Source organism: Strongylocentrotus purpuratus, unplaced genomic scaffold (genome assembly GCF_000002235.5).
Source record: "Strongylocentrotus purpuratus isolate Spur 01 unplaced genomic scaffold, Spur_5.0 spur5_scaffold_19, whole genome shotgun sequence".
Lineage (NCBI taxonomy): Eukaryota > Metazoa > Echinodermata > Echinoidea > Camarodonta > Strongylocentrotidae > Strongylocentrotus > Strongylocentrotus purpuratus.
The window spans coordinates 25,649,136-25,775,790 of NW_022145604.1; the positions used below are offsets into that span (position 1 = coordinate 25,649,136).

The 126,655-nt window shown below is 37.4% G+C and overlaps 4 protein-coding genes across 4 annotated transcripts; 3 read left to right on the top strand and 1 right to left on the bottom strand.

Annotated features, from left to right (window-relative positions):
- The first annotated feature begins 58,061 nt into the window (after nucleotides 1-58,061).
- On the top strand, nucleotides 58,062-84,279 carry LOC583588 (ORM1-like protein 2). The gene is made up of 4 exons (XM_783492.4): nucleotides 58,062-58,232; nucleotides 75,926-76,293; nucleotides 78,971-79,119; nucleotides 82,066-84,279. The coding sequence occupies exons 2-4, from the start codon at nucleotides 76,087-76,089 to the stop codon at nucleotides 82,199-82,201; spliced, it is 492 nt and encodes a 163-aa protein (XP_788585.1). The 5' UTR covers nucleotides 58,062-58,232; nucleotides 75,926-76,086; the 3' UTR covers nucleotides 82,202-84,279.
- LOC593818 lies at nucleotides 69,750-72,201 on the top strand. The gene is made up of 2 exons (XM_795691.5): nucleotides 69,750-70,129; nucleotides 70,982-72,201. The coding sequence occupies exon 2, from the start codon at nucleotides 70,982-70,984 to the stop codon at nucleotides 71,819-71,821; it is 840 nt and encodes a 279-aa protein (XP_800784.1). The 5' UTR covers nucleotides 69,750-70,129; the 3' UTR covers nucleotides 71,822-72,201.
- Nucleotides 84,280-95,473: 11,194 nt separating the features above from the next.
- LOC115918158 (transmembrane protein 106B-like) lies at nucleotides 95,474-121,648 on the top strand. Its single transcript, XM_030989871.1, has 9 exons — nucleotides 95,474-95,516; nucleotides 96,780-97,037; nucleotides 98,498-98,561; nucleotides 108,173-108,332; nucleotides 110,123-110,266; nucleotides 115,289-115,332; nucleotides 116,652-116,702; nucleotides 120,906-120,993; nucleotides 121,395-121,648. The coding sequence occupies exons 1-9, from the start codon at nucleotides 95,474-95,476 to the stop codon at nucleotides 121,404-121,406; spliced, it is 864 nt and encodes a 287-aa protein (XP_030845731.1). The 3' UTR covers nucleotides 121,407-121,648.
- On the bottom strand, nucleotides 103,400-106,436 carry LOC115926160. The gene is made up of 2 exons (XM_030990695.1): nucleotides 105,154-106,436; nucleotides 103,400-103,481 (listed from the first exon to the last, which is right to left on the bottom strand). Coding segments are annotated over exons 1-2 (1,125 nt in total). The 5' UTR covers nucleotides 106,278-106,436; the 3' UTR covers nucleotides 103,400-103,480.
- Nucleotides 121,649-126,655: the final 5,007 nt, after the last annotated feature.

A 126,655-nucleotide genomic window follows, 5' to 3' on the forward strand; every position in this document is an offset into this window, starting at 1 on the left:
ATTCTATGTCTCTATTTTGGAAAATTGGTCCTGACTATGCTCTTTTGTAGAGGATGAATCTTATGCTAATCAGATTATATGGAACAATTCTTTTTTTAATAAACATTTGTTCGAAAAGGGAATTGTAACTAAACATCAAATTATGGTGCCAGATGATGCAATTAAAAGATACGACTTGTTGAGAAATCAATTCAACATCACTGGGAATGACTAGTGCTACAAAGAGTAGTTTCTTGCATAATTATGCAGTGATCAAAAAGTTATCCAGGTTCACAAAGATGAAATAGAGGCAATCACTAAAGATAGAGTTGTGCCTAATGATAAAAAGCAAACACTTTTATCTTAAATTTGTTCAAATTAACAGAAACAAATCTCTGAACTCTCTTCGTTTAAGATTTAAGTATGATTTGAGTGATACTGAATTGTGTAAAGAACGAGAGATCATGATCAATACAACTAATCAGGGGTGGCGATTCTGGGAGAAAAATGTATAGCAAATACTGGCTAAAGACTGCAACACACTCAGTGTAGGCTCTGGAGGGCCCTAAATTGCAACGTTTAGAGTAATAACCAGAACGTCAATGACGTAGCGCTCATCCGCATCTCGCAACAACAAATATCGTAAATGTTATGTGGTACACTTTTGAACTGGTCAAAAAATAAACATTTGATGCCCTGGAAGGGACATAATTTCATTTCATTTGCATAAAGTACCATAAATAATCAATGGAGCAAAATCTCAAAATTCTGTGTAGAAGTTTAGTGTACCAAAGTTAGCTCTACCAGATAAGGCAAACCAAATCAAAATCGGTCAAGAAATGAGGGAGAAGAAGCAATTTTTGTTATTTTTGGAATAAATTTGCATAAATTACCATAATTAATTAATGGAGAACAATATCAAAATTCTGTGTAGAAGTTTAGTGTACCAAAGTTAGCTCTACCAGATAAAGCAAACCAAATCAAAATCGGTCGATATATGAAAGAGAAGAAGCATTTTTTGTGATTTTTTTAATTATTTTTGGAATAAATTTGCATAAATTACCATAATTTATCAATGGAGCAAAATCTCAAAATTCTGTGTAGAAGTTTAGTGTTCCAAATCTAGCTCTACCAGATAAGGTAATCCAAATCAAAATCGGTCAAGAAATGAGGGAGAAGAAGCAATTTTTGTTATTTTGGGAATAAATTTGCATAAATTACCATAATTAATTAATGGAGAACAATTTCAAAATTTGGTGTAGAAGTTTAGTGAACCAAAGTTAGCTCTACCAGATAAAGCAAACCAAATCAAAATCGGTCTAGAAATCAAGGAGAAGAAGCATTTTTTGTGATTTCGAATAAATTTGCATAAATTAGCATAGATAATGAATTTCACGATTCTGTGCAGAAGTTTTAAATCCCCCTCCTAGCCCCTTTCATATGAAACAATCAGAATCAAAATCGGTTGAAAAATAACGAAGAAGAAGCATTTTGAAAACTGTGGACGCCAGGACGGAAGGAGGGACGGACGGACGGACGACGGACGCCACGGCATGGCATAAGCTCATTAGGCCCTTCGGTCCGGATGAGCTAAAAATGCAAACAAATTTTCGCTCGTTCGCTACGCTCCCTCGCATAATATCTTTCAAAATGTACAAGTAAATATCGCATTTTTTAAAAATAACACGTAACAACTCTTTTAGTGAAAACATATGATCTATTGTCATATTGATATTTTACTGACTTTCCAATCTTTCTATAATTTCTCTTTGGAAACAATTTGTTCGGAAGCAACGTTTTTTTTTGTGTCTATTCCTATCATATTCCGATCGACAATCAATCTGTAAATGGTCCAAAAAGCTATAATTAGGAATAAATTACAAAGAATTTCACAATTCATCTTGAGCAAGTGTTGGATACTGAACGCCAATATCTTTACTTAGCATATTTATCTCGTAATATTTCTTCCAGGTGTTTAACGAATTAAGGGCTCATTAAGTTTGCATGCGATAAATGCCTGATTAATATCCTCTTTTACATTACATTTTAGGCATACATCGTTATTAGATATTCCTCATATATATATGCATGAATTCGTCCCTTTTTTCACGAAGTGACGGTAATGAGGAAAATCGCATATAATTTCAGTTTTGTTTTGTTTGCATTTTTGGACATCATTCACTAACATCTTAAACCTCACAAAATTTCGAACCACAATAATATATAATTATGTCACTATGACAATGACGTAACCAAGAAAATACCTAGTAAAAGGATTTCCTGTTTTCACGAAGTGACGGCTAAGTACGCGCTGCGCTTACAGCCGGCCGTCACTTCGTGAAATTCTCGTCTGCTCTTTTTCTGCTTTTATTTGTTTCACGAAGTGACGGGAGTGAACATTTCGCAATTTGGAACAGTCACAGACCATGAAAAGGTGAGTTTGTTCGAGTTTTTTTTGGGGTAAAGTAATTTGATACACTCTTTGAGTCATTCTGATTCTTTGTAAGCCATAATTAATATGTCCATGACCGCAGCAATGTATGCAAAAACTCACCGCCGTTCCACACATCGCCCCATATATTTATTTTCATGTAAGTTAATAAAGGAGTGAAGTATGTGATGCAAAACTAAAACGACCAAATCGTGTCTGAACAAACATACATCTAGACTAAATACCTTAAGTGGAGGGTCTTTCTTATCTCATTTCACATCAAATATTGATTTAATAAGGTTTCTTAATTATTTTTTTTACATCTGCTTAAATTAAGAATAAGAACGAAGTTTTAATTTAACGAAAGTTAGACTTAGAGTTAAGACCCTACTTTTGTTTTAGTTTTACTTGTACTTTTAGTATTAGTAGTTTAGCTAATTACACATTTTATTTAGAGTCTATAACTCTAGATTATCATTTCATAATTGTATCCCCCCCCCCCCCGCAGTATCCCGCTGGGGTGCTTTGGATTCAGCAGTGCTACGCCGCCGCGTCCGACGCGTCAAATTCTTGTGTGCGCTCTAACTGCCACATTCCTTGACGGATTTATTTCTAATTTGGTATGGAGGTATATCATGGTATAATCTCAACACCTATAATTTTTGGTGATGCTGTTCTCAGTGTTCCGTCTTCTATAGGGTAAAAGGCCATATTTTTGTAGATGGTTTGTGTGCGCTCTAGTATAGGCCACATTTCTCAAGGGATTTCGTTCAAATTTCGAACCAAGGTGAATCTTGGTATAATCTACAAGCCTATAGATTTCGGTGATGCTGCCTCCAGTGTTCCGTCTTTTATAGGGTCAAAGGTCATATTCTGATAGGTGACTTGTGTGCACTCTAGTGTGCAGTCTAACTGCATCATTCCTTGACGAATTTCTTTCAAATTTTGTATGGAGGTATATCTTGGTATAATCTACACACCTATTACTTTTGGTGATGCTGCCACCAGTGTTCCGTCTTCTATAGGTTAAAAGGCCATATTTTTTTGGATGGTTCTTGTGTGCTCTATAGGCCACATTTTTAAAGGGATTTTTTTTTCAAATATGTAACAAAGTTGTATCTTGGTATAATCTACAAGCTACTACATTTTGGTGATGCTGCCTCCAGTGTTTCGTCTTGTATAGGGTCAAATGTCATATTCTGATAGGTGGTTTGTGTGCACTCTAGTGTGCAGTCTAACTGCATCATTCCTTGACGGATTTCTTCAAATCATGTATGTAGGTGTATCTTGGTATAATCTACACAACTACAACTTTTGGTGATGCTGCCCCCAGTGTTCCGTCTTCTTTAGGGTCATATTTTGGTGTGTGGCTAGTGTGCGCTCTGCAGGTGATATTTCTTTCAAATTTTGGATGTAGAATTAGAAATGTATCTTGGTACAATTTACACTTTGGGGCGATGCTACCCTCATTTTTCCGTCTTTTGTATGGTCGAAGGTCATATATGTCTTTTATGCGCTCTAAGTGCCACGTTTCTTGGCGGATTTCTTTTAAATGTTGTATGGAGGTGTGTCTTAGTACAATATACACATCTTTAATGTTTGGTGATGCTGCCACCTGTGTTCCGTCTGTTATAGGGTCAAAGGTCATATTTTGGTGGCTGTCTTTTGTGCGCTCTAACTGCCACATTTCTTGACAGATTTCTTTCAAATTTTCGACAGAGATGCATTAAATACTCTAATCTACTCACATATTGTTTTGGTGATGCTGCTCCTAGTCTTGACAATAGTCTGAGCCACTAGTGGCGGTCTCTACGTCATCCTTTTGTTCAGGGAGGGGAGAGGGGATCTTTGTCCCTCCTTCGAACATAAGGATGACACAAAACGCTGCCACTGCCGGGGGATACATTCGCATTGCGCGGCAATACGGATTGCGATATTTCTAGTTATCAATTTATGTCAGCCACTAGTCAGTAATCTCGAGGTAAGTAGATCAGGATCTAGACAAAAATGAGTCACATGTGAATTTACTTGTAAAGGTGTGCTTGGGGTGTAAGCAGCTTCAGGGCCCCAAACCCAAGGCCAACATGGCCAAGGGCAAGGGGAGTTATGAAAATTATCATCATGCTGAGGTGAGATGGCATGGGATATGTAGACCCTCCTGTTTAACAGATAGAGAATTCACTGAGTCGCCTTTCAAGCAAAAAGGGACATGAATGAACAGTTATTTAAAAAATGAAAATCAAATAGTCTACGGTCCTACCCTGAAATTAGCGAGCTTTCGATTTTAGGCACCCGACGAAGGCTACTACGCGTGACGTCATAATTATCCCCTGCGCATGCGTGAGCTTCTTGGCCCACGTTCCCTTCCAAATCACCCGACGGGAGTCGGGGGCAATTTCCGTGAATCGGCGTCGCCGTGAAAACGTCAACGTGAGTGTAGTTTCATCACCTTCTTTTATGTTATTCTTTGTTTTTATTATTGTATTATTTCCTCTTGCTATTGTAGGGTGGCCTATACGGCTAAGGTATGGCGAAGGCACGGCGGGTCTCTAACTTGCAGAGCATAACAAACTCACACATCTGCACTCCATGCTTGCATGTGGGGAACTGCCTGGGAATTGCATGCTTTGCAACCCGAGGGTTTATTTACATATATCTACATGGGTTTGCATGTACATTGTATAACAACAGTAACTAATACATATGCAAATATCAGAGCTGGTAAAATAAAAGGAGCTGCTATGAATATTCAATAAAGCTTAACCAATCATACTGTAAAGAACAATAAACCAAAGAATGAACATAAAAGGATAAACGTGAAAGGAGTAATAAAAGAGACTAAAGTTGGGGAGAGTGAACATAGCACGAGAGCATGTAGAGGGAATGGTGACGGTGATTGAATGTGATGGAATGAGCAAAATAGAGTTTGATGGTAGAAGAATGCACATAGACATAATTATGGCAAGATAGGATGCTTTCATACATATTCTACAGTACAATGTCCTGTTCAAAATATAGCTCTACAAACAATATCCTTCTCACAAATAAAATGTCCCCATTTTATACACTGATTCCCAAATATGCTGGACATCAAAAGAATAATTTTGAACGTTTTGAGCAACTTCCACTATCAACATATTTGAACAAACAAATGAAACATGCTACTTCTTTCAGCATTATATGTAATTTTACCAAAACCACTCAAAATATTTCCCTTTGATATGATGAACCAATTTAAACATTCTAACATTTTAAACATTGTTCCAGAAAAGAAAACAAAATTGTGAAGTAATGGCTGCAATAAAATTCGATATCATCCTTACGCTCACAATACCAATATTCAAGGCTTGTAGGAATGTGACCAATACAATGGCAGTACATGTACACGAGTAACGTGTACTTACATTCAAATCAATAATCCGTCACTTTCGAGACATGAAAACTTTTCTCTTATGTGTATGTATCATAGATCATAAACTGCCTTGTACATATCACAGAAATAACATTTTGAGTTACCTAGTCTAAGCAAACATGCTCAATGTTCTATTTCAACCAAATATTACTAACTTCTGAAATTCTCAAGTGAGAAACTGGTATTTTAACATCATTTTGTTCATTCATACACCATCATCACAAGTACTGTAGCAATACATTGACGTATCACAAGGTCCATAAAAAGTAACCATTCAAAATCAACGTTTACTGTAAAAAAAAAATATATATATATATATATATATAAACATGTATATAAAATGTAATGAAATCTCTTTGGTTTCAAAAATCGCAGTGCTTCCTGGATACCCCAACAAAATGGGTTTTTTTTTTTTTTTTTTTCTTCTGAAAATTGCAAAAAAATACTTTTTTCTTGTCTTTTGATAGACTAAGGATCAATCTGTCCTTTGCAACAACAAAAATATCAAAATACAAAGATTAATTTTGTCTCTTCACCAAAATTATCAAAAACAAAAAATCCAAATAACAACAAAAATGAACACAGATATTACACTAAAAATAACAACGAAGTGTACAACATCATGTATAGTGAAACATCAAAACTAAGTAACATCATCATGTATAGTGAAACATCAAAACTAAGTGAAACAGATAACCGATAGTGTGCCATATGAATAACAACAGATCTATCACGCTCGAAATACAAAAATTCTTCGAAAAATAACAAAGTGTAAACTACACAGTTCAAAAGTTTGTTCGCAATCGTCGAAATCAAAGTTTGCTGATAATCCAATATCGTTCATTTGTCATTGCAGACAAAATATGATGTTGTAACGTTTCTCAAAATATGAAAAGTTCCTCACAATAATTCCTGTGTCCTTACAGTTAAAAATTCCTTGTCGAGTGTGGAATTAGTTCACTATAACGCTCATTATCAAATCGCGGAATCCAATGTGTTCAGCAAAAATTCAAACGTTCAGTTATTACGCTATTTCTTCCTTAAATTCAAACATCCATGGTCAATATGTTGTAGCACATGTTGAGAAATGTCAAGTTCTAAAAGTCCGTCAGAGCTGAAAATCGCGAAATCTTTCCGGCTTCTTAATCTGTCGTCCGTAACATGACGTGGTGACAACGCTGTACGTCTTCAGGGTCATGAGCTTCGCGGGGAATGTCGGCATGACGAACATTAGATGATGGGCCTGGGGGTTGGACAGGGTTTGGTGTTGGCTGTCTGTCTGGCGGAAACTGGTCTGGCTGGGGGTCAGTATCTCGTCTCTGATGTTGTGTAGATGGCTCTGACTGAGATTGGTAATCAGAGTTGCCTGGCCTGGTGTTGACGTGTGATGGCTGACTCATAGACTCTCTTGACCGTGACTGGTTGTCAGTAAAGTCTTGTTGCTGGCGAGCACCTGGCCTCTGCTGGATGGGTTGTTCTGACCGTGATGGTTGGTCAGTGGTGTTAGGCTGGGGGCGAACATCTGGCAACGAAGGCTTTGACCATGATGGTTGGTCAGTTGATGAAGGATGAAGATGAACATCTTGCAGTGGGACAGACTGCCCTGACCATGGTGGTTGGTCAGTATCTGCCCGTCGCTGGGGTTGGGTAGTAGACCATTCGATGAAGGCAGGCTCAAGTGGTGGTTGAGAGTTCGAAGGAGGGGTGATAGGAGGGGTGATAGGCTGACTTCCTCTACCAGATTGTTGGTTTGATACCTTCTCAAGTTGTCGAGGAAGTTTAGATCTGAACAGCTTCAGGCGGTTATGGTGTACCACCTTCTGACTTCTCTCATTGTGGATATCTGCTATCTTATAGTTCAGTCCATCTTCTGATGAGGATAGGATGGAAAACGGTCCTGTCCAATTTGGATCGAGTTTGTTCCTAGCGTTCGTAGGATCATGAAGCCAAACTAAATCACCATGTTGTACTTGACGGAACGAATCTTCTTGTCATATCCTTCCTTCTGCTGCCTTTGTGCAATCTGTGATTTCTGTTTAGCATACTGGAAAGCTTTCTTGAGTCTTTGATGAAGGTCTACTGCATACTGTTCAGGTGAAGTGGCATATCCGGCTGGGACAGGGCATGTGATGTTTGCTGGAACCCTGGCTTCTCTGCCATGGAAAATGAAGTAAGGAGTCAGTCCTGTAGTCGAGTGGACACCTGAGTTGTAAGCAAGCTGTAGCTGATGGAGGTGACTATCCCAATCTTCTCCCTGGTTTGCAATATATCGTACTAATTGTTCTTTGATCACACGATTTGCTCGTTCAAGTATTCCAGCTCCTTGTGGGTGATAGGGTGAAGATCTGGACTTGTGAATCCCTAGTTTCTGACAAAGCTGCTGGACTAATCTGGACTCGAACTGGCGTCCCTGGTCTGTGTGTAGAGTTTCTGGTACACCATGCTCGGTTACATAGTCCTCAAAGATGTGTTTGGCAACAGTCTGAGCAGTTTGGTTCTTCATAGGATAGATGTTGACATATTTACTGAAATTATCAATGATGACTAGTATGTATCTATATCCGTTGCGAGAAGTAGGAAGTTCAGCAATATCTGCAAAGACCATCTGAAGAGGGTGATCGGTTGTTATGCTGCGTAATGGAGCTTGGTATTTGGGGTTCGGTGAACGGAATGACTGACATGGTACACATGTCGAACAGTGGTTGGTGATGTCTCGACGCATAAATGGCCAATATCAGGTAGCTTCTGCTCGAAGTAGTGTGCGTTGTGGTCCAAAGTGTCCTGCTGATGGATGACCATGAAGTTCTTCCAATACTTTGGGGATGAGGTTCTCTGGTATAACTGGTTGTAGTGTTGTTGCACCAAGTTTGTTCAGTTTCATGCGATAGAGGATATCTTGATGGAGGGTAAGACGAGGGTATTCCCAGAGAAGTCGTCTCAATCGGGGATTGAGCTTGCGAATTTCTCTTACAGAGGGTCGGTGTCCTATCTTGACATACTCTGTTATCTGGTCGATATCTCTGTCTTGTTTCTGAAAGTCCCGCAACTCAGATTCCTGATCAGCAAGAATAAAGTTCTCTGGTAGATCTGGGACTTGTGGTCGTGGTAGTACTGGCTGGGACTTGTCTTTGTCCTGGCTTTGTCTCGTGACTTGACTGGATGTTGAACGGGTTTGCACCACATTGCACTCTTTAGGAGTGGGGACTCGAGTGAATGATGAGCTGTTTCCTGTTGTATCGATCTGGTCAGCAGTCTCTTCGGTAAAAGACGAAGGACGACGGGACAAAGCATCAGCATGACCATTCAGACGACCCTTGCGATGTCTGATCTGGAATGTGTAGGCATTGAGTTCAATAATCCATCGAGCTCGTCGTCCAGTGACATCATCCTGAATCGGTACTTTGTTGTGACCAAGAAGTGGCTGATGGTCAGTGAAGATGAAAAACTCTTGGCCTCGTAGGTAGTGTCTGAAGTGGCGAACAGATGCGATAATTGCCCAAAGCTCTCTGTCGTATGTCGACCATCTCTGTTGCGTGGTGGTAAGCTTTTGAATGAAGTAGGCAACTACTCTCTCTGTTCCTTTCTGTACCTGGGAGAAGACGGCACCTATGGCAGTCACAGAGGCATCTGTTGATAGGGGAAATTCCACTGTGAAATCTGGGTAGGCCAGTAACGGTGGATTGGTAAGGGCTCTCTTCAAGGTCTCAAAGGCGACTTCGCACTCATCTGTCCAGTTGAATTTCATCCCTTTGTGAGTAACATAAGTCAATGGAGATGCTATCTTCGAGAAGTCTTGGATGAACCGGCGATAGAAGGACGCAAGTCCAAGGAATGAACTGACATTGGTTGGGTTTCGTGGTTGAGGCCAAGATTCACCTTGCTGATGTTGTTGGGATCAGGTAGTACACCATCCGCACTGATGACGTAGCCTAGGTAGGTAACTTCTTTGCGAAAGAATTGGCACTAAGATGGCTTCAACTTGAGACCGGCTTCTCTAAAGCGCTTGAGGACATCTTGGAGATTGTGTAGATGATCATCAAAGTTCTTTCCTAAAAAATGCAGTCATCTAGGTAGATTAAGCAAGTGGGCCAATGTAGACCATGTAGTACTGCTTCCATAATGCGTTGAAATGTCATAGGAGCGTTTACTAGTCCAAAGGGCATAACATTGAATCGATATAGCCCTGTTCCTGTAGTGAATGCAGTCTTCTCTTTGTCCTCAGGATGGAGCGGTACCTGCCAGTACCCGCTTGACAAGTCCATTACGGAGAAATAGGTAGAGGATGACAATGCGTCGATTGAGTCGTCCTGCCTTGGTATCGGGTGCGAATCCCTCACAGTCACGGCATTCAATGCTCGGTAGTCTACGCAGAAACGGAATGTCTTGTCCTTTTTCTTGACCATTACAATTGGACTAACCCAGGGGCTGTAACTTTCTTCGATGATTCCTCTCTGTAGTAGATCATCGACTTGTGACTGGATTTCCAATCGCATGGCTGGTGCGGTGCGGTATGCTCGTTGACGAATAGGAGCATCAGTGGTTGTGGTAATATGATGGGAGGCTGAATCTGTCAGGCCAATATCGTCAGATGATGAACTGAAGACATCATGATAGGTTGAGAGTAGCTGTTCGGCTTGGTCTCGCTGGCTCTTGGTCAGATCAGAAGTAGGAAGCAAAAATGACACTTTGAATGAGTTAGCTGTCTGTGTGCTTGCTATGACACTTTCTACTACTTCATACTCCTCTTGAGAATCGCCTGTGATGGAGTAAAACTGTCTAAGATTGGTATCAGCTGGAATGTCTATTGTCTCTTGTGAAGGGTTGATGAGGCGAATGAGGATGAGACCATCCTGTGGTCTTGAGAGACACCTAGCACTGGCAACATGAAGGTGCTCTTGGGTTTCAGGTTCGAAGATTCCATCATAATTAGCAGGGGTGATGTCAACTTGTGTAGATGACTAGTCTGCCGTGTACATGGGTCTCACACGAGGGAGGAATGACTGCTTGTCCCACTAGCGATACGTTGCACTTCAAAGGGGCTTGATGTTGGTGTTTGCTCACAAGAGGTATTTTCACTCCTGGCATGCTGAAGGTTGTCGTAGAGAGTGAAGCATTATGATTCCAGAAGAAGTCCCATCCAATGATCACAGGGTGAGTTATACCTCTGGCGACCATGAATGTCTGTCTTCTGGTGGTATTGCCAAGGTGAATACTGGTGAGAATTGTGCCGATGATGTCGAGCAATTCTTTAGTGACCGATGTTGCTGCCAATGTGGACTTCAGGAGGGCGCTCCTCTGAGATTTGGGGATTGACTCATAGAAGTCACTGCTGATAACAGAGGTGTATGATCCAGAATCAATGTATGCCAATATGTACTTGGTGTCGAGAATGATGGGGATGTAGGGTGGTTGTTGCTGAGTAGGTTTATATTCTATGTTAACTTGGGTCGCAGTTGTGGGAGTTGGTGACTGATCCGCATCACCAACTAATGGTAGTTTCCCTGGTGGGCTCGATTGGCTTGGTCGTCGAAGTGGACACGATTTTGACTTCTTGGTGGTGTTGGAGAACGTCCTCTTGGCCCGTCTGGTCTGAAGGAGGATGCATCAGAGTGTGAGGAGTATCTTGTCGGGCTGGATGAGGATGTCAGAGGTCGTCTTCTAGGCGAATCTGATCGAGTGAAGGAGGTTGTATCACCATATGAATCGGCGTCGCCGTGAAAACGTCAACGTGAGTGTAGTTTCATCACCTTCTTTTATGTTATTCTTTGTTTTTATTATTGTATTATTTCCTCTTGCTATTGTAGGGTGGCCTATACGGCTAAGGTATGGCGAAGGCACGGCGGGTCTCTAACTTGCAGAGCATAACAAACTCACACATCTGCACTCCATGCTTGCATGTGGGGAACTGCCTGGGAATTGCATGCTTTGCAACCCGAGGGTTTATTTACATATATCTACATGGGTTTGCATGTACATTGTATAACAACAGTAACTAATACATATGCAAATATCAGAGCTGGTAAAAGAAAAGGAGGTACGTGAATATTCATAGATTTCCGTGCGTATCAATGAGCTGCTATGAATATTCAATAAAGCTTAACCAATCATACTGTAAAGAACAATAAACCAAAGAATGAACATAAAAGGATAAACGTGAAAGGAGTAATAAAAGAGACTAAAGTTGGGGAGAGTGAACATAGCACGAGAGCATGTAGAGGGAATGGTGACGGTGATTGAATGTGATGGAATGAGCAAAATAGAGTTTGATGGTAGAAGAATGAAAAATAGACATATGGCAAGATAGGATGCTTTCATACATATTCTACAGTACAATGTCCTGTTCAAAATATAGCTCTACAAACAATATCCTTCTCACAAATAAAATGTCCCCATTTTATACACTGATTCCCAAATATGCTGGACATCAAAAGAATAATTTTGAACGATTTGAGCAACTTCCAATATCAACATATTTGAACAAACAAATGAAACATGCTACTTCTTTCAGCATTATATGTAATTTTACCAAAACCACTCAAAATATTTCCCTTTGATATGATGAACCAATTTAAACATTCTAACATTTTAAACATTGTTCCAGAAAAGAAAACAAAATTGTGAAGTAATTGCTGCAATAAAATTCGATATCATCCTTACGCTCACAATACCAATATTCAAGGCTTGTAGGAATGTGACCAATACACTGGCAGTACATGTACACGAGTAATGTGTACTTACATTCAAATCAATTCAAATTCAAATCATGTTGTCCGTAGGATGATGTGTGGTAATTAGATGAGCTGGATGAAGGATGCGAACGAGGATACGACCTGTCCTGTGGAATCTCATGTCTGTAGGATGAGTTATTGTGATGCGAGTATCTCATATGACTAGATGAGGGTGAGCGATAAGACCTATCACGACGTGAGGAGTACCTGGTCGGACTCGGGAATGGTGACCGAGGATGATATCTGTCGTGTGTTCTGTTCTCGAAGGAGGAAGGAGATCGTGAGTGACCTGTAATTTTTAGTGCATCAATCTTTTCTTCTAGAGAGGCAATACGTTGCATGAGGACACCATGTGAGCTGTCAGAGTTGGATGTAGCTGCCACATGTATCTGAGTGGTATCTGGTTGGCCTAGAAGTGTTGCTTGTTCCATTCGGACTGCTGTATTTACTGCCTGCTTGAAAGATTCAACACCATGTTCATATAACTTTTTCCTGAGCCCTAAGTCTAAGCCTGCCATGAAGCGACGAAACTTCTCTCCGTTTTTGGCGTCTTCATCGTACTTGGGGAAGGCTTCTCCAACTAATGTTGAAATGGCTGCTGAGAACACTTCAATAGGTTCTGAAGGTAATCTGCTGCGAGCTGTAATGCAGGAACGAAAGTTGGTTAGGTAAGTTGTTCGTCCAAATACCTCGGAAATGACTGTCTTTACTTTCTCAAACTCTTTCTTATCTGATTCAGGTAGGCTCTCCCATACAGTAAATGCTGAACCTGCGAGTCGGGAAAGGCAAACTATGTTTCTGAGCAGAGCTAGTACTGTCTAAAGAGGCAACTGCAACTTCGAATCTTCTCACCCACTGGCGGAAATCTTTTCCTTCTTCTCCAGAGAAAATCTCTGGCAGTTCAAGGCGAAACATTGCCATAATCACACAAACATACAGAAACAATGCTGTAAATGATGATGAAGGACGTATATCTCTGATATGGACTAGAAGGAGGAAGATATCCCAAATGAAGGAGGAAGATAACAAATCATATGAAGTAGGAAGATTTTATCTCATACTCATAGTCATACAAATGCATGTAAAAAGTTATCAGTAGGCCTAGAATCTACATCAACTTACATGGAGAGCATCTGATGGGGAGTGAAATCAAATTATCATCACAGAAAATAGTGGTAGACTTACTCAGTTACTGTAGACAATTCCAAAATTCACGATGGAGGAAGAAATCAACTCTTGAAGCAGGTTGAAAAAATGCTTGAAGTACAAAATTCCCGATGAGTTTGGAAGTCAACACTGGAAGTAGGGCGAAAATTGCTTGAAGTTGAACTTCATTGAAGTACTAAACAAGATGAAGGGCGAATTACTTACTCAAGGAGGAAGAACTAACATGTCAAATTGAAGTAGGGCGAATATATAGCTTGAGGCTATCACTTACTACTCTCTGCCTGAAGTTATGGAGAACATAGTCCAGAATCTGCACGGTCCTTTATAATTGCCCTACACTTCATTCAAGCCGTCGAAGATGGCGTTATCAACAAACTCATAATTATATGCTCACCAGCCCAGCCTTTTCGCAGGGCGTCTTAATTAAATGATCACGCCATCATCGGCTGGTAGCAAGTAAGTAGGGAGAGGTTAGCGTTGGTGTGGTGGATATCAAAATGAAATAGGCCAGATTCTGGACTATGGAGAACACCGCTGCTACCAGTTTGTAGGGTGGCCTATACGGCTAAGGTATGGCGAAGGCACGGCGGGTCTCTAACTTGCAGAGCATAACAAACTCACACATCTGCGCTCCATGCTTGCATTTGGGGAACTTCCTGGGAATTGCATGCTTTGCAACCCGAGGGTTTATTTACATATATCTACATGGGTTTGCATGTACATTGTATAACAACAGTAACTAATATGCAAATATCAGAGCTGGTAAAATAAAAGGAGGTACGTGAATATTCATAGATTTCCGTGCGTATCAATGAGCTGCTATGAATATTCAATAACGCTTTAACCAATCATACTTTAAAGAACAATAAACCAAAGAATGAACATAAAAGGATAAACGTGAAAGGAGTAATAAAAGAGACTAAAGTTGGGGAGAGTGAACATAGCACGAGAACATGTAGAGGGAATGGTGACGGTGATTGAATGTGATGGAATGAGCAAAATAGAGTTTGATGGTAGAAGAATGCAAATAGACATATGGCAAGATAGGATGCTTTCATACATATTCTACAGTACAATGTCCTGTTCAAAATATAGCTCTACACTATCTTTTGTTTCTTCTTCTATCACATTTTCTTATGTTATTCTTTGTTTTATCATTCTATCACTTTCTCTTTCTGTCTTTCCTTATGTTATTCTTTGTTTCTTCCTTCTATCACCTTCTCTTGTTTTATTCTTTGTTTTTATCATTCTATCACTTCCTCTTTCTACCTTTCCTTATGTTATTCTTTGTTTCTTCCTTCTATCACCTTCTTATGTTATTCTTTGTTTTTATCATTCTATCACTTCCTCTTTCTATCTTTTCTTATGTTATTATTTGTTTCTTCCTTCTATCACCTTATTTTATGTTATTCTTTGTTTTTTATCATTCTATCACTTCCTCTTTCTATCTTTTCTTATGTTATTCTTTGTTTCTTCCTTCTATCACCTTCTCTTATGTTATTCTTTGTTTTTATCATTCTGTCACTTCCTCTTTCTATCTTTCCTTATGTTATTCTTTGTTTGTTCCTTCTATCACCTTCTCTTATGTTATTCTTTGTTTTTATCATTCTATCACTTTCTGTCTCTCCTTATGTTATTCTTTGTTTCTTCCTTCTATGTTTTATAATTTTGTTTTATAATTTTAACTTTCTATTTCTGTCATCCTCATGTTATTCTTCGTATCCGGTTTTGGCGCACAATCTTTGAAATACACTGCTATTATATATGATGGCTACATAAGCAATTAAATATTAACAGGGAAATATAGATAAGAAATATGTAATGCACTTAATAGCAGACATAGTACAAAGCTGGACAGGAACATGTTTCTAATTTTGGCGAAGGCTATATATGTACACGACCATTGGTAAATATTATTTTCAGCTAAAACTTCTATGAACAAAAATTGGAATATTTGTTGTAAATAGAGTGTATAGAGTCAAGTCTTGATCGTCGTGTATGACAAGTACACAGCACACTCACTGCATATGTGCATAGGGGTTGGTATAGTTGTTTGGAAGGGGCAATTGAAAACGTCTGTTTGGGGTCAGTTATGCCTAGTGGTTAATTTGATGTACAAAAGATAATATTATATTTATTTCTTTACCTCTGCTTGCAAAAAGAGAACGAAAATAACTTGTACTGTAATTATCTATTTTATTCTACAAAATTAGATTGGATACAGGGACCGACATGCTGGTTAGATGGGTCCTTGATTAATCACTGAACACAGAGCTGCAGATGTGACTTGGCATGGTGACATCAAAGTAGTTCAGATGGCTTCGATGGCGATTCTGATGATGAGCCACTGTCTACGCTTGTGAACCAGTCAGAAGGTATCTTCTTTCCTTCTTGATCGTTTCCCAATAGTTGAAATATGAGATATTCCTAATTAATTGTTTTTAATGTTTAGGTCTCTTAGTTTAAGGGAATGATTGGTCCTATCGAGGTCAGCATCTAAGGTTTTTTTGTAATCCTAAACAAAAATTGCTAATACTAAGGTTATACCAATTAAAGTATCTAACTTAAGAGCGTCTCTAAAAGTTGGTACCAAAACTACACAAAATAATTTCACCTCATCATAAATATATTGCACTGTAAAGTTTCCCTTTCATAATTGACATTCTGATAATGATTTTTCTTTCTCTTATTTCCTTTTGCTTTCAAGCAGTCTACATCAAGAATCTTCGCTGCTTCAACCACTATCGCTTGGATGACATAGGTGTGAAGACACTTGAAGAACTTTTGTTGAAGAGCATGCTTAAGAAACTAGAATCATTCATATTGATCGTTGTGTCGATGCTTCAATGTTTCAATACCTCAATCTCTGTTTTATACTGTTTAATTGTAAACATTCTGAATATCATATAGAAAACTCCACTCATAATTTTAACTGTGTGTAGAATTCAGTAATCGCAATGAAATGGAATTTTTTTATCATGATTTTTCTTTCTCTTATTACCTTTTGCTTTCAAGCAGTCTAGATCAAGAATCTTCGCTGCTTCAATCACTATCGCTTGGATGACATACGTGTGAATTCAGTAATTGCAATGAAATGGATTGATTATAAAATCAGTGAATTGATTTAAAGTGAACTGGTAACATTGTCCATGATTTCTGAAACAATGACCTGAATGGTCGTACCTGTGTCACTTTTCTGTTACAGTATTGTAATGAACTCCTGCAAACATAAATCTTTGATATTCAAATGTTTAGCTCAGAACAGCTATTTATCAACTATATATATACCTAACTCATTTTTAGAATTCAGAAATGCATATTAGAGTTTTGGATTTCAGTTCCATGAATTCTCATATCGTATCTTTGTATTGAAACATTTGTTTATTTCTTTTAAATGTATCTATTTACAGGGGTTGATGCCTTTATTAGAACATGAATATAACTTACATTTCCACAATTTTTTTTCTGTCAAAACACAATGTTACTAGTTCACATTTAATGGTTTTATTTTTATTTCTCTACTTATTCTCATCATAATTGTATTTGTTACTTTAAACTATCCTATAATTATACAATATAATGTTGCTGTTTTTAATTTATCTGAATGATGAGGAATGAAATTGTTTAGTCAAAATGATATTTCCATGTTTAGCATGCATTGTTCAGCTGATAATTGTTTGGTCAAAGATTACGTGTTTGCCTGGTTGAAGATAACCTTTTAGCATTGGTAAACTTTGTAGCGTTTGAGACTGTGTACTAAATTTTATTGAAATTCCCTACAAAGAGATTGTGTAAACTGACTTGCTTCTGATACTCTACTCACAAAACATTTATGAAAAACAGTGATGAACCAAAAAGTAACGTTGATGATTATATTAGTCATATTTCCCATTGAAAAGCTCCACCATCTTTTTTTCTAGAGAACTGCCTTGTTTCGTTACGATCAACATATGAACCTTTCAGCTAGAAAATGATAACCATGGCGTGCAAGAAAGAGACTTAACCACACAGTACTGTTTTGAATACCTCTTTTGTCTTCAGTTAAACAATCTATGCAGATGATGAGGATGATGATGCAAAAGATAAAGACATTTTAGCATATTTACAAGTACTGTATAATGTTTGAAATAACCTTCGTATTCCGTGGATGTATACCTGATGAGTCTTTTCCACAAAACCCTAAATGTACGTTTCAAAATGCAATGCAGTATTGATGATAATTGATGATGACATGTTTGGTATGAATTATTTGATATTTTAAATGTTTGTTTACCTCTTCTTTGTTTATTGTTGTAAAGAACTTATTGGCAAGCACCCAGTAGATTTTCATCATGTGTTTGATCTTGTTATTGAAAAAAAAAGGTCAAACACATCATCATAATCTACAGAATGCAACCAAAAAATTCTTAACAACAATTGAAATTTCTTTCAGGAAGCCTAACAATAAAAGCTGTTTTTGATTCAAAGAGCATCGTAGAGACGATGGACAAATAGGAATAATAATACAACGTCGTTAAGCGTGAGACCGGTCACTTCTATTAATATTTCTCCCCGCCAAATAATCCGAACAAAAGAATCAACCGAGGGTAATCGACTGTGAAACGAATTTATCATGAGTCCTTGACAAATTAATTAATACTGCTTGTTAAGTGTTATTGAAGAGCAGCAAAGGCGAACGCGGCGATTGTCGCTTCAATTCAGAAATCGTTGCTGGATTGCTTTTCTCTCAAAATTACCGTGAGATATCAAGCTACATAGAGCTATGATCGACAAAAAAAGATATTGTCTTGAAAACAGTCAGAAACATTAGACCTTCAATGAATAAAACATAATGCAAATGAATAAGACTAGAATGAATAGGACACAAGTTCATTTTTACCATTTAAATCATCCAGTACCAAATACCTAAGCAAAATTCGAGCCAGGTGCATTTAATGGTAAGCTTAAAGACAATGATTCATGACAATTGTCAATTGTCATGAGTTTATCGTCTAGACGTATTGCAAAAGATAATCAGGATAATAAGGATCAGAATGATACCTATACTACTAGGCCTACTTCTCCATGTACTGTACTACATTACTGCCATTGTATAGATTATGCTGATAATACAGATGATAATAATGATATGATAACAATTATAATAATACTACTTATATTAATCGTCATCATAATCATCATGTTCATATTCATCATAATGATAACAATAATAATGATAATAATAATGACAATAATAATAATATTAACGATAATAATCATGATAAGGATAATAATTACAATACAAATGCACAGGGAGGTAAGAGAGGGAAAAGTAAGGCGATAAAGAGTGAGAGAGGGAGAGAGAGAGAGAGAGAGAGAACGAGAGGTGGTAGCCTATATGGCCCTGGTTCAAATTCAGTTCTTTTTTAATTATTAGACCCAGTACTGAAGATCATAATTTTCTCTACCATGTGATTGCCATGTGAACGCCACACCGAATATCACCTCTTTTTTGTGTATTGTTGTAAAGAACTTATTGGCATGCACCCAGTAGATTTTCATCATGTGTTTGAGCTTGTTATTGAAAACAAGATCAAACACTTCATCATAATCTACAGAATGCAACCAAAAAATTCTTAACAACAATTGAAATTTCTTTCAGGAAGCCTAACAATAAAAGCTGTTTTTGATTCAAAGAGCATCGTAGAGACGATGAACAAATAAGAATAATAATACAACGTCGTTAAGCCTACGGCCTACTTTTACATGTATTATACTACAGTACTGCCATTAGCCCATTGTTGAGTATCATGAAATTGTTCACACAATAAAAATCCCATATGTTTTATACGCGCGAACAAAATCAAAGCGTTCTATTTGTGTTTTCACGAAATGACGGTTGTGTTAAAAGTTCAAACAGAGAAATAAATAGCAGCTACAGAAAGAGGAAAATGTACTCTATCTCGTAGTTCGAGTTATTTTATCTGTACATCTGTGGTCGAGTGGTTTAAGGCGCTTGACTGGAGATGCGAAGGTCGAGGGTTCGAATCCCGACACGGCACTAATGTCCTTTGGCAAGATATTAACCTGCACTTGCTACTCTCCACCCAGGTGTTAAATGGGTACCCGGTAGGATGCGACCGTCATTGTGGTCAAACAGTTTTGAGCGTTAATTTACGCCTGGCTGGAATGCTCCCCAGGGAGTGGAGATTGTGCACACATTGTGTGCGGGCAAGTTTTGAATCCAATGACCGGGGTAATAATATACCTGTAAAGCGCTTAGAGACGTCATAGATGTATTAAGCGCTATATAAAAGCGGAGTTATTATTATTACATCAATTAAACATAACGTTTTGCCGTATTTCGTGTCCATTTCGGGAATTCCATCCAAGAGAGAAAAATCCCGCCCCCCCCCTCCCCCCCCCCCCCCACTCAGTGTTATTTAGGGTACGCATATCGCACTGTTTTTTTTTTAACTATGACCAAATAGCTTAATGACCCTTTGACAGCCTGAAACTTTACAAAGATAAAGAATTAAAAATCAGTTACAACTTTTTCTTGTAGCATGGACCTAGGTTAACCTCCCATAGCTTAACGAAAAAATGTTCAGCGTTGCTTTATGTGCATGAGGTATCCCTGAATAGCCAATTGTTTACGGAATTTTGTAACAAAATTGACATACCTTTTTGGTTGGAGCCGAAAAAAATATATACCCACAAGCAATATGTTTTTTTTTCTATTGATGATTAATGAGCATGGGTGGATCTTAAAGAAAGTTAACAGTAATCTGAATTAACTCCTGTATTTTGATGGAACAGTGCAATTGAAAATGGTGTTTCGGACGTTACATTTTCCGTAAACAATGTAGGCCCTCATTTAACCCACTAGAACAATCATTTGGTTTGAATAAGCTTATTAGTTACTCCAAGTCATTAAATGAAAAGAAATTATAATTTAATTGTAGTAGCGCTTATATTAGAAATATATTCAAAATTTGAAAAAAAGTTGTCTCATTTTCCGTAAACAATTTTGTATCGTCCGAAACAACTTTCAATTTGAAGTAGCAAAAAATATATGAACTGCAGGACCTATCTTTCGTAACATTTTTTAAACATTTCATGGCGGCTACCCACAAAAAAAAGAAATTTGCAATACATCATTACAATACTATTTTATAGTTAAAACCAATTTTCCGTTAACAGTTGTAACGTCCGAAACAAATGTAACGTCCGAAACAAAAAATACCAAATAAATGATGATAATCCATATTTGAGGGTATCTGGAGTGAATAAATCATTATAAAATAAGTTATTATTAAGTCTTAACACAAGTCAAAACACAAATCAGGTCTTTCAAATCCAATAATTTTGTGTAAACTCAAGAAGGGTGTTTCGGACGTTACACTATTTGATTGTTAACACATAGTTTGCAAATTTCAACTAATTTTCGATCATAATGTGCAAGTTACGATTTCACAATGCACACTCCTGTTAAAAACACTATTTTGATAATTTCATTTAGATCTAAATATAAAAATATGAAGAAATATGACGCAAAAAATAAAAATTTCCGTAAAATATCTAAATTTTCTGCAAAATTGACTTATAAAACATAAATATTGAAGCCACACTTTGTGGTGGAAGGCATTGCTGGCTGCTTTAGTATATCCTTAATTGTAATTTATCAGAAAAAATCTCAATAAAAGTGACTCATAAAAATTATTCAGCTATTTTAACAGCACTTTCTGGTATGCTGTTAGCACGTTTCGGATGTTACATTAAACTGTTAACAGACGTTTTCATACTTTAACTAGTTCAAATGAGGGGCAAAGATAGATGTGAGAATAGCAAATTTCAATTTTTCAACCTCTCCTCTTGCTATTTACATTGCTGTGTGTTTGCAAATCATCACGTTTTCATTTTTACAGAGGTTAATTGTTCCAAATTATGTCATATAACCAAAGATTGTATGGGCAATCTAAACTATTTGGTAGGTTACAAAAGCTCAAAATCACCCACTTAAGCAATACCCAGTGTACATGTACATGACACGGGTATGATACAGGTATATAAAGTTGATAAAATAAAGCAAATTAAAATGTTTTTCTAAAAATGTATGGGAAATATGGATTTTTATTTGAAAATACCTTTTAAAAAGGGCACTCAGTACACGTAACTAATCTGTGTAGAAAGTACATACATGTATAAAGGAAAAGGGCATAACCAGTAATACCTTATTTAATGATCCTAAACATATACATGTTGTATCTTCCTCAAATGTATGCATACATACAAAATGTATAAGCTAGTGTAGGGATTTATTTTGAGCTTCTGAAACTCCCCTTCATATCCATGATTCATCCCTTCCATATTAATAGGTCATCCCTCATTCACATTCACCCTTTTCATCCACCATCCTTTCATCTGTCTATCTCTCTCTCTCTCATTGGTTTCAATGTTCACCTGATGCAGTCAAGCTTATATAGTATAATTTACATATACTATGAATATTAAATATATACCCTTTGTTTATGTTTGAATATTCAAGAATACTTTGTGATGTTGATTTATACTTGTATGGGACTATATGAATATGTATTGATTTATTCTACTTTGCATGGAATGTATGTGGAATGCTACATAGAATGCTGTAATGCTTTTACACATTAAAACCTGGGGAGTGTTTCACAAAGATCCTAAGTAGAACTTAACACTAAGTTGGACTTAAAAAGTATGGACAGCCATTGGAGCCTTAAAATGAAATATATTCAAAAGCAAAAATTGGAGTATTTTAGACTTTTCATCAATTCCACATCAAGAACATGAAATCTCCCTTGATAATAGAAAATATGAATGATTTGAATCAACATTTTATGCCTTCTAAACAAAAATTACAAAATATTTTCAAGGATGCTAATGGCTTCCCATAAATTTTAAGTCCAACTTAGAGATAAGTTCAACTTAGGATCTTTGTGAAACACCCCCCAGGTCAGTTAGCCAGTAGTTATCAATCCTACAATATTTGTATTTTCCTGCGGTACAACGTATAGCAGGAAAATGTTGTATATGCGGATCCGTTTAATGATTACGTAATGGGAGTGGCGAGACGCCACGATCCCGCGAAGCGGGTTGGTTTGAATAACTTAGGCAGGTGTAAGTTATTGTATTGAGAAGGAAAGGAATGTTCAGAAAGGCATAATATGAGAGGGAAATGGGCGTGGTAGCCATTCTAGCTTTGTCAGACACTAGATACACGACACAAATTTCAAGTGGAAATTTTAATACAGAACAATAGTTTGGTGTTTGTTTTTGTAGGAGGTTTAGAGATTCAAATAGATTATTTTTATTGGGACGATTTGCCATTAGGTTTTTCCAGAGCATTTGCCTTATTTAGTTTATCTCTGGTTTTTTCAACCTAGGGAATCGGTCCGGGCGTGGGGAAAAAAGGCAAAGCCCCATGCAGGTTAGGGATCAAAATTAATATTTTGCAATGTTCTATACAATGTCAGCATATACTTAGGTGTGAACGTTGACGATTGAGATTGAAATTATGCAATGTTAACAATATTTACACTTGATATTTTCAAAATCAAGAATGAGCTTAAAAATTGAAATTATTTTGATGTTCAAAATGATATAATAACAAAGATTGTTCATGATTGTTCAAAAAGATACAATTCGAATAAAAACTGGCTTGGTCGGTCTGGCAGGCTTTTCCATAAAGATTTCTGATGTAATCTGTGAGTCATTAACTGATTAATGAAGGATGAGAATATACGTCTGCTGGGCTGCCTCTGTGTTAAGGGTGCTAGGAATTATCTGTTAGAACCGCAACCCTACACTAGTGTGAAATATAAATGGGCTGTCTGTTTTTGTGTTTTTTCCTCTACGAAATGTCAAAGTTGGGGGTGCGGCGCTGCGGCCTTATCGCCGGCAAATACGGTACATGTTTAACCTATACTTTATATTGTTTGTCACCTGTGATATAGGCACAGCAAGAGTTAAGATCTATCAACCAACCAACCGACCAACCAATCAATCCATCCATTCATCAATCGGTCATCAATTAAATAAATAAATAAATACTTATTTAAGAGCATTAAAAAATGTTGTCGTTTGAAACAGCCTCCTAATACAAATAGTGGTAAAGGATGATTGTTACTACAGTAGTATTATAACCTAAAACATACACAATTTTAAAATACATCTAAAATGTCTCATTCTCGAGATGTACATAAATTAGGATTCACTTATTTCTTATTACCGTACTTACATGACTGGGGGTACTTTTTTATAGTTTTATTTTTTTAAAGATTTGTCAATGTTTTGCTTACATACATGTATGTGTTAGTGATATTATTGAATGACACACTATATAGTTGAAGGCAAAGAACATTAGCAAGCTGATTAAACATCTATATTGTAGAGTTTGTAGAAATTGATGATCTCATTGAAATGTTAACATCGTGTAACATCCGAAACAAAACATAGTATACATTTCACACTGTTGTTCATAACATGCAATAAAGAGTATGTTTCTAAGTGAATTTTCTAAGGAGTTTTGATGACTACAATTGCTACTAGCTTCATATTTCACTCTGTTAGATCACATAAGCATTTTTAACTACCGGTACACGTTCTTGAAATGAATAATATACCTTACATTAATTGAGTGGTCGATGAAGACAAACTTGGTATACATGTATGTGCTAAACTAATTAAAACTGCACAATTTTTTTCCATAAATGTTACAGAAGTATTTTTCTGCAAACAATTAATGTAACTGAGGTCAATAATACCTAAAGAAAAGCAATTAACTTGAATAAAGTTATTATGTTAACAGTGTGTAACGTCCGAAACATCAGTGGTGTGTCATATGAAACTTATTAGGCAATGCACTGGTTCCCAATTTTTTTGCATGTATTTACCTTATATCATCAGTCAGGGCGCGTACGCAGGATTTTTTCAAGGGGGGGGGGGGGGGGGGGGGGGGGTTTTAACATTTATAAATCGGTCCGAAAATTTCGCAACGACTCAGCCAGCCGCTGAATAAGCGGGGGGGGGGGGGGGGGGGGGGGGGTAAGAGGACACATTTTTTTTTTTTTTTGGTCCCAAAAAAATCGCAACGACTCAGCCGACCGCTGAATAAGCGGGGGGGGGGGGGGGGGGGGGAGGGTAAGAGGACACTTTTTTTTTTTTTTTTTTGGTCTCGAAATTTGGAAATTTGACATTTTGCTCCGTTGGGGGGGGTAAGGTCACCTTTTTTAGGTCGGCCATGGGAATAATTGTTTTTTTTTTTTTTTTTTTTAATAATTAAAAAAAAAAAAAAAAAAAAATCCAAAAGGGGGGGGGGGGGGTTTTAGGTTTTTTTTAGGGGGGTTTACACACAAAAAATTTCCAAAGGGGGGGGGTTTAACCCCCAAAACCCCCCCCCCCCTGCGTACGCGCCTGTCATCAGTTGTTATAATAAAATAAGTTTGACCTAAGAAAAAAGCATTTTACCTATTGAAATAAAAACTTGTTATTGTCAAAACCCTAATTTAGAGCTATTTTTCACTTTCAAGTGAAACATAATCTGTATTTTTCAAAATAGAAACTCAACAATTTGCATGAATAATCTCTGAAACATATTCTTAAAGACCCAACATATTTAAAGGTGAAGTTAATAGCAAATGAGTTTTATATCACAGTTATTAGATATGCTATAGTTCACAATAAAATTGTAAAAACTCAAAGTATTCATACCTGGTGAATAAATAAGGAGATAGATTAAGGTCCAGAATTTGCATTTCTCAAAAATATGATTAGTCCTGATCCTAAAAATACAAGTTTGAAGTGAGTAAACATAATTTCATTTTGGACCCATTTGTGGACACATTTGGTATAAGTTAAAAAAAAACAGTGCCATATGCGTGTTCCCTACTTTTGAAAACTACCCCTAAGTCCGGTGTGTAAAGTCAATTTTGTGAGAGCCGGACTTTGGTGCGTGAAAAGTACCCCTTTACCGGACATTTTACCCCGGAGTGGAGGGGTGGAGGCGGGAGAAAAATCCCGTATATTTTACGCGGGCGGCTATGAGCCCTCACTTCGTGAAAACAAAATTACAGCGCGTCCTTGAATTTCGTGTTTTCACGAAGTGACGGTTATGTGTACAGCTCATTTCCCCAAAAAATATAAGAAATTATGGAAATAATTAAACATAGAACTAAACATTGAGTTATGTTCTATCCCAGGATATAACATTTATTTGCCCTTGATACATTAAAGAAGTTGAGGTTATAGTTTGAAAGTTTGAAAGCGATTTATTCAAAACTAACTTTCTTTTAATTGCGCGCTAGCTTATCCGTCACTTCGTGAAATAGGGACGAATTATGCAAAACTGTTATTGTATCCTTCCATGGAACATTTTGTCTGAACTGAAAAGTATAAATACAACATCGTTGAATTATTAAACAAAATATATATATATCTGTGTCCATGCTACTATGGTAGGCGTTCCATTATAATTATTACACTACAATATTAATAAGTGGGCATTATTTATTCATGGGCTATAATAATCTTGAAAGACAATCTTACCAAATCTCCTTAAAAGCCTGCTAATTGAGGAGGCGATTTGGCTCAGTCGGTAAAGCGTCTGCCTGTCGAACCAAAGATCCCGGGTTCGACTCCCACCGAGGCGGATGACTGAAGTCTGCGTTGTGTGCTAACGTGCCCCTTCCCTTGTTCATAGACGCAGGTTATGTCAAGTGGAAAACACTCCGTCCCTCGGATAGGACGTTAAATGGAGGCCCCGTGTACAGGAGAGTCACCACCCTTGCACGTTAGGAACCCATTGCACTTTTCGTATAAGAGTAGGGGGAAACCTCGGTGTAATGGTCCACCTGCACACCCCAATCAGGCCGAGTATACGGCATCTGCAAGAATCTTCAGTATTGAAGGAGGCAGATTATCTTGAAGAAGAAGAAGAAGCCAAGTGTCATCCCAAAAGTTTTTGAACAATTAAAGCTGAAAACATCGATTTCAAGAAGCTGAAGAAACAAATCACGTCGTTGTTGACAAAAGTCTCACTGTGAAATAACGAACAAGTTAGTTTCTGGTTTGAGTAAAATAAATGCTACATAGGAATGCACCAATCACATGAAGCCAGCTGTGTGTCTCTCAGTGGGTTGATCATTATGAATAATAAATTCAACTTATTATGTCGTCACAATTTCAATGGAATCAGTCAGGTAAAGGCCCGGCCCCCCCCCCCCCCCCCCCCCCCCACTCAGTGTTATTTAGGCTACGCATATGCGTGTTCCAACCGACCCCCCCTTTTCAGCAAAAGTCCGGTGTGTAAAGTCAATACGGCTCGACCTTTTTCTTTTGTATACGAGCCTTTTTCCGCACCCCCCCTTTTCAGCAAAAGTCCGGTGTGTAAAGTCAATACGGCTCGACCTTTTTCTTTTGTTACGAAAAGGACATTTTGGCAACACGCATGCGGTCATTTTGAAACCTGAGTGGGGGGGCCGGGGGTAAAGGATCGTCGGTTTTCCATGAAACCGACGATCCTATACCTGACTGCTACATAGGAATGCACCAATCACATGAAGCCAGCTGTGTGTCTCTCAGTGGGTTGATCATTATGAATAATAAATTCAACTTATTGTGTCGTCACAATTTCAATGGAATCAGTCAGGTAAAGGATCGTCGGTTTTCCATGACACCGACGATCCTATTCCTGACTGCTACATAGGAATGCACCAATCACATGAAGCCAGCTGTGTGTCTCTCAGTGGGTTGATCATTATGAATAATAAATTCAACTTATTATGTCGTCACAATTTCAATGGAATCAGTCAGGTAAAGGATCGTCGGTTTTCCATGAAACCGACGATCCTATACCTGACTGATTCCATTGAAATTGAGGACCATAATTCGCTGAGAAAAACCATTAAAGGCATGGTTTAACAATGTTAACTCTGAGATACACGGCCCTACGTATTATCAGCGTCTCTAATATGGTGTAGTATTGAAGCCCAGGTAGGGTATCTAGGATCTGTACAACTAGAGGGGCGGGGGTATGGTTATTTATAGGGAGAAGGTCGATCAGTTTCCATGTACCAGATTTGGTGGAAATACCATTAATGTGTCAGTGTGTACAATTCTGCAAACAGATAGGCTGGAGATAATACACCATCCCCGCATTAGCGGACTCCCCTTTAAATCAAGAGCTACACAATTCTCAAAACTACGACAACATTAAAGAAATCTCTAATGTCACATCACAGTGTTGCCAATTTTTGTTTCACTGTTGACAAATTCGAAAATGTATAACTTTCCTCACTTTAATCGGATATTACTCAAACTTAAAGGTAATACAAAGTTTTGGGAAATTTTGAAAATTGGGTGGATAGTCATTCTATACAATTTTGATATATTTGGATGCCCCTTTGGATGTATTATAAGCACTAGAAAATTTAGTCCCTAAAACACTTCTGCTTTCGAGATAAATTGAATATAAAAATTTACCGGTGCTCCCGGTAAATTTTGATGAATTTCAAAAAGCGCCTACAGCCGTACAAATGGTAGCTGCGACCATGAAAATCTCAGAGTATGTAGTTGTGATGTATAATTTTCAAACGGGAATAGCTAATTTGTCAATTTTAGTCGAGAAACATTGTTTTATAGCTTAATTAATATCTTGACCTTGAGAGGGAGCTATACAACATAAAGAGTGTATTGTGTTATTTTCCTAACTTTAGACTCGATTTCAACCGCGACAATGATCGCTGAATATTGTAGGATCGCATATGCTTCCAATATGTTCATTTGAACCAAATTCATGACTTTATACCAAAACTTTGTAATACCTTTAAGCTCTACTGCACGCTACAAAATCTTCTCGATCAGCTCATGGTCATGGGTAAAATCATTTTGCAACCAGATTTCTGTATAACCATAAAAGGCTTGTACTATTGTTGAGCATTATTTTGAATAGGGATCATGTCAGGAATGTGGGCTCGTCATTTTTCCTTATTGACGAGGTGTATTTTTCAATGAACGCTAGATTTCTAGATAAAATTCTCAAAGTTTTCACACCAGCTTGTGATGGCTCGGTAGTTCGGAAGAGCTTTACAATTATAACAAAAGCCCTAACAAAAAATATTCCCACTTATAGTTCAAGAATACACATTAAATCTGTCAAAAATGATAGAAAATGTTAGTAAAGAGTGGACGAAGAATAGGGGTAACCCAAGTTTAATCTGCGACCAGTATCGACTTTGATACATGATTTATTCATAATGTAGCATGATTAGCGCACTTCCATAAATGCAATTTCTAGTTTTGCAAGGCTTTATACACCTGCTGCTTGATTAACAGGTAAGAAAAGCATTTGGCAAAATTTTCTCTTAATTCAGTTTATAAAAGGACTACGAACAACCATAAAACACGTTAAGCCGGATTTTTTTCTGATGGTGCTGTAATTTCTAAATGCCAAACAGAGAGGGAATAGTAGTGTAGGCCCTATTTGACATGTGCGGAAGGATTCAGAGGACAAATTAAGGAACTTGGTTTGAGGTGGGTATTGATTGATTGATTGATTGATATCTTTATTTATACACGGTTAAAAAAGCCCAAACAGTTACAAGACCGATTTCCATTGGGGCCGTGTGACACAATGTAAATACATCGAATTAACATAAAAATGATAATGGTACATCAATGACATATTTAAAACAAACAATAAATAATCAAGATAAATATCTAACAATATAACGATAGAATAGTACTGCCGAAAAAGTATATGTATATTGATAACAATAATCATGAGTGTCCAAACAAGAGTACTGTAAATATAATTCAAATTAAAATAGGTAATACAAATTGTTACTAGTGCATATAAACTGCCAGAAATGATGTATTACAAAAAAAATATTTTAAAAAAAAATCAAATGTGGCTGGTCAAGATACTGCATTATTACAATTAAGGATATGATTACAATTTTATTTTATTTAAGTCAGTAAAAAAACACTTAAAAGTGAATTAGAATAACAAGCACAGCAGATAAAAGATATATTATTTAATCATTTTCGGATAAAATGAAATGAAATTATATTACATCATATGGAAATTTAAAAATACCTGAGCAGATGCATACACAACAATATAAATTCAAACAACACAAAAATGGACACATCAAAAATAAAAAGGAAACATTCGAAAGTTCATAGACATATTTGAGCATAGTATATTGTATATTATTATAAATTTGTTATTCTTTTGAGACCTGTTGTGAAACTGTACTTGGTTTGTGCAGCTTGCACTTCGTGTGGTAGTGAGTTCCATAGGCAAGCGCCTCTGTACACAAATGTGCGTTTGGTACTATCCGTTTTAGGCTGGATTGTCTTAATACATAGATTGCCACTTCTCGTATTATGTGGTCTTTCTCTGAACGAAAATTTATCAATTAAATAAGAAGGAGCTTTTTTATTAAGTATATTGAAAGTCATTAAAGCGATATTTTCCTTCCTTTTCTGTTCAAGCGTATCCCATCCAAGTTTATTAAGGTTGTAGCTTCCCGATGAATCCCAAGGGGTATCATTTATTATTCGAGCTGCCGATTTTGAAGTTTCTGGAGATCATTTTGAAGGCACTTTCCACAGTTTCCCCATATTACATCACAATAGGAGAGGTGGGATAAAATCAATGCATTATATACTAATTTCAATGTATCTTTACCAACAATATTACGTATTGATTTTAACATATACAATCCACTACTACATTTCTTTTGTACAGATTTAATATGGTCTGTCCATGATAAAGTTTCATCCACAATCACTCCCAAATGTTTGCATGTAGTAACTCTTTTCAGAGGGGTTCCATCTATGTTAATATTCAAATTTGTATTACGTGCTAGTTTAAGACGATTTTTTGTTCCTAGTACAATGTATTCTGTTTTATTTATATTTAAACTTAACTTATTGACATCAAGCCATTTTTTCACATTTACTAAATCTTCGTTTACTTTGTTTTCCAGTTCAGAAAAGTCATTACTAGCATAATATAAAATAGTGTCATCAGCATACATATTTATTTTACAATTTTTTAGTACTAAGGGTAAATCGTTGATGTGCATAATAAAGAGAAGAGGTCCAAGGATGGACCCTTGTGGAATTCCAGATTGAATAGGTAAAAACTCAGATGATATACCATGGACTGTGGTTTTTTGGTATCTCTCATACAGATAACTTGTGAACCAATTAAGTGTGTGTTGTCCAATACCATAATATTTTAATTTTTCAATTAGTAAATCAAAATCAACTGTGTCGAAGGCTTTCTTCAAATCTATCATTACAGAGCACACCACTTTGCCTTGTTCGAAGCTTTTCAGCCATTCATCTGTCGAATTCAGCAATGCAGTGGCTGTTGAGTGCAGTGGCCGGAAGCCAGATTGATATACATTGATTAGATTATTACTATTCAGATAGTCATATAACTGATCGAACACTACCCGTTCTAGTACTTTCGAAAATATTGGCAGTATCGATATCGGTCTAAAATTTGTGGGTTCATTTGTTCCACCTTTATGTAAAGCACTTACTCTTGCCTTTTTCCATTCGATAGGGACACATCCAGTAGTAATAGAGGTATTTATAACATGTGTTAAAGGTTCATTAATACTGGAAATTGCCAGCTTAATCAGTTTCATCGGTATCATATCACATCCCATTGCTTTGTCATTTGATAGTTTCAACAATTGTTTTTTCACTTCATCTATGGTTACTGGGATAATTTGAAAGATATTTGTCAGCGTATGCGGTGAGAATAGCATAACATTATTGATTGCATTTATGTGCCTCGTACATTGAATGACACTAGCAAGTGAAGGACCTATTTTGACAAAGAATTCATTCAATTTTTGTGAAATTGTTTTCGTGTCATGAATTTCTTCTCCATCAATTTTTAAATAATGAATTTTCACATTTTTATTCTTGCGTGGTATCAGCATGTTAAGATTTTTCCATGTTTTCTTAACATTACCCTGCGAGTCTTTAATATTCTTTTGAAATGTTTTTCTTTTGTTCGTTCTTATACTATAAATAACGTGATTCTTGCTTTTTCGGAATGCTTTCCAATTCTCACGAGTATTATTTCGCGTTGCAGTTTCTTTCAACTTATCCCTTTCATGAATAAGATTAATTATTTCAGCATTTATCCAGGGTTTCCGATCTTTTTTTACACGACTTTTTCTGACCGGAGCATGTAAATTACATAATGTTGAAAACTTTGTCTGGAATTCATGTAGCGAAGAATCGGCATCAGTACATGTAAAAACACTTTGCCAATCAATGTTTCCTAGATCGTCACAAAAGTCATTTACATTGAAATTCTTATAAGTTCTATATGTCCTATAAACATGGTTAGGAAATGATTTGCGAACTCGACCCCATACAATATATACGAGTGAGTGGTCACTTATTCCTAAATGAATGACGCCACTTTCAACCACTTTCTTACAGTTAGAAGTATAAATTAAATCAATAAGGGTAGATGAAAGCGGTGTTACCCTCGTGGGTTCTTTGATCATTTGGCTTAGAGAATAATTTTGGCAAATTTCAAGTAATCGTTTTGTGTAGCACGATAAAGGGTCTGCAAGTATATTGCAATTGAAATCTCCTAAAAATATGATATCCTTTCGTTCCTCGTCAATTTTTAACAAAATATTCTCAATGGCTTTAAATAGTTCGATACTTGTTCCAGGGGGTCTATACCAAGCTAAAACGATCATAGGTGAAGACATAGGTTGCTTCACTTCAACAGCAACAAGTTCGATATCATTTACCAGAAGATCTGATCTTAGTTTGTTGCTAAGTTTATTTTCATTAACGTATATTGCAACCCCTCCGCCATTCTTATTACGGTCTTTCCTATAAATACAGTAATCATGTATACCTATTTGCACGTCCTTTATTTCACTGCTTAATCTTGTTTCATTTAATGCAATAAGATCAAATTTAAAATCATTAACCATCAATTGAAGATTGTCAATATTAGATAACAGAGTTCTAATGTTCAATTGAGCTATTCTTATTCCATGCTTCTTTTTTATTCTCAGACAATTATCTTTAATATTTTTAGGCAACAATTTGGTTTTTTCCGTTCCCGGACTACATGTACAAGTATCTAAATCAGAGTCATATACATTGCCAATATTAATGTCTATTTCGTTTTTGTCAGCAAAATCGGATTCACTGGCATCAATTTCATCGAAGTCACCTCCATCGTCAAAGTCTAATTCTATTTCTTCACTGAAGTTTGCCTCGTTGTCATCGAAGCCAGTTTCAATATTACCATCAAAATCGCTGATATCGTCGTCATTAGTGTCTTCTTCATTGTTGTCATCACTACGAATAAAAGAAAATTCAGTCATTTGCTTCAAATCTAGGATATTATGGACTACATGGTCGTTTAACTGAAGAGTGTTATTATCGGCGCACACTTCTTGGCCATTATGTTAAATTTGGTATCTTCTTCTTAAATTTGGTATCTTCGTTCATAAATGAAATACATGTATGATCAAAGTACAACTACTTAACTAAACCTCTAACTTGCATGAAAAATACCGTAATTGCTGTACTCTCATACTAAATGCTACACTGTATCTTTCCAAAGGCGAGTTGTCTCAGTCGGTGAGATAGCTCAGTCGGTAGAGCAGTGGTCTCGTAATCCGGTGACCCGGGCTCGAAGCCAAGTTGATGCGCTAGTGCCCTTTGGTAAGGCATTATTCCGCTGTCTGGCTTTACAGACATGTCCCAATCGGTTCTGTCTGGTTCCTAAATATATTCTATTGTTTGATAGTGTTTTTTTTCCTCGTGAGATCGTAGAGTTAAAAGGTACTACCCCTTCCAATGGAGTTCTACGTGCCTCTCCCGTGTTTCATAGAAAAAAAAGGTACGTTTATAAAGTGGGAAACACTCCGTCAAATAACCACTATGTATGGGCAAGTCCAAGTCCCATACCAAGAATTATGCAATTATGGAATCAGGAATAGGCACAGAAATTCAATAGAAGAATAAATTAAGTTGATGTTTTGTTCTGATCTAAGCTCAAGTAGAGTAATCGGCTTGATAGATTTTGGTGGGTTAAGTATGGGACAAAATAGCTGGGATTGCCAACATAGATCTTAGCGTACCGTACAACTTTGAAGAGCGCCATTTAAAAACAAATTTTTGACATAACTTGTAAGTAAGTCTGAGATGGTCTACCGTGTAACCTGATGATGATGCGAGATGTGAAAATGATGCAGAAGGTAATAAAATTGATGATGAGATTGTTGATGATAGTGATAATGATGCAGCTGCTGATGATGGTGGTGATGATGATGACATCATCATAATCATAATCTTCATGAATTGTATGATTATCATCAGCATTTCATCAGCAGCAACATCATAATCATCATCATCATCATCATCATCACCATCATCATCAACATCATGCCCATCGTCCTTGCCATCACTATCATCATCTATTTTATCCCCGACATTGTCATCTACGTTATCATTATGAAGGGGGAAAATGTCACGGTATCAGTGCCATTATCAATATCATCATCAGCATGCGTCATCATGCCAATTGTTCATGTTGTCTCTATCATCATATTTTTTATCACCGGTACCATCATCTACGGCATTACGTCATTATTACATTTTAAAAAAACGTTGTTATGGTATCGCTGTCGTTATCACAGTCAGTATTTTCTATCGTTATCATCATCTTCATTATCACCATAATTCGCCTCCGTTTTACACAACTATAGACAATCAATTATACTACCTTATAAGATGATGACGTAGATCCTAATCGAATGATTGGTTGAAAGCGTACACGTGACCAGGCATTTATTTTGCCTAATGCGTAAATTGGGTAATGACCGGTCATTGGCGGTCATGTTTTGCGATCACAGCATTTTGTTCGGACATTAATAAAATTACCCACACTCGGTACCATTGAAACAGTCCAAACACCCTCGGCTATCGCCTCGTGCGTGTTAGACTGTTCCAAAGGTAACTTGTGAGAGTAATTCTTACTAATGCCCTCACTGCAGTGCATTATTTGTATATCATTATCATCATCGTTCACATTACCACTGCAATTATATTTATTTATTATTTGTGTAGTTTGATTGTTTACAAACGCAACGTCAGACCATAAAAAGTGCCCGAGTTTGTCAAACAAAAGTTTTTTTGTTTTTTTTTTATTTATTAATGAGGACTTTTCTAATTGATTATTCTTTCAAGAAACAAATTTATGATTTAAAAAAAGAATCCGAAACAAGTCGCAAAAAACACATCATCATTCGCTACCATTATCATAATTACAGGCATTTAATCCTTCTACATACTACCACTTGTAAAAAAAAAAAAAAAAAAAGGATTATAAGTTATAACAATGAATGAGTGTTACAAATTAAGGAGGTATAGGAGAAGCCTTGGCATATCATCACCACCATCACCACCACTATCATCGCCTTCATCGTCATCTTCACCATCACCATCACCAGTATTATCATCATCATCATCACCATCACTATCTTCATTACTATTATGTTTCTATCATCATCATCATCATCATCATCATCATCATCATCGTCTTCATCATCATCATCATAATCATCATAGTTCGACTCTGTTTACTTCAGAACTATAGGAAATCAATTATAATACATCACAAACATCATCGTCATCATCAACACAACCACTGCCATTATCGCTATTTATTATTTGTATTCGTTTGATTTTTACAATAGTAACATGAGACCATCAAGAATGCATTTGATTGTTGAAACAAAGTATGTGCTTCTGTATTTTGTAAAAGGGCTCTCCTTATTGGTTACTGTTTCAAAAATATTTTTTTTAAATACCCCCCCCCCCAACAAAACAACAACAAAAATACAGAAAACTGTAAGAAACACCCCCCCCCCCCCACATCATCATCACCATTATCAGAATTACTGGCAGTTGTTTGTTGTATATGCTGTCATCTGTAAAACGCACTATGAGCAACAAATTAGTATTCCTATATGTAGGAGGAGTGTCGGTATCACAACATTATCATCATCAGCACCTTGATAATAGATCCATATTCTGACATTAAGGGTGACAAAATGCTTTCTTGGGATTCACCACTTTTCAAATAAAACGATTTATTTACGCCTCAAATATAGACTGAATACATAAACACGTTATAAAAAGAAGTAAACAAAATTGTATAATAGTTTCTACAATGTTTCTACAAACATATCAGGCGTGTACGAAATTGAATTGAAACGGGTCAGCCTGCAATTTTTCAAGATAATCACCGATAAATTTGTCCCGATTACTTTAACTTCTTCATATATAACATTTTAGGTTAAAGTTGTAATACATTTTCTATACATTCACATAATAATTATACATTCCTTGTTCTGTTCTTTATATTACGAAACAATACAAATTGTCAACAAAAAACAATTTAAAATCAAAAACCGAGTTCTGGTAAAAATGAGAAATGATTTCTGAGCTACCTCATTCTTTGTCCCAATTAATTTAACTTGCTTATACATAAACATATCATTTTAGGTGATAGTTGTAATACATTTGACTATACATTCACATATAGTTTCCTTGTTATGTTCTCCATAAATTGAAACAATGTACATTGTCCAAAAAAGAATGTCAGAGAGAACTGAGTTCTGATAAAATTGAAAAATAATTTCTGAGCTTCTTCGTGGCAGAAGGTGCTGCTATTGTAGAATTGTACCATTATTTCTTAGTGTGTGTGTGTGTGTGTGTGTGTGTGTGTGTGTACAAGGCCTACTTTGATAAGACGATGGAGTAACATGTTCACAAGGTCACCACGTGATGATCTACATTTATACATGTATTAATTATGCAGCTTCATGATGCTATAGCTTTATCTTTTTACATGACAGTGAAATTCCAAGGAAGCAGCTAGTTATTATCAGTTGAAATATTTATCACTAGCTTTGTTCATTAAGATTTCCTTCATAGTTATATTCATATATGAGTTTCAAGTTTCAAGTTTACTTTCACTCATAAAAGAGATAGCAACAATAACAGTAAATACTTTCAAATTATAACTTACAAATTATAAACATATATTCACTATTATATACATTTACTTATATGTGTATATAAGCTAATCAGTGAAAAAAAAATGAAAGAAATGTAATAGCTAGATTCAGAGTAGAGGAGCCGACAGAGGCCAAGGCTTATGCCGAAAGGGTGGGTAGCGTCGCGTCGCGTTGACTTGAACGCGACCATTCGTCCAAAGCCCCCCCCCTGCGGTTTGGCCGAAAGGGTACGTTGTTGACTGGATTGCGACCATTCGTCCAAAGCCCCCCCCCCCCGGGTTTTGCCGAAAGGGTGCGTTGACAAGTCTTCCACATCAGTCGTTTATAATAGAATTTAAGGAATAGAAATTGACTGGATTCATTTCACGGGTAGTCCAGTGTTACTTTGCTGTTGATGCAGCAATTTGATAGATAGAAATTGTTCATTTGGTGTCTCTTACAGATGCCTTCAAACTATTCATTGAAATTAACCATTCAAATATTGTTTTTTGACATTATCGTTAAAATCATTTGCTTTCTTTTTCCATACACATTCACCTATTCTTATGTAATAGAATGAACATTTTTTCGCTATTAATCTGTGAATCGGAAGGATAATCTCTCTCTATATTGCGTTAAACAAAATGAATTAAAGAAAACGTGCACACAAACATGAGTCTGATGGATTGAAATCACATCTTTCGAATTATATGAAATATTTAGTCATGTAATTAGGCATTGTGTATTTCCTAAATTGTGTATTTACCTAAATGATCATTCTAACTAATTAAGAGTCATATTAAATATATCACGTCACATCACGTCATGATACCTTTCAAATCAAATTATATATTTAGTTATGTTACTATGCATTTTGTATTTCAAAAGAATTGCCTAAAAATCATTCTAAATAATTGATAGTCATAATACATCAGGTAAGGAGAAAATGATTCAATTGTAATCATTTCATGGTTGTGTAGTCGCCTGATACTGGACTGTTATCATTCATGGACTGGTGTGATGGTTAGTTTGAATATATAGAGTCTATCAGAAGTGCAGAAAGCAATCTCCCCTGATCGAATCTCGCGGAGAAGGTACCAGTTTCTCTCAGGCTTCTCAATCTTGTGATCAGAGATGAGAGTCTGGACGTGTTTCAGCTCGCTGGTGTACTCATCGATACTGACCAATCCATAATCACGCTTGACCCAAGCGATCAGGATTGCATTATTTTGAGTCACAGCAGCATGTGCCATTAGTCCCAATTTCTCTACCTTGTGTTTTACATTGCCATCTTTGTTAATTGTTCTTACTGTATTACCATTTGCGATGATCAATAAGTCATTATAACTTGTGATCTGATCAGGCGTATACCCATCGCATGGCATCTCCCTGATCGCTTTCCCACCTGCTGGTGAGAACACCTGGATCTTCTTGGCTTTCCAGTAGCCGACATAAATCAGATCATTACTGTCTACAGTGAGACTACGGGTCCCACCTTCATCTGCACTCATAGTATCAAACGTGAGATCCAGCTTCTTATATTCCTGTGTGTACAGTGTGAGGCGATCTGTGTTATTAAAAACGACACACCGACCATCAGACAGGTATCCAAATCTACGGATCCTGACATCCCTAGGACTGTCCTCTGCAGCTGACCATCAGCAGAGAAGACATCAATTCCTCCAAATCTAGATCCCACTGCCATCCTACCATCGGGTGTAGCAGCCATGTCATTCATGCTTTCTTTCTTAGAGAGTTCTACATCACATTCCAACTCACACTTCATGAACCTGACCTCACCAATGTTCAATTGATCATATTGGTTGTGAGATGTGAACAATATGCATGTAACGACAATCAGAACGGCAATCAGACAGACTAGGAATTCTACTCTAACAACTGTCTTCAGCAGCTGACCAAAGTTTAACTGATCACATTTAGGTGTGATTATCAGTTGGTCTGCCTGGTCAGCTACATCCGTGGCAAGCTTATTCTCTGGAGCATCTCTATCTAGTACATTCTTCAGCTCTCCAGACAATGTATCACGAATAATTATCACCTTTTAATGGAGCCTTCATGCTATTTCCCGCTAACACACTCGCACTCTCAATACTCGTAACCAACCTCTCATCAACATCTTTCATCACATCCAATCTGTTACATAATATCGCTTTCTGAGCATCCAACTGCTTGTCTAATGCTGCTTTCCCCTCGTTTAATTTTTTGAGTGATTCTTGATAACTCTTGTTGTTTTCAGCCTTTTTGGCGGCAATGCGATCCGTGATACGCTTCTTCTGAGTCATGATGCAGGTCACGTGATTCTTGATGGCTGTAATTCTCGTTTTACCTCGGGATTGTAGTGACTTAATTTGTGTCTTGAAAGAAGCATTGTATTGCTTAGCATCTTGTACAGTGTGGCCTTTCTTGTCGTGACACGAAATTCGACATCTCAAGCAGATGAACTTCTTACAGTTGATACACACATCAGTACAGATGTATTTTTGTTTATCTGCTTTGTGATCCTGGCAGGACACCTCTTTTTCCAGGACAACCCTTCCCTCTCTGACGTCTTCTACTCTCACAACTCTATGCTTGACATGAAGGGGCCATTTTTTGTGAATGTCAAGGCATGTGTTACACATGTTCTTACCACACTCACAACAGTAATGTACAGCTCTCGAGTTTGAGTCGCACAATTCACAGACTTGCTGGCAGTTTATCACATCATCAATGAGAGACTTAAGAGGAACATTAGTCTTTAGATTCAAGACATTGCCACCCTTTACAGATGTTTCGCTTCGACAGATGGGACATGTTAGAGAATTTTTTGAAGAGTTTTTCAGAATATCATTAAGGCATTTCTTACAGAAAGTATGTGTACATGATAACTGCTTCGGGTCACTAAGCAGCTTGAGACAAACAGGGCACTGTAGATTGCGTGAAACTCTGCGTTCAAATTCCGACATTGTGATTCACCTACCTCAATATGCACTGATATGATACATAATGCAAACACCAATATAACTTCAATGGATAAATTTAGCCCGTTGAGAATATGCGATATGTCTTATCGGTAGTCATTTAGAAACAGTATATAATGTTATGCCAAATAATTGTGTCTTATGGCTATGGCTATAATTTACTAAAGTAACGTAATGTAATAAGATGAGAGGGCGAGTTTACAGTCGGGTATAATTATGTTCTCCTTCATGCCGCCAATCCCTACAACATCTCTGCTGCAAAACAAGTCAGGAGGCATCCTCTGGTCCGTACTCCTCACACAACGTGCTAGTTGGACCTAGCCTAGAATTGAATATAACATAGTTATAATTATATACCTATGGTAGCACATCAGGGCCAATACTGCTCTTCCTGCAGGCCCAATTGTCAGTTAGCCATTTACATCTGGGTGGATTAACGTATTGCAAACGGATGTTGCAACGAACCAGAGAGAGAGGGGGAGAGAGAGAGGGGGAAGAGAGAGAGAGGGGAAGAGAGAGAGGGGGAAGAGAGAGAGGGGGAGGCGAGGGAGGGGAGAGTGATTTAAACTGTCAAATGTTTTACCAACTTCGGTGTACAAACATTGAAATCCGGACAAAAAGCGAGTGAGAAAGTCTAATTGCTTATTAATATGACAATTTTTAACATAAATTTGGCACATCACCCGTTATTTACCTTCAGTCATTATTTAATAAGGACCGTTTCGGAAACTTTGTTTGATAGAGAAAAGATTGGATTGTTATTTTGAAATATTTTATCATTGTGTTTATAGTGGCCTTTATAAATGTGAAGTGCCATATGTAACTGCAAGGAAAAGGCGCTACACCAAAATTCTATGTTGGTTGGATTGGATCGGATTAACGAAATTTATTTGGAATATAATTTCTAAATGATGCAAATGAATTAAAGTATAATTTATTATAACTATGGAGTAAATGTATATAAAGGGTTAGCATATTCCCAGGTGCTAAGCAGTGTGACCACACAACGGAATTTAAAGGGAATGACACATTCAAATGAGGTATGTCCCTATAAAATTGACCCGTGTGCGATAGTAGTCAACTAAATTAATTAGAACCATGTACATCGAAGCGAGAAATAGACAATTTCACGGTTAGCACATGTCCAAGATGACCCCGAATATACTAGATCTTCAAAATATGAAGAGGTCCCACTTTGTACATTTTGAAATAATCACTCCTACAGCGATGGAAGCCAGTTCACGGTTGCAGTCTGAGCATGAGCAGATAAAGGTCATTGCAGACCAAATTGTCAAATACACGGAGACAAAATACTTAATACGTGCTCCTGAAAGCTATAAGCGATGGCAGGTTTACTGCGGTTATTGCACATTTATCATAAATATCAAACACCATAATCCGATAGCAACTTACATAAAGCGTTGGTCACATCCCACCGTGCGTGTTTTTAGTCCGTACGGTTTTTGGGGAGGCCACGGCCGCCACGTTTTTCTGAAAACGTAGGGAGGGAGTGGCAGAGGCAGGGAGGGAGTACCGGCAACGCGCGTCACACGCACTGTGTAAGTACGTGGCCCGCACGCCACGCCTGGCCGTGAACGGTTGCGTGCATCGTACGTTGTGCACGTGGTAAGTGCGTTATACGTGCTTACAACGTGCTTACAACGTACAGTCTCCGTGCGGTTGCCACGTTATCGTACGGAGGCCGTACTTACAAGTGCTGCTCACGTACGGTGTCCTTACTCACTCGCATGTTGTAAGTGCGTGCATATAGGACGACATTCCGATGTTCTCCAGAAGTCTCAGCTGTTGCTGCCTCAAGATGCCGCCCATTCCACCGAAGAGACTATATACTGCATAAATCAGTGCGAACAACGTGCGTTGTAAGTGCTTACTCGGTACGGTCCACGTGAGTTATGCGTGCTCATTGGATAGCTGAACTGGGGAAGTGGCGAGTAAGCACGGACCACGCACTTATCACGTACGCCTTTAAAAGACGCACGGAGTCAGTGCGTTGTGCGCTCGTTGGCAGTACCGGGCACGCACGTCACACGCACTGGGGTGAATCGGTAGCCCGAACGCAGCCCGAACGCAGCGAAAGTTCCTCATGCACTAAAAGTGCTACGGTGGGTCTGCGTGCTCCCAAATCCGTACGGAGGCGGTACTCATCACGTACGGATACCCACATTTTGCCCACGTTTTTGCACGTAGACAGCACGCACTTGCAAGTACGGCGGGATGTGACCACCGCATAAGACACGTAAAGTCGTCCGTTAAACTCGAATGCACGTTGTCCACCTACAGGATTCCTCTTTGCTGTCAATATTTGGGATCTGGAATAAAAAGTAGACACGTCATTACAGATAATATGTCCCTTTATCAGCCAACATAAAATTATGTAGAACTTTGCAGGAATTATGAATATGTCATGTATGTCCTATATGTGGCAAAATAACATTAGCAGTGTCCTAGTATTCAAATTATGCGAGGAAACTTATTACCTTCTAGACTTCACTGTCAGACACTATTGAGTGACTGACTGACATCTTTTTTCTTTCTTTTTTCTGCAGCAGGTACATGAGTACGTGAATTTCTCATTCACTCTTTCGTATCCTCACTTCTGGGGGGTGTTTCACAAAGATCCTAAGTAGAACTTAACTCTAAGTTGGACTTAAAATTTATGGACAGCCATTGGAGTCTTATTATATTCAAAAGCAGAAATTCAAGTATTTTAGACTTTTTATTAATTCCACATCCAAAACATGAAATCTCCTTGATGATAGAAAATATGAATGATTTCAATAAACAATGAATGCCTTTCAAAAAAACTTTTACAAAATATTTTCAAAGATGCTAATGGCTTTCCATATTTTTATGTCCAACTTAGAGATAAGTTCAACTTAGGATCTTTGTGAAACACCCCCCTGGACAACTGTAATAGTCTCCTCATTGGTATTTGTGATAAAGCTATGAACAAGTTACAACCGATAACACACATCCTCAAAGATTTACATTACATTGGCTCCCAGTTATATTCGGTATCCAGTTCAAAATTATTTTGCTAACCTTTAAATCACTCAATGGTCTGTCTCCAGAATATCTCTCTGATCTTGTCTTAAAGTCCTTGCGGTCTGCATCTCAAAACCTCCTCGTAGCTATTTAGAGGCAGAACAAAAGGATATGGTGATGTAGGACTTTCACTCATATAGCACCATTTTTGTGAATTTCCCTCCCAAACTCATTACGTTGTATATCTAATATTGAAACATTCATATCTAATCTCAAAACTCATCTTTTCAAATTAGCACATCAATATTATTAAAAGATGAGTGTTGTAAATGTTCTCTTTGTAAGCACTTTATTGTTTTCTATTTATGTTTCTGTTTCATATTCCTTTCATGATCTTGTTATACTTTATATACATATATGAATATTGTAAAGCGCTTTGAAAAGTCAACAGACATTAAATGCGCCATGAAAGAACATACACAGTAAAAACGCTGCTTAAAAAAGTGATGTTCACTTAAAGTTGTACACTATCTTAAAGAACATTTGAACAAATTGTAAACAATGTTGCTCGAAACGAAAGTAATTTTGTTAAACATTCGCTGTTTAAAATTTAATGACTGCTATATTTACTACACGAGAGCTTTTAGACAGTGTTGTTTACATATGACGTCATGTGTCACGTGCCAGTAAAGTGCGCGTTGGCTAAAAGCTTTGTTTCACATCATGGCCGACCAAGCTGTAGAGGTGTCGTGGATGAGTGGAAACGTCGCCGGACTGTCGATCACAAGGTCCACGGTTCGAGTCCCGCCGTGGCACTAATGTCCTTTGGCAGCCTAGCATAGCCGGGTAATGTTGGAGCGCCTTGAGGACCTTGCAAGGTCGGTACGTGCGCTATATAAGAATCCAATAGTATTATTATTATTTAACAACAGTTCCTTTTTAAACAACTTTCTTTAAACAACCCAGTTGGTGTAAACAACCCCTACTGAACAACAGCTCCTTTTTAAACAACTTTCTTTAAACAACCCAGTTGGTGTAAACAAGCCCCACTGAACAACAGCTCCGTTTTAAACAACTTTCTTTCAACAACCCAGTTGGTGAAAACAACCCCCACTGAACAACAGTTCCGTTTTAAACAACCGTCTTTAAACAACACCGGTTGTTTAAATTGTGATTTTAAACAAGTTGTTCAAAATGTTGATCAACTAAGTGTTTAAACATTAAACAACTCGAGTTGCTTAACATTTTAAACAACTCTTAGATCAGGTCACCCGTTAATCCAAAGTTGTTTAAAATTTTAAACAACATGTTCACTAAAATTGTAACTGTGTAGTATTATTATTATTATTATTATTATCATTATTTGTCTACATCTATAACCCACTACTTGTAGTGGCCAAAATTAAGCTGATTGACCATTCCGTAAAAGGGTTTGAAAATCAGACTCTTACTTAGGTGTTTGCGATCCAATCACTTAAGGCGACTCAAAAACTAATGGTCGTTTTTACCCCACTAAAAGCCATTTTCAAACCCTTTCGTTTTGAGGGAAGTTCTAAATTAGTATTGTCTTTTAAATGCTGTTGGAATGTAACTTGTTCATTTTTGACCCATCTATAGTCATGTTTGTATGCCTTTGTACTCAAAGAAGCATGTTGAACTGAATGACAGAAATGCCAGAAATTGTTTAGACAACAAAGTTAATCACTTGAAAGAAGAATTTCGGAAGATTTATTATTATTATTTTATTTGGCAGAAAACAGTCATGATATCAAAATACAGAATTGAAAATAACTAATTGATAGCAAATCACACAAAAATACATGAACACTGGGTGCACCCGGTTGTGCTGCCAGGCCTTGGGCAAAGTTAACCAAATAACTATAGTCCGCAGACCGCCTTCACCTATATCCCAACCAGATTCAACCAGCGCTGCCGATTCATGTGACAATGACAATCTAAGAGATATGTACCACATTCAAAAATAAAATGCATCAAGAAAAAGCCTACAAATTTCCCAGGTGTTGAATCACACGCCAGAGACTCATGACCGCACCAGCAGAAAAAAGTGGCACAACATAATCATTAGGAAATTTAGTATTCGGAGCATGATTCAACCCTAAAAAACATATAGAACTATACATGTATTAAAGATAATACACATATTTTAAAAAAAACATGCAAAATGTGACATTACAACAGTGATAATATTGCACAGATGAAGGCCAGTTAACAATAGCAGAGTGCCAGGCAGCTGTTAATGAAATGCCAACAGGAAAATCACCAGGTAACATGGGCGTCAATCAAGGGGTGGACAGGGGGACCTGTCCCCCCAAATTTTCAAGAGTAGGGGACACAATATCAAATGTCCCCCCCCCCAATGTTTTGACCTCCTTTAAGCTCCAGTATTGGACCAAACCCCCCCCCCCCCCTTGTCCCGTTGCCCGTGGCACACACCTTTTTCATGTTTTGTATAATGCGAGGGCAAGACTCATATTAATTGTTGGATTTTAGAAAGCGTATAATACTGTACCCCACCCCCCCCCCCTTTTTTTTTTCCCGGCTGCTATCGACTAAAGCATTCATGCTCATGACAGTTGGCCTCTGCATCAATAAATGCCGAAACATCTGCAATTTTTTGTTTTAATCTTAAACTCCACTTGCAGTATCAGACCATAGAAATACTATGACCAGACGGTTTGTGAAGGTAAAGATGTAATTTTGTGCAATTTGGTATTAATTACTTTTTGTTCTCATTTTTCTGAAAATTAATCACATTTAACTAGTATATTTTTTTATAATTCAGTCGTAATATAAACTGCTTCCTGAGAAGAGATTGGTATTGACGTTAAAGGTGTCTTTCCATATATGCGTGCCTGCGTTATTTATCGCATCTTGCTTACTCACGCGCGTACCTCCTCTCGCGACCCGAAGCAAGTAGGCTTCACCCCCTTACACCCCTTTAAGACATAAAATGCACTTTGTCCGGTGAAACGCATTACCTTTTCTACTCATTTTATGGCATTTCCGTTTTAGTTTGCATCTGTTTAGAACAACCACATACTGTATTTATATTCGACATTTTGTTAATTTAATAATGGGGTTAATGAGGTTGTTTCAACATTATATTAAAGGTAATACAAAGTTTTGGTATGGGGTCATGAATTTGGTTCAAATGAACATATTGGAAGCATATGCGATCCTACAATATTCACTGATTGTTGTCACGGTCGAAATAGAGTCTACAGTTATGAAATTGTAAATAATAAACACTTTTTGTTGTATAGCTCCCTCTCAAGGTCAAGATATTAATTAAGCTATGAAACAATGTTTATTGACTAAAATCGACCGATTAACTATTCCCGTTCGGAAATCATATACCACAACTACATATTATGAGATTTTCATGGCCGCAGCTACCAATGTACGGCCGTAGGAGCTATTTGAAATTCATCAAAATTTACCGGGAGCACCGGTAAATCTTTATATTCAATTTTTCTCGAAAGCGGAAGTGTTTTAGGGGCTAAAAATTCTAGTGTTTGTAATACATCCACAGGGGCATCTAAGTATATCAAAATTGTAAAGAATCACTATCCACCCATTTTTCAAAATTTCCCAAAACTTTGCAATACCTTTAACAAATCTTTAAAGTCGATATTTCTAAATTGTATACTTCCATTTAGCCTACAGTTTATATGAGGAACAATAGTAGCTGAATGTGACATTTATGAATAATACTGAAATATACTTTGTGTTGCTGAGATTTTTCACAAAAATACGCTATTTCCGGAGCTGCTGCTGTAAGTAAGTACTTGAGAACTTGCTAGCCGCGGCAAGTAATAGGTGCTATCATTTTTTGCAAACTTTGTCTCGCGATTTGAAGCAGGTTTGCTGCAGTCGTGGAATTTGTACAGTGCGGGGGTTAGGGTTTAAAATGCCCGACAGTCAGAAACCAGTCAAAGACTATCTAAGGGTTTGCGTCATATCACCATATGGCACCAATATAATAACCGCGCCCATCTTCACGCGTTGAATAGTGAAAAACACCAAATACCCGATAATATAGACATCTGGGTGGGAACCCTTTGTTGTTTGAATGCTGGCAATCTTTTGTGCGTTAGCATGAGAAGAAACACATAGCAAGAACATAAATATAATTGAAAGAAGCACACCACAGGTGTTTTTCATTGTCGCTTACAAAAGTGAATACACAATTTTGTTCGTGTTCACATTTCACTCAAAATTTCTTCTCGACATTACACTTTAAAAGGATTGGGTAACTTTGTCTCAGATTCCAAAACAAAATCCTAGATTTAGCTCATGCTGCAATGATAATTATAAACCTTTAGGTCAGCCAGGAACACCATGACTTTTACAAGCCGATCGCCTTTCTGATTATGAAGATATTTATAATTGGAAATCGAAATCAAATTTTGCGTTTTCCTAACGGTTTTCATAACACTAGAGTCTACTGGGGATAACGAGTATTGTAAAACCGGTCACTCAAAGATATTTACTTTTTGAGGCACTCAGTTCTTGGTCATTTTGAAGCGATAGGGCTTCAATATAACTCCATATCACAGACACTGATAACACGTATAGGGCCTTGCATCTTAGATTTACATTGTTAAACGATGCATTTAATAACAACAAATCAAAAACAAAAAACATGTAATAAAACCATTAATGCCTTTCTTCTTCTTCTTCTTCAAGATAATCTGCCTCCTTCAATACTGATGATTCTTGCAGATGCCGTATACTCGGCCTGATTGGAAAAAAGCCTCCAGGAAAAATGATAGAATCGTGCGAAATGATCTAGTAAATGTAATTATAAATTAACAGTGTGGGGACGGGGGCGGGGGGTCAAATTCGAAATGCCCCTCAGTCAGAGGATCAAAGACTATCTGAGGGGATTATTGTCTGTGAGTTCATTGTTCATGGACTTTCATTTACCCTTGGCTGACAACAGTGCAGTAATGCACTGACATTTTAAAGTGTAGGCCTATATTTTATTTGAAAAATTAAAACGATAACACAGAAAACATTTTGAAATGTGTAATCAGTACTTGCAATTGTTTTTAATTGGTAGATTAGGATAGAAAAGATCTGAAGGGATTATATTTAAATATACTTTCAGTTTGAACTCACATTGTTCAAAACATAATTTAATCAGGTGTATGGTAAGGAAACAAACTGCTAACAAACATGACAAACTATATTCTTTAACTCGAGGCGTATAACCCGCAACTTCCGAGTTATTTCTGATCGAAAGTTTTGAGCTTGCTACAAAATGGTGCTCAGCAGCTGTTAAACCATAGTGCCCTAGCCACTCTTGTTAAACATTGTCTACCACAAAATCCGAGTTTTCGAGTATGAAACATGAATATCACAGAGTTGAATAGATTCGACTTACTGAAATTTTGGATTCACTATAATCAGGAGATATGTCATACTCTATCTACTTTAAGTTATGATTTGTAAACTGAAAATGTTTTTTCTTTATCGTTAATATGAGGTAAGTTAAGCATCTTGTAGACATTTAATTAACGATAAATGGAATGCTATTATGCTAACCGACATGGTTAATGGAATGTTTCCTTGTTTATTATCGTGAGATTTTTCAGAGTTATCCTAATATTCAATATGTAGATGCTCACTTATTACTCAATTACATCCGTTTTATTTTTACTTCATATAATGTTTTATATAATTTCCTTTTTTTTTTTAAATTAAAGCCATGACTTACGAGTTGCCTTTTTGTTGTCTTACACAGTGTCACAATAATAATAATAATAATACTCAGTTTTTATATAGCGCTTATTAGAATCACTAAGCGCTCTCAAACTTGGAGAATATTACCCCGGCTTTAGCTGTTCTGCCATTGCGGCGCTCTAGCATTTCAAAAATTAATTCCTGCCAGGTACCCATTTACATCACCTGGGTTGAGTGTGGCAAATGTAGATCTATGTCTTACCAAAGGACATTAGTGCCGCGGATGAACACTCAATATTTCACGAAAGTGATGAAACAAATATCTTAAAATATACCAAAACAGTGTACCAAAATGTTATGTGAGTGATAATGAATAACAAGACAGGTACATGTAGTAACGAATTTTAAACCTAACTGTTGTTATCAAGATACTCCATGGAATAATTTCACATACTAATTACAATATTAAAGCATGTAGTTGTATAGCAAATATGTCTCCGAGTCTTTGTAATGGTGACATAAGATATTCCCCTTTCAGGAAAAAACTAGATGGAACTTCGACTGCGCGCAGTCGAAAATGATGCCTCCGCCATAGAGCAATTCCACAAACCAAAACAGAGGCAATTTTTCAAATTCAAATTTAATTGTAATCCATTGTCAGTATTGACAATGCATTCAGGATACTTTTGCATACATAATGAGCCCCATGAACTTTGAACTTTGACCTCATGACCCCAAAATCTAATCAGTTGACTGGCTCTGCAAGATACATATATGATCCAAGTTTGGCGGTAATCCTTCAATTGGTTCTTGAGATAACGTGATCACGAGCTATTTTTGTACCCCTTCCGCGTAAGCGCCACTTCATATTTTACCCAATTGCCCCCGCCTCCCCCCACATTTTACAAGTATTGACGCCCCTGCCAGGTAACGATCGCCTCACAAAGGAATTCTTTGTCAGATTCTGTGAAACTATCTGCTCCCTCACTATCGACCCTAAAATTATGCTTTTGTAAATCCGAACTGTCTGCTGGTAAAACACAAATGGTTATCACATTAATTTTCAAACCGAACAAGGATAATCTTTTCTTCTTTTAAAGAATTACAGACCCATCTCAATATGTCGTTTCAATAAAATATCATTGAAATATTCTTTTAAAATGCATACATGTTCATGATACCACATTAGACGTTCCTTTATAATTATTACACAATAATATTGATCGATGGGCAACACTTATTCATCGACTATGATAAAGTTGAAAGAAAATCTTACCAAATCTCTTCGAAGGTCTACTAATTGAAGCCAAGTGTCATCCCAAAAGGATTAGAACAAAGCTGAAAACATCGATATTAAGAAGCTGAAGAATCAAATCGCGTCGTTGTCGATAGAAGTCTCACTGTGAAATAACGAACAAGTTAGTTCCTGGGTTGAGTGAAGCCAACAATCCTACATGGGAGGAATGAACCAATGTATGAAGCCAGCTGTCTGTCTCTCAGTGGGTTGAATTATAATTCAACTTCTAATGTCGTCACAATATCCATGGAATCAGTCAGGTAGAGTATCTAGAATCTGTACAACTAGAGGGGCGGGGCGATTATTATTTTAGGGAGAAGGTCGTCACTTTCCATGTGCAGAAGGCTACAATTCGCTGACACCAGACTTATTGCTACAAATACCATTATTGTGTGTACCAGGCGCGTACGCAGGGGGGGGAGGGTTGAACCCCCCCCCCCCCCAGTTTAGTTTAATAACAAAAAAAACAAAAAACAAATAATAATAATAATTTAAAAAAAATAATAAAAAAACGAAATATCGATCGACCAAATTTTCAAATTTTGAGACAAAAAAGAAGAAATTATGTCTTCTTACCCTTACCAAACTTTCACTTATTTGTTTCTCTCATTTTTCTTCTTTTATTAAAAACAATTTAATGTCAGGGTGGACATCCATTTTAAACCAGATTTGATGAGCTACACAGAATCTCTCTATAGGCCTTCTAGTCACTTTTGTGTATTTCAGTTCCACTGTTTTTATTTTTGCTTATAGGCGCGGATCCAGGGGCCGAGCGGGCCTTGCCCCCCCCCCCCCCCCCCCCCCCCCCTCCCCCCTCTGGCCAAAAAAAAGAGTTAATTTTACTGTACACGTGTTGCCGTAATCATATCTCGCATTTATAATTTTGAAATATGAATGTAAATGTATTTATTCCTGTTATATTCTGGCCCGTCTCCTTGGTCCAGTGGTCAAGACATTGGCGTTCTAATAGCCAGTGACCCTTGTTCGATTCCCGGCGGAGTCATTTTTTCCACATTCGCAATCAATTCCGAAGAGGGATAACTGCAACTAAAAGTATCTAGGAAATCTATTTATTTCCCTGGCGTTGGATTTCTGTTTCGTCTTTGATATTCTTTCTTTCTTCAAAATAGTCTTTCAACCTTAAATTCCTGCAAAATTCAAAACCATCTTATTTTATGAAACCGCAGACGTAGTGAAAAAAATAATTTTAAGGATTTGTAATTCAATTGTTTTAATCAGAATTAATATACTCACTTAGAGTAGGTTGGATAGGAACTGTATAATGAAAAAAATATGCATCAGTATAAACAAACTTGACACTTCTGTGGCGTGGGAAAGAGTTGTACCCTATTGTTCAGGGGAAAAAACAAATCCTGATCAATGAATTTTCCGTCAAATTATTGACGTTTGCATGTGTCTTTTTCGATATTAAAGAAGCCTTTTCATCATGAAGGACAGTGCTATCGTAAACATACAGTAAGGTGGCAATTTAATTGTTTAGTAATACAAACTAAAAAATCAATAACCAACAGATGGAGCGTTCTCTTTTATAAAAATAAATTCTGTTTGTGTGGGAGGCAACCGGCCTCTCGCTCCCTTACTGCACCAGTGGCTGATGTGTATTGAGAAGGTCGTGGCAATTAAACAATTAAAAAAAAAAAAAAAATCATATAGCCTTTCATTATTTCAAGTGAAAGTTCTATTAAACTGGAGTGAAATTCAACCTCTGTATAATTGAATAGGAATGATTTTGACAATGATTCATTCCTGATAAATCTAGGTAAGGCAACAACAAAATCATTTGGTTGTCCTCGACCGCCCGCTCTTCATTTTTGGGCCGCTCGTATTTTTTAAATATTTTTTTTAATAATTTGTTTGGGGGGAGCAATCTTAAACGCCAAACATACCATTTTATGCATTTGCAAGGATCAAAATCCGTCCCGTCGCCAGTTTGGTCTTTTTCAGTACGCAATTCTGTATTTATTAAACTTGCCATTTTTATTTTTCTATGTCAAAATGCCGTTCATTCAAATCAGAGTTCTGAGCATTCTTTAACTAATTTTAAAGCCCATCTGTACTAGTTTACAGGAGGGATTAGACCACCCTGCAAGGTCACTGGACAGGTGGTTATCTCATCAAATCGGCTCTCAGTTAACATCAGATAAAGAGGATCATGGGGGACCAATGGTCACCGATTAAGCATGGTTTGCTATATAGAGGGCGCAAGTAGCTATAAGTAGTACAGTGGGGATTTAAAAGGTGCTGTATTTCAAAGCCAAAAATACTTAATGTGTTGGTCTTGATATTCATTGTACATTAAACTAGTCTTTTACCATATTAAGGTGTTTTATTGACTTCGTTTGTTAAAATGCTTGACATCCCAATGATTTTTTTTTTTGATTTTTTTTTTTTATGGAAACATATTTATTAAAAAAAAAAAAAAAAAATGGAATAAATCATTGTCAAAATAATTCCATAAATTGGGGTTAAAAAGAATTATTCTAACTTTATGAGCAACAGTCCAACAGTGTATGTTAATTATGCATTCAATATATTTAATTTCGTAAGTTATCCGTATAAAATCTTGTACACTTGAAATATTGTATCAAACCATATTATGTTCATGAAAAAGTATGAGGAAAAAGAAAGAAAAAAAAGATGCAGAAACCAATAATTCAAATCAAATCTAACTGTTTATATATTTTAATCCAGCTACAATATGGAACTACTTTGTTGCGATAGCCTTTTGTATAACGTCTATCGCCACACGGTACAGACAAATCGTGATACGATATTGGAAGGAATTGTGACAAACCATAGGTAAACCATATGAAATACTAAATATTCTGCCTGATGGAGGAAATACGAATATTGAATAAATCGAAATTTAGCCGGCGTAGGCTTGATGCTTTCACCCACTTTTTGAAGCCCACAATAATAATGCGAAATGATAATAATAATACTTAAAGTTTGTACCCGTCGTGCGAGACTTCGACGATATATCCTCTCGATATTTCTCTTGAAGGAAAGAATCCGCCCCTCCCCCCCCCCCCTTCTCCCTTCCTCACCCTAATTAAGCTAGTACTGCACAGGCGTGCTTTCAGTAGAATAAATGGGGGCTTTGGATTATGTTTCAAATTCATTTTCTGTGTGCATTGCTTAAATTCATATAAAAGCCCCTCAATCCCCACTCTAATACCGTTACTGCCAATATATCTCGGTACAGGGGCGGTGGAGCGTCAAAATGGGGGCATCAACAAAAAAGGGGCACTTACAAAGGGAAACCTCAAAGCGAAAATATACAAATTGGTATATGCCCCTACATTTTTATTACATTATCAGGAATTATTTCAATATTGTCTCTCTTCACATTGTCCAAGATACTACATGTATGTCCCTTTTACAGCTTACATCAAATTCTGTAGAACTATGCAGGAATTATGATATGGCATGTATGTCCTATCTGTGAAATTCTAACATTAGCAGTTTCCTAGTATTCAAATTATACAAGGAAACCCGCTTACCTTCTAGACTTCACAGTCAGACACTATTGATTGACCAGTGTGATTGACTGACTGACATCTTTTTATTCTTTGGTAATAAGATACATGAAATGAGCTGTAACAGATATATACACTGTACGAGCATTTGTCTAAATCAATAACCCACTATACTTGTATTGGTCAAAATTAAACTGATTGAATCTTTGTGCAGCACATAACGTACGACCATTCGGTAAGAGGGTCTGAAAATCAGACTAATACTCAGGTGATTGCAATCACTTAAGTCGATTCGACAACTAATGGTCGTTATTTTCCAACTAAAAGCCATTTTCAAGCCTTTTCGTTTTGAGAGAAATTCTAAATTATAGTATTGTCTTTCAAATGCCGTCGGAATTTAACCTGCAAAGGGGACATAGTTTTTACAACTTTAAGCAGTGGCGGATCCAGGGGGCCGAAACGGCCGCCCCCCCCCCCCCCCCCCCCCCCCCCACCACATTGGCAGCGAAAAAATAAAAAGAGGAAGAAAAGAAGAGAGAAAAAGAAAGGAGAAGAAAAAAGGAGAAGAGAAAAGAAAGGAGAAGAGAAAAGAAAGAAGAAGAGAAAAGAAAAGAAAGAGAAAAAAGAAGAGAAAAAAAGAAGAGAAAAGAAAGAGACTGACAGAGAGAAAAGAAGGGGAAAAGAAGAGAGAAGCCGGGATAGAAAGGGAGAAAATTACAAGGAAATGGCATTAAGTCACCTAAACGACAAATGACTGTATTATAATTGTTAGGTTGTGCAAAACTGAGTCGGAATTCAGCCTATTAAAACAAATACTAAGCATGCTCGTTCATGAAAGGTAATACAAAGTTTTGGTATGGGGTAATGAATTTGGTTCAAATGAAAATAATTACAGAAAGCATATGCGATTTTACAATATTCAGTGATCGTTGTCGCAATTGAAATCGAGTCTAAAGTGATGAAATTGTAAATAATAAACTATTTGTGTTGTATAGCTCCCTCTCAATACTGATATTAATTTAGCTTTAAAACAATGTTTCTTGACTATAATCGACCGATTTGCCATTCCCGTTTGAAAATTATATATCAGAACTGCATATTCTGAGATTTTCATGGTCGCAGCTACCATGGAATGGCATTATCAGGCGCTATTTGAAATATTTGAAATTTACCGGGAGCACCGGTAAATTTGGATTATGCAATTTGCTCGAAAGCAGAAGTGTTTTTTGGGGGGGGGAGGGGGGGGGGGCTATATTTTCTGGTGCGTATAATATATCTACAGGTGCATCCAAATATATCAAAATTTCAAAAGAATTACTATCCATCCAATTTTCAAAATTTCCCAAAACTTTGCATTACCTTTAAGCCATAGTGCCTGAAAAGGGTAGTGTAAAAACACTTCTCAGTGAAAAGGCCGGCCCCTCCAAAGAGTGGTAGAATAGTAATCAGGAAATTTGGGGATCTTTCCCGAAGGATTGAGAGCCGTTATTGAAGAGGGGGCCGGCCATAAAATGGCAGGGGTTTTAGCTTTTTTTAGGGGGGTTTACACACATAAAAAATACCAAAGGGGGGGGTTTGAACCCCCAACCCCCCCCCCCCCCTGCGTACGCCCCTGATACAGTAAATATATCATACCGAAAAAATTTGCAGGGGGTGCTATGCCCCCCCTGGAAAAATTCCGGGGGTGCTGCAGCACCCCCAGCACCCCCGCTTCCCAGGGCCATGATAGAAGGAGGGGGAAGTGAACTGCAAGCGTATATTGGGGCTGATTATCCTATCATCAGTGCAATCTGGGTCGAAATTCAGCATAATATATTTATCAAAAAAAGTTTATTTAAAAGCCTCATGATAAAGCCGCGGCCCCTGCAAAGAGGAGCAGAATTGTAATCGGGAGATTGGGGGTCATTCCAGAAGACTTGGGAGACGCTATTGAAAAGAGGGGGCCGGTCGCATAAAATCCCGAGCCGCGGATTCGAAGTTAAACATTGAAGCCCCTGCGCTACAAAGGACATCCCTCTTCGGTGAGAAATTTGAAAAGGGCACATTATTTTGGAAGTTTTTAGAAGCTATATACTCAACAGTCAAATTTTTAATTAATGGTAGAGGGGCCGCTTAAAAACTCTTATTTTGCCCTTCATTTGGCATCAGCTCGTGCCAACTCGCTTGTGCTTGTATTTGAAAAATGCTGATAGTAATCATGGACAGGGGCGGCGATCCTGGGGCCGACTTGGGGGACACTTCCCCCTGGAAATTTAGAAATATGGCTAGAAGGAAATATTGCGGAGAGAATGTACACATTGGTTTTGGCGTTTTCTAGAATGCATTATTCAGCATTCAAAATGGCAAAATCTCGCTTGGTCGCTATGCTCCCTCGCCGAATAACACACAACTATGATACTCTTACAACCCCTGTCCAGAATTGCCTAGTTTGTTTCAGTAAAAGCAATACAAACGGACGCTGAAAAGGATAAAGTATTTGGTTTAAGGTCTAATACACGTCTGCTACATGCAGGCGCGTACGCAGGATTTTTTCAAGGGGGGGGGGGGTTTAACATTTATAAATCGGGCCGAAAATTTCGCAACGACTCAGCCAGCCGCTGAATAAGCGGGGGGGGGGGGGGGGGGGGGGGGGGTAAGAGGACACATTTTTTTTTTTGGTCTCGAAATTTGAAAATTTGACATTTTGCTCCGTTGGGGGGGGGGGGGTAAGTTCAGCTTTTTTAGGTCAACCATGGGAATATTTTGTTTTTTTTTAATTTTTTTTTAAATTAAAAAAAAAAAAAACAAAAAACAAAAAACAAAAATCCAAAAGGGGGGGGGGGAGGGGGGGGGGTTTAGAGAAATTTAGGGGGGGTTTACATACAAAAAATTACCAAAGGGGGGGGGGGGTTAACCCCCCAAACCCCAAACTTATATTTGTATTGTATTCATATGGAATATGCAGAAATATGAGCACGTTGGTATTTTGTAAGAGAACGAGAGTGATAAAGTCATTCATGAATATAAATATGTAAAGATATAAAGCAAGTGTTTAATATATTATGACAGGCATGAAACACAAATATAGTACCTCATGGGTTTCATTGTTCTGGATTTCCAAATAAATGGAAGTTTTCATTGCAATCATGGATGTAGCGTGAACTGTTTTTATATTTACTCCATAAGGATTAAAATTTCATTTCATAACACTTACAGTTAATGCGGGATGGGGTTGTAGCCTCTCTTTCCCCGAAAATATAAAAAATTACCAATATTCGGGCAGCGAGCAAGAGGCTTCAGCCCCCCCCCCCCCCCCGCCCCCCTTTACGCGCGAGCATAACTTAAACACGGGGAATGTTGATATCGGATATTTAAAAAAAAAACGTGACGTGAGCCTGCACCCTTTCCAAAATTGTGCCCACTTGTAGGCACCTACCGGTATATACGGTACTTCTGATATGACCTTGTCAGTATTGGTATGTTGAGTTGAAATAACGGTCTGCGCGATTTTCAAATTTCCGCCCCACCCCCCTTATTGGAAAACCCTGGATCCGCGCCTGCTTTAAGCAACATACTTTGAATTTCGGTGTGATGGTCTTAATATTCATTTGCGACAATGCGAGGGAACGAAGCGAGGGAGCAAAAATAATTAGATTTGTGCATTCGCAGTGCAAAAAAATACATCTGATAAAGACGGGAAGAAAACAAAATCCAGGTGTAGTCTTAAGCACAATCTAATCATGAAAGACCTTAAACAAGAAACATACATACATTAAATATAAATGCGAATGAGCGTAGCGAGCGAGCTTTGGGGGAACTAAATAAAAAGTTACTCTTGACTTGGTTTTAAATTAGGGGCACATTTTACTGTGAAAAGAAAAGGGACACTTATCCAGAGAGAAAAAGGACACTTATTAGAAGAAGAAAAAAGGAGCTCGTGTCAAAGTAAAAATGGTTATTATCAGAGGTGGAAATGGGGCACTTATAACAAAGGAAAAGGGGCACCTATTAGATAGTAGGAGCATTTATTAGAGGTAAAAAGGGCAATTATGAGAAGGAAAAGGGGCTTATATTAAAAAGAAAAAGTGGCAATTATCAAAATGAAAGATGGCACATGTCGAAATAAAAGGGGTATTTGTCAGATAAAAGGGGTACTTCAGTTTCAATAGTTAAAGGGGACATGTCTCGATTTAAATAGGAGCACTCATCACGGATGAAAAGAGGGAATTGTCAAAATAAAAGGGGCACCTCTCATATTTGAATAGGGGTGATTATCACTGGTGAAGGGGCACTTGTCAGATGTGGTAAGGGGCACTTATACGGTGGAACGGGTAGCTATTAGAAATAAGAATGGGAATTTTATCTATATAAAAAGAGGCACTTTTGGGTAATTGACAAAGTGGTGGCACTGTGCTGCCCTCTAGGCGAGCCGCTATTGTCCGGTGGCCAGGTGGTTTTATAGGCCTATGCCACGGGCGTTTGAGAGGGACACATTTCGATCTCGAATATCCGACCCCCCCCCCCCCCCCCCCCCCCAACAAAAAAGGGGGTTGTCGCGTATGATAAGTCTTTGATCCCCGGCCTATCCCAGCAAACACACAAGACACTGCAAAACATCCTTGAGCGTTTATTTATGTCCCAAGACTGCTTTTCTTCCCTGTTCTTCTGTTAATTTTCGCATTTCCCCCTTTTTAAATTTCCATTTCTTTTTGTTGGGTGAGAGGTACCATAAATACGCTGTCGCGCGCCCTTGCCAAGTGTTACAAGCTCACTAGCTTCAGTTGATATACAATGCAAAAGACGTGTTGTTGCAAGCTGTAATTGGCAGACCATCTATCTCATCAATAATATCTAAATAGCTACGTACGTACGTACAGCAGCAGTTTAGAAAAAATTGATGACCATTCACTTTGCTTCGACTTCTCTTCACTTCAGGCTTCAGCTGTATTTTGTGAATTGGTAAGTCACTGTGGACTGAATATTAGTGTGTTTGGATGGTGTTAAATTACTAATCTAAATGTAAATGTCTTTTAAATGTCAGTTTTTAATGTTCAAATTGCAACGTCAGTGTCCGACTCCGAGACTGACCGTTTCACAATTTCAGTGTTTGTGTTTCAGTGTTTGTGTTCACTGACTGAATTCGGCCGAATTCAATTAGTGACTGCCACCCACTCATGCAATGCAAAGTACGTACGGTAGGCCTAGATAAGTAGATAATTTTAGGTTATTTTGGCAACATCGAATTCTGTAACTGTCATCCTTTAACCTTTGACAATGACATAAAAAGATCTAGAGTCTAGTAGAGTCAGCGCTTGTTCAGAAACCTATCCCAAATTTGATCCGTAACTCCGACATAGTCGTAGAGATAGAGTCTAGATCTAACTTAAGTTAATCTAGGGTAGCGCGCCCAGCATTCGGTCAATTCCCAGTATTCGGTCAGACAGCCGTTTCGACAGCTGTAACAATTTTAAAAATAATTTGCGAGCCACGAAACTTGCACAAATCAAGCAGCTGAACAAATTTTCTTAACTCTCAAAATTAAATCAGATTTAGGGCCCCGGAAAGATCTCCAACTTAGCTCAAAATTGGTCAGTGTCGCAAGACTTTCTGCACTTCTGCGTTCTCTTAGCACATGCGCTAACATGCATAGCCATATGTAGAAGTCTATTGCGAAACAACTGCGTGTGCTGTCGCAATGAATTTAGTATGTGTGTGAAGAGAATCACTTCCGTGTTCACTTCATCGCAGTGAATTTGCAAATGACGCACTTGCCGATGTGCGAGAGGTATTTATACGATACCCTTGCCATGCGGTATCGCTCGGCCAGTATTCGGTCAACGCATTGACATTCAGTGCTTTATCGCGCAATTGTGTGAAAATAGTGCGCAAATACGCTTCGCTCTTTGGCAACGGAGATACCACGCACAAATCGCGTGACCGAATTCTAATCGGCGCGACCGAATTCTGGGCAGAAAAATGCTCCGTCTTTTTTCGGAAGTATTTTGCTTATCGTTATTCTATATTTTAAGTGACTATAAAATCCTGTTAGAGGAATAAATTTCTTTTCTTTTGATGGGTAGATTGCCAAATAAAAGAGGTAAGAATTCAAAATATTAGTGATTTCCCCTTAAGTGACCGAATACTGGGCACTCTACCCTAGTCCTTAGATAGTAGACCTAGACTACTAGATTTAGATCTAGATCTATCATCTAGATCTATCATCTAGATCTACTAAGACATCCCCAAAATAGTAAGATCGCCAAACATCAGACACTTAAAGGGATCGTTTAACAATGTTAAAGAGAAGGTTGAGTTCTGGGAAGAGGTGAAAAATAATTTGTGAGCATTACTCATTCTTATTATGCAAGTGTGGAAGAACATCAGTTAAGACATGTTCCCTGAAAAGCATGGCTCTTCAAATGCCTTCATATTCGAATTATGTCATGTAAATCGTAAAACTCGGGGGGTAGGTTTTTTACGCCACGTGTTCGTGTAGTCCCATATACATCTTTCTATGTACAGTGTTTGTAACTTTACCAAGACTTGGCCAATTTCTTATCATTTTGATGATTCCAGAGCCTTGCAATACACACAAATTCTTATATGCTAGATGATCAACCTTTTCTGGTCGATTCCACACCATTTCTTTCACAATGCAATCGCATGACCAGAACTCAACTTCATCTTTAAATCTGAGATACACGGCCCTACGTGTTATCAGTGTCTGTGATATGGTGGAATATTGAAGCCCTAAAAAAATTGCGCTTCAAAATGATCAAGAAGTGCCTCAAAAAAGTAAAAATCTTTGAGTGACCGGTTTTACCATACTCGTTTTCCCCAATAGACTGTAGTGTTATGAAACCGTCAGGCGAACGGTTTTCAAAATTTGTAATTCCAATCATAAATAGATCTAGACCTATCTTGATAATCAGACAGGCGATCGGCTTGTAAAAGTCATGGGGTTCCTGACTGACCTAAAGCTTTATAATTATCATTGCATCATGAGCTAAATCCAGAATTTTGTTTCAGAATCTGAGACAAAGTTACCGGATCCCTTTAAAACAAAACGGGGGGGGGGGGGAATTAAATTCTTTTTTAATTATTGAAAGACCAAATAGATCTAGGTCTAGTAGACTAGACCCTAGGCCTATACTATTATTGTGCAAATACTGTTTATGTAGATCTAGATCTAGAGTCTAGGCCTATGTCATGTAAAAGAAAATTAGTAAAGGAAATTGTTACCCGTCGAACCTTTTTTCATTCCAAGCTTTGGAGGTTTGGAAACCGGATCAAAAATCGTAAGACGGGGGTAAGTTTGACTGCGTTGATTTCATGAAAAAAAGTATTATCAAATGACACTCAATGTTGCCTGTCTGAAGCTTGGAAAAGCACAATCTTCCGGTAGGGGAGTCGGCGGCTGGGGAGTCTATCTATACCCCTAGCTCCGAGGTAACGGCCGCCATTAGAAAATTGTACACACAAATCTTCTGATTTCCTGATTTGGCTTAGACCAGAGTAGAAATGGGCTAGATTTAGAATCTTGCCTGTTTTCGACCAAGTGTCTTCCAGAGCTGACAACTAGTACGGATTTCCCGCAATAGGTACGGAAATCATTACGGCAGTACGGAATGTTGTCTAAAAATTACGGATTTTTTTTGGGGGGGTGGTGGTGGTGGTGGCGTAAATATGATTTATCGTAGCGAGTGCTGTGCAGTATGGTGGCCATCCAACACTTGCTGAGAAAGAAGGAAAAGTATCAAGTATTCTCTTAATAGAAGCCAATTTTCATGGAAAACTGATGTGTTGTGATGACCTGAAAATCAATATTTAGCAACTTTGTGAGAGTAAAATCACCACAAATTCAGATAATGATGCGCGCATGCATCCACCCAGTTTTGGAGTGCTGTTTTTATAGGTTCATAGCGCTGCATAGGAAATTACTGATTTATTCCTCAAATTACTGATTTTGAGCCTTGTGATTAGTGATTTTCTGTTCTGGAGGTTGGCAGCTCTGGTCTTCCAATTCTAATTTCCAACGTCAGTTGGAATCGCTCCACTTTGGCATGAGACTTTATTGCCAACATTACATCTTTAATTGCAGAATTGAGAGGAGCTTGTGAGTGTGTCTTTGAGTTTGTCTATGATGTTTATTTAAAACGTTCATCATCCATCCATCTCAATCCACTTCCGCCACAGTTTCTTCCAGACCCCACCTTTCCATGACCTCTCTTGTGTTCTTTATATCGGACATTTTTACAAGTGATGTAAAATCTAAATTGTTGTTTTGTTTCAGTGCAGGGATTCGAATTGTAATAACAATGGATAGCACAGGTGTATTCGGAGTGTACTTTCACAATAGATGTACATGTTACAGAGATGCCAACCAGTATGATTAAATTGTATTTAGTACGATAATAAGAGTGAAATACGATAATACGATATCACCTCTTAAAATACAATTTTTCAACAACAACAACAACAAAACAACAAAAATCTTCTTTTTTAAAAATAAATTTAAAAACCCATAAAAACAGCGGAATCGCATAGAAACCCAAGTAAACCCGTGCAACCCCAAAAAAAACTTTGCTGTACAATTTTCTCATTAAATTTTAATGAAAGAGCAAACATTTTACTTGACCGTACTTACCAGTAAAACATTTTTCTGAAATTTTACTGGCCCGGGGCCGACGGGCCAGTTGTTGTGTCAAGTTTTCGTGAAAATCTGATTTTTCTCTCCAAAATCTGATTTTTTTTTTAGGATACTCAGTCTGTTTTTTTGTGTCAAGAGGTTGGCAACTTGGCATCTCTGATGTTATGTAGTGGTTAAACAATGACAGTTATGCAACATTTATGAATTACCGGTATATTTTGTAACTAGTGACCATTAAAGGGCAGGTCCAAGCTATTGTCCCCTCTGGGTGTCAAATTTCATCTTTATATATATTTAACAAACTATACCTCATTTTAAAGCTGAAACTATGAATTTTATGAATCTGATAAAAAAAATTAAAAATCATCAAAATACGAAGAGTGCCAAGGTCACGAACTTCGATTTGTATTAATTAGCGTGACGTACGGGACATTACATTTTTATTTTTGTATCTCATTTGAATTATTTGTTTAAAATTAAATATCTCAGGACATGAAGACCATCATGCTAGAAAATAGGAAAAAAATATAAAAACTTTCAAAATTAATTAATTATGCAAATGAGGTAGGTTCCAAAGTGTGATGTCCCGTACGTCACAATTTGATCATAATTTGTTTAATTTTAATTATGAAAATAATTTTTTTTTTTAAAGATATTCTAGGAAGTTCTAATTTAGATGAATACCTAACAAAAAATAGGTTTAACAAAAATTTCAAAAATTTTGTGTTGATTACATAATCAAATTAAGAAATGTGACGTATGGGACAAGTGTGTGACGTACGGGACAACCCCATATAAAACCAATGCGAAATGTGAAAAAGGAAATGACCAAAAGGAGTATATATACTGTGTTAGGAAACTTGTTGTATACAGGGATATATGAACATTCCAACTGGGTCCCTTCTAGGAATTTACTTGTTTGTACTTTTGTTGTTGTTTTATGTAATTGTTGTTAATGTAATTAGTCTTCAAGCCAAACCCCTGGTATTAGGGACTTTTAAATTCGCACGAAGACAATAGGTCTATGCTACGATCGACGTCCTTTTAAAGCACTGACTTGAATGGAAGTACCACGTATCAGTCCACGCAAATCTAAAAGTCCCTATTTTGCCAGTTGATGTCCCCAACATTGGCAGGATGCTAAATATGTAAATCATAATAGTGTACTAGTTCCTGGAATGAGTCTAATAAAATTATATGGTAGTGGATGCACCAGAAGCTGGCTTTTACAACTCATAGATGCTGCAGGTAAGAATAGCACATGTATGCAGGGCTTGTAATAAATGGATTCCGCATCTAAGAGGGCCCTTTGAAGCAGTCCGTTGCACCGAGAGTCTTTTTTCCCCCTATCATAATCCCGTTAATCCCCCACCCGGACCGCACAGCTCGTAAATCTCACTCCCGAAACTGAGTGACATAGGGCTCGCGAAATGCATTGTTGGAAATACACATCGGCTGCTATCGACAAAAATGGCGGCGTACAGTAGGGAAGAGTATTTGGTAGGCGACGATTTAGACTTTCTGACTGATTTTGAGGAAGATTTTCTTGAGCCTGGTGTATGGGAAGTTGGAGACCAATACAAGTTATGCACGTGTGAAATTCCATCAACGGAAAATCTTATTCGTTGCAGCGAACCAGAATGTACGGTTAAATGGTTTCATCGTGAATGCGTAGGCCGCTCCATGTAAATAGGCAGCATTTGAATACATGAATAGTCAATACACTCACAACATACAGTACAAATGCACATAATCATCCCGATGCGGTTGATCGGCAAGTTTGACAGTAGACTCACAATTTTAATTTTTAAATTATTCTTTCTAACATCAGAAAGTTGAACAAATTGTATTTTAATGCTCTTTAGGTGTCATCAATCGTCACTATAGTACTGCCTTTGAATGAAATCAGTTGAGTTTTGTACAGTGGTGTTTGAAATGTTGAGAGTCAATAGCACAACTTTCAATACACGGCCAGGGTAGAAATGCAGCTATGTGTGTTTCCACCAACAACATCCAGCATGTACAGCCCAGCGAGCACGGCGGCTTTCGCGTCGCCGGCCCGTACTCGGGGTGAAAAGTGGTGATGAATTGACAACTTCTAACCCTCATTAAACCAAATGCGCAATTATACAACACAGTTTCATTTAGTTATTTTAAGAGATAAACTTATGGACTACCTTCCTAGCTATGTAAAAATTTCGGAAACTTTCGGAAAATGTCAATAATTAGAAGAGAACGTGATGATGATGAGAAACTTGCATTCACTCTAACTCACGATTTCCTTGGTCGATTTCGCTGGTTCAGATGGCTACGTCTTCAGAAGAGTTATCCGAGCACAGCGAAAGCATTTGATAACCAATAGCAGGTTGCCTTGTGCCATAAGTTGTCGATTTTGTATTTTTGTCTGTTATAGCTATATACATCTTCAATAAGTATGACATCATTTTCTCGGTGACTCGCATGGCTTCAAAGCCTTTTTTTTACGACCAAGTGTTTGGAGAGCTTAGGGAAGCAGGCCGCGTTGCGTAACACTTCGTAACATTTGGATCGCCAGAGGGCATCTGTGGTCTGATAAGGGCGGCTGTTGATGGATTTGATGGCTGAAGAGGGTTACATTACTTGTTGTTAAGCCAAGTTAATCTTGAATATCTTTCCCTCGGGAAATTCTTTCGAGACGGAATCTCCATTTAAAGTCTCACCTCCCTGATGTATGCTATCAAGCTCTCAATGTGAGGTTTTTTGATATTCTATTTAAATGTCATATATTGATGGTAAAGGATTACAGCATACACTGTACATGTTATGGAGCCAGCTCGGGAATTCTGATCTCCTAAAAACTAAATCATAACTTTTAAGGAAGGATAGCCTTTTTGAGTATTTCACACTCTCACCCACTTAAGATTTTTATCACTTTTACACCCATGCATTTTTGTTGATTTTGCTTTAAATTAATCTTTTGAATTGTGGAAAAGGTCACACAAACCTTAAGGGTTTTAATTTCTTATATCTGGTGGTGTTAATAAGATGTTTTAATCAATACGAAATACATTCAAGATTTATATTTTTGTATCCATCTTTCACAAACATGTAGGCTACATTAGTGTACATCAAAATTCTTGAATATATGACAGCAACATATACATGTTCTAATCTGTGATAAAAGGATAAAAAAAGACAATATGTCCAGCATTATCTTTGAATTCCTTCAAAATTCTATGATATTACTATCAAGTAATTCAAACAAGCTATGAAGAAAAGACTTCATATTTTTAATGTATCTTTGTTCACAAACACTTAGAGCATAAGAAATGTTCTTTGACAAAATATGATGTGCCGAGTGTGCCTCTGTGTTTCAAACAAGTTTAAATAAAAGTTTTCAAGTTCAAGTTCATCTTCTTCATTAATTATTATTTTAAAACATTTTGCAATGTTGAATGGAATGGATAAAAGAAATGAGAAAAGAAGCATGACTGCACATGATAGATGGGTAAATGGAATAAAAATGGTAATATAGTGTGTATGAATATTAATTCAATTTGTTTTCTTTGTTAAAGTAATATTTGTATTGATTTACCTCATAAATTAACACGGATGATATTAAGTGATGGTCAGAGGATCTAATTGGGTTCTAAAACACTCTAATTGTCACTAATTTCAGTTAAAATTGTTCACATTAAACAAATTTTGACGAAAATTCTTCATTTCAATGCATTTTCCCATAGGGAAAAGTTGTCCCGTACGTCACGTGTCCCGTACGTCACATGCACACATTTATGTTTTGGTATATTACATAACAACGAAAGGTCAGAAAAATATGGTAATAGTTGTGATTAATGCTTGATTCCATAATGAATTAAGATATCATTACCATAAATCTCATAACTTAATAAATTCAGAGAACTTTTATGATGAACTTATTTTTGAAAAAGTCAGAAATTCTCTGGTCCCGTACGTCACGCAGCACATTAATTACATTAAAAATTAATTTATGAATTGGTCAGAACTAAAACTTTCCACAAATGAACTAGCCCATAATAGCCACAGACTCATACCAAAAGATAGTCATATAAATAATGTCATCCATTGTTATTTCTTGTTTAAAGTCTCTGAATGTCCCGTACGTCACAAAGCAAATAGCTTGGACCTGCCCTAAAACATCCACCCCTGAAACAAAAGATTAAACAGTATTTAGACTACCACTCCATCTTTATTTGTCTATTTTAACAAGTTTAAAATGCACAGCCATTAGGTCCATAGTTTGCTACATTAAATCAAGTATATGGAATAACACTTGGTATTATTATTCTACCGGTACAATCAAAGAGATACCATTGTAATATCCTCCTTGGTACAATACACTATGTGATTTTCAGCCTTGCAGCTTGGAAGTTTATAAATCACATATTATACATTGTAGACTGCAGACTGTATGTTTACTTTGATAATATTCAAGTAATCTAGACATCTTATGAAGTATTGAGGCCACTCCTTCAAAAGTTTGTTGCAACCATTGTATAGAGATAAGAAGAGTATTGACTCTATGTGAGGGAAGTTCCTTGAACTCTTGAGAAATATATATAAAGAGTTTTATTCCAAAAGGAGCTAAATCCATTGTTATAACTTCAGAGAAAAAAAAGGATTTGTTTCCCAGATTTCGTACAGGCGTCTATGGAAAAGTGATATTAGAAGGTGCATTTTTTCATGATTGCTCCCAAAATTTAGGTAAATACTTTTGTTGAAAGACGGGTACTTAAAGACCGTCAATACTACTGGGCCAGAAGGGATTAGACCACACAGCGAGGTCACTGACAGGTGGCTATCTCATTAGCTCAGCTCTCAACTAACATAAGAAAAAGAGGATCATGGGGGACCAACAGGCACCAATTGGGGATGTTTTCTATATAGAGGGAGCAAGAAGCTACAAGTAGGACAGTGCTTTAAGTGAACAATGTTCTAATATCAATAACTCCATTTCCATCAAAAGTGGATTTAGCTCCTTTTGGAATTAAACTCTCCATATTTAGACCAACAGTAAATACTTTTTGATAAGTCAACAAGCTGGTTGTACATATATCACTTCAAACTTCAAAGTGACTTTGCTTTGTGTATGCAATTATGGTAGGAAATGAAATATTCTCCCTTAAAGGTAAAGACCAGTATTGGAAACGCCCCAATTTAAAAAAAATGAAATGGAAGCTCTCATTACTTATCATGTGAAAGAATATGTCTTGACTAATACATGATGATAAAAAATTTGCCAGGAAAGCGCCTACTAATTCATATGTTTGGTAAATTTGTTTCTCTCATGGTCTGTGAGAGATATAGGGTAGTTCCATATACATCTTTCTGTGTATAGTGCTTGTAACTTTACGAAGAATGGGCCAAATTTCTTATCATTTTGATGATTCCAGAACCTTGCAGATGCTAGATGCTAGATGCTAGATGATCAACCTTTTCTGATCGATTCCACAACGTTTCTTTCACAATGCAATCGCATGACCATAACTGGTCTTTACCTTTAAAAACCCAATTGTTTTAATGATGATGATAATTACATTAGTATTAATAATAGTAATAATAATAATGAAATTAATAATAATCTGCATCTGTCTGTGATGTACAATCACCAGCATCTGATTGTCGCTTACGTTGGGTTTGGGTCAAAACGCTAAACACGCCTAAATATTGAAGTGTGATTCGGCTACAAGGTTTATAATGTCTAATGAGTCCAATTTGATTTTAAAAGTTTTCATATCAGGTGAGTTTCTGGTTTCCTCATCTAGATGTTTCCATTCGGGGACGGTCTTGGGGTACAGGGAATGCCGGTAGCAGTCTTTGTTGGAACTAATGAAATGGTATTTATAAGTTCCCCTTTGTTTTGTTTTATACCTGCATCTACTTGAGTTAGGGAGCTGGAGAATGGAGATAGGTCGATATGTTGCTGGGTGTTAATCCATGCGTTTCCTTATACAATGCAGTTAGTCTGGCTTTGGTTCTGCGAACTTTCAAAGTGTCCCATAATGGTAATAATGATAATAATAATCATATTGATAATTATAATAGTTTCTATTAGTAGTGAGATAAATTATCACCTTTTTTTAAATAGAATTTTTTGACTTAGAAACATACAAAGCAAATGTTATTAGCAAAACCTTGGTTTTCTTGATCTTTTATTGTGTCTTTTGAAAAATAACATGTTTTATTCATCTATGATCTATTTATTTCTTTATTTCCTCTTTTTCTTGTTCCTTTTATTATCATTTTCTTATTATTGTAATGATTATTGTTATTATCATTATCATTATTATTATTCAGTTTTCAGTTTTCTAGTAGTTTACTTCATATGTCACATTCACATTCACATTTATCACATAAATCATAAACAAATACAATAAATGAATAAACAATAAGAATGAAAAAGGATTCTTTCAATAGGTATAAACAATACATACAACGATATCTAGCCATGAAAGTATAATAGAGTTGAGCAAACGTACAGTAATAAACACGTAATGGCACAGTATTCAAACTGAAATTTGGCAGAGATATTTGCAGTATATGAGAGCATCAAGTAAAAGGGTAGGCTTGTAAATTGTAGATTTCCTTATAATTTAAAAGCACTCTTTTTTGCATGTCGGTTTATTAAACCCCGTCTTAATTGCAAAATAAAGTTGCGGTGACGCCCGGACGACATTTACCCACTTATTTACCCGATTAAGACGCGTCAAACGGGGTAACGTCCGGCAATATCGAGGTAAATCTCATCCTAGACGAGCCAGGGTGATATTTACCCGGGTAAATTACGTCATTACCATGAAAAAATGTATACATGTACACAACGCGCGCCAGCTGATGACGCGGGTGAGGTTTTTGCGGATGGCTGATTAAGACGGTGTCCAAAAGCTCACCCCGTGTTTTACGATCAGACCCCCCACTGTTTCTCATCCACATATCGCTCGGGTGAGATCGATGCAGTTCTATTAAGACGGGGCTTAATATTCAAACAGAAATATTCAAACAGAATGAAATTAGTATCATTATTATTATATTGGTACTTTATTAGTTGTATGAGGAGGAGGAGGAGGTGTATATTACATGTAATTAATATACCGGTAGTTGATTTTGTTGATGATGATGTGGTCATGATGATGACCACAAATATTAGATAATTTGAAAAAGCCATTGAAAAATCGAAATAGTACCTTTTACGTCATATTTCAGCCAATGCCGATGTTGGCTTTTTTGTTGGCATTTTCGTGTTGGTTATATTACGCACAACCAGCCGGCCCATGTATTGTTATTTTTAATAAAATAATTAATTAACGGTCACCATATTTTTTTGAAAATGGAGCTGAATTGGAATGATCGTATTGGCTAAATTTCACACATTTTGGGGTCTAAAATTAATTTCATAGCAATGTTGGGTTTTAAAACAGAACTGAACTATCCCTTTAACTCGTTTGCTAGATAGGTAGTTACTAGTTACGTAATTGCTTTTGAGTTTGCCTTCAGAGAAAGGTTGACTGGTCCTTTAGTAAAATATTGAAATGAAATGAGAAAAACAGATCATGTTGACTTTGATTTATATGTAGCCCCCCCCCCCCCCCCCCCCCCCCCCCCCCCCCCCCCCCCCCCCCCCCCGGGGAGTGTGGGGGGGGGGGTTGCAACACTTCTCTGGCTGCATAAGGTGTCATAAAAACACTCACTATACTAAGTTGAACACCCCTCCTTTTGCAGTGGATCAGTCCAAACTTTTGACACCTTTACCCTGAGCCTGCATAAGCGTGTCATATGCATCTAGGGGCTTTGTGTGTAAAGTGTGTTCTGTGTATATGACTGGGAGTGTTGTATACACTGTACAGTGCAATGGTGTTATTTGAGCATTGCACCTGCACTTTAACTCATACACACTCCATCCACACATACTGAAGGAGTATACACAGACGCACAACATGTCTATGAGTTACACTGCACTGGAGAGAGTGTGTGAGTGCTTTGATACACACCACAGAGCAGACATTTTGAAGGGCTGTATGATGTGCTGTGTATGTACATGGTGTTATGTGTACACTGCACTGTCTGCTAATGTACTGCAATGCCAAGAGCTGAAACGAAGCAAGGTTTTCACTTCAAACTTATATTTTAGCTCTAAAAGACCTGCAGAATTGGATTGTTTGGAGATTTTACAGAAGTTGAATCAGTTGTGGTGAGTATGAACAACAATTTCTACCCTCTTTAGTAAGAATTATGAATATGAGAGGGGAAAAGGAACCTGCCTTAAAAAGAGAAAAGTGTAGTACTAGTACTAGATCTAGCTGACCATAACAATTAACATACAGCCTAGATCATAGATGTTTATAATAAACGAGTGAAATGCTATTTCTGCTCTTTGAACATAGATTCGGGTATACATGCAGGAAGTACAATATTAATTAAAGCTATTAGTATAGCCTATAGGCCTACCCTAAATAATTAATAGGAATAATGATAGGGATATTATGATATATTGATATTATGATATTGATATTAATGATAATTGATATTGATTATAATAACAATGATGATATTGTTTTTGTTGAACTATAGTACCAGATCAAAATTTAGATTCAGATTATAACAAATCTTGATCTAGCTTGGTTTAACTGAAGGTCTTTTTTTCATAGGAATATTTATTTGCTCTACCGGTACATTATATTGGAAAAAACTTGTAACACATTCAATATCTCTGAAAATGCCAATGTGCCTTTGACATCTTTCGCAGGGAAAGAAATACTTAAAATTTTGGGGGCTACTTTTCCAGCTTGCTTGCATGAAAATAGCACTCTTTAATTTGTTTTGCAGTGAACTCTATGCAAATTTTGGGGGCTCTTTTATGACTTTCGGGAGCTCTTTTGGGCATTTCGGGGGTTATATTTTTTCACTACATAATGGTTGTATGCAGATATAGTTCTGATCAAAGTTACTGTAGATCTAATTTAAAACAACCAAAAATTGTGCCCTTTCAACAACTTTCATTAATTTATGTTTTTACTTTCCTCTTTAACTCTCTTGTTTCAAGATGGATATCGTGGAAGTATCTGAGAACTTGTCGAAAGAAGAAATGGCATCTGACAAGGCAGGGCTACATGACAGACATAATGACATCCAAGAAGAACACGCAGAGGTGGTTGTGGTGCAAGCTGGTTTACCAAGCGTGGTTGAGAGTGACCAACAGATGGACGATGGTCAAGAATACCCCTCTGGTTACTTCACCGACCCAGACATGGCTCCCTTGAGGTCACGATCAACCTGGCCGGAGAAACGAATCATGGGCCTCCTGGACATCTACATCAACGAGTATCCCGTCTACCAGAAGGCGAAGATGGAACGCCAGATCACCGAGTTCCACGATTACATCGGCCAGATCGTCAACACCGATGGGATCCTTGTGGCAGGGCTCCTCAAGAACCTTAGCAGAGAGTACCGCAAGTTGGTGAACCGTGGCAGCGGCAGCTCCTCCGGACCTCTCAAGTTGCGAGGGTCCAGAGAGCTGTTCCAGAAGTTCGAGCAGTACTACCAGGTTTACAGCAAGTTAAGCCCACAGGACTCGGGGGCAGGGAAACCTTTATCCAAATTCTCAAAGCCGAAACTTCCGAAAGGAAAAGCCTCTTATCAGGTGATGCCAAAGATCAAGAAACTGAAGAAGACCCCAAAGCCGATGCCAGAAATGACTTCATTCAACGCGATGATGAACCCTGTTGAGGTGAAGATACCTCCGGTTGCGGTCATGTCAGACAAATACTGTCAAGAGTACATTGAAGTCATGAGAGAACAGAATCACGCATTGCTAGAAATTGGCAAGGAACTTCGCCTGATGCGTATGGGCTACTTCACGGAGCATGAATTGGCGATGGACTGAAATCCTTATAGAGTCAAACATGTCTACGGCGATCGCCCAAGGGAAACACAAAAAGTGGTCTTTGTAGACAGGTGGTCTTTGTAGACAGGTTCCTTTAGTACATGTTTCAATGAGAAACCATGTTCAAGGGAAGCAAGAAATGTGCTTGTTGTAGACAGGTGGTCTTTGTAGACTAAAGCTGGTTTGACTGTATCCAGATGAATATCAAAAAAATGCATCCATTGAAATTTTTTACAAGTCATGAATTTGAACAAACCTAACAGTGTGCCATGTACATGTACATGTAACAGCATTCATAATGAATGTACAATGCATTGTTTTTTGACAGGCTAATACAGCAACTAGCAGTCATTACCTGGAGAATATCATTCTTCATACTGGAAACATGGACAATGGAAGTTTTTTTATTGTTATCGGAGATGAGTAATATGCATATACAACAGGGCTTAAATTAATCGAAGGCCATGGCCTTTTGATTGGCCTCAATGCCCCTCTCATTGGCCTTGGAGATTTGTTGTGCCCTTTCAAATTCTTCCTATTTGTGCTGTAATATAGGAATGTGCCCTACAGAAAAGTGGCCTTGGCCTAAAAATATTGAAATTTTTAAGGCCTAAAAATATTGAAATTTTTAAGGCCTGTAATGTACCTGTCATGTGGAGAAAAAAAATTGATATAAACTTGGTAATTAATGTGACAGGGGTTGGATAAGATCATTAGAGGCCACCTCAGGAATAAAATAGGCAACAAATCTGAAATAAAGAGGTGTTTTTTTAGGTTAAACTAAGCATGTCATTTGTACAGAGCCAGAAGGTTTTAGTATTAAGTGTTGGAGTTAATAATAATAATAATAATTATCCTTGCTTATATAGCGCCTAACACTTCCTATGCAGAAGTCTCGAAGCACTCTACAATAATTCAGCATAATTACCCTGGCTTTAGCAGTGCAGCTGTTATGCGCGCTGCGTTTCAAGGAATAAATTCCTACCAGGTACCCATTTACTTCACCTGGGTGGAGTGTGGCAAATGTAGATCAATGTCTTGCCAAAGGACATTAACATCCTTTTGACTCTAAGTGGACATTGTATTGTACGCATTGTGTTGTAATCTTGATGAAACAAGCAAATCCTCCATGCACAGTGAGAATTTAATGTCATTAAAATGTGGTCTGCAGGTGTGTTACCTGGTTTCTTTACTCCCAATGTTTTGTGAATATCCGAACCTCCCTGCACTTTGCTGGCTTCCTAGGGAGAAAAAAAATGGGGATAATACCTGTGCCATCCTGTGGAATATGTTTGATGTCCATCGATGTTTTTAATCTGCTCGACCATGATCTGCAGATAAGTCAGTAGACACTGTGATGAAGAAAATTAAACATTTAAGAATTTTTTTGTTTTCCCAACAAATCCCAGAAAATAGCAGAAATTCAAAAGTGTTACCAAATTAGTGTACAATGAGTTGGACTTCATTTTGGATTATCTTGGATGGGCTATACAACTATTGCAATATTTCTCATTGTCTGCAACAAAGGGCACACCTTTGCTTTGACAGCAAAAATCATCTCGTACACAACGCACAGAGATTCTCAATTTTCTAGCTGATACGAGGTCACAAAAGGTCATGTGACTGACAGTTTAGTTAATCAAATGTTTGTAAACTTGGTTTAAAAAGAGGTACGAGAAGTCTTGAAAGGAAAAGTCACAAAGTGTCGTATTATACATGTAGCATGAAATGTTGCTGTTAAGAATACAAAGGTTTTTACTCTTTTTGAGGCGCAATTCTTTTAGGGCTTCAATATAACGCCTTATCAAAGACACTGATAACACGTACATGTAGGGTTGTGCATCTCAGATTTAACATTGTTAAACGATCCCTTTAATTAGTTTTAAAACATACATGTACATGTATTAATGCAAGATTACCAGTAGCAACTCAAAAGAAGCAATGTAGACTACATTGTATGGGGTTTAATGTATGTCAACATTGAATACTTGAATGATTAAAATCGTCTTCACATTTTCCTGATGAAACTTGCAAACTTTGCTTGTTCTAATTTAAATGAGTCATCTATTATTTACGACCCAAATTCTCAGTCTCAGATAATAAATGTTTTATTATGGTAATGTTATCATTGTCATGGTATTTAATAGTGCTCCGCTAACATGGCGTAGTATGATTGGTTGTGCAGAAAGAGACAGAGAGAGAAACAGAGAGAGTGAATGAATAAAGAAGAGAGAGAGAGAGGGAGATAAAGAGAGGGGTAGGATAAGGCCTAAAATAAAAACTTGTTGTATTGCCCTTTGGGTGTCAAAACATGGGTAGGTCGGTCAGATTTTTTTTTTTTTAACTTTTTTTTTTGTCGCCCTCTTAGGGTCGATATTTTTTCAGATTTGAATGTTAATGTTGTTTTTTATTCTTTTTTCCCTGCCCTCTTTTGGCTGATATTTCCCCCTTTTTTTGAGTGCTTCAATACATCGTCATCATTCCATTGATATCTTTTTCATCTCATAATTATCCATGGTTTGCACGAGTGAGCATTTTGGAATAATTTGATTTTCTCCATTTAATATCCCATTTAAACAAACAAAATACATGTTATTTTATTCATTAATTAAAAAAAAAATCTAAAAAACGGTTTTAATTTTTTTTATTTTTTAAATGCCAACCGTAGATTTTTGGGTCGGTCGCAAAGGGCAATACTACAAGTTTATATTTTAAAGGCACACTGTCCTACTTGTAGCTACTTGCTCCCTCTATAGTGAAGACTTCCCAAATCAGTGCCTGTTGGTCCCCCATGATCCTCTTTTTCTTATGTTAAATGAGAGCTGAGTTAATGAGATAGCCACCTGTCACAGTAACCTCGCTGGCTCGCTGTGTGGTCTAATCCCTTCTGGCTGAAGTAGTAAAGCCTACCTTTAAGCCTAAGAGGAGTGTGATGTGATGGTGAGGAAATTGATAATTTCATGTGTGCACATACAGTATATGAATAGGAGGAGTGCAATGTATGTGTTTGATTAGAAAGAGAAAGTGAAGGGAGGAGGTAGAGAAAGAACGGTATAATGTATGAAATTATGAAACGAACCACTCGGATTTGTTTTGCATAAATATCGTTCAAAAGGACTGCATGGAATTCAATAATCAACAACAACTATGAAAATATGCTGCTTGTAAGTGTCGGCTTGCATGGTGATGTAGATATACAGTAGTAGGCTTGCGGGTGCACCCGCAAGCCTACTGTATAACTATGATAATGGAAATAAAACAATAACATGAGTACCTGCACATGACTGCATAATGATATAATTGTACATGATTTTCTATTTAATTACTTTTGTAAACATTTTATTCATTGTATTTGTTGGTGTTCGACTTTTTATACTTTGAATTTGAATTTGTATCTTTTTTAACGCAGAAATAAAATCAATCAAACAAAACAAACAATAATAATCATAATTATCCTTGCTTACCGGTATATAGAGCGCCTAACACTTACTTTATCAGAAGTCTCTATTACGCACGCTGCGTTTCAAGGAATAAATAAGCAACAAAAGAACATATGATATCATTAAGAAAAAAATGACTTAAAGGTAAAGACCAGTATTGGAAACGCCCCAATTTCAAAAAATGAAATGGAAGCTCTCATTACCAATCATGTGAAAGAATATGTTTTTACTAATACATGATGATAAAAAATTTGCCGGGAAACCGCCTCCTAATTCATATATTTGGTAAATTTGTTTCTCTCATGGTCTGTGAGAGATATAGGGTAGTCCCATATACATCTTTCTGTGTATAGTGCTTGTAACTTTACGAAGAATGGGCCAAATTTCTTATCATTTTCATGATTCCAGAACCTTGCAGATGCTAGATGCTAGATGATCAACCTTTTCTGATCGATTCCACAACGTTTTTTTCACAATGCAATCGCATGACCATAACTGGTCTTTACCTTTAACCTTCCATATGTACAATTGTATATGATAGCCTATCATTTTTTGTTTGTTTCTGTTGCTCACTATCATTTTCTAGTATTATGATACACATAACTCTCTTTACTCTTGTACATGTTCATGTGCTAATAATTTCAACATAATTTTATCATTTCAGTGTAACCCAAGACCAACTAGACAAAAGGTCTTTTGAACTACCTCCTGTCCTGCTACACCAAAGCTCATCTCTTGCCCGTTATAACAACAGGTGATCCCAGTGCCTGACCTTTCACCTAGGACCCCTACGCCTTTGACCCTGCAAGCGACCTCACCCACACGATGAAGCTCGAGAAATCGCCCAGCTCAGCGAGCCTTACGAACGGGGATGCCGCAGATAAGCCCAGTACCTACCACTCCTGGTTGCACAGCAGAGGGGTGTGGTTCTCTTACATTGTGGGCGTGTACGGCATGCACCTTTTCCTTCTCAGTTTGCCTTTCTTCAGTGTCAGCACAGTGTGGACACTGACAACTGTGGTACACAGTGTGGTAAGTTGAAATGAAGGTTTGGTTTGTACTAGTAGCCCTCTTAAGGTGTGGCACTCTGAGGGTGTGGCTCACTCAAAGAAGGGATGAGACACTTGATAACTGATACACAATGTACTGAATGTGTGGCTGCCTAAAGCGTGAAGGCAAAGTTAACACACTGTGAACAGTGGAGAATGTGGACACTAACAGCTATGATACTCAACGTGGTAAGTTGAAATGAAGGTTTGGTTTGTACTAGTAGCCCTCTTAGGGTGTGGCACTCTGAGGGTGTGGCTCACTCAAAGAAGGGATGAGACACTTGATAACTGATACACAATGTACTGAATGTGTGGCTGCCTAAAGCATGAAGGCAAAGTTAACACACTGTGGACACTAACAGCTATGATACTCAACGTGGTAAGTTGAAATGAAGGTTTTGTTTGTACTAGTAGCTCTCTGAGGGTGTGGCTCATTCACGGAAAGGATGAGAAGCTTAATGACTGTGATGTGCTGAAGGTGTGGCTGTCTAAGGGTGCATTTATCGTGTCTTGCCACTAGATATGTACATATCAAACCCCACTATTGAACCCCACTATACGATCGGGATTTGCGGGATGTAGCGTTTATCGTCTCTTCACGATTCAAAATAAAGGCATTGTCTCTGCGCAGCTGCTTTGCGCCGTTTGACCCAGGAAGCAGACAGTTTCTCGGAGGTCAACTAGACATGCTTGTACAACAACACATGGCGCGCTATCTGGGAAGGTATGTGGGGTTCAAAACAGCTTTGCGTTTATCATCTCTCAGAAACGTGATTCTGGCTGTATGTCACATTCAAAACACACCTTTTTGCATCTTTAGATATGCCCATGTCTAAAGACGTTTAAAAAAAAGCTTTGCGTTTATCACTTTCAAAATTTGCCTGAAAGATGTTTGAGAAACCTAGGCTTTCTAGGCAAAAATTTGGTCAAAAAAAGCACCCTAAGACATGAATGCAAGCAATAACACAGTATGGAGACTGTGGCCACTGACAGCTGTGGTAGTCGGCATGGTAATGTGAATTGCATGGTGCTACATTGCATGATAATCTGTGGCTGTCATAGGATGGATGTAGAGAAGGCATTAAGCCCATTGTCTACAACTCATGGTTGCAACACAGATGGGCGAGTTTTAGTGAGAGCACAGTGTAGACACTGTGGTAAGTTGAAATCGGGGAGAGGAAATGTATTGCAGGTTAGCGTGTGGCTCTCTTTTAGAAGGCATGAAGGTAATTTTTGCTAAGTAGAATTCAAAAGGAGGGTGAGGTTGTCTCCATAGAACATGAAGGCAAATTTAGCACAGTGTAGACACTGAAAACTGTGTTACACTTTGTGGAAAATTAAATTGCATATCAGATTGTGGCTTTCTCAGGGAATCTTTTTCTTTGAGAAGGAATGAAGGCAAGGTTAGCTAAGTATGGACACTAAAAACTGTGTTACACATTGTGGAAAATTAAATTGCACACCAGATTGTGGCTTTCTCAGGGAATCTTTTTCTTTGAGAAGGAATGAAGGCAAGGTTAGCTTAAGTATGGACACTAAAAACTGTGTTACACATTGTGGAAAATTGAATTGCATATATCAGATTGTGGCTTTCCCAGGGTGCAACTCTCTTCAAGAAGGCATGCGGGCAAGGTTGGCTCAATGTAGACATTGATTGTAACTTCACTGCACAGTTTGAGTACATTGGCAGGGTTTGGTCTGACAGGATGTAATCAGCTCTTAGCTCCCATGGATTTTTGCCCTCCCTAAACCAGGGGTTCTTGGGCAAATACCCTTTGAAATTCAAAATGATTTCCTTGATATACTGTACATGTAGTGTGGATACATGTATGGTGGAAACATGTAGTATCGCACAGGAGCATTAGCCCTGGTTTTCAGCGCTGCTGAATATGCTGCACAAACATGGTGCAGGAATACCAGAAAGCTGGGCTGTGCACTTCATGATGCCATGCGGCTCATCACTGGATGTCTCCACTCTACACCCACAGATCTCCTCCCAGTCATTGTAGGAATTGCACCACCAAGGCTACGCCGAGAGAATCTTACAGACAAGCTGACAAACAAATCCCTTGCTGATGACGATCACCCCCTACACAATAACGACATAATCCCAAGATTTAGGTCGCCAACGCCTTCGATCGCGTCGACCTCTCTCCTGACATGCAACCGCCCTCAGCAGATCAGACTTAAGCCTAATCCAAGAGTGGGACAAGAGCTTGGTAGGATGGCTCGCCCATGACAGTTCACTGTTTCCCTGGCACTAAAGCTCTGGCTGGCTCAGAGCTAATTCAGAGGAATAGGGTAACCGTAACACTCATTAGGCTGCGAACTGGGGTTGAAAGATCCAATGCCAATATGTACCGTTGGGGACTTCGGGAATTGCCGGCATGCATCTGTGGTGCAGATGAGCAAATGGCAGACCATGTCATCTACAACTGCCCTGTTCTCAAACCTCCTGACGGGATGACTGATCTGTCAAGCCCAAATTATGCACACGTCAACTGGCTTACCTAGCTTCAAGAGATAACTTGATATATGATACTACTACCTCATACGAAAGAAGCTTAGAGTACTTGACTAGTTTAATTTTGATTATCTAACTATCGTTAATTTTAATCGACATTAAAACTGATTTGTGTTTCTTTCCATCCTTCCTGCAGGTGACATACTTCTTTTTCCACCATGTGAAAGGGTCCATCTGGGCAGACAGCCAAGGCAGCGAGAGATATCAGACGCAATGGGAACAGATAGACAACGGAGAGCAGTTCACATCAACACGAAAGCTTCTCACCTTGGTTCCTGTTCTCTTGTGAGTATATTATCCTCAAAATATCCTCAAAATATCCTCAAAAGGCTGGTCAGACCGTAAAAAATAATGATAACAATGATGATGAATTGTTCCCAAGTTGTTCCCCTGTTGTAAAAGTGGTACAAAAAAAATTGGAAATCTTAGAATGTTGGGCTTCCTGGGGTAAGTTTCAATTGTTGTAAAGAAATGTTTGGCTTGCAACCATTAGATGAAGATCGCATGATTAATCTTGTAGTTGAAATATGAATTCAGAAGGAGTCAGGAGAGCTGAGTTAAATTGATTCTAGATCATCATGACTGTGCCATTGCCTGGTGCTAGAGTTGTTCCCCGGCAATCAGCAGATTAAAATCCAGCTGGTTCAAAGATTTTTTCTGACTTTATATGCTTTTTCCATCTTTATCTATTGGGTGCAAGCCATTTTTTTTCTTCAATTGAATTGGAAATTGTTTAAGGTCAGACGTCGACGGTTGTGGTATTAATTGGTATGAGACTCCATGGAAACAGATAGTCAATGGGTATCAGTTAACACTAAAAAAATACTCACTTTTTCATTATATTGTGAATACTCTTGAGTAAATTCAGAACTTTCAGAGCCGGTCAGACCGTAAAAATACCAAGAAAAATAATTCAAATTATAAATTGTCTTTAAACCCCATCTGCACTAGTTTGGCCAGGAGGGATTAGACCTCCCTGCATGGTCACTGACAGGTGGTTATCTCATCAAATCAGCTCTCAATTAACATAAGAAAAAGAGGATCGTGGCACGAAGAACTTTGCGCATTGAACGCTGTACAGCGAGTTTACGCGCTCTCATTGGCCAATCCGCTCGAGTGGCTTCGAATTTAAGTGCGAGGGGAACTACTTTACTTAAACGCAACTTAGCGCAACTTAAGTTCAATGGCAAAGTCAATACATAATATTACGTCACACCACAGAGATTTTGACACGTCCTGCTTTAAACAGGTGACGCCCTTCACACATACATGTAACTGACGCACACACGGCATTGCAAACACATAAAATAGAAAAATCAACAAACATCTCAGAATAAATTTCCAGTTTGTACCTTAAATATGACGAAAATGAGAATCGTTCAAACTTAAAGATAAAGACCAGTATTGGAAATGCCCCAATTTCAAAAAATGAAATGGAAGCTCTTATTACCAATCATGTGAAAGAATATGTTTTGACTAATACATGATGATAACAAATTTGCCGGGAAACCGCCTACTAATTGATTATATTTGGTAAATTAGTTTATCTATTGCAGTGAAAAAAATACACGGGGGCTCAGGGCGAATTAGCCCCCGAAATGCCCAAAAGAGCCCCTGAAAATCAGAAAAGAGCCCCCATAAATTTGCATAGAGTTCAATGCAAAACAAGTTTAAGAATGTTATATTCATGCGGGCAAGCTTGAAAAGTAGCCCCCGAAAAATAAATATTAATTTTTTCCCTGATCTATTGGGATGTGAGAGATAAACGCACGTGTCGCGCACGTGTGCGTAGTCCCAAATACATCTTTCTGTGTACAGTGCTTGTAACTTTATGAAGACTGGGCCAATTTTCTTATCATTTTGATGATTCCAGAACCTTGCAGTACACACCAATACTTATATGCTAGAAGATCAACTTTTTATGATCGATTCCACGTTTCTTTCACAATGCAATCGCATCACCATAACTGGTCTTTATCTTTAAAAAATAATTAGGTGAAACTTAAACTTTAGTGAAAATACTTAAGTGAAAAAATCATAACAAATAGAGGGTGTGACTGAAATAGCATAATTTTGGTATCGAAAAAAACGGAAAATCGCAAGCTTGTCCTCACATAAATATCTTATAGCATTGAGTGAATAGAGAAAAGCAATAGCCAGTCTGAAGGGCCCATGTCGGCTAGGCCAGGCGCCAGCTTATGAAAATGAGGCTGAGATCAGATGAGCGATCTGCGCATGCGCTAATTGTAAGCTAAAGTTCTTCGTGCCTGTGGGACAAACGGTGATAGCTTAGGCATTGTTTACTAAATAGAGGGCGCAAGTAGCTATAAGTAGTGCCTCAGATTCTAAACAAAATTCCGGATTGCCTCAGATTCTAAACAAAATTCCGGATTTAGCTCATGCTGCAATCATGATAATTAACCTTTGGGTCTGTCAGGGATCCAATGACTTTTTTAAGCCGATCGTCTGTCTGATTATCAAGATATTTTTTTTTAGCACTTCATGATCATTTTGAAGCGCAATGTGTTACAGGCTTTAATATTACACCATATCACAGACACCGATAACCCGCTGCGCCATGCTTCTCAGCTTTGTAAAACTGGAAACATTGTTTAACCATGCCTTTAAGTCAGGTAATAATGTGGAGCGCCAGGAGTGTCAAGTCTGACAGACATGAGCGCTATACAAGAATCCACTATCATTATTATTTAACATACAAGCCTTGAAATTACATTGTAAGGGTGTATTATTTTCGGTCTACCAGGAAATAGTCAACCAATGTAAACAGGAAATGTCACACTTGTCATTTTCATTTCTATTCATAATGCCGTACACTCTGTATACTATACACCAATACTCTATGAATTAAAGAAATGAGGTAATAATCAAAAAGCTGTTTATATACATGTATGTTGCATAATGTACATCTTATCAAAGTATGAATAGGTAGTCAAGAAGTGTTCATTTAGAGTTGTCCTTAATTATAGCTTAGGATAATCTGATAAATTTAATTTATTTTGTCAGAGTTAAGTGAAGTTTCCCAAAACATTATCATGTGGCAGAAAAGAGGAAAGCTCATTGATGACCAGTCTTCATTGATTATAACAGGCTTGAATAAGAGTGTTGTGACTCATAACCATTATTTCTTTGTTTTCTTTTGTTTCATTCATTTACTGTCAACATATTACAGTAAATTACATTAATACTTATTTTGTTATTATTGTTTCACAGATTCTTCTTGGCAAGTTTTTACACAAAGTACGGCTACTACCATTTCTTGATAAACTGTGCAGCCTTGCTTCTCGGAGTCGTCCCCAAGCTCCCCATGTTTCACGGCTTCAGGTTGTTCGGAATCAACAAGTACTGAAGCTAGTAACCACTTCCATCCCACTTCTGCATTCTCTATGGTGTCCTTGAGAGAGCGATGGTAAATGAAAAGACTTTAGGAGGCAGTCCTACAGGAGAGGGTGATATATACTGATCTCGGTAGAAGTTTGAGGATGATCACAGACTGTTTTTTAAACTACAATCTTTCCACAGCCTTTTAATGAATAACAAATCGTTATTTGTACGCTTCAGGTAATGTGTATAGATCTCTGATTTTGTAGGTCATATGTTTGGTGTACGGTATAGTGAATGGATCGACTGTGAAACTCACCCAACAGTATTGTGCTGGTTCTGAATTGAAGCTTTACATGGAGGGAAAAGCTGATGAAATTCAACAATTTATGGAGTGGTTCAAATGATGTATCGCTCATGGATACGGAAACCTTTGAAATATAAACTGTGTAAACAATAATAATTACTGAGTCGGATAAACTACATAATGTATAACAGTTGCATATAATGCTATATGGTTTAGGGGGAATTGTTTTTTATTTTGTCTTATAAAGAGAAATAAATGTGTGCTAGATTTGCCGAGCTTAGCTGGCACATCGTATATTTTGATTAGCTTCATTTTATTTTCATTTTTCCGCACTTCAGCATATGCAAAATGGGAGTTCAATGTTACAATTACATTTATATCATGACAAGAAAACAAGATTTATGAACAATCATACTCCTTTCTGCAATGGGCTCCTTGTATTATGTTACTTTGTTCAAGTCGTGTGGTAGGTGTGTTTTTATTTTAGTTTTTTTTTCTTTTCATTCCAGGAATATAAAGGATTATAAAGATAACAAAGAATACAAGAAAACTTTAATCATAATGAATACAATAACAACAGAAAATAAACCATCAACTAATGCCTGCGGATCACCAAAAGAAAACAGCTTTCTATATAAGGCTGTCCTCATTAGCCGATGATGTAATACAAAGAAAAATCATTATCAAGAAGATGAAAAGAATTGAAGATTACAGATATGAAATAGGTTGTAGTGTAGTTTTCAGAGAGAGAAGCTGCCCTGTTTAAAGGATGTCTGTCTTGCTTTTGTATTCTGTATTCTGCTTATAATGCAGGGCCCCCGTAACTTAGAGGTTTGTAATCAATTGCTTATTTAAAACCGCGATTCTGATTGGTTAATGGTCAGCCTTTTGAACAATAAGAGCAAGCAACAATGATCTTCATTGGCCATTGTCATTTTGCAATTGATTGCAAATCTTTTTTTTTCATTGGGTCCTGCAGTGGTGATGTCAGCTAGTGTAAAGAATTAATAAAATTCACTTTACGGTTTGCAATTTGTTAGTGAGGTCATCTTTATGGAAAGAGACTTTTGCGATTTACAAAAATACAGTTGAGATCTGATCATTTAACAGCATGAAACTTCTACAACTCTTTACTTCTCGTGAAAATTGTGAACATTTGATGCATGCAAATTTTCCGGTATTACATTAGCAGGCCCAAGTAATAGTGCCATGGCTAATTTTGGCTACTGATCATTTTTGCTTTTGCCCTTTCGTTTTCTGACATACTTTATTGCAGTCAGTTGCAAAGATACATATATTTTGCTCTTGTTTCAAGACAATTATGTTTTCTTATTCTTTGCTGCCGATATCGTCATTGTTATTAATTCAAGTTTCTGACCCTCTCCTTCCGAGTACCGGTAGTATAATTACCAATTGATTTTTATAACATTTTAAAATATATTTTGGGGATCTATCAACTTATTTAGGATATGTAATACTAAACGTAAGAATAGATCGTTATGTATTCAAGAATTTATCATGCGATTATGATTGAACAAACTTCAAGATATTTATAATGTTCTTTTTTACATTGTTTAATTCATGGTAGAATGCTTTACATTTTGCTATAACAGGTCAGTTCCACACACTATTGTTGTTTTTAAGTCAATTTTTATCTGTTCTTTCTGATGAATTGCAGTGTAAATTTAAACATTATGATTGGGAGGGGTTGATAAAATTTGAGTTATCGTGCTAAGATTTCCCAATTCCAAAATGCAAAGTATTTCGATTAAAAAATTCTTAGTTGCATGGTCAGACAATATAGGTATGCAGTATCCTTATTTGACATTAATTCAATGCACATATTAGATTTGTATGGGTGTGTGTCACAAAAACTCTTAAATGCACAACTTTTATACATGCAGGAGAGTGTATAGTTTAAGCTTTATACTTGCTTCAGTTTTACCTGCTGTTTCAGTCGGAATTTACTCAAAATTAAATCTGGGGGGTGTTTAACAAAGCCTTTTTTCAATGAAAAATGACAAAAATCAGTGACAAATCTGCTGATAACCAATCAGAAGCAAGGATTTCAGTAGCTTATAAAAAAAACTGTCATTTGTCATTGATGACAAGTTTTGTGAAACGCCCCCCTGTACACAGATGGTATACCAGCATGTTGTGTGTCCAGACAGTTGCTTTTCTGGACTCTAGATTTCAAATAATGATTTGAAGAATTTTCCAATAATGTTTCATAAATCTTTTAAGATGTGTGTTTGATAATATTATCAAGGACAAATATCTATAATGGTTGGTGTAAATGATGCTTATTTTTTTGGAAAATCCAACCCCAAACAAGACTGCTTTAAAGATTAAGTTGGGTTCTGGTCATGCGATTGCATTGTGAAAGAAACGGTGTGGAATCTATCAGAAAAGGTTGATCATCTAGTATATAAGAATTTGTGTGTATGGCAAGGGTCTGGAATCATCAAAATGATAAGAAATCTGGCCAAGTCTTGGTGAAGTTACAAGCACTGTACACAGAGAGATGCTGTACACTGTATATGGGACTACACGAACATGTGGCGTAAAAAATTCTACTCTGGATTTTTACTATGTTACATGATATATTTAGAATATGAATGCATTTGAAGACCCATGCTTTTCAGGGAACATGTCTTATCTGATGTTCTTCCACACTTGCATAATAAGAATGACAATGCTCACAAATTATTTTTCACCTCTTCCCAGAACTCAACCTTCTCTTTAAATTCTCTCAACTGTCCGGACACACACCTTCGCCCAGACTAGGAGACTAAAAGTCCACCTGACTGAAGGTGCATTAGACAAGACTGAAAAATTTGTCTCAAGAGCCTGCTGGCTATTCCTCGGAAGTTTCCTGAGACATATATTCTTACTATCACGGGCTTGTGGGCCATGGAGTGTCTGAATGGCAGTACAAGGTACTAAAAATACTGGTACTTTCACAAATTTTGCAAGATGGCCTAATGACTGAGAAATTGGTCTGAAAAACCTTGCTATTCTTGTGAGGCTCCCTGAGACTGATACTGTTACTATCATGGGCCTTTGGTTTGTGGACCGTGGAATGTCTGAATGGCAGTATTGTAACACCAGATACCTTTTAGAGATGGTCATTTTCATGACTGCAGAAACACTAGACAAGACTGACAAATTTGTCTCGAGAGCCTGCCGACTCTTCCTCAGAATGTCCCTGAGACTGATACTGTTAATATCAAGGGTTCTTGGAATTGTGGACCTTTGGAATGTCTGAACTATAGTATTGTAAAACTTGATACTTTCCCAACTTTAAAGAGATGGATGTATTTAATGCAAGAAACTTTCGGAAATTACAAAAATTACACAAATTTAGTATTGTGTCAGTGATAATTCAGTTGCATCCAGCATGTGCTCTTGTAAATCTGAACCATTCGCAGAATAAGTCAATGACATAGATTCTCCAAAGAATAAGCATCATTTAGCACTATGCTCACATATACATCAGTTTCTGGGAAATCAAGTATCCGTTGTACAGCACAGCTTCATCGAGACCAGGGTGAAACCAGTTTACGGTCAATGTGTTCGGCAGGATGCACATACAAAGTGTGATCTAATTATTCATGCTTCCTTGGTTTAGTGATGAAACGACGAATGAATAATTAAGAGACGTTTATTTTTCCTATCACTCTTTACAATTTTGATAATGTACAGGCTGAAATGTGTTGTATAGATGCAGTCAGACTTGAAAATGCATACCGGTATACAGTCGAACCCACTTTAATGACCACCTGTCTACAAAGGCCACATTTGTTGTTTCCCTTGAAAATGGTTTCTCATTGAATCATGTACTAAAGGAACCTGTCTACAAAGACCATGCACCTGTCTTCAAAGGTCACTTTTTGTGTTTCCCTTGGGCGGTCGCTATAGACAGGTTTGACTGTATTTCTTGAAATGTACATGTACTTCCGTTGGGTGCGTATCCATCCACGCCCTTTTGCCGGGCACACAATGGCTGCAGGGGTTATGTGGTCTAGGGCATCAGTCACCTGACTGAACCACAGGGTATATATGGGGCTTAAATCCCTGCCACAGTGCTATTGCCCTTTGGCAAGACATAAATCTACATTTGCCTCCCTCGACCCAGGTGGATGGGTACCTGGCAGGAATTGAGTTTCTTGAAATGCCAGAGCCATAATGGCAGCCATGCTAACGTCAGGGTAATAATTGTGAAGTGGCAGGAGTGTCAATTCTGACGGGCATGAGCGCTATACAAGAACCCACTATTAATAAAACAGGCTATCCTGTAAAACTGGGTTTCAAATTTAATGGATCAAAGTGAAATATTTTTAATGAAGATCGATTTTAATCACATTCAGTTGTTGTTAAGTCCGATATGAATAACCAGTTTTACCGTAATCGTTTTCATTTTTTGTACTTTGAATATTCAAGCCTCCTTCGATCGGGATGTTATTGATCAAAATCAAGTATAGGTGACTGACGGAACATTTTGTTTCCAGTTTTATTTTGTCTCCTGTTTTAAACAGTGATTTGCAAAGCAAGATCTTTTTGTTTAATACATATTTGTTTAGATAGAGCAATTAGTAATTCTGTATCAATTACTTCTAATTCATCGTGACTGTGCCATGTGCCATGGACCAGTGATGGCCTGGTGGTAGAGTCGCTGCCCGGCAAGCAGTAGATGCAGGTTCAAGTCCCGCGGGTTCCAAGATTTTGTCTGACTTGTTTTTCAATACAGATCGATCAATCGATCTTATTTACCGGGTGTAAGCCACAAATATGTTTAAATAAATACTTCTTTATAGTTGTTCACCGTCATCAAAGAAGTTATTTACAGAGAATCTAATAATGAATAAAACCTTTAATATATCATTGTAGATAAATATATGTATGAAGGGTTTTGCACCGACCAGTAAAATCAGTGTATGTTATGCTCTGCACAAAAATACCTGGATGACTGTGCAGTATTTCTCCATATCTCATGCTTTGCTTTCTGGAGTGTGAATGTGTCAAAAAGCAAATTGGAGTTTAAATATGCGAAGGCTAATACGATGGATGTATACACACATTAATATTGAAATTAATTTTTAAAAATATAAAGATTTATTCAGGATTATTGATGTTCTAGAATAGAAAGCACATACATTAATGATATTAATAATAATGAATGGCTTTTCTTTTGTGAGATACAAGATTGAGTATATCACTTGTTGTGCTGACTCGTGAAAAATGCTCATCAGCCATTGGGATATACCCTTGTATCCAACTCAAGACCCTTTACTATTATATATTTTTCTTGTGCAGATACACAGGGAAGGATTTAAGGAGAAATTGTGGGCTTATTACAAAGGAATCTGTATTTTCTGGTGTTTTAACATGATGTAAATGTAAACCCTTACTTGAGAAATTAAAAAAAAATTATGTTTTGGGGATTGATGACTTGGTCGTTATATTTTGCCTCATTTATTATGATATATATATATTGTGAAGCTCTTTTCTTAAAAATGCACTATTTTCTTCTTCCACAAAAATATAAATGTCTTTATACATGCAAATATATGTTACTTTATTCTTTGTTTTGATTACTTTAATAAAAGAAACGTGAATAACGATTTGTACATAATATGATTCATACAAGAGTCTCATGGTTGTTATTTTGTTACTGTTTTTAGTTTTGCTTTGTAATTATGTGGTATAATATATGTACTTTGTTATATGTCAAGCTATAAAACAACACATTAAACATGAACATGATTGCAAAGAGGATCAAGAAATAAATTCAAGAGCTATTTCTAGAGATAACAAGGAGCAGAAAAATAAGGAGGCAGAGTTATATAGGTAGCCCAGCAAATCAGTCTGGAAAAACAGAAATAAAAAAAGTGAAAGGCATAAATATTCTCAAAAAGAATGAAACGCTAGCTGAAAATGCCCAAAAATCAACAGCAGTCTACATGTATTTCAATCAGGGATATATCTTCTGCTTCACCCAACCCCGGAGGAGATAACGAGTACCGGTATTGAAAAACTCCAAGCAGATAATTTTTTTTCTTAATTTCTAGAGTGATTCAAAGTTGAGATTGCTTGTATAGCTAGAGAAAGAGAGAGGGAAGGAGCAAAAAAAAAAACAGTTCTCGCTCATTCTTTGTATTTTCAGGTAAAAGTCATTGAAATCTCAGATAATCGGATTTCTGAAAAGAGAGCAAAAACATCCAACGAATCGATGAGAGAGGGGAGACTGCATGTTTCCTCCACCCAGGCCGGCCGGGGAGATTCCAACTCCCTGTTCCTGATCCCCCATCCACAGCACTCCTAGTCGCTGCAAAGCTTGACGTGTATTAAACCTACATTTGTGTTCTTATATTTCATAACTGGTTAGGCCTATAGCTGCTTTTTTACACCTGGGCTTTCACTATTTGCCCTCTATCTTGTAATCTAACCCTGTGCACATGCAGGGGCGGAACAGCCGGCCGATAATTCGCTGGGGGGGGGGGGGGGGGGGGGGGGGGGGGGGGGTAGTGAGCACAGATTTTTTTTTTTTTTTGGGGGGGGGGGCCTTTTGAAAAATCGCACACCCCCCCCCCCCCCCCCCCTTGAGCGCCAGGGGAGGGGCCCATCTCCAAAAAAAGGTAAAATTCAGTAACGTGTTTTTACACATTTTTCCCCAGGGGTGGGGGCCGGGCAACCCCCCCCCCCCCCCCCCCCCCCCCCCCCCCCCCCCCTGGATCCGCCACTGGTTTTAACAACCTTTCGAAATATTCAAGAGATTTTGCTATTTTAGAATGGTGAGCGAAGAGGCCTTGCATCACATCAATCAGCTGTGCTGCGCTTCGCCACGCATTAGCATTGACTCTCTATGCTTTGCTGGAGTGGCTTCGCTAGCGCCGCCCTCTCATCATCATCAGCGATCATTTTCGTCATTGTTCCGATCCGCTGTTTGGTGATCATTAAATTAGGAGATTCCAGCTGGCTGATGCGGAGATCGAGAATCAAGTAATCCTTTTCCCGCAGCAAATCCAAGTGCACAAGCTGTAAGTAGGTCTAGATCATGTTGTTAATGCTATAGGCCTAGAGGGTCTAGATTAAAAAAAACAAAAAAACAATAGAGGATGAAACGATTGTTGTTGAAGATTTTTTTTTTTTTTCGAGATGAGCTGTAACTTAGACTTAGTACCGGTACCAGACTAGTAGGGCCTCGGCCTAGACGTTGTGTCTGCCGCGCGATGGGCGAGGCGCGAGGTATACCCTGCCCCTAGCCTGGCCCTAGTCCTAGGCTATGAGATTGAGAGATGGATCGATGTAGGCCTACGATCACGATGGTTGGCGTTAGTGTACTTTCGTACCCATTTTTGACCTGTAACTATATTTCTTACCCCTTTCGACTTTTCGTGTCAATTTTCTTATCTTTTTAGAGTATTTTTCCTAAAAAACGAAGACATTATAATATAGGTCTAGCCTAGGCCTACACTTTTTCACAGGTTTCACGGCAAACCGCTGCACAATTAGTTTTGCAATTGCATACCGTACCAACGAAGGGGTGCAGCACCCGAGAGCATGCGTAAAGTATATCGACTGTTCAATCTCAGATCCTCATAGATCTAGATCTAGATCTAGTCATAGATCTAATTATAAATTCATATTATAATATGACAATGATGACCATTAAAGTCACTAACTTCACGCACGCGGGCCCGCCACAGATTGATATCACCATTGGTCTCTCAATTACAATCTTTAGATATTATTTTGTCCTTCAATAATGAACTATCAAAAAATGTAAATCCTGTTGATATATTTGTGACCATGATTTGTACGTCCCTTGAGAGACCAATGCCAGTAAATATTGAGAGCAAATAGTGGCATGAATGGCCTGCCATAGTTAATAATAATAATAATAATAAAAACGTTACTTATAAAGCGCTTACCACCGAAGTCTCTAAGCGCTATAACACACAAAATAGACTGATATGATCTACAATTACATTTTAAACAAAACTAAAAATGCAAATAAACCTACAAATTGCAATACATATGGAATACACATCAAAGTGAACAGAGTTAATTAATTATCAAACGCAATTTTGAATGAATGTGTCTTAAGACTAGTTTTGAATAGGTTAACAGTTTGACAGTTTTTGACATTTAAAGGTAGTCTGTTCCAAAGTTCAGCACCTGCCATAGTTAAATCCAACTTAAAGTCGATCTTAGTCTTTGTGAAGCACCCCCCATTCATGAAGTCTTTTAAGCTTTCACTCAAATATCCTTGTTCCTACCCCCCTCCCACCCACCTCCAAAAGGTTTTTCTCATTGCCTTGCTAAAGCTTGCCCGATGCCCCCTCCCCCCCCCCCCTTCCCTTCCCCTTTTTCATCTAGGCAGGAGGGGGATGCACTTTTAGTAGTGGTATGTTTACACAGGGTATACATGATTTAGGGTGCGTTTAAGCTTAAATTTTGAAGGCAGAATGAGCGATTTGTAACGCTCATCGTAATCGCAGTTCCACGGTGTACTGTTTATGCTCACTAATTCTCTGGCTCCTCCAGGTAATTCTCCCTGGGTGGCCTTTGGCCTTGCAGCTGGATTCGCAAATCTGCACTGTGCATGCTGCGTAGACCCACTAGAGGTCAGTGAGTTGACCCCATTTAAACGCGTTTACAAATTGTAAACGCATCTTTTTGTGAGTTTACGATCGGCGACCATGATCGCCGTTTTTCGGTGATTCTACAAAAGTGAGAAAGGACGCAACCGTGTTTAAACTAAACGTGTAACAGATGCCTGATTCTGGCCAGAAAAAGTTAAGCATAAACACGCCCTTAGATACTATAAAACAAGGAATTTTCTACCACAGAAAATTTCCATAACGTAATTCCTATGCAGTTTAGATTGACAGAGTTTCGTTTTCATTCCACAATAGAACTGAATCACGACTGAGGGCGGCAAAACTGAAATTTCTGCAAATTCACAGAAGCTTCTTTGCCATGAAAATCACTCGTAAATCACAAAAGTTTCAGTTTCAAGTTGCAAAAATGTATGCTTTTACTGTAGGAGATTGGTGGAATGTCTTTGATCAAAATGTTTTCTTCGTATAAGACTGAGATTCTGAGAATCATTGAATTGACAAAGTTTTAGTCTCCAAATTCATTTCTAAAAGACTAGCTTAAATACCATCACATGATTGCTTATTAGACGTGTCTTCACTATCTCGAGATTGCCAAATATCCAGCTATTTGAACTATCCGATCGAAACTATCCAGCTAATTTGCGTCTTCATTAGACCAAAGTAGCAAATTAGCTGGATAGTTGGTCGGGATAATATCACAAGATATCTCGGTCTAGTTTGCAAAATATCCCACTATTTGGCGAACTAGCGGGATAGTTTGCGACTATCTTGGGATATTATCCCGACCAACTATCCAGCTAATTTTCTACTTCGGTCTAATGAAGACGCAAATTAGCTGGATAGTTTCGATCGGGATAGTTCAAATAGCTGGATATTTGGCAATCTGGAGATAGTGAAGACGGGCCTATTGATTCAGAGACACAAGTACCAGAGTCAATATTTGTTCATCTGCAACGTGGGCCTACATGTATCTAGAGCAGTTCAGTACAATGTGTTTGTGTATTCGCTTAACAAGGAATTATTATAGTGGCCACTTAGTTTTTTTTTAAGAGAGCTACATGCACATGTTCATGTTTGGATGTGGTTTGCCCCACAAGTTTGGTTTGTAATTGTTGGAAAATCATGAAAACGCAAACGGAGAATGGTTCAGGAAAAACAATATACGGTACGTGAAATTCTAGCCCTTGTAGTTGTACTTGTATGGTTTTATTCTTTCATTTCTATTTACTTTTAACCTTTTAACCATGTTGCTTACCAGTACCGTAAATGCATTCCTGATCAATTTAATTTGACACTTTGGCCTGGCACTACAGACACTACAGTGGGTGTTGTTAATTTGTTTTCGTTTTTGTTTTTAATTCTTACTTTCTAGCAAATTGCCCTCTCCCTCTTCTTTTTAACTTTAATGAATTTCTCAATGCCCATATACATGTAGATGCACCACCCCCCTATACAAAATATTTATTTTAAAAAACACACTGTCCTCTTCAAAAGCACTTAAAACCCTATGAAAACTAAGAAAATCCATGCTCTGCATCAATTGTCATATTAGTTGCGTATATACATGTACATGTATGTGAACAAGGTACAGTATATTAGGCGTAACCATATTCTTTGCTGTAACTGGAAGTCTGGAACAAGCCGGCTTGGCCAAAATCCTAAAAACAGTTTGAGTTGACCCTGCGACATACATGCTGTACAGGGGTTTGTGGTGGTCAGTTAATGATCTGCATATGAATGAATGAATGAATGGTCAAGCCTCAATAGCAGGTCTTATACAAGCACACACAGTGTCTGGACATAACAATGCCTGGGCTGGTCATTATAGAACTGTTTCTTGGAAGAGAAATGTACCTAGACAATTGTCCAAAAGTCCCTGAACTGTAATACGCAAGTTGCAGAGCTCTTCTTTTTTTTTTACTTCTTTTTGGTGGTGAGGCTTGAAGCTTCAGCTTATGTGCCCCTCTTTACTGCATTGGATTTGTGTTGGTATGGGCAGTATTTTAAAGCCCCACTGCACTACTTGTAGCTACTTGCGCCCTCTATATAGCAAACAATGCCTAATCTGTGACCATTGGTGCCTCATGATCCCCTTTTTCTTATGCTAATTGAGAGCTGATTTGATGAGGTAACCACCTGTCAGTGTCAGTGACCTTGCAGTGAGGTCTAATCCCGATCCTCGCCAAACTAGTGCAGATGGGCTTTAATCCCGCTAAACTAGTGCAGATATGGGCTTTAATCCATTCACTTCAGGCAAGTAAATCTTCATGAGTCCTGAACATAATGAAACCTCCAAACAAAGCTGCAGTGAGTGTCTAGGAGAATGCAAAGAACCCCGGTGACAATATCACTATGAACATGACAGACAATGAAAGCGGACAAAATATACAGTTCATCGGGTAGACAAAGGGACATCCCTTCACTTCTATTATGTAAAAATGTGTAGAACAGGTGTCAAATGCATATTCACCTGTTCTACACATTTGTACATAATAGCAGTTAAGGGATGTTCCTTTGTCTACCTGAGGAACTGTATATTTTGTCCGCTTTCATTGTCTGTCATGTTCATAGTGAATATAGAGCTCTTTTGGGAAAAGTTTGTGTACCTTTTTACTTTTTGCTCAATTGAAGATCACATGACTTTATTCATGACAAAGAGGTATTATAGCCTTTTTGAGAGCTCAGTAATGTCATTGAATAGCCATGGTGTCATTGTACCTGGTATTCTGCACTGCACATGTAAATATATGCAACTGGAACAGGGACAGAGCTAGTTGTTATAGAGAGTAGCAGAGTTCCAAACAAGGAGGTGGAAAGAAAAAGTGTTGGACAGGATATATTGATTCGACCATGACTCAACCTTATCTACCATCAGAAGTGTATTGGAATTACACCTGTTCATTTACTTCCAACTCTTTCCTCTCCAGTTAAGTCCTACTAACCTGGCTGTCTTTGTTTATTTTGAACCATGTCGAGAAGATTGGAAATGATCAGACCTCCTCTTATCTCCATTCATCAAGGCCAGGTACATCTATGTTATTAAATCGAGGATGTGATTGTGGATCGAGTTTGTATTAAAGATAAAGACCAGTTATGGTCATGCAATTGCATTGTGAAAGAAACGTCGTGGAATCGATCAGAAAAGGTTGATCATCTAGCATATATTAGTATTGGTGTGTACTGCAAGGTTCTGGAATCATCAAAATGATAAGAAATTTGGCCCAGTCTTCGTAAAGTTACAAGCTCTGTACACAGAAAGATGGGACTACGCACACGTGCGCGACACGTGCACGACACGTGCATTTATCTCTCACATCCCAATAGATAAACTAATTTATTGATAAATTAATTTACCAAATATATCAACTAGTAGGCGGTTTCTCGGCAAAATTTTTATCATCATGTATTGGTCAAAACATATTATTTCACATGATTGGTTATAAGAGCTTCCATTTTTGTTTTGAAATTGAGGCGTTTCCAATACTGGACTTTACCTTTAACAGCTATGATGTGAAAAGGTGGAACACATGGAAATGCTATGTGAAAGGAAACTTTGACTATTTAGTATATACATTTACATGTACTGTACATAGCCTGGACGTGTCTTATTTTTTCATTCTATATAGCGAGCCCAAATTGAGCTTGCGAAGGAAACCTGCGCATGCGCACATTGTAACCTTCAGGGTTGGTTTAAAGGGTTATAATAATTATGCAAACCCATATGCCTTTCATCAACCAATCATTCAATCAGTAAACCTGCGCATGCGCACATTGTAACCTTTAGGGTTAGTATAAATAGGGTTATAATAATTATGCAAACCCATGCCTTTCATCAACCAATCGCTCAATCGGTATATGACAGCGTAATACAATGTTGGAGTTGTGGAATTGAATCTCGGTATTTATTCAGTTCTATTTTTTGCCTTTATAAATAGTGAGGCACAGCAATAAATAATAAAAGTCTAATTGTTTGTGACCTCTTTCCAAGCTGCGAATGATGTAAAACATACCAGCCAAGGTCCAGAACTCTCGTGAGAAAAAAATGACAGCAGCCTGGACAGGCCTGTCAACTTTAGCTTGATGTGTGACTGCATGTGATTGTGTAAATTCACTGATTCCAGCTGAGCTGACTTAGGTATTTAATTAGTTCTATGGAATATGAGGAGACTCGCTTCATATTATAGAGCACCGAAGTGCTAACCTTATATTCGCTCTTTGCATGTCCAGGGGGGGGGGGGGGGGGGGCGTTTCACAAAACTTGTCATCAGTGACAAGTGACAGTTTTTGTTATAAGCTACTGAAATCCTTGCTTCTGAATGGTTATCAGCAGATTTGTCACTGATTTCTGTCATTTGTCATTGAAAAAATGCTTTGTGAAACGGGCCCCTGGTTACTGGGTCCTAAGAATAGTATGTACACTATACAGTGTACATACAAACTGTATTATGCTTTAGAAAGCCACTGCTTTTTAAACTGAAGTATTAAGTGATGACACATACATGAACTGTACTTGCATAGTCGTTAATCAGTGACTTCTTGTCATGTGCAGGTACTTGTACAGAGGTACTGATACATTTGTCATACTCAAGTGGAGATGTGTACATGTATGCATGGGATATCTCTATAAAGTACTTGTAATTTAGCTTATTGCTGTTTGCACAATTTGGTCTACATCCGGTTCGGATTTAGCTTATTAAATTGCGGTTTGGTCTCCAACTGGTTAAGATTTAGCTTATTAAGTTGCAGTTTGGTCTTCAACTGGTTAAGATTTAGCTTATTAAATTGCAGTTTGGTCTTCAACTGGTTAAGATTTAGCTTATTAATTGCAGTTTGGTCTTCAACTGGTTAAGATTTAGCTTATTAAATTGCAGTTTGGTCTACAACTGGTTAAGATTTAGCCTATTAAATTGCAGTTTGGTCTTCAACTGGTTAAGATTTAGCTTATTAAATTGCAGTTTGGTCTTCAACTGGTTAAGATTTAGCTTATTAAATTGCAGTTTGGTCTTCAACTGGTTAAGATTTAGCTTATTAAATTGCAGTTTGGTCTTCAACTGGTTAAGATTTAGCTTATTAAATTGCAGTTTGGTCTCCAACTGGTTAAGATTTAGCTCATTAAATTGCAGTTTAGTCTTCAACTGGTTAAGATTTAGCTTATTAAATTGCAGTTCGGTCTACAACTGGTTAAGATTTAGCTTATTAAAATGCAGTTTGGTTTACAACTGGTTATGATTTTGCTTATTAAATTGCAGTTTGGACTACAACTGGTTAAGATTTAGCTTATTAAATTGCAGTTTGGTCTACAACTGGTTAAGATTTAGCTTATTAAATTGCAGTGTGGTCTACAACTGGTTAAGATTTAGCTTATTAAATTGCAGTGTGGTCTACAACTGGTTAAGATTTAGCTTATTAAATTGCAGTTTGGTCTTCAACTGGTTAAGATTTAGCTTATTAAATTGCAGTGTGGTCTACAACTGGTTAAGATTTAGCTTATTAAATTGCAGTTTGGTCTTCAACTGGTTAAGATTTAGCTAATTAAATTGCAGTTTGGTCTACAACTGGTTAGGATTTAGCCTATTGCTGTTTGGACTCAATTAACTGTCATGTTATCCATTTTTACCCTGAAACAGGATGGTGATGGTGGCTCCACAGAAGAAGCCATGAGTGACAGTAAGTCAGAGAAACAACCCCTGCTGGACAACACTCGCAACAATGTAGCAGACAGCAGCAGCGTCAGCAACAAACCCACCACCACCATGAGACACCGTTCCAACGACCTCAGCGCCATCGAGGCAACCCTGGCAGACCCCTCCCCCCGAACCCCAGCGCGCCCATTTCTGACGATAGCAACGGCAATGGTATTTACACGTACGAGGAACTCTCCAACGGCTTCACATGCCCAACCTGCCACGGTTTGGGGAAAATCCCTAGAGGTTAGTGTGTAAGATCTGCTTCATGGGCCTGTCCTCATCAGCTCGAGATTGTCAAATAACCCGCTATTTTAACTGTCCCGATCGCAAATTATCCAGCTAATTTGCGTCTTCATCAGCCCACAGTTGCAATTAGCGGGAAATTTAGTCGATATAATCATCCCAAGATATATTGGGCTAGTTTACAAAATATCCCACTATTTGTCCCATGCATCTTCACCAGCCCAAAGACTCAAAAGCCCAAAGCACAAACGCTGAGCAAAATATCTCCAGCTAATTTCTCGAGCTCGAGTTTCGATGTCGAGCCTCGAGCTGATGATGACGCGATTTGTCACCTTGGGCTTATTTCCCAAATCAGAAATAGCAGGCTATTTGGCAATCTCAAGCTGATGAGGACATACCTCATGAGACCAAGGATGTCCAAATGTTCATTGACACTCCTTGGTGAAACTGCAGTGGTTAAGGGGAAACAAATATGAAGCATTGATGGACATAAATGAACAGAAATTCTGAAATGTTGTGTGGTCGTTTGAAACAGCAAAATTTTAGCAAAATTTGATGAAAAAACCCAAACATCTCTCTTAGTAGCATTCTACTACTCAATATTCAATGTAATTTGTTTTGTAACAGATAAACATACATGTTTAATATTATTATTATTATCATTTAATCGGTGGCTTAGCAGGAGTCTGGATATTGCAGGGGGAGGGGGGTGGGGGTACTGGGCTTACTGGTGGATGACAGGCTCAGAGCTGCAAACCGTTACGTTTTTCCCGGAATTATTCTGTTTTTTCCTCCCGATTACGGTAGTACGTTTTTTCTTCATAAAATCTTCTTTTTTTTTTTAATAATTTTTATAATTTTTATAATTTTTTTTACATATATCGCACATCCAACAACTGCCCTTAAATGTTAATTTGATCACAAATTCAATAAAAAACTGAGGTTAAAACATACTTGAAAACATACTTGAAGAGGAAAATATTATCAAAAAGAACGAAACGTCGATAATACCAAAATAACAAACAAAATGCCTACTTAATGTATATATACATGTATATAATCTATAGGTCCTAATATGGAGGGAAAAAAACAGCGTGAGGAATGGACATTCTGTGCATTGAAAGTGTGTGGCGCGTGGTTGTAAGTTTCGTTCTAATGAATTCCTTTTTTTTGCTTGAAATTCCTTTTGTTGCCATCATAGTTCCCTTTTTTGGTCACACAAGGTTGGCAGCTATGCATGCTTATCGACTAATCATTGGGGAGGGGATCATATTATTATTTTGCATTCCCTTTCCCCCTCTTCCTGTCTCTCTCATTTTTTCACCATTTGTCTTCAGTCTTTTTCTCTGTCGCTCTCTGATTTCTTAAATTTTTGTCCCCATTCGATTCGGGGATGTGCCCCCTTGTTCCCCTTGGCTACGCCACTACATATAACTTTTTTCTTTCTGTTTGATGACTAGGTAGAGAAGATGATCTTGTAGCCTTAATTCCTTACAACGATGAAAGACTGAAACCTAGGAGAACGTAAGTCTACCTTATTGTTTTTATTTTGAATTTTGATTCATACGTGCCCACGGTGTAACAGTAGCCAATAGCCTTCCAATTTTCTTAACTAAACTTAAAGGTACTATGTCCCATTTGCAGGCCAAAAAAAGTTAAATTCCAACTGCATTTGAAAGATAATACTAATTTAGAACTTCCCTAAAAAAGGTGGGGCTTGAAAATGTCTTCAAGTGGGAAAATAACGACTATTAGTTGTCAAATCGACTTTAGGGCTATAGAGCCCAAAAGTAATAGTCTTGATTTTCAGACAATTGTACCAAATGGTCATACGTTTTATGCTGCGCAAAGATTCAATCAGTTTAATCTTGGCCATCACAAGAAGTGGGTTATTGATGTAGACAAATGCTCATGTACCCTTTACAACTCTTTTCATGTACAGTGTATGTTATTACCAAAGAAGAAAAAAAGCCAGTCAGTCACTCAATAGTGTCTGACGGTGAAGTCTAGCAAGTAAACGGGTTTCCTTGCATAATTTGAATATGAGGACACTGCTAACGTTTAAATTTCACAGATAGGACATAGATCTAGACTACATGACATATATTCATAATTCCTGCAAAGTTCTACAGCATTTGAGGTTGGCTGCAAAAGGGACATAGTACCTTTAAGACTCTGCTTAGAATTTACTTTCCTTTGACTCTGTTTGACTAAAGATAAATATTGCAAATATGTATTTATACAACCCGTATATGAAACATATCTCTTCTGTCATCAATAACTAAGAAAATATTTTATGAAATTTTCTGTACAGAGCAAATTGGACAGAAGCCTGCAAGATGCGTTACAGCTGTTTTTCACTGATGACAACTTTAAAAAATCATAACTCTCCTACCTTTAAGCGAATATTGCTCAAAATTTCTCTAGTTTAATTCTCACATTTTTCCGCTTTCATGAAAACCAACTCAATATCAGGGTGGCTTTCACATTAAACAATGGGAAAATGTCCATGTAAAACTATAAATTTTATAATAAAATTGTACTGGTAGATCGGTGTGAAGTAGATTCAAATCAAGGGTTTGAAGGAGAATCGTTCTGCAGTTTAGATTTCAATATAAAAAAGTTATGTTAAAGGTATTACAAAGTTTTGGTATGGGGTCATGAATTTGGTTCAAAAGAACATATTGGAAGCATATGCGGTCCTACAATGTTCAGTGATGGTTGTCGCGGTTGAAATCGACTCTAAAGTGATGATATTGTAAATAATAAGCTCTTTGTGTTGTATAGCTCTCTCTCAAGGTCAAGATATTAATTTAGCTATAAACAATGTTTCCTGACTGAAATTGACGAATTGGCTTATCCAGTTTGGAAATTATATATCACAAATACACATTCTGAGATTTTCATGGTCGCAGCTACCATTGTATGGCCGTAGGCGCTACTTGAAATTTATCAAAATTTACCGGGAGCACCAGTAATTTTTTATATTCAATTTTTCTCAAAAGCAGTAGTGTTTTTATAGGGACCAAATTTTCTGGTGCTTATAATACGTCCACAGGGGCATCCAAATATATCAAAATTGTAAAGAATCATTATCCAGCCAATTTTCAAAATTTTCCAAAACTTTGTATTACCTTTAATGATTATCAATGCATGGAGTTGTTGAGTGTATTTCCTTTGCCAACATGAAATGGCCTTGACCCATTGTGTCAGTGGCATCATGAAATCTAGGTACTTCAAAATCGTTTGCCTTACGGTATGATCTGTGAAAATGAATGCTAATCATTATACAATGGTGACTGAAATCTATTTATGTGATGCCTGTTAAAGGTAAAGACCAGTTATGGTCATGCGATTGCATTGTGAAAGAAACGTTGTGGAATCGATCAGCATCTGCAAGGTTCTGGAATCATCAAAATGATAAGAAATTTGGCCCATTCTTCGTAAAGTTACAAGCACTATACACAGAAAGATGTATATGGGACTACCCTATATCTCTCACAGACCATGAGAGAAACAAATTTACCAAATATATAAATTATTAGGCAGTTTCCCGGCAAATTTTTTATCATCATGTATTGGTCAAAACATATTCTTTCACATGATTGGTAATGAGAGCTTCCATTTCCTTTTTTGAAATTGGGGCATTTCCAATACTGGTCTTTACCTTTAAGGTATTGTCAACAATGAATGGTAAACATTAGCATTGAAGTAAAGGATGCATGTGTTTGGACTAATTATACACAACATGTACGTTGGGTTCTCACGTCCAGCCATATTGGTATGAAATATGGAATGATTAATTCATAGACTTCAGCACAGAATGACACCCCTCTGGCTCCCAACAGTCGATACTTGATCTAAATAAAACAAAACAGAAAGTCTTTTACTTTTCAGTGTTAGAACAAGAAAGTATTTTGTTTGTACATGCGGCCTCTTTTTGGGGTCTTTCCATAAAAAGGAAGGTTTCCTTGGGTTATAGGTGATATGAAATATTTGTTCAAGTTCAAGTTCAAGTTCAAGTTCACTTTATTCAATACTTTCATTAAAAATATACAAGGAAAGCAAACATATAAAAGTTAGAATATAATACATGTATCAATATATAACATGAGGATAACACAAGTGGAGAAGACATGATGGACAAGGGAAAAACATTTTAAACATGTACATTAATGAAAATATTTGGAGACTAGACAGGAAGGCCGGGCCTTATGTAAAAGTCTGTCTCCAGTAATTGTATAAAAAACTAAGTACATTATTTAAATTTTGTATTTGTTATAAAAAGGAAGAAAAAAAAGGGGGAAAAATTCCTAAATTATGCAAATAACATGAAGTATAATTAGAATTCTATTAATAATAATGAAGTACAAGTCGAGGAGGGTTAGCATATTTCCAGGTGCTAGGCAGTGAGATCACACAAAGGAAATTCAAAGAAAAGAATTTCAAATGAGGAAAGGAACCTTATAAATAGGGTTCGCGGGCGCACGTAGCCATCTTTTCAAAGAAGGAAGAGGTGTCAACAAACGAAAAACTCTCCCCAAAACAGAGTAAATATTTGTCCAAAAACCGAAATATCATATTATTGATCATAACAAAAGCTACAATAGATCAAATCCATTCAATCAATCATAATCAATCAAACAAAAACTACAATCGATCATATCCAATCAATCAAAACATAACTCCTGTCAAACAACAGCTAAAGTCCAAACAGACATGAAGCCAGGATATATACACTCCCAATTAAAAAAGAGAGAAGATTCTGTGATTTGAACAATAACAAAAATCCAGAAGGGAGGGAATCTTCAGCAAAAGATCTTGAAGGGAGGGACCCTCCTCGACTTGTACTTCATTATTATTAATAGAATTCTAATTATACTTCATGTTATTTGCATAATTTAGGAATTCTATTACATAACATTCGTACAAGTCTTCAGAGGGTTAGCATATTCAAAGAGCAGATCACAGAATCTGAAAAAAAGACGAACTTACATGAATAAACAACCAACACTTGAATTGCAGGTGTATCAAATGTTTAATCATAACACGAACCACAAAAATAATGAAGCATAAAAGGATTACTCAGATCTCCTTGACTAAATCAGTCTTGCTTAAAAGTAAACTACGATCACGTGAATCATGTAAATACATCTCTAGTAACCTAGGATTTTCCTTTAATGGAACTGTACCAAAAATTGATTACCAAAGAGAAGCGAACCTTCTTCTCATTTAACATAGAGCCCTCTTTCGTGAAAATGTCATGATATAGAACATAAATTTCAAGAAGCTTGAGCTAAAACCGAAAAAGCGAAAGTTCCATCTTCAACGACGGGTTTGTGGTAAAAGGTTTTGAATGTTCGGGCATTTGACCAGTCAGCTTTCTTCATTATTTCTTTCAAGGTGACCCCATGAGCGAAAGCAGAAGAAGTAGCGGCACTCCTGAAACTGTGCGCCGAAAATACTGATGTGTCAATGCCTGAAGCAAACAGAGAATTTTAACCATCTTGCCAAAGTACTGGAGGTTACCGATTTGTGAGGTTTTCTAGTTGAAATAAAGAGCTTCGTTTCCCCATGACATTCACGAAGAGGTTTGGTACGATTAAGATATTCCTTAAGAGTTAACAAAACACACAACTTCTTATTCGAAGGAAAAGAAGGAAGCTCAACTATTTGCTTAGCAATACCCTTTTTTGGAGTAGTCGTTTTTAAGACATCCATGACCTGAAAAACTGCACGATCATCTGAAATGTGCATGAAAGAGATATCTAAATGATTGAGAGTCTGTGTACGTTGCGCTGTAACAAGTGCGACTAACGACACAAGTTTTTGACTCAAATGAAACAAAGAAAGTTGATAATTTTCTGCCATTGAACACAAATAATCCAAAACCCTGGAGACTTCCCACGTGCTTTGGTACCTTGGTTTAGGAGGGTTTGCATTAAATATCCCCTTCAATAATCTTATTACCATGGGATGCTTGCCAACTGGAAAGCCTTCCATTGGTGGTAGTACAGAAGAAAGGCCAGAACGATAAGAATTAATAGTAGAGTAGGATTTTCCTAAACCCTGTTGAGCACTAAGAAAATTAATCACGTTTACAATACACGAGTCAAAGGGATCAAGCGATTGTGAATCACACCAGCGAAGCCACTGTTGCCAAGCCGATTCATATTGTTTGTTGGTTCCATCTCGCCAAGAGAGGGCGATGAGGCTGGAAGCGTGTTCCGAAAGGCCCGCTGAGCGCCAACCTTTGTTGAGATAATCCAGGCGGTTAGCTTGAGGTTTGGGAATGGGTTTGAATGTCCCACGAGAGAGTTCGGAGGTAGTAGAAGGGGTGGGGCGACAAGTAACTGAAGGATGGGATACCATGGCTGGGCTCGCCACAAAGGAGCGATTAGAAGGGCAATGTCCACCTTGTCCTCCCGAAGCTTCTGCAAGACCCTAGTAAGAAGACAAAAAGGAGGAAAGAGATATATGTTCAATGCATTCCAAGAGATGGTAAAAGCATCTACTGCAAAAGCACAAGGGTCATACTTCCAGGTTACATAACATGGTAATTGATTGTTGAAACGAGAAGAAAACAAATCAACGTCGAGACATACATTGAAATGCTGACAAATAGAGAAAAACCTATCGGGACAAAGTTGAAGCTCTTTGTTAAGATCTCTACGTGAAAGCGTGTCTGCCTCAATATTTGCAATCCCAGCCAGGTGAGATGCAGAAAGCCAAATATTACGTTCAAAACACCATGACCAAATGGCCCGGGAGATTCCATCTAACATGGAGATACGCCCACCAAACTTCTTAATATAAGATACGGCGGAACTATTATCAGACTTAATATGAATATGGGCATTCATCCGTGAATTGCATAATGATGATAATGCGTGTTGAATTGCAAGCAATTCCAGAACATTAATATGTAGATCGGCATATTTAGATGACCAAACCCCTTGAGAAAATGAATAATCATTCTCACAGAAAGCTCCCCATCCCGTGCTACTTGCATCTGTACGTAATGTGATGCTGATAGGAGGCATTTTAGCGGGCGTATAGTGAACGCATCCGATGGGATCGAGAGCCACCATTGAATTTCGCATAATGCGTCGGTATTGAGAGACACAAAAGAATCGAAATTCCCACCTGAAGATTCAAGCGCTTTAGTTTTGAAAGATTCCAATTTGCGGTAATGAATCCTCCCTTTTGGAAAGGCCTCAAAGGAAGAAACAATAATGCCAATGAACTTCGCAAGGTCCCGAACAATGACCCGATTCGAAGCTAGAATAGAGCTTCCTACTGATTTCAATTTCTCCACCTTCTCACCAGGTAAACTTATCGACATACTAGCCGAATCAATGCAGAAACCCAGATAAGTTGTGTCAGTTTTAGGGGATAAACAAGACTTCTCGAAATTTATTTCGAATCCCAAAGATGATAATAAATTACACACAAAACTAGTGTGCTCGAGACTTGCTTGCCTCGAATTAGCGAAAATAATTATATCATCCAAATAAATCATAGAACGAATGCCCCTGCATCTTATAGCGGCCATCACCGGTTTCAAAACTTTTGTAAATACTCTAGGTGCTGAGCTTAGTCCAAATGGTAAACATTGAAAACAATAATAGGCCTTCTCCCACGAAAAACCTAAGAAACGGTGATGATCTTCATGAATCGGGATTGAAAAATAAGCGTCCCTCAAATCAATTGAGGTCATGAAATCAGATTGCATCATCAGATCTTGAACATTTTTAAACTTTTCCATTTTAAAATGATCATACTTGACAAAAGTGTTCAGGTTTTTCAAATTAATGACTGGTCTGCGTTCTCCTGATTTCTTCGGAATCGTGAAAATAGAAGACAAGAAAACAAGGTCCTGTCTAGATGTTTTTCTAATTGCATTTTTCTCGAGAAGGGAAACAATCTCCCTACTAATTGCTTCCTTCTCTATAAGAGAGGCAACGTAATTGCTCGGTGAGCAACGTTGAAAAGGAAGAGAGCAAAAATCAATTTTATAACCACCGATTGCGTCTAAAACCCAAGAATCAGACGTCAGACGCGACCACTCATCTTTGAAAAACCTGAGTCTCCCTGACTGGGAAAGGTCACTTACTAGTTTTTTGGGAAACCGGGCTTGTTAAACTTGCCCCGATCTGCGTTGTACTTGGACTGTGGAGCCTTGGAAACTGTCGCTGGGGCGCGAAACTCCTTAAATCCAGATGGGCCGCTGTTGCGATCCCTCGAAAAACGAGAATAATCCCGCTTGTCCTGCCGATATGGGGCTGGTCGCTGATAGTTGCGCTTGGCACGCCCCCTGAAGTTCTGAGGCGAAATTTTCTGACTGACCAGAAACGAGTCTCCGACCCCTTTAAGGGTCGCTTGAAATTCACTTCCAAAGAGGCCCTCAGATACCGATACTGAACGGCTGCAAATACCCTTGTACTTGGGGTTAAAAGAGGGCTTCAATTCTTCCCTACGCCTCATGCTCACTTCGTAGGAGGCAAAACCGCTTAGTGTGATACCGTCGAGGGCGAGACGCTTAATGCGGTTGGTATCCACATCGCGCTTCTCCGAAGCCGCGCTCTGTAACTCTGAAAGAATCTCCGCATAGGGAAGCAAACCTTTCACAATATGAGTCTGCAACTTCTGTGCACGACTATCGGCAGCACGATAATTCGGTGGAATTGAGCCCCACAGTTCCTGGGGAATCCTCGGCGTGCAAACCGCTGGAGCATTCTCCGGTGTAAGATATTGAGTAGCAATCTTCTCAATGCTTTCCTTCTTCGGAGGAAGCGTTACTGCTTTGGTCATGCGAGCCGCCAGGCTATCAGACACAGGCGATCTGAAATCCAATGTGCCCTTATACAGGTCACAATCGGGTGGAAAGAAACTCGAAACTACATTCGATTCCACCACACCCGGTGTCTCCAATAGATCCAACTCAGGGTCGTAACTATCCGCCCTGCTTGGCGACGAACAAATAGATACACTGTTATCAGCGAAAATGCTGAGCAAGTCATCATCAGGTAAATCGCCCCCATGCTTCGCACGTGGGACTGTCTCATTTTGATTTGTGGACATAACATCCATAAACCGAGACATCTTGGAAGAAAGCTTCCTAAGTTCTGCGGACTGGGCGGCGACTTTGCCCACCAGGGATTCCGCCGGATCAGTCCCCGTCGACTCATCGGCTCCCTGCTCGAAAATCTCCGTCTGCATGTCGAAGTCCGTCTGCATGTACTGTCGAAAGAAAATAGGTGTTCTTACTGCCACACACAAAAGAAAAGATGGCTACGTGCGCCCGCGAACCCTATTTATAAGGTTCCTTTCCTCATTTGAAATTCTTTTCTTTGAATTTCCTTTGTGTGATCTCACTGCCTAGCACCTGGAAATATGCTAACCCTCTGAAGACTTGTACGAATGTTATGTAATAGAATTGCATTCACACATACACTCTCTCCCATACACACCAACACACACTTTTCTGTCTGATGAACATTAAGAATATAGGTTATTGCACTATTGAGTATTGTCTTAACAGGTACAGTTTAAATTTTCTTTTAAAACTATTTAGTGATGGACTCAGTCGAATATCTATGGGTATGTCATTCCAAATTTTTGGACCCCTGAAAAAACTTGTATTTTGGGAAACTAGTGTCCTATACTCCTGGAATATGAAAATTATTTAAAATCCTGGTCTGGTGGCCATGAATATTCTTATTAAGTTGAAAATATTGTAAAATAGTATTTGGTAAAAGTTTTTTAAAGCATAGATACATAAAAATTGCACATTGATAAACATATATATCGTTTACTTTTAAAAAATTTAGGTTGTAAAAAAGAGGTAAAGTATGAGCAAGGTATTGGCTGTGTGATATAATTCTTATAATTTTCTTTTGTAAAATTAAAAGCCTATTTGTATTTTGCATACTATATTTGTTGTTTGTTTGTATGTTTGTTTGTCTCTCTATTTGTATGTTTGTTTGTCTCTCTATTTGTATGTTTGTTTGTCTCTCTATTTGTATGGTTGTTTGTCTGTCTGGATGTATGGTTGTTTGTCTGTCTGTTTGTATGGTTGTTTGTCTGTCTGTTTGTATGTTTGTTTGTCTCTCTATTTGTATGTTTGTTTGTCTCTCTATTTGTATGTTTGTTTGTCTCTCTATTTGTATGTTTGTTTGTCTCTCTATTTGTATGTTTGTTTGTCTCTCTATTTGTATGTTTGTTTGTCGAATATCTATGGGTATGTCATTCCAAATTTTTGGACCCCTGAAAAAACTTGTATTTTGGGAAACTAGTGTCCTATACTCCTGGAATATGAAAATTATTTAAAATCCTGGTCTGGTGGCCATGAATATTCTTATTAAGTTGAAAATATTGTAAAATAGTATTTGGTAAAAGTTTTTTAAAGCATAGATACATAAAAATTGCACATTGATAAACATATATATCGTTTACTTTTAAAAAATTTAGGTTGTAAAAAAGAGGTAAAGTATGAGCAAGGTATTGGCTGTGTGATATAATTCTTATAATTTTCTTTTGTAAAATTAAAAGCCTATTTGTATTTTGCATACTATATTTGTTGTTTGTTTGTATGTTTGTTTGTCTCTCTATTTGTATGTTTGTTTGTCTCTCTATTTGTATGGTTGTTTGTCTGTATGGTTGTTTGTCTGTCTGTTTGTATGGTTGTTTGTCTGTCTGTTTGTATGTTTGTTTGTCTCTCTATTTGTATGTTTGTTTGTCTCTCTATTTGTATGTTTGTTTGTCTCTCTATTTGTATGTTTGTTTGTCTCTCTATTTGTATGTTTGTTTGTCTCTCTATTTGTATGTTTGTTTGTCTCTCTATTTGTATGGTTGTTTGTCTGTCTGTTTGTATGGTTGTTTGTCTGTCTGTTTGTTGAGAGCAACTTTACCTTTCCAGTCCTAATCACATCTCAGTCCAGGTACCCATTTCACAAAGCCTTTTTTCAATGACAAATGACGAAAATCAGTGACAAATCTGCTGACAACCAATCAGAAGCATGAATTTCAGTAGCTTAATAACAAAAACTGTCATTTGTCACTGATGACAAGTTTTGTGAAAAAAACCTTGTTTTGTCTGATTTTTGTCATACTCTATTTTGTCCTTTTCACAGGGGGTGCTATGTAATCATATCTATATTGGCTTGTGCAATAATAGCCGGGGTGCTGTGCGGCTTTCTGGTTCCAAAAGCGGTTCTTTTATCCGTAGATGACGTAGTAACGGCGGATGTTTGGTTGAATAAAACTACTTCAGAAATGAGGCTACAACTTCAGGTAAACAGTCTTTTTTTCTGCTTCATGTTATATCATCAAGTCATTTTCAAACTGTGTTAATATGAATAAAACAGCTGTTTTTTCTGCTTCATGTTATATCATCTAGTCATTATGAAACTGTGTTAATATAAATAAAACAGCTGTTTTGTATTAATGAATCACAAAGAAATATGTATCTCCTCCTCCCAACGAGTCTTTAGCCTGAAGCAGGGCTCCCACTTAGCCGAGTTGGAACCTCGAGTTGTGGCGAGCTGGCGCGATCTTATGGCAAGCCCTTTTATTATAAATTGATATCAAGAAATTAATTCTTGATATCAAGAAATAATTTTACGTTGTAAAGCAACGGTAATTTTTGATATCAAGAATTTGATTTCGTGATATCAGGAATTCGATTTCGTGATATCAAGAATTGAATTCTTGATATCAAGAATTATGTTTAAATGATAAAACTGCTTGCCATAAGATCGCGCCAGCTCGCCACAACTCGAGGCTCCAACTCGGCTAAGTGGGAGCCCTGCTTAAGACTTTGGCATCGCATTAGACGTTGTGTACCTTCTCTTTTCAACAAGAAGTAATAATCTATGTTACTTGGGTGCTCCAACTAACTCTGATATATGGGGGGGGGGGGTACCCTATACCCCAAAATAAATAGAAAAGAAAGAAGAAATGAAAGCATGAGAATTAACAGATGAAATATGAATAAATAGATAAATATATAAATGAATTAATGAATGAAAAAAAATCCAATCCCGGTTCATAGCACAAGACATACAAGGTTCTACCATTTCCCTTGTACGTGCAAGGACTGGAATAAATTACCTGATAGCATTAACAACATGGGATCAACTGATTCCTGTAGATCCAATGCGCTAAAATTCCTGAAAGATCGTTCTATGCCATGCCCACGTGCCTCGTTTCCATGTCTCTACATGGACTAACAAGTCTGTCGCACGTATTGAGGAAGAAGAAGAAGAATACCGGTATTTAACCCATTTCTAGAATTTTCAGTAATTTCAAACAAGGATGCTAATTTTCAGGTTGCTGCCTGATGGGAGGCTCTATCACATTGATTTCAATTTTTTTTTTAATAAATGATAATAATATAGATGTACCTTTCTGGAATTAATTCCTTGAAATGCTAGAGCGCCGTATAGCAGCCGTGCTAAAGCCAGGGTAATAATTGGGAGCGCCAGGAGTCACGTATGACAGACATGTGCGCTATACAAGAACCCACTATTATTACGGTACAATCCACTTCCAAAGGACTTTGGATAAATGTTTTATTTATTTGGTACCTATATACATAACATAGAGCAATGAGGTCTATTCTCTCCGTAACAACATTATCCATTAAAGATAAAGTTGAATTCTGGTCATGCGATTGCATTGTGAAAGAAAAGGTGTGGAATGGATGAGAAAAAGTTGATCATGTAGCATGTAAGTATTGGTGTGTACTGCAAAGTTCTGGAGTCATTAAAATCACAATAAATTTGGCCCAGTCTTTAAAGTAACAAACACTGTACACAGAAAGATGTATATGCATGGGACTACACAAATAGTGTCGGGGCTACTATACCTTGATTTCCTTATCTTTCTATGCTCATTACTCAGCCAGTATACATTTACTTCCAAAATTGTTTGGCACATGACATTTATTTGTAATCTTGAACATTCAGTGTAAGTTTTGTTTGATTCTGTGAGAATTCATTTTCTTTTTTTACCAGAACTCAAGTTTATCTTTAACACCGAATAATATTTTCTCCTTTTCTTTTGCATATCTTCAACAACAGATGGAATTCTCTCTTGCAAATATGAACTTTGTTCCTGTGTATGCACAGAACATTACAGTGTCTGCTTACTGGAGTGACGTCCTTAAAGGCTCCAACGTAACAACCATGCCCTTTACCTTAGGCGGTAGACACACAAATTCACAGGTGAGAAAAATACTATCCTCCATTTAATAATGATAATAATCTGGAGTCATATAGAGCTTATTATACAACTCACTCCTAGATTCAAATCAAATGATTGGTCATGCGCGGTCACGTATGATTCATTTACTGAGACTATCGCACGTTTTTTCATGAAAAAGCGTCCAATAGTTACCAGTATTAGCACACTTTTTTTAGTGCGTATACATAATGCGCAATAGTGCGCGTAGAGGTTAGAGCGCTTATAATGCGTGTGGGCGTATTCTTGCACAGCACTATTGTCTAAATATGTATGGAGGTAAGTGTGCATGCAGCTTATCTATGTGTGCACACTAAATTAAGCCTATTAAATTTATTATCATTAGATTTATTTGTCAGCCATACTGTCACGAAACAATCTTGAAATAATCTTTTTACATCAAATAACCAGGATCTAGGAGTTTCGTTGTATAAAACAAATGATGCATGTTTTCATTCGTTCATTATACGATCTATCCGCCCTCGTTCTATCTATTGCACTCAGCCTAACGGCTTCTTGCGATCGATACACACAGCCTCAACTCAAGTGCGGATAGATCGTATAATGAACTCATGCGCATGCATCATTTGTATAATACGGAATACCATCTCTAAGCGCTTTACTGATATTATCACGGTTACGGTTTTAAAGGCATTGTTTAACAATGCCAAATACGAGATGCACGGCTCTTATGTGTTATCAGTGTCTGTGTTATGGTGTAATATTGAAACCCTGACAAAATTGTGCTTCAAAATGATCATGAAGTGCCTCAAAAAAGTAAAAATCTTTAATTGACCGATTTTACCATACTCATTTTCCCCAATAGACAGTAGTGATATAAATAAACGTTGGGAAAACGGTTTTTTTAAATTTCGAATTCCAATCATAAATATCTTGATAATCAGATGGGCGATGGGCTTATAAACATCATGGGATTCCTGACTGACCTAAAGGCTTATCATTATGATTGCAGCATGTAGTAGTAGCAGCAAGTAGGAGATTAAAATCCAGGATTTTGTTTAGAATCTGAGACAAAGATGCCCAATGCCTTTAAATGTTTTTGTTTTTCAGATTAGGTTTAAGATTGTATTTACGGTTAAGTAAACAGTCGAGTCCTGGATTGAAGGTTGAAATTTGGGAAGTATAGGACATTGACCGCAGAGAATCTCATGTACGACGATCTCAAAATATCTTTGGCCAAAACTGACTATTTCAATTTGTATTGATTATTGTTGAAAAACAGGTCAAATTTTCAGTCAGAATCGTTTGATGGGTGGATTTTGACATCCAAATTCAATACATAACCGTGTGCTGATATCAGAGCGTTGTGGCATGTGCCTGCAATCCAGCTAAAATCGGAAGTTACACACTGATTCAGCTGAGGACGCAGGTTCGAAGCTGAGTCACGTCTTTCGGATGGTGACGTTTAAAGGTCGGTCCCCAGACGTAAATAATCAGATCTGATTGATACACGTCTGTAAAAACCCAAAACACACACACACACACAGAGCAATCAATCCCACTTTATGAATTTACAGTTGGACGACTTTTGTAATTTCGATCGGTGGGTAGCATTTTGCTTCGCTGTACTGGTTGAAAGATTGCGATCCGCGAGCTGAAAAATGGCCTGTTAGTGTTGTGGCTTGCTGGGGGAGGGGGAGGGGTGGTGGAAGAGGGGGGGGGGGGGGGGGGGGAGAGAGCTGTAAATTGTGAATCCACCCTGTTGTTACCAGAGCCAGCGATATACAACCCTCAATAAAATCTGGGGGGTGTTTCACAAAGATTCAAAGTCGAACTTAACTCAAAGTTGGACTTAAATATTATGGAGAGCCATCTGTAGCCTTATTTTGAAATATATTCAAAAGCAAAAATCCAAGTATTTTAGACTTTTCATAAAGTCCACATCGAGAACATGAAATCTCCCATTATAATAGAAAATATAAATGATTTGAATCAACATTTTATGCTTTTTAAAATGACTTTTACTAAATATTTTCAAGTCCAACTTAGAGATAAGTTAAACTTAGGATCTTTGTGAAACACCCCCTGGTCTGCCCAAGAAGTACATGTAACTTCTTGGTCTGCCGAACAATATGTGGCTGTCATGCAGTGTTCTGACGTGGGCTGATGGCAAACACAGAAGTGAAAGAATGTTCCTGTATTGATTTGTCCTTCAAGCGACCTGATGGGTATCTTAATGATTGTTGACATGTGTTATGTAATCCTTCTGCTTTTATATGTCTGTTAGGGATAAAGGCATTGTTTAACTATGTTTACAGTTTTACAAATCTGAGATGCATGGCCCTACGTGTTATCAGTGTCTGTGATATGGTGTAATATTGAAGCCCTAATAAAAAGATCATGAAGACGTGCGTCAAAAAAGTAAAATATTTTGAGTGACCAGTTTTACCATACTAGACTGTAGTGTTAAGAAAAAACTGTTCAAAACCATTTCTTATTAAATTCTGAATTCAAATCATAAATATCTTGATATTATAAGTAAAAATGTGATTGGCTTGTAAAAGTCATGGGATTCATTTCTGACCTAAATGTTTATAATTATGAATGCAGCATAAGCTAAATCCAGGATTTTGTTTAGAATCAGAGGCAAAGTTTACGACAGACAAGTTTCAGGAATGATTCTAACTCACAATGCAGTCTATGGCAGGGCCTCATGTTATAAATAGTTGAGATTAATCCCCACTTACATGTATTTGCAATTGATATCAATGTACATACGAGATAGGAGACTGTAAACTTGCCATTGTTAAAGGACTTGCCATTGATTGGAATCGATCACAGCTCCTACATGTAGTAAGACAGGGCCCAAGCTTCTCTTATCTTACCCATGTTAAGAGGAGAATGTGTTATGGATGTGGCAATAAGACTGGGCATGTGGATATACTCGTGCATTTGATATATTGTAGGTGCATGTAGCAGTGAAAAAAAATACTTGGGGGCTTGGGGCGAATTAGCCCCCGAAATGCCCAAAAGAGCCCCCGAAAGTCATAAAAGAGCCCCAAAAATTTTGCATAGAGTTCAATGCAAAACTAATTAAAGAGTGTTTTTTTCATGCAAGCAAGCTTGAAAAGTAGCCCCCGAAATTGTTAAAGTATTTTTTTCCCTGGCATGTAGTATGTACATGTACACATGTAGATTCCATCATGAACAAAAGAACTTACTGGAAGAAGAAAAAACAGAAACCTGCAATGCATGGAATTTTTAGCAGATTTAGTGGTTTAAAACTTTCATGCCTTGAATTGGAAGAATTGTAATGCTTAATTTTTGAAATTTGAGAAGTTTCTTAGTAAAAAATGGCTGCCATTATCTGTAAAAAAAAAGGTTTGGGGTTTCCATAATATCAGTATAAATTTTCTCTAGGTTTTTTAAATGAGTAACAAATCTGTATATACTTTCTTTGCATATTATTAACCAACAAGGGACCTTCGAGCTATATTGAAATGCTTTTCTTTTTTCAAAGAAGAAACCTTCAAATTGAGGAAACTAAAACCATTGTTATTAAAAGACCTTGCGATTATGTAATGATTGCTATGCCACAGAAGATTAGCCTGACACCTGTATTAATCAGTGATTCTATTGGTTCAAGGGAAAGAATATCTCCAATGATTTGCCACATAATGTGTGTTAATTAATATGTGTATGTAGCTTTAATATACAGGGAATAGATGATTTATTTCTCATTTCATGTTTGTCTCTTGTTCGATCGATCCTTTAGTCTTGTTCTCCAAAATAGCCAAACTATATGTTTTCATTTCACTTGTTTTGTAAAGCGCTTAGAAACTGTACTTGTATACCAGCGCTATATAAATCTTAAATATTATTATTATTATAATAACAGGTACGTTTATGGTCCCTTTTCTGGCCTAGAATCAGAGTTTTGAAACGTGTTTCAGGCAATTTTCATGAATCACGTTTCAGAGAGATGATAAACGCAAAGTTGTTTTGAAACAAAAATGCATATTAGGTACCGGTATATAGTTACAGTTTTAAAGACCGTCAATACTACTGGACCAGAAGGGATTAGGCCACACAGCGAGGTCACTGACAGGTGGCTATCTCATTAACTCAGCTCTCAACTAACATAAGAAAAAAAGGATCATGGGGGACCAACAGGCACCGATTGGGGAAGTTTTCTATATAGAGGGAGCAAGTAGCTACAAGTAGGACAGTGGGGCTTTGAGCACAATCATTGAAACTATCGCCTTTGACCTGTCCCAGTGATTCATTCATTCAATATCTGTAATCAATAATATTAATAATAATAATAATCAATAATATCTGCCACATATCTATGGAAATAATTATTGATATAAAAATATATTTTCTATATTACATATTTTAACTAGAATTTCAACTGCAATTCTGTAATCTTAATTTCTATTTTGCTTTAAATTTATGTCAATCTATGTCCTTTTTAATTCGTCATGTTTTCATCTGTAAACTATATATCACAATTCAGCCATCAACGACTGCGAAGATATATTTTGATAAACCTTGAATTGAATTTGAGTTGAATCGAATTATGATAATGATAATAATAATTTGGATTTATATAGCGCTTAATATGGTTTATCGTCTCTATAAAGCGTTTTACAAATATTATTGCCCCAGTCATCAGATTTATTCATGCACAATGTGCACCATCTCCACTCCCTGGGGAACATTCCTACCATATGGTCAACGTGAAATCTACCCATAGCCAATCAAATGCAAGGATTTCAGTAGCTTGTAACAACTACTGTCGAAAACAAGTTGTTTTTTTAAACATGGCCCTGACTATTTTCTTCATTGTAGCCAAAAATATCCAGGTAAACAAAAAGAAGGATGTTTTGAAGTTTGGATTTGATCAGTGGATTAAATGTTTTATACATGTATGTAAATTTGAACACCTCACTATGTCACTGAATGGTACAGTATATGTATCATATGAACATGTTTGTTGTAAAGTTTTTATTTAACCTGTAAAATGTTTAATCTTCCTTCAGATGTTTTCTAACGTTACAGCCACCTTCACAGAGTCATTTTTAGTGTGAGTATTAAACTTAATTATAGAATTGAGAAAGACTATTTATACATTTTTCAAAAATACCAGGAACTAATTGTTGATAGTGTAGCACTCATCGTTATTTTCAATTCCAAGAGAATTATTTTTATACTTATGAATAATCATACTTTCTTCTGTCAAGAGGACATTGTAGAGTTAGATAAATTAGCCAAGACTGGAAAAAAAAAAATCACTTGAATGCCACAGGAAGTCATGTTAGCTGAAGAAAAATAATGTTTTTCCTGTGTGTAAGAGCATCGTGATACATGGATGAGTCAAGCATGGGAATGAATGCCATGCTGATTAAAGATAAACTTGAGTTCTGGTAAAAAAAAAAAAAAATGAATTCTCACAGAATCAAACAAAAGTTACACTGAATGTTCAAGATTACAAATAAATGTCATGTGCCAAACAATTTTAGAAGAACATGTATACTGGCTGAGTAATGAGCACAGAAAGATAAGAAAATCAGGTAGTACTAGCCTCGACACCATTTGTGTAGTCCCATGTACATCTTTCTGTGTACAGTGCTTGTTACTTTATCAAGACTGGGCTAAATTTATTATGATTTTGATGACTCCAGAACTGTGCAATGCACACCAATACTTACATGCTACACGATCAACTTTTTCTGATCCCTTCCACACCTTTTCTTTTACAATGCAATCGCATTACCAGAACTCACCTTTATAGTAACTGTAATGTCTGTAATGTATGGCCCGGAATCACAATGGAGGTTTAAATTTAACCCATGTTTTAAACCCTCATTTACATAACCCATGGTCTAAAATTTGTGCAACAGAAGCGTGACACAGTCAGAGGTCCAATATCAGACGCGCGCAAGGCAAGGTATGCTTATTTTGCGCAAATTTTATGTAAATGAGGGTTCAAACCATGGGTTAAGTTAGACCTCCTTTGTGAATTCAGGCCTATATGTTCAAGACTGCATGTGCCGATTCTCCTAATATCGTAGAATTTAATATGACAGTGACATTATTATTATCATCAGTAACAATTGAGGATGGGATCCACATCCAAGCTGAAACCCACCCAGTATGTACATCATAAGGATACCAACCCAACAATAAAATTGTCCCCATGTAATTGTGTCAGGTTTCAGAATAATGTGCATCGCTTCCCCTCCCTCCTCCTTCACAAATTCCTGATCATGCCCCTGATTATTGTAAATATTCAAATTTTGTGTTTGTCTTGTGACAGAGGTGCTCTTTGAATTTGGTGCATCTCTCTGAATAAATCATGCTCTTGTGACTTCATTTTTAAATCCTTTAATCACACTCTTGCAGGTCCTACTGCTCAGGTGACTCACCAACACATGTGATTTATATGCAGTTTGTGTGAGTATTATGTATGACTCATAAAATCTTCTTTCATTGTGTTAGTGTGGCAAGATTCCTTTACATTGTATTCCCAATTGACACTTAATTATTCAAAAGTCCAGTTTATTTATAGTGAAACCTGGATTGTAGTTTATATGATTTCCAAAACTTTCCATAATCAACTAATCTTCATGTACATGTAGTGCGCCAACTTTCATTGTGTTTGTGTAGGAACATTCCTGTACTAGTATATTATATTCTCAATTGACACTTTATATTCAATAGTATACAAATAATGAATGGTTATGAGTTCAATAGTGCGAATATGTTCATGAGTTGAAAGATTAACATTCTATTCAACGAGGCGTCAGCCGAGTTGAATAGAATTAACGTTAATCTTTCAACGAATGAACATATTTGCACTATTAAACGAATGAAAAACATTCATTATTTGTTTTATACAACATCGAAGAAGACCTAATAGAACGTTAATCAACAAATTATGCTTTACTCCTTATAAAGATAAATTAAAGTTCGAGTCAAGCCTTCTCGATTACATGCAGATTGCCTTCGCGTCAGATACACGCAGGGATACGCGCACATGCAGCAGAGAGGTACGCAGTCTGCATATAACCAAAAATGCACGGCGCATATAACCAAAAATGCACGACCGTGCAATATACCATCTATTGAATATCATGTGACCAACAATCGTCCAATCAAATGACAAGGATTCACGTAGGTGTTGTATAATAGGGTTTATGTAGTGAAACCTTGATTTTAGTTTTTATGATCTCCAACACTTTCCATAACAAAAGCAAGGTAAATAATTATCATCTTATCTTTGTTTCTTAAGTACGCCAACTTCAATGTTTTTGTGTGGGAGGATGGCTGTATATATTCTCAATTGACACTTTATTTCAAAAGCATAGTGAAACCTTGATTTAGTTTCTATGATTTTCAACACTTTCCATTAACAAAAGCAAGGTATATAATTATCATCTAATCTTCATTCCTTATTAGTGCACCAACTTTCTTGATTGTCTAATTAAATGTAATGAGGATTTTATGTACACTTGAAAGTAGCCAGACAAACATTCATTCTTTGGTGAAACCAAGAGGAGATGTATTTATATGTGAAATCCATACTCATTGTACTTGTATCAAGCATGTGTTATACTTGTTTCAAGTACTTGAAGTGTTTGAAAACATTGTACAAGATGTTGGATGTACTTTAGAGCCCGAAGCATATATGTGTAATACCAAGAAGCTTTTGTATTAATTATTCACCACTTGCAAATAATCACAAGTACCCTCTAGAAGATCTCGAGATTGCCAAATATCCAGCTATTTGAACTATCCCGATCGCAAACTATCCAGCCAATTTGCGTCTTCATTAGAACGAAGTAGCAAATTAGCTGGATAGTTGGTCGGGATAATATCCCAAGATATCTCGGTCTAGTTTGCAAAATATTCCGAACTGGCGGGATAGTTTGCGACCGTCTTCATTAGACCGAAGTACGGAGTCAAATATCCCGATCCCATCATGCACAACGATTTCCGGTTCACCGTGTTAACTAGTTGTACAAGCGCGCGCACATGCGATCTATACCGCTCAGTGGTGCATGATGGGATCGGGATATTTGACTCCGTACTTCGGTCTAATGAAGACGGTCGCAAACTATCCCGCTAGTTCGGAAATAGTGGGATATTTTGCAAACTAGACCGAGATATCTTGGGATATTATCCTGACCAACTATCCAGCCAATTTGCTACTTCGTTCTAATGAAGACGCAATTAGCTGGATAGTTTGCGATCGGGATAGTTCAAATAGCTGGATATTTGGCAATCTCGAGATAGTGAAGACGGGCCTTCTGTTTTGATCAATTATGATGAACTCACTTTTGATCTGCCGAAGCGGTTTCTGGACCATGATTACCTGTACACCCCAAGAACGAAACTGAAAGAAGATATTTTAAAGACATAATTATGTTGTGTCAATATACAAAGTGATCGAGATATATTTGATTGTTGACATAGACATGTATCAGGAGAGATAATATTGGGATAATGTTTGGATAGCGTATCTAGTTAAATATTTAGGATTCATTTCCTTTGGTAATTCAAAGGAACAAAGATAAAACAGTATCAGTCCAAAAAGTTGCTAGATTATCAAGATACAGGTAGCTAGTAAACAAGTAAAGGAAGTTTTCTTAGATTGTTTTTGCAATCTCATAAAGAATTTCCCAGATAAGGGAGAGAAGACAAAGTACACTTTAACCTTTCTTCAAATAGAGGAGGTAGCTTGTTAAAAAATGTTGCACAATTTATTTTTCTTCTTTTTTAATTCCGGGTTTTCAGTTCAGTACCCTTATTAAAAATTCCCATGGTACACAGTATTTTGGCCACCGAAAATAGTTATTACAGTTGACTACATATATAGAGCCATGTTTTGTACAGGTACTTAAGTTTTAATACCACAAAGGCTGGGCTCTACAGTAGTAAGAAGGGTGTCCAGAACATGATCTTAAGGCTCTTCATACATGATCCCCATGTTGAAATTTAAAGAAAACATTTTTTTTTGGGGGGGGGGGGGGGGGGAGGTCTTCACTTCAAGTTTTGGTGCCAATGTGTGTGCCCGCCACATGTTTGAGTGGAGCCATGCACAAAAGTACCCTTTTTGTTGGTGATCTGACGTGCTTGGGGAACTGGAGACATTTTATCTAAGACATTGTGTTAAGGCTTAGCTTGAGATTTGCTTCGGTATAGAGTGATGGTAATACGTTAAGTGTTTAGTCCATTAGAAGAAGAAAAAAAGAGCAAATTTGACCTGAGCATATGGGGTAAAAATGCTTTCTGTTACAAACATCAGTGCTCAAGATTGTTGATCTTTAGTCTCTGATGATCTGTAATATACCAGTCTTTTTTTTCCTTCTTCCTTTTACTGTTATTCGATGTGGTTCTACAACTCATGCCATGCCGAAAATTACATGTACTGTGCAGTTAATGACGTACACCAACAGGGGGGTGTTTCACAAAGATTCCAAGTTGAACTTATCTCTAAGTTAGACTTAACAATTATGGAAAGCCATTAACATCTATGAAAATATTTTGTAAAATTTATTTTAAAATGCTTAAAATGTTGATACAAATCATTCATATTTTCTATTATCAAGGAGATTTCACGTTCTCGATGTGGAATTTATAAAAAGTCTAAAATACTTGAATGTTCGCTTGTGAATATATTTTATTATTTAAGGCTACAAATGGCTCTCTGTTATTTTAAGTCCAACGAGTTAAGTTCGACTTAGGATCTATGTGAAACACCACCCTGAATTCATAACTTCTTCCCTGGACATTGCAGTATTCCAAGCCCTAGCCCTATGAAACCTCAACCATAAACTTAATTTAAAACCCATTTTCAATCCTAACCATGATTCTTGTTCGTAGATGAAATAAAATGCGGAGAAAATACCACTGGAGCAAATGTCAGATCAAAATTTGATCAATTTTTTATATGCTCAGCTGTCTCTCTCAACTTGACATGGTTCTAATTTGTACCAGTTGATGATTTATTGTGTAAATTCAGTCAGGCCGCAGCGCTTGCAAAATCGCCCATATTTACTCAAGTCATATGCATGTTTTTGCTCCTCTTGCATACGTAATAAGCAAAAACATGGCACAGTTCTCGTTCTTCTTATCTGCTCAGGATTCATTTAATGACAATGAATTTGTCATGAATGTGAGCCAGAATAATAAACATTATAGTGTACAATTCAATAAGTAGTGAGTGATGTATTAAAATGTGAGAAAAACACCAAGAAAGCTTGGAGAAGAAAAGTATTTGCAGAGTCGGATATTCATGTTAAAAACTCATTTTTATCGGGGGTGCGTCTCATTAAATTTTGGCTTACCACATAATGTAGATATTTTCCTAACATGATATCATACTTTCTATCGATGTCTATCTCACTACCAGTCAGGAACTAGCAAAGTACATGTAGTAGCTGATACATACTAGATTTTGGCGGAAAATTGACATGGCCGATCGGTGAGCGTTTTGCGTGAAGATCAACCGGGGATACTACGCTATATCTAGTTTTGCGTTGATTATCGATGTCCTGCGCTATAAGTGAACACGCACGGAGGATAGAAGGAAATTAGGGATATTCATGTATAACGCATTCTCTTACTTACACTTCTGTTTTGTTTCTTCCACAGAGCCACACTTCAGTTCAAGCTGTTATCACAGAACCAGCAGGCGACCATGACGCACTACAGCCCTGTCAAATGTGCCTCACTGGACCAGGTAATGATAGGGTAATGCGTAATGGGACACAAATCAGACCAATGTGGGCTCAGGACCTGGGCCCCGTTTCACCAAACTTCTTTTTTTTTCTTTTTTTTTCATTTTTTTCTTCCTGATTTTACCCCTATTTTACCCCTATTTTCTAATTTTTCCCTATTTTAGATGCCATTTTTTTTCCCTCAAGAATCCTCTTCTTTCTTTTTTTTCCTCAAAGGGGGGCGGGGGTGGTTGAGGATTTTTTTTAATGACTTTGTGAAATGAGCGCTTGTCACGATCCTACATTTGTGCATCTGAACTTGCAGTGTTTTTGCTTCTTTTTGTTTCTTGTCTGTAGAGCCAAGCATTGGCACCAACATCCCTGCTAAACTTTTAGTTTGATGTTTTTGTTTTTGTTCAAACAGGGATGGAACTAATCTATCAGATGCAAGTTTTTGTAAAATTCACACCGTAGGGACATTGTGCATCCGGCCAAATCTGCAGAGCTGATCTCGTCAGATGAAACCTCCTTTGGAGTTGATGCCCAGAGCATATATATCTTGTAAAGATGCAATCGAGTTTAGGGACTACAGGATCACAGACCAGTGCGTTTACATCAAAATAGTCTGCGAGCTGATCTTGCCAGATGAAACCTCCTTTGGAGCTGATGCTCATGGTATACTGTACAAGGTGCGTTGCACATAGTCTTCAGAGCATATCTTAAAGATGGAATTGAGTTTAGGGACTACAGGATCACAGACCAGTGCGTGTACATCGAAAGAATCTGCGAGCTAATCTTTGTCTGGTGCAAGTTTTGTTGCTGTTAACCTGTGTAGTTGGGACAAGTCTACAAGGAGCACAAAGAAACATGCTTTCCCATCCTTAGAGATTATCATTGTCGGGTGCAATCGCTGTGAAGTTCACATTCTAGGAACGCAAGACACTGTTCGTCCCACATATAGCCTGTAGAGCTCATCTTTGACGGATGTGGAAGTTTTCACGAAGCTAGCGCTCAAGGAATACTGTACAATGTGCCTTTGCCCTGCCAGCAGTGCTAGTCGTCATCAGAGGCAAGTGGATGTGAAGCTGCAGAACTCCCGAAACATTGTACAAATTTGCATTCCACCTAGTCAACAGAGCATGTCAGTGACAACACTGAACAGTCAGTTATGTCCTGCCCCTGGACACTAATTGGACACCAAACTTTTATGTGTGTAACAAGCTCTGCGTGGTAGGAAGCACACTTGTTCTAAAGTTATATATTTGTGCATGTGAAACCGGTATCGGAATGTGCAAAACTCCTTATTTACCTCTGAAAGTGTGAAACACTCTAAAGTTCAGTATATTCAAGAACCACCGATTAAATTCGCTATAGCAAAGATACTTGTATTGTCATTGTTTAAGAAAAATACTATTTTAGTTGTAAAGGTTAGAGACTATCAAAACATGTGCTTTTTACCAAAATAACAAGGTAATTGAGTTAGTTTGTAAATGTTGTGAAGAAAATTTACCTGAATAACTTCCTTAGCGATGTATATGGTGTACAGAATGTTTTTTGTTATTATTCTAATCCATAGTTGAACGTAGCAAATAGTACCTGATTGCTAATAATTATTGGAAAAATTGAAATTTGGAGGGGAGGGCACCTACGTAAAATGTGAGAAAACAAGGCCGTCATTCGAGGGGAAATGGGGTCTTTTTGTCTTCCTACTGCATACCCCCCCCCATGTTTTTATCTCTTTTTTTCACACGCTTGTAACTTTGCTACTTTTTACACTGTTACATTGGGGTGGGGGCACTTTTCCCATGCCCCCCCCCCCCCCCCCCCCTTTAGCTCTGGCTCTGAGAATTTTAAATTTTAATTTTTAGTGTACCGGTACTTTCCTTGTCTCTAATAATATATTACAATTCAAGAATGTGTCTTTCTGTGCTAGTGTGATTGTAGTTGATAGTAATATTCATGGTTGCGCAAAGCATTTATTGATTATTTGACAAATCTATTTTATGGAAACAGAGTATATTGGGTACAATGGCAATTGTGTGTGATACTGATATGTATGAATGTATTTAATTAGTGACAATGATATTATACCATTTATGTACCAATGTGACCAAAATTTTAAAACTTTTGTTTGTTTACATGCATGCTCAAATGATCAATTACTATTGCTCAACAGTGAAAAGCACCGCCAGCATTATTCCCGTGCCACCATTCAAATGAGACAGGGTGTACTCACAATAATTCTGCAGTATAGCTCTACAGTGTATAACAAGTCATTGGCACACAGTGCAGTGCATGTTTTACTACCTGAAATGCAATGCAACCTGAAAATTGTACCAATGAAATGTGTTTGCCGAACACTGATTCATTATCTCATCGCACAAACCAGGATTGTATAAGGCCAAGATAGAACGCACGTAACTGCATTAAAAAGAAGGTTGAGTTCTGGGAAAAGGTGAAAAACAATTTGTGAGCGTTATCATTGTTATTATGCAAGTGTGGAAGAACATCAGATAAAACATGTTCCCTGAAAAGCATGGCTCTTCAAATGCCATCATATTCTAAATATGGCATGTAACATCGTAAAAATCCAGGGTAGGATTTTTACGCTTCATGTTCGTGTAGTCCCATATACATCTTTCTGTGTACAGTGCTTGTTACTTTACCAAGACTGGACCAAAATTTCTTATCATATTGATGATTCCAGAACCTTGCAATACACACAAATACTTATATGCTAGATGATCAACCTTTTCTAGTCGATTCCACACCATTTCTTTCACAATGCAATCGCATGACCAGAACTCAACTTCATCTTTAAAGTGGTACATATTTATAATCTACTGTCATCATTATTTCATCTGCAAAATAAATTAAATGGTGATATTTGTGACCATTGGGAGATATTTTTCAGACAGGATAAGAACTGTGTTTAATACCTGGTATAGGTCAAGAGTGAAGTATTGTTGAAAATGAAATTTACCCGTAAGGGGGGTGACCAAATTACAGTGTGTAATTGAATAGCTGTGATTTATGTTTATGGGTTAATACAATATTGTAAGATATTCCATGGGTTTTCAGAAAGAGATTACCAGTAATATGAAATGAATTCACTTATATTTCTTTTTGTTATGGACATGTAATTACTTTCTTCTTGTTTTTTGCCTCTATCTTGTTCAGTACACTATGAATATGACGGACAAAGAAAGCGGACAAAATATACAGTCCTCAGGTAGACAAAGGAATATTCCTTCACTGCTATTATGTAAAAAGTTGAATATGCATGTGACACCTGTTTCTACACATTTTTACATAATAGCAGTGCAGGGATGTTCCTTTGTCTACCTGAGGAACTGTATATTTTGTCCGCTTTCTTTGTCTGTCATATTCATAGAGGTAAGTGGTCACATTCTAATGTCTAAAGCATGATTCCTCCCATTTTATATCTTTATAGGCCCAATCTTGTGTGTATGTAATCTTTTTTCTTGATATGCACCTTAAACTGTTCAGTTCTTAATTTCTTGAAAGTTTGCCATCTGTCATATTGTTAGCTGATTCAAGCAAACTTATTTGAATTCATTTTCATAAAATGAAAACAACAATAGTCATAATGACTTGAAGGAAAATGATTGTCAAAGAAATTGCCAGTAATCAAAAACAAAAACAGATCAGAAGTTTTGTTAAAGCTTATCTGCCATAGTTTACAGGAGGGATTACACCGCCCTGCAAGGTCACTGGACAGGTGGTTATCTCATCAACTCAGCTCTCAGTTAACATAAGAAAAAGAGGATCATGGGGGGACCAATGGTCACCGATTAGGCATTGTTTGTTATATAGAGGGCGCAAGTAGCTACAAGTAGTGCAGTGGGCCTTTAATGATGATTATTTATGTCACCCTGCAAACTACACAATATATGTTCTCGTCTCAAAATATATTATTTTCTTCTCTTCTCAAAAATGTATCATATGATTTTATGCCCCAGGATATATTTTTCTCATACACTGGGTAGATTGATTCATTCGCAGATATACAATTCATTGTATAAAGCTACATATATATTATTATGTTTACATTACAGTATGTTATTATTTTGTGGTAATAGTTTCTTGTATTGCATGTGGCGTTTAGTTCCGGATCATAGATGTATATGTATGTTCTTTTCTTCATGTAAATTATAATTACTAATGTGTTTCTGCAATTCTTTTGTTTGTATTTGGCAATCATTATGGACCAAGTTATATTATTTATACACGATTGGCATAACACTCTGTGAAACAAATTAGTATGGTTTTGAGTCACATTTCTTTCAATGTTCATTTTGTATTCTATTGTAAAAAGACATGTTTTAATTGAAGTATTTACTTCCACAACTAAAACAGCAGATCTAGTGTGTAATTGAACGTGTACAAAGATTTATGAAAGAATAAATGTATGAAACACAAAGCAATGTCTCGGCTTTTTTACCAAGTTCCCTCTCTCTCTCTCTCTCTCTCTTCTCTCTCTCTCTCTATATATTGAGTTTATCGACCTCTCTCCTCTCTCTCTCTCTCTCCTCTCTCTCTTACTACCACTATCAAATTCTGATATAATTGGTTGAATACGTAATTGGGGCACAACTCTGAACATTCTCTGACAAACAAGCAACAACACAAAATGAGAGATGCTGTGTCCATTTTTTAATATTTCATGTGTACTTGAGATTTGCCATATTTACCTCATGTGCGCCCTTCCCCCCACCACCCCCTGCTTGCTGCAACCTCAAGATGACGTCATCCCCGAATTGACTGAGCAGGGCTAACATTTTGAAAACACTTTCTACAAGCCGCCGAAGATGGCGTTATCAACAAACTCGTACGCCCATTTTCACCGGTATAATAACAATTTTTGACCAAATAGCCGGATAGAAGGCAAAGTTTGACTGAGCAGGGCGAAAAAGAGAGGGTAAATGCGGAAGAACAAGAAAGAGAGAGAGAGTTGCCATTTTGTATTAATAGATATCGAAGACAATTATTGGATGGGGTGAGTGAGAGAATTGGGTCAAAGAGGAAGTTTAAAACGTATATTACCCTTTAATTGAATGGTGTGTCTTTAGCTCTCTCTAGCTCTATACATCTCTTTTGCCGCTTTACCCTCCCCCCCCCCTGATCTTTCTATTTCTCAATTGCTCCCCCCCCCCCCCTCTTATTCAGCTATCTGTCTTTAGAATTATCTCCTATTTCTTTTTTCTTCTCTTTTCATTTTGTAAATACTGTATAATAAAGCAATATTCAAAAGATAATCAACTCTCAATAATTTATAAATGAAGCGAGAGGGGGCGACGAAATAATTCTGTTTTAAATCTTCTCTTCTCATATTTGTCTTTAACCCATTTTTCTCAATGTTTGTTTATGTAACTAACAATTCAAAATTAACTCGCTACTACCTGGTCTATATCGACGTGAATTCGTTTTAATCAAATTATATGAATGAAATCTATGGCTGGGTAACAGGTATTTTGTTGTGAAATGGAGTATATAGGCTACTAATATTGTAAAGACAAAAGAAAGACACAGGTTTTTGGACAAAGATTTTAGGTTCAAACTTCGAAAGCAAATATTCAATATTTATTCAATAATAACATCATTTGCAATATTCGCCACTGTTACATACATTATGCATAGACTCAGGCGCATACGCAGGGGGGG

Excerpts from the sequence above, each read along its gene's own strand:
- LOC593818 (XM_795691.5), top strand. The coding sequence starts at position 70,982 with ATGGATATCGTGGAAGTATCTGAGAACTTGTCGAAAGAAGAAATGGCA.
- LOC583588 (XM_783492.4), top strand. The coding sequence starts at position 76,087 with ATGAAGCTCGAGAAATCGCCCAGCTCAGCGAGCCTTACGAACGGGGAT. Across the intron at positions 76,294-78,970 it reads CAACTGTGGTACACAGTGTG|GTGACATACTTCTTTTTCCA; the intron begins GTAAGTTGAAAT and ends TCCTTCCTGCAG. Across the intron at positions 79,120-82,065 it reads ACCTTGGTTCCTGTTCTCTT|ATTCTTCTTGGCAAGTTTTT; the intron begins GTGAGTATATTA and ends ATTGTTTCACAG.
- LOC115918158 (XM_030989871.1), top strand. The coding sequence starts at position 95,474 with ATGCTTTGTGAAACGGGCCCCTGGTTACTGGGTCCTAAGAATA. Across the intron at positions 98,562-108,172 it reads AGACTGAAACCTAGGAGAAC|GGGGTGCTATGTAATCATAT; the intron begins GTAAGTCTACCT and ends TCCTTTTCACAG. Across the intron at positions 116,703-120,905 it reads GTGATTTATATGCAGTTTGT|AGCCACACTTCAGTTCAAGC; the intron begins GTGAGTATTATG and ends TTTCTTCCACAG.
- LOC115926160 (XM_030990695.1), bottom strand. The coding sequence starts at position 106,277 with ATGCAGACGGACTTCGACATGCAGACGGAGATTTTCGAGCAGGGAGCC.